Source organism: Ostrinia furnacalis, unplaced genomic scaffold, assembly GCF_004193835.3.
Source record: "Ostrinia furnacalis isolate ACB-3 unplaced genomic scaffold, ASM419383v2 OfSCF0398, whole genome shotgun sequence".
NCBI lineage: Eukaryota > Metazoa > Arthropoda > Insecta > Lepidoptera > Crambidae > Ostrinia > Ostrinia furnacalis.
Genome location: NW_021130637.1, coordinates 753,447 through 897,625, shown reverse-complemented (window position 1 = coordinate 897,625; position 144,179 = coordinate 753,447). Strand labels below are relative to the sequence as shown.

Genomic DNA, 144,179 nt, shown 5'->3' with positions numbered 1-144,179 from the left:
TTCTACTATGGAAGCTGAAGAACCCATGTGACATGAAATAAATAATTTGAATTCTTTTAAATTATATGACGTGTACAACTGCAATGATATAGTAGAGCCACAAGTAAATATTAAAAGCTTTTTTTCCTTTGGCAACTATATCTAGAAACTACCTACAAAAATATAGTATCTTTAATGGGAAAATGTCGTAGATGCTTTATTTATAAATGCTTCCGGGTTTAAGAAATTATTTTCCCTATTAAGATCTCCTTTGAACAGAATTCCTCTTCACAAACTTTCACGTTTTAAAGCCAAAAAAACCTATGTATCAAAATAGTGCACGCATACCTCAGTGAACCGAACTGCAGTACCACACGGCTGTAGCCTCCTGTAGACAGATCGCCACCGCAATAGTCTAGGCCGCGGGATCGCTTCTGTACCGCTGGCCGCGCTAGGGTTGCGGACTGTGACACGTCTTGACACTTGGCAACTTCCTATGCTTTGACTTATGGTCCTATGTCCCCTAGATGGGGCAGAGGGCGTCCAGATTCTATGCTTTACTGGTGGTATATTATGGAATGGAGAATTTGATGCAATATTAGCAACACAAAAAAAAAAAGATTTAAATAAATTTCACTAGATTATAAAGATTTTTCTAAAGAATTGGGAAAATTCTTAAAGCCTGGTTTCCACCAAAGCGGAAAGGAAAAGAGAAGATATGAGATGTGTTTGAATAACCAATCACATTTCCGAACCGAAACGTGGTGGAGGAGTGATGTAGAAATAAAAATCTGATTTCAATTTATATACGGTACGGTTATTCAATTTCAAACACATTTCCTTTTTACTTTTGTGGAAACCGGGCCTTATAAAACGATGTTGCTAACTTTGAATCATAATTCATGATGAGATCGAAATTGGTTGAAGGTCTTTCTTCCGTTAGAATAATAAGCTTCACTTTCAAAGAACAAAGTAGTTTTCAATTTCTTAGTTGTAGTTCTGATTGGCAAGATTTTCTAAATTCTTATGCATTAAATCGATTAGTAATTGATTTGGACGTGTCTTGTGAGTGGTCACAGTCCATCACTAGGAAGTTGCTACGTGTTTCGTGCTTAAATATACAGAAAAGGCGCTTATCAGTCCGCTCTGCCTTAGTCCAGCCAGTATATACGGCCGCATACTTACCGTGGCCGCGCGCAGCGTTCGCGCGGCTTCGGCTTTATAACGTTCCAGGAGGCGTCGTCCGTCGACAAAGTGCTGGCTGTCCCGGTCCACACCCTCGACGGAAAACGCATCGACCCCAAGCACGCGACGCCGAAGTCAGCCCCTCGCCCCGCCAAGACCAAGAAGATTTTCGTCGGCGGCGTCGGACAAGACACTTCTGCCGAAGAAGTACGCGCGTACTTCTCCCAGTTTGGATTAGTTGAAGATGCGGTCATGCTGATGGATCAGCAGACCAAACGCCACCGCGGCTTCGGCTTCGTAACCTTCCATTCAGAGGAGGCAGTGGAACGCGTTTGCGATATCCACTTCCACACGATCAAGAATAAAAAGGTGGAGTGCAAACGCGCTCAGCCGAAAGAGGCTGTAGCGGCTGCACCTTTAGCGCTCGGCAAGAGGCTGGTTCTACGGCCGGGCCGTGGCTTGGTGTACGCCACGGGAGGCGTCGGCGCCGTGCCGGCCGTCGGCGCCGCTCACGCTTACAGGTACGCTCCCTACGCGCTGCCCACAGCCGCCGCCACCACAACCCTAGTGGCGCCACCGGCACCGGCGCCGGCGCCCGCTCTGCCGCAGTTCGGCGCCGCTTACTCTCTAGCCGGCGTCGACATGTCCTCGTTCCAAGGCGTCGACTGGGGCGCCATGTACGGACTCCCCATGTACATCTAAGCTCTCCGGCGCCACCCCGAAGGTTAATAGGCCGCGCTGCGACTTTTTCTTTTCACGACAGTTCCTATGTTTTACTTTAGGCTCGTCGGCTATCAGTATTGGCGTGTAGGCTAGCTCGGTCGCACGACCGTTTCAAAGATGACGCATTTTTTATTTAAGGTGATCTCAGATATAATTTAGGATGCGAGAGGAAGCAATCTCCCACTGTCATGGTTTAGTAGATAGTGCACGAACGTTGGCAATATATTCTTAACTATTATTTATATTGTAGCGACGAATGTATGAATCTCATTGCAGCTCTGTATTTTTTATTATAATAAGCGTATTTTTAACGCGCTGCGACTCGTGACGTCATGGTTTTAATAGTGCCATTTTGTTCAAAGATGTTTCAATTAGTTTTCGATACACCCTACAAGCGAGCCGACCTCGTGGTCAGTTACATTTCAAATATGATTTTTATTCGATGACGTTTAATTAAGGACAGTTTGCTCAAATTTAGTATTGAAATTCCTACCTTAAATTGTGCCAAATCGTCATTTTTTGTAGGATGTATAAAATAATCTTCAATTAATATTAGCTGTTTCGATTTCACGAGCTTATGTAAGATGGCAAACGCAATTTTATCGTAGAGCAATTACGAGTTGTAGTAACTGGAACGTTTTACAAAAAAATGACGTGAACATCGAGAAAATGCTAAAAATAGGCGTCTTTCGTGCTTTGTTGCGTTCAAAAACCGCGCTTTTGTGACCGTAAATGACATTTCGTCATAATGACGCGCAACGTTGACGAAAATGACGCCCCACCGTCATAATGACGCCCATCACGTCACGGGGCGTAGCGCGCCTCACAGCTCACGTACTATCACATACATATCTAACTGAGTAAGCAATTCATATACATAATATGTATGACTTATTTACGTAGATATATTTATAGTGTGGGCCGAGAATGTTGCAGTGGCATTTAAATATACGAAATATATTATAATATAATATATTATTTACAGCAGATTTACGTATATTCGCGCTTTAAAATTCAGAGAAGAGTTTTATTTTTATTGTTTGATTATATTTAAATATTAATATGTATTGGCAACTTTTCGGTTAATATTTCCTTGAAACAGTTGTCTCTATTTACTTATAGAACAGATATTTATTATTTTTAGCTATTTAATAGTTATAATTTATCAGCATAGCTTAACTGAAAACCATCAGTCAAACCTGATGTCTCGCAATAATATGTAATAGACAGATACACGCAATATAAGTCATAAATCAAACTACTTCCACTTTAAGTGCCACTGCATCGTCTCAGCTATAAGTAATTAGTATTATAATTAGTGTAGCTGATACCAGGGAATGCGATATGCAACTAACACCGCAGCGTGTCAAATGACAATAAGCTATATATAAGCTGTAGACAGCCTGCCTTTGCCTGCGTTCCGTCGCCGAGCCACCCTGGTCGTGGGTTATAATGACAACTATAGTTTAACCGCTGGATTGTGCCAATCGAAATCTTGCCAGACCACCGCGTTGGGCGCCATCTTTCGAGCCACCACCGCGTTGGGCGCCATTTTAGTCGGCATTTTACGTTTGAGCGTGTATGCTTAAAATTTATTCGGAAGCAAAGCTGTAACTTATCATTCAAGTAATAGTCTTGCCATCCCACCTAGTGAGGTGCCATTTTAGTAAGCAGAAAGTCTTAGAACAATTTTATGAACTTCGGCTTCTTACACACGCAATACAGCTGCATTAGTACTGCCAAAGCTGCAAAATTGGCAGTTTTGGTGTTGTTTGAAACAATATTACGACTGCACGTTTGTAATTGCTTCAAGAGAAAACCAACTTCAATAAAACTGTAATAACTAACGCAAAAATATACAGTTAGCACTTTCAATACAATAACGCCAACTGCATCCAAACTGAAATTCTGCAGTTAGGAGTCCTAAAGCAGTCTGTAATAAGTCTCTTACCCAGTGTCAAGTGAAAAACGTGACCATAAAGTAACTACTGATGAAAATTTATCAAATATTAGCTTGCTTTGGTTTTTATAGTATACAAGGCAATGTAAACGCTAGTGGGACATTATACTTAATATCTCAAACTCTCAATTACAAAACGTACTTAAAAGTTACTTAAAAATATATTTTACGTGAAAAATCATAGACAAAAACATTAGACCTCTAAAAGGAATTGGTCAAAATCAAAATTCTAAAAACACCAATAATATGTGCAATTTATTCTAACATTTATAAATGTCTTATTTATGTTTCTATCCATGCCAAAAAACTGCTTTGTACTTTTTAAAAAACGTGATTTATTAATCCACCTAACTATCTTACATACGTCATGTTTAAAAGGTAGATTAACTTTATACAATTTACATTTAAAATAACCGTTTCGTGTTTCAACTGTTTTTGGCTTTGACCAATTTCAATTCCGTTATTTTTAAATCAAAAAGAACTCGGAGCAGTCCCATTGGCCGTAGTACTTAATTTATAGTATTAATCGACGAAAGCAATATAAATCTTCTATCCTGTGATTAGAAAGTATTATTAACTATATAAAAGACAAATATATGGTTGTGTTCGTGCAATTCCTAGTTGTAAGTCGAAATTCTCAAGGACATGGTCCCTTAAAATTCAAGTACTTAAAATTTAGTGAGATCATTTTCTAATTCTGTATTAATAGATAGGTTTTGGTAATATATTTATTGTTAGCGAAAATTAGCAAGTCTGCTCAATATTGGAGGTCTATCGTAAGTATGGCGCGGTGACGCAGGCAAAGTCGGGCAACAGTGTAGAGTGCATGCGGTAGCTTGGACGGCCAGAGCCCTCCGCCGGTTCACCACCGTATCCTTGGCACGTGGAAATTCCTTCTCAGTGTTTTATTTTGTTTTTTTTGCTAAATGCAAATACAGGGTGTTAGGTAAATGGGTATATGAGCCGACACTAGCCTATGTTAACATGGGCATATAAATGGTATGGTGAAGTCAGAAAATTGATATCCTCATTTTAATTATTTTAATTTTCATATAAATCGGATTTTATAAAATTTATTTTGTATGAAAATTAAAAAAAATAAAATGATGATATCAAATTTCTGACTTCACNGTGAAGTCAGAAAATTGATATCCTCATTTTAATTATTTTAATTTTCATATAAATCGGATTTTATAAAATTTATTTTGTATGAAAATTAAAAAAAATAAAATGATGATATCAAATTTCTGACTTCACCATACCATTTATATGCCCATGTTAACATGGGCTAGTGTCGGCTCATATACCCATTTACCAAACACCCTGTATAATTTATCAGATTTTTTTTCTTGAAAAACTCGACAGCCTCAGGTGACAATTGAATCCAAGATCTTGGTGACTTTTATTACTTTCTTTTCTACCTGTTTGGTGACTCAGTGGTTAGAGCAACCGCTCAGCAAGGGATTGGAACTCAAGATCTTTCGCTTGCATTTCGGGACAGCTGAAACCGTTGAGCTACTGAGACATTGGTTAACCTGATTGGTAGCTCAGTGGACAGAGCTGATGCTCAGCATGCGAAAGATCGTGATTAAAAATCAAGGCAGTAGATTTTTCAATTGAATATCTCTTGAATTGACACCTGCCATGGTGATTAATTTAAAAATAGATTGTTTAATTTTCCGGGAAATTTGAAGGAATGTAATAATTGTGAATTAACAATTTATTCCCACTTATTTTTGTTTTTCGTTTTGGGATATTTTTTTTTATATTTTCATGGCATTATTTTACATTTGAACTGAAAAAGTTACAACTCGTATTTTATTATTCAAAACAGGCAGTTTTTGTCTATTTTCTTCTTATCCAGTGACTATGAATCTCGTTGCAATTATTTTTTGTTTTTATTTTGTATATATTTCCACGCGCCAAGGCTACCGAGTGCTATATCACATGTATACACATACCTGCCCTTATCATAGCAGTATTCTTAGCATAAGTAGGCTAGACCTCTTGAGATTATTTCGCGGGCGGGACGATTCTGCATTGAATTTGAACCTATTTTTATTACGGCAGCTGCTTTTATTTATTTGTTTCTATGTTTGTGTTAACCCTAGCGGTTGTGTGTCATTGATTCGTAGAAGTGTGTTTATTAGATATTTATTTATATTTTCAAATTCGACCCCGGAACCGCTTCGCCCGCCGCTCATTAAATTAAAACACCTTTTTGTACATTAGCATTTTTCCCCTGAAATTTTCAGTATTAGATGGTTGATAATATTATTGTGATGTCTGACTAGTAACCCTCCGCGACGACCGCTTGGTGTCTTGCCAAATATTAGATGGAGCGGCGTCCTTAGTATTGTACTTAATTTCCTTCGTAATTTATATGATTTCACGCGATATTTCACGTTGATGACAGTCGCAGTGAAGTATCGGATGAAATGGAAAGTATATTTTTTATTTTATTTTTTCTAAACACCCCTGTACTTGTTACGTTGGTAACTTGGTTTCGCTGTCGCTCGTCGCCACTTGCTCTCACGAGCGCGGCCGACGGGCGACGGCAGTAGGCTAGCTGTAGATTGTATTTAGCTGAACTAGTTGGCCCGTACATAACTGTAATGGAGCACTTAGACGTACCCATTTGTGTCATTACATGATTATTATTAGAAAATACAAAATTGTGTGTTTTATTTCGTAGTTTAAATGCGTGGGGTAGATCTTTTGCTGGGTTGCGGTTTTAAGGAGCGTCCACAGTGTATATATTTGTATATAACGAGTGCGATTGGTTACATTGCTATTTATTAATAACGAAACGTCAATATCTAACAATGGCGCTTTGTATATTTGTTGTATATTGAATATATTACACTCCGGACTCTCCTTTACACTTTGAATGCACGTTTTTTCCGTTTTTGAGTAGATTTGAGTGTGATATTTTGGAACTGCGAAAATATTTGCCCCACGGCGCGGTACCTATTCTCTTGGGGTAACAATGGGGAGACCACCAGATCGGTAAGTCAGCGACTCCGCGGCATGCATGGGTGTATCCGGTTTACGGTATTTTGTCGCATCATCATTTCGCTACTGGGGCAGTATTAGAGTATTTCTCAAAAAAAATGTACATTTTGAAAAAAAAAAGTGTGCTTTGAAACAGTTCAAAAGTTTTATATTTATAAATCATCACACAAAAAAAACTCACACACAATTTTGAAGGATGACTATTAATCTTTAAGATAACGAAGAATTATAGCTATAATCCTACTTATTACCAAATATTTAGATATTTTAAAAATAGTCCTTTTTTACCTTTCATACAAAAACCTGTTTGCCACCCTAGCTTTTTCATGTATTTTTGTTTCATAAAATGCGATACGTAACTAAATTATTGTAAATTTCTTTGTATTATCGTTCTACAGTAATCGCAGTTTCTGTATCAAATTGATTTTCTATGGGGTGTCATAATGAATTGGCAATTTAAAGCAAAAAAACAAAATGAGTCGCTCTCATTTACTATTTCGTTATTTACTCTTTAGTTACGATTTATTTCTACTTTCCCATGGTTTCTGAACAATTCCGTATTTATTTTACACGGACAACAATAGCTGCACTCTGAATGGCTGTTGGCCTGACGTCTCCGCCATAACATCTATCGCGAAAATTAGTGAAAACGTGTGTGTTTTGTGGGATTACTTTTTCGTAACAGGCAGTAAAATCAGCGATTTTATATAGAACGGTAAGTCTTCATTTAACCATTTTTTGTAATACGTGTGGTACGAACATTTAGTAAGCTTTTATATTTGCTGTAACAAATTTTATCAAAAAAATACTTGTTTCTGATCTCATTTTGTCTAATATTTCGTTACGTTTTTTACGAATTTCGTTACGTTACGAAAAAGTACAACATAATGCTGAGTGTATACTGTTATTACCTGACTAAGCATAGTAATATTCACTACTTAATTTATTTCAAAAAATATAGAGCGTTAATAACAAAAGGATTGGATACTATCTGCTTTACAGAAGTGCCACCAGCAAAAAATTATCAAATCATTTAGATTACGTTTTTATGTGATTACTTCTTTTGTTTTTTTAGGAATGCCGCCAAAAACCAATGCCGAAAGGCAAAAAGCTTACAGAGAACGACTCAAAATGGATAAACATGATGGAACAAAAATAATTTTATTAAAATAGTATGAATGATTACTCCCTTATTTTATTTCTAACCCCTTAATATTACCCCGTATTTGGGTGCATACTTACAAATATTTCGAATTAAATAAATGAAGAGCATTCACAATATTTCGCCAATGTATAACAAGCCTTATGGCCTTACTATTTCGTTACTACCGTTTCGTTACGTACATTTTTTTTGAGAAATACTCATTAGCAAGTTGTAGTCGTCGATACAACAAAATATTGCATGGAAGTATATTGAGATTTCGTGTACTTGTGGTTTTTTAATGTTTCCACATTGACTAATTATTTAATTTTGTTCCTATTGTTATTCAATTACAGTATGTCAGTAATTTCGTGCTATTCATTTGTTTATTGTAGACTACACTTGGTATTATACACGGGTAGACACAGATCATCGTATTTATTCTTCCTGGATACACCCATGACGGCATGTAATGTATATTTTAGATTAGAAGCGCGTCTTGTACTAACCTCTTCAACTTCGGCATGGTTGGCATGACTTGAACACAGATTCTTCCATTTGATAACTTCACTGTCAATTTCCAAAAGGCAATTGCCGCACGTTGGTTGTGAAACGTGCTATTAAGGCTCCCCTTTTGACGTGTATGTGATAGAATGAGACAGCGCCATACGAGTGAAAACGACGAAGGTACAGTCGACAACCCCAACTAGTCACATTCGCTTAGCTGCGTCCCGTTCTAATCCAGTACTGTCAAAAGGGACGCCGATGATGTAGTCACGTAGTTTAGGCCGAGTAGTGCTTCGCTTGGCCCTCGGTGGGCCATTCAAGTCTTCCTGGAGGTCTGTCCAGCAACTTGAGTGCATCTGAAAATCAAAAGAACATACTTGAATGTTGATCTAGGAAATGCCTTCTATCATAACATAGTTATACTTAGTTTCGCTCTATTCACTGAATTACAAGCTAAAAGTTGGATGGCAGGTGCTAGTAAACATCTTATGGGCTACAAACAAGGGGACAATGACCCACCAACCTTTATGTATCTTCCGTGTCATTCTTCAAATAATTCCATGACTAAATCGATGACATCATCATAAATAGTCTAGCTCTTGCACCACACAAGTTGCTCGTCAGACCCACCGGTATCGTGAAGAAAATTCTTTTGCCAAATTCAGGCCAAAAATTAGCCAAAATTATCCAATTGTTTGCTCAATTTCTCATGCTGTACAAAATCGCGGCCACACGTAGAAGGATGTAGTATCGGGAGATGAATTAAGATGTAACAAAACATGGAAGAGACGTATGACAAATGCCTTTAAATTGTATTAACACTGATAACAAAAACTGCGTTTTTAATATCCGGTAAGTTTGTACCTGAATCTATTTGTGACATACGTCTGTCTCGTCATCTACTCATGGCTTTGTAAACCATAATGCGCGGCCTAAATACTCTTCTGCATTATACATAGATATCTTGAACAGTTTTAATTCATCTCGATTAGGACATAGATAATGGATGCGACGTCTCGACAAGATGGCGGCCGTAATGGCGGGAAATAATGGCTGCGATGTATTTTCGGTATAGTTTCGCCAGAATCGCCTGTTCCACGCCACGTAGCTTAAGAGTGAGACAATAATCCGAGGACTATGCCAACAGACGCTTTTAAAACTTTGAACGATAATTCGTTGCCATAAACATTCCTCTCTAGTCATTTTTAGTTAGTCTATGGAACCATTCAACGTTGAGTGAGATACAGCCACAGAGACCCGACTTGCGGCTTTTATACCAAGCTAATTGGTAATGTAAGTCAAAATTTAAAGTTAATCTTATATTAAATTTCTAGGTTATAAGTGCGTTCGCTGGTCTGATCTCTGTGGCTACTTAACTAGCGGGAAAACTACAGAGTCTAATCTTGCTCAATACTTACTCTTCGAGTAGACGTAGATGGTTTTTATCTGATAAAGCTTCGCAGTAGTAATGTGCCATAAACGCAATAGCACGCTCCAGATGTGCTTCGAATCCAGACAATCTGGACCAAATGTAAACAACATTTAAATATATTCTTAAATTAAGGTCAATAATATATACATGGATTGAATATACAATTTTTGGATTGGTATAATATAAAATATGTTAAACAAGTAATAATATGTTGTGTGTTTTAATGTATGGCGATGCTAGAGTAGCAGTGTAGCGTAGAGATTTTGAGGTTTTACATATTATAATAATGATATAAGTAAATAACCGAAAGCAATAAATAACTTATAATATAACAGCACGCGCGCGCTGCCCGATGTGAACGCAAAATATTATAGGCACTAATAGACGACAATGAGCATCGATTGCCTCAGCAATAAAAACTTTTCTCCTACTCTAATTTCCAAAAACAATGGACAATTAAAATAATTATGTAGCCCAAAGGGTGAAGTTTCTGGCCTCTATTAGCCTATAGTCACGCTAGGCTTGTAAGTAGATACATACATCTGTCTGCTAGTTCAGTGTAATAACTACCTTCAAAATAATGACGATAAATTAATATTCTAACGCTTCATACAAAATAGTTGGGAACAGTTCATATACCCTGTGAAGGAATAGGCAACATTGGATTGGGTAATACACAACGAATCTTCTGGTACAATTATAATACTTTGTAGAAGTTGGTTTTCGATGCTCATGCTTCTGTCTAACTTTGTAAGCTAAGCTAGAAGTTTGTATCGTTATTTCTTATGGGGCTAAAGGAAACTAAACAGAATTAGCTATGTTAATTTTAAAGATTGTTGATGGAATCTAAACTGAGAGTTAAGAAAAAGGAAAATAAGATTACCTACCGTGGAGAGAGGATTAAAGGGTTATAGCTTAGAAGACATTCAAAATAAAGTCCCCAAAGAAATAATGAATACAATTTGGTAACGTTAACATAAGGAATTGCACATGCTAAGGGAACGGCAGCGCGCGCCATTCTTAGATTTACTGATATACACACTTGCATACAATATAAATATTACAATATTTTTGTATAAATAGGATTGGTGTACTCAGTAGCGAGGTATTTGTACTTTAAAAGTTATTAATCGTGATAAATACGAACACTTGTTAAATATAAGTGAGAGTTTGTGATTTTAATCTCTTAGCGTAGGGCGTTTGCGCGCCACGTGCTTGAGGGCGTGCGGCCATGTTTCTTTTTTGACAGTTGACGAAATATGGCGGCACATCGAGTAATCATGACTTTGCAGTGCAATTTCAAAGTCGAAAACTTGGAGATCGTCGATTTTATGCTGTATTTTTTATTGTTGCAAATGTATAACACCGCAGAGTCATCCTGAGGCAGTATTTAAACATTCCTTTAAGTATATTTTGGTCGTATTCGATTAATTGCATTTTATTTATTGTATGTAGTTATCCTATTTATCGATTATAGATTCATAGATAGAGATTTTAGTGATGGGCTGTTTTTATTTTATTACTCATTCACAGACTGCTATAGAAAATGTGCAATATTTAATGAATTCTATATGTATATTTTTTAATACCCGTAGATTGGGTTGGGGATTGGTAGCCGTAGATGCCCGTAACAACATGTATTACCCCGGCATAGACACGTTCAACTAAACACTTGCATCTGAGTCTATGTGACGGGAGTCGCTCTGTATACCCTGGCTTATGTTGTGATGAAGTATCATAATATTGAATGTTTTGTAAAAACGATACAATACATGTAGAGTTTGTATTTGTTTAGCCTTTTTTGAGTAAAAATATGCTGTTGTATATTATTATTTTTTATTCAAAAAGGGTATTTAGTAAATAGGAGGCGACTCCTAGCGCCCTCTAGCTAGCGGACGCAGTAGTGCGCAACGCGCGCTCCAACGCCATTAAATTAACTATGGTTCATCCTTCACTTAGAAAGTTAGAAATAAATGGTGACAAACACAGCTGTTTTTTCATTTCTCGCTTTCGTTTCAGTACCTTATTTTAGTATAGTTCAGATTTTTCAAGTACTTTGACGGCGTAGTTTGCTTGAGCCCCACGTTGGGCGCCAAAAAAGTTTTTCATTTATTAGTTAGTGGAAGATCCGATTTGGTAGTAGTCATGTGATAGAGGTGTCTCCCATTGGGTAGATGCATGACGAAGGAGCGGTAGCGGGGAGTTGCATGATTGTCCACGCGGCGGCGAAGACAGAAGATCAAGACCACGACGCGGTGAGACAATACTGAGTTTTTTTGCTTTTAATGTATTTTGTATGCTGTTCATATTATCCAATTCAAGACATCACCCTTCTGGCAAGTTTATGGAGGATTTGGAAGGTATTTAGAGGTTTGGGGTGTAAAAGTCGCTAATTTCTTTTACTTTCATTGAATTCTAGTCGTATTCCTTAGTATAAAATGTTAACGTTTTGATTTAGTACCTCCTTATTATAACTTTGTGCTAACATAGTTTTTTAAATCGTAATTTAGAATTGGATCAAGCGCGCCGCCATTTCGAAGCTACATCATACAAAAGGCGTCGCTTTTAAAGTAAAAAAACATCAGTATTGTCTATCGGAGCTGACTGCTTAGTTTTTATCATTAATTTCGAGTATTTAAGGTGCATCCCAGTAAATAGTTAAGTAGATATAGACTTGGTTTTGGGTGCTGGGCTATACATCGTAGTTGGGCCCCCGATTTCAAGACATGTTTTCTGTCCTAATACAAATTCACGACTACCCTCAGTAAGTCTGTAGTTCACTAGAATGCTCAAACTAAAGGAAAAGACTTAAAAGGGACAGAAACTATGTCTTCAAATGCGGCTTTGATTTGAATGATCATTTTTTGTTCACCCTAAAACGAAATGTGATAATCCCCAGGAAATGCCTAAACTTTTCGATCTTACGTAGTTCCGTAGACTTGTAGAAGATCTAGATTAAATGCATATCAGCTGAGAGATCCGAAGACACAATGTTATTGTGCCTTAATTTAGTTTTTTATTGGAAATATTAAGTTGAAATGTAGAATTCGGACCAAATATTAGTTCAGATTGAACATATTTTTTGTACAATATTATTTTTTCCCGTTAAATATTGTTAAATCGAATGATAACGAGTTAGTGGTTTTTCGTAGTGTATCTTAGTCGAATAATGTTATTGAAACGAATAATATACGATTAAAAACTTGTAGGTGAACATCCTAGTAGTACAAAATTAAAGTAAGTATTTTTAAACAGCATTTATTATGTCAATGACGAGTCTTCCTTTATATCGATAGACTGAAAGTTAGTCACCCATTGTATTTTTAATGATCCCGACTCGCTGGGATGCACTGGATTGAGTTAACCATAGATAATGTAAGGGCACTTGTTTAGATCTGTCAAAAAGCCCGCGAGTTTTGCTGTCAAGTTTGATTCACAGATTAATAACCGTTTTGAATAAAAAATAAATTATATTGAAGATCTAAAAGAGTGCTTTTTTTATCCTGAGAGTAGTTATTCTCTCATTGTAGTGTAAACATGAGTGTTCAGTAGAAATAAACCCCAGTACAACAATAATGTACGCAGAGTGCCTAAACGTGTGACAATATCATTATCACACTTTGTTTTTCATAAATATTGAAATGAGTGAATCTTATTCATAAAAACACAAATTTTCTTAGCTGAATAACTACTTAGACTGTAGTTAAATATTTGTCAAAGATTATAACTCGTGATATAAACTTTTGAATAAGGTTTACGTGACCAAAGAAATTGGTAACTAACAGAACTTTTTATTACAATAGTTTTTTTTTATTTGAGTAAAATAGTCTAGTCAGCTGAAGAAAGTTGTTATTTGAGGTTGAATTGGTATAAATTAGTTTAGGTTTTGTTTTGTTTTTTTTTTTCTATATTGGATCGCTTTTTCGTTACGCTATCAACTCATAGTATTAAAATTTTAAAGCTGCCATTTTGTAATTAATTATGAGATTTCATATCGCTCAGTAATTTCAATAAAGCAATTGTTTGTTGCTCTAAAGCTCTATTAAAATTTTATGTAATTTAATTAGCAAATAAATAAATTGTTTTCCTTTTGAACGAAAATATATTTCTTCATAATCTCACCTGATGGTGAGTGAAGATCTGGTGGAAAATTAAAGAAAGAAAGAAAAGTGCTTGAAACAGGAGTTTAAATTACATAAACTTATCCTAGATTAAACTTAATAGAAAATGGCATTGAAGTAATTGATAGACGTAACAAAACAGCGAAAATTTTTATTTATTTTGTTTGAATTGTAAATACATTAGTGTAAGAAATTGTTATCGAATAATGTGTGTTTAATTCATGTACTGACGTTACGTATTTTAGGCATAATCCTAGTTCTAGGTCTCTCTTTACTTATTTGATCTTTGGAAGTTAATCATAGTTTTTTCTATCGATTCGAAGTAGATTTCTCTTGGAATTTTAAACGGCTTTTGGTGGACTAAAGCATAGTATCTGTAATCATTACTTAATAACTTTAGATAAGTAGTTTGTTACAATTTTAACTCGATATTTCGGCTACGGTAAAGAAAAAGTAATTAAAAAACGCGCGGGGAAAAATGGCGGCATTGGAATTCTTTTTTTTTTTAAATTGATTCATGGCGTAGAGATTTGATATTTTATCCATCATAATTGCATACATGCAAATGACAATAAATACACATAGGAAATGTTTTAGTCCACAAAACGTCGCTTGTAATATTATATTTGAACAAAAGTGCCCCACGAATTTGTCTAAATAAGCTCATTCATAATCGAAAATTGATATTTACATTAATTACTTATTACTAGACGTAGTTTGTGAAATGTAATTTAATCGACAAGAATGTATAGATTTTTTACTATTTAAAAATACATGCGTATTTTCCAGTGATCATTTTTAAAATTTGTAGTAGTGAAATGATCTTAATCTGTAGAGTTTGGAGTTTTAAAAAGAGAAATATATCGCCTTGGTTGTACTATTAATTAATTATTTCACGGCAATAAATATAAAACCCAAAAATCTTTTTGCTTTGCCCTAAAACCACCTTGTTGGCAGTTCTTCCTTATCCCTAGACCTCAACTAGAAAGATAGGGTAGCTGGAGATTTGAAATTGATTAGTCTTGGTTTGGTAGCCTATTAGAGGAAGGTACCTGAATATCCTACCTGCCGTATTGATTTGTGATTGCGAATTTGTAGGTTGGTTGGTAAAGTCAACTAGAAAAGTATGAAATTAACACTATAGTTAGTCGATTTCCACTTTATAAAAGTTAGATAATATAGAGGGATTCTGTAATCACTCCCCTCTAATGTAGGTACTTTGAGATGTATTTTTGGTACAGCACAACACCTACTTTTCCCTACACCTATATCCCAATATTCATTTTAATAGCATAATCCGCTAAGTGCCTTTTATCCACACACATAGATCAGCAGGCAAAAAGAGAACAAAGTAAGTAGTTTCCGTCAACTATGAATCGGACGAAATTTTGTTTCCTAGCCTAGCCTAGGTATTCCTTAGCTAATAAAGTTAGAAAGTCCAAATTCCTTGGGATAAGTAGTTTAATCCCAAAGAAAAATAAAGTAGTTCTTCGCGACATTAGGACTGATAAAAATACTAAATACTACCCTATCACAATCCTATTTCATAGAATGTCTTTTGTCCATAAAAACCTACCATACATTTTGTAAAAATGGGAGAGACTACCTAAAAATATAACCCTCCTTTTGATACACTTGAATTTGGTTATTCTTCTTACCGTTAGATAATTCCTGGCAATTAGTGGTGACTGAGTTTGTTCCGGCGTTTCTTCTCAGCACTTGCCATATTATTTTGTTTGTCTCGAAGCGCTGGTAGGGCCCAAAAGATAAGGAGACATGTAAAAGTGCCCCATAAGGGCTTCCTTTTCTGTTTTCTTTTTTACTACATTTTGACGTTTATAAGTGTGCCACTTGTGGTCTAAACTGAATAAATATTTTTGATTTTGATACAGGCGGGTAAAAATAAAATCATATTTGCCTCTCGCCAAAGCCTGACTTCCCTGTCCATAAACGTTTGTAATTTTTTCGAGCTGGAGGGTGTTCTCACACATTTTATCATTTTTTAATTTCGCTTTTGTTTAACGACTATAATAGACTGTCCCAATATTAGCACGTCTCACTGACACCGGAGGTAGATGGGCCTAGATGCATCGAATAACTCACGTCTATTTAAAAAAAGAAGCTAAAATTGGTCAGATTTCAAAACTCATCAAACTTTTCTATGGATATTATTACCTACCTAACTAAAATGCAAAATAAAATAAAATCTCAAAACTCATAAAACTTTTCTAAGGACATTATATACCTACCTACGCTTTCCGATGTGTCTTACGCCCAGTTACCTCCGTTGTCAGTGTGACGTGCAAATTTTGGGGACACCCTGTATTTCTTCGCAGTTCGAAGTTCAAACACATTGTTGAACGGTTAGCGAAGTTGAAGTTAAATTAATTAAGTAACATCGTACACAAATCGCCAAAATGATTTCAAAAACATAACCCTCTTCTGGCGCAGTCGGGTAAAAATTGATTTCGTGGACCCTATCTACTAGCCGACTATGGTGTCAGCAAAGATTGTATTGCTATAATATACTTAGGTACAAAACTCCACAAGCAGCAGCAGATTGGAAGCCTCCCAAAGTCTACCTAGTTTCTTCAGGAAACCTACGAAGAGCAGTGCAATTATTATGGTTTTAAATAAATGAAATTTAATTTTACTTGTCGTTTTATTTTACGAATTTCCTCTAGAACACCTTAGTTTAACACATTTTTCTTACATAATAATTATTATCCTAACTCACTTATCGAAAACGAGACAGGTAGGTATCCCTATAATTAATTATGTGATGTTGGGTAACTCTATACTAGGAAAAAATAAAGTCGACAAGAGGTGAGACAGGAAACTAAAATAGTAGTTAGGTTACACAGAGGCTAGGAATCCCTCCAAACTGTACACATGCCCTACTAGAGTACATATATAGGGCCGAGTTGCACCAACTTACTTTCCGTAACTTTAACAATAATCGGTATTTTATATTTGTTACGTTAACCTAATAACGTTAACCAGTGATTTTAGTATGGAGTTTGACAGATTTTTGACGTTTTGTTAAAGTCAGTGAGATGGTGCAACCCTTAATGCGATGGGGATTCCTCTGCCACTTTACCCTCGGGGGGGCTCCTCTAAATAGAAATCTGGAGAAAACATCAATCACAACACGACAAAAATCCACGTACTTACCTAAAAAATGAAAGAGGACTAGGAAGAAAGAAGTCGGTAGTAGGTCCTACCAAGCAGTGTGATAACGGGAATATTAAGTATGAGTAGAAAAAATTACGATGATGACCAAAATCTGTATTGAATCCTACTAATATTATAAATGCGAAAGTTTGGATGTCTGGATGTTTTTTACTCTCACGCAAAAACCACTGAACGGATTTTGATGAAACTTTACAGTATTATTGTTTATAACACAGAATAGCAAACATATTATAGGCTATAATTTAGGACGATAGTTATGGTGACAAACTAAATTTCACGCGGGTGAAGCCGCAGGCAAAAGCTAGTTAGAAATAAAGGGTTAACGATACGAACATTTTTTTTGGGCAATCAATAAAGTTTGTAAATATTATTTTTTAATAATGTATCTAATAATTAAAACCGAACCTACAAGCAAGCAACCGATAAAATAAAAGCAAGCTATACTTACCTAACTACCTACTTGTTATTTTACCTACGTCCGAACGAAACTTCTAACATTTCACTCGTGTGCAAACAAAATTTCACAGCTCGGCGGTTCCAGGCTAAAAGAAAGGACATAAATTATTTTTCCCGCGCGCGCGTGGCGGTGACATTCGATTGTCACGGGTGGCAGCACTGCGGCGGGAAAAATTGTGCAACTGTCAACAATGTCAACCTCAGATGTTGATACTTTGCCCCTAAATAGGGTGGCGGGCAGTGTTTAGGAAAGAACAAATTGAGCTTGGAAAGTATATTCTAATTAGGACTTATTAAAAGATTTCGCTGGAAGACGTAGCGTGGGCAGGCCTCCTACTGGGTGGACCGACGATCTGGTAAAGGTCGCGGGAAGAGCCTGGATGCGGGCAGCGCAAGACCGTTCATTGTGGAAAGCCTTGGGAGAGGCATTTGTCTAGCCGTGGACGTCATTTGGCTGAGACGGATACGAAAAATATGATTTCGCATGCATTTTTTTAAAACAAGTGTATGAGCCAGGTTTTTAATTCAGGTAGATACCACATACTCTTAAATACCTGGGTATTTCTCATCGCCACGGTTCTCATCGTCACCTTCGTGGCGAATTTTATTTCTAACTTATTTGAACTTTTTGTAAACAAAAATTGTAGCGCTTGATGTGAAGATTGTATTCTCAGTAAATCAGTCAAATAGTGAGTCTCGTTTGGAAGCTTTAACGTTTTGAATTTTTTGATGCCACGAAAGTGATTCTGTATTTCACAGCAATATTTTTTTCAAACTTTACTACTGTAAAATAATGACTCTTAAGTGTTTATATAACACATATTTTGTCTTATTTTCATAGATAAATAGCAATAACATAATATAAATAGGTACCTACTTAAATACAAGATACAATTTTACCGATTAACTCATCTATTAAGTTACAAGATTCTACGGTATTATTACTCAAAAATTTAGGTACCTAAAATCGTGTGACCAACGTATTTCGCTTTCTCAATTCAAAATAATTATAAGAAGATATTTTTTTGACTGTTGTGTGGAAAGTATATTTAATTACGATGATTTTAGTATATATGATACACACAAATTGAATGAAAATTGTGAATGCAGTAACCAAATGTTTCATTGCAACCGAAGGTGTGACACGATGAGAACGCGAAAAATGACCCCGTTTTTTATCGTTTCATGTGATTTTTTCGTATTATTTTTGCTTCTATTACGATAAAATTTATTTTGTATGTAGCTAAATAGATATTTTATCATCTGATTTGAAAGTTATTATTCTAACTTATACCGTTTATGAACTATTACTGTGTGACCATCAAATTTGAGTGTAAATGAGAAGTACCCACCTACTAAACTAAGTACATATTCTGTGATCCAGGTTTGATTTTGAGGGGTATACCTACAATACAGTCGCCCGGAAAGCGACAGGTCGTGGGTTCAATGCCTGTGCCAAATTTTTAAGTTAAAAAATGATTGAAATGCATCTTAAATACAAAAAACCTCATACTTAGTTAGATTTCCTATATTAGGTAGGTACCTACTTTGATGTTGTAATTCGATTAATAATACATATTTAACCTTCTACACCAGACAGATTTAATTTAACAGCAGATTAAACTATTCAACAGAAAAATACACAAATTTACAAAATATGCATACATTTCCCATTTAAAACCTTTATGGATAGCAAAAGCATTTATGCGCCCGAAATTGTCCGCACCCAAAGCTATGAAATATTTTTCTAAAAAAATAACGGGCATAACTTAAAAATTCCTCTCACATTCCTAAAACGCACGCTGCATGCCATCAGGAAGGCATTAGGCTATCACACTGGCCATTAGGCGGTTGCAAAAAGGAAATAATTAAATCCGCAATATTGTGGGGACGTGGCCGAACCGCGGTGTCCGCGACTAGGCACTAGGAAGCGCGTTTTCATTGTGACACGAGAAAATCACCGTAAAAGACGTAGCACACTTATCAACCCGTATCAAATCGAGGCGATCAGTAGTCTTTGTATGAAACTCCATACGGCAACGCGCACTTATTATCCGCATCGTAACAAAATATGTAGGTCTAAGAGTATACTGGAGCGTAAACGCCTCGCCTCGAGATTGGCAGTGCGCAGTGCGCGAAAGGCGATGACAGCTCGCGAAAATGTTGTTCCCTTTCCGAGTTGACAATCTGCTAGCTTGCAAAATTAAATGGTGTTAGCTAATATCTACCGCATTTGCTTAGTTTCGTTGCGGCTCCAACAAAGACAGTATCCCTCGGAATAAACTTGATTGGTTGGGTTTTTATTGGCGTAGAATGCTGAGATCCTGGCTACACAAGTTGCAGCGGTGGGAATAGTCCCGGATCTACTACTACAGCTCCGATCAACCTTCTTCTTCTTCCTCACCCTCTCACTGATGAGAATCGCGACCACATTGTGTTCCTCCACAGACTACCTACACACCGTAAAAACCTTGGCCCTACACCGGTTGCAAAATAATAAAAATTTATAATATTTTATGGTTAATGCTCTCTCTCTCTCTCTCCTCCTTGACATAATAACATGTTACTTTAGAGTTATTAATATTAATATATTTTTACCCGATATTATCTGTGTAAATGGACCCGCGCCACCCGCATGCCATCGCCGCACATTAAAAAAAACATTAAAAGCGCGCGAAACAGCGCAATTACGCGCGAACACGTGAATCATGGCCGACGCGTGCTTACTCTCAACCACGCAATGGTGAGAACTAAAACAGATTTTGTAAGAAAATAATCATGTGGGAGGTAGATGAAAACTCCTTAAAAGAAGTCACAGGATAAACCTTTGTCAAAGGAGGTATTAGGTCCTACTTGCATGTTCTTTCTTTGCTGTTCACTATACATACCCTACTGCTTTCATTTCAATAAATAAGATAATAATCATACCTACACTGGATGCAATGATTTTTTATGGATCCGTACTAGAGATGAAACGGATAGTTGTTTGGCCGGATACCGGATACCGGATATCCGGCCAGCTGTTAGGCCGGATAGCCGGATATCCGGCGGCCGGATAGTTGGCCCATTGTCTCGTTGTATGTCGTGAGGAGTTTAGCGCCGCACAGGTGCTTTGAACGCGATCAGTCTATTAGTAGACTAGACTAGTTACACTTTTCGAAAATCGAATCGGTCCGAATAGAATGTCAGATTTTGCCACTTGTCTAGGGGGCAAATCAATTCGGGCGATTTCGGTTGTCATCGTGAGTGTGTGATTGAATAGCGAAAATTAAATTAGTTTACTTGCTGCGTAATCTGACTGAACTGCATCATGACATCAGACCATCAGTGAAAAAAGATCGCCTATTTTATTTGGCAATATTTCGACTTAACAGATATTTACTATTTATAATTCGTCATTAGAGTGAATAGCCCAGAAAAAGAAATTAGATTTTTTAAAGCCTTAATATTATGGCTTTTTGTATCTTTTTGGACTTTAAATAAAAGCCGTCTTATTATAAGCCATTTTATTGATGTTTACCTCAAAGATTAAAGTATTTCATTTTACTAATAGGAAATTGTCAGTTTTTTAATATCCGGTATCCGGCCGGATAGTGAGTTACTATCCGGTATCCGGCCGGATAGTAAATTTAGGCCGGATATCCGGCCTACCGGATAGTTACCGGATATCCGTTTCATCTCTAATCCGTACCCAAACTCACAGCACACATACCACTCATAGTAGGTAGGTAGAGTAGAGACTACACTCATACAAAAATGTCATAGCTAACGTAATTAAACGAGAAAAGTAGCGTTTACATCGATAGCTTTTTAAAAACATTGTTAGATGCCTATTGATAAGATAAATTGATAAGATAAAAACTAAAGTAGTTACCTCTACTTTACTTTTTTTTACTTTTTTACTTTACTTTTACTTTACTAAACTTAACTATCGAAAATAATTAATAGGAAGGTGCTAATTCTAACACGTTTTAGAGTCAATAAAAACGTTTGTTTTTCACTAACACTTGGATGCGGGCACCGTCAGGACAGGTCGTAGTGGAAATCCTTGGGAGAAAGAAAAGGGAACTCTCCTTTTGCTGTGTAGACGTCTCTAAGGCCCAAGTAGCAATTGGTATTAATGGTAAAATCTTACTTGTCTTAACTCTATCTAAATTTCCACTTAAGCTAAAACCAAATAAACTTAGGATAGAGATTTCTCTCTTTAAGAGTTTATATTCTATATCGAGCACTACTTAAGCAAATTAAGAATATCCAAAACCAAGTTAAGTATTCTTGAGATAATTGGGTATTAAGTTATTCTTAGCTTAAGTTAAAAAAAATCTTATATTACTAAATTATGATTTTTTGTATGCTCACTTAATACTAAATAGTATAGATGAAGTATTATTTAAGTGATGCAAGTAAATAAAGTATTCGTAGATTTACTTAGGACTCTTTAAAGACCATTGTCCTAGAAATAGTTTTGTGAAGATTAAGTTAATTACTTTTTTACTAGAATTAATACATTTTGAGAAAAAATACACTTAACGGGACGATTTCGATAAAACAGGATCACGCCTATTAATTCAAAGCAATGCACGCCCGCGGCGTTCGCACCTTATTGTATTAATCTTTATAAGTAAATTATGCTATTATAAGTAAACTCCAAATATGATTGACTAAAATATTTTCAAAATTGTATGGTAAAGTTGGGTACAACATGATTATCATACAATGGAGTAGTTTCGTGATGTTGAAAACATTAGATTTAACTGAATGGAATTAAAATATAGACCAAATAAAAAAGCCGTTGAAGTTATTTTTGAAATAATCCATCAAGAAATGGCTGAGAAATTAATTACATATTTAAATTACCTCCATATTTTTGCGTGGAATTAAACATAGGCGGTGCCGTAACGTCAGGCTACCTGTTCAAGTTTCAATCACCATGCTTACCACCTCTAACGCAATGTCGAGANATTGTCTTGGGGCATAACTTCAAGATTTCTTGAGTGCGACTATTGTCTTGGCCAAGACAACGGCTGGAATTAGGCTACTAGTCTTCAAGATATCTTCAATGCCTTATGAAGATAATCTGTTGCTACTTGGGGGCTGAGTTGCACCACTTAACCCTGACGGTAAACTACATTTATTTTTATTGTGTCTCGAATTGTGGGGCATGAAGGTTTAATAAATACTTAGGTATTGTATTCGGTAGGAAAAACCGATCTCGACAGCAAATAAATCGCACCACCCGCGACAAGCACTTTCAAACGTATGCATCCCCACTTCACACCAATATTGGTACCATTCAAAAGCCTAGTTCTAAACTTCATTTCGTTATAGGAAAGGTTTTTACCCCAAAAATGTTTCTTTAGAAGGATCCAGTCACTTCTTCAAAAAATAGATAGTTACGCTTGAGCCAACTTTTATGGCTATAAAACTGTTAAGTTGGGATTAATCGCTATCCATCTGTTAAAGAGGACACGTGTGATCATTATTTGGTTTTATAACCATAAAATTTGGTCTATTTGATCCCAGAGGTGAGCCCAAAGTGAGGTCTTTTTTCAAGTCACATTTATGGTATATGTTAATCATTTATTAAGAAATTAAATGTGTTTTTCTTTAAGGATATTTATTGGGGCACCATTATTGTGTCAAAAGAAAATCTTTAAAGTTCGCGTCGCGGGTGGTTCGATTTATTTGCTGTCAAGTGTATAACGGTAACCGGTGTTTGACGTTAACTTTGTCAAAGTTAAAGTAAGATGAAGTTGAAATAAAATAACTAAACAAGGTTTAAAATTTATTTAAATATTACTGAATAGATACTACCGCTGTAGTCTCCACAAAGCAGTGCCTACAGGCGCTGAACGAGCGTGCTCAATTGCGTGTGATGGAGATACGGGAGATTTATGGACCACGGACTTTGGGATTACTGTTTCATAGGACAAAACCGAGCGAATCATTAGCAGCACCCAAATCACAGATTATTGAGGTTTTTGCTCTACCCAATGAATTATTTAGCAAGGCAACCTTAACTTAAACATATAAATACTTGGGTTGCACCATCTTACTTTAACTGTGCTTTAACTTTGACAAACGTAAAAATCTGTCAAACTCCATACAAAAAAGCACCGGTTATCGTTATTATTATAGTCACGGTTAAAATAAGCATTAGTATGGAAATGTCATTTTAAACCAGTATTCGTCTCGGGTTTAGCTTGAGTTTTAGATAGAAGGTATTTTTCAATAAATTACCTAATCAGCTAACTTACGCCCGTATTCACAAATTATGCTTGCTTAAGTGAAGCAGCAAATCGAACGCACAGCGTTGAATAAAGCTCTGTGATTGGTTCGCGTGTCACCCTGTGCGTCCACGCGCACTGGGTTTATTTTAGTGGTAGTCGTTGGGAATAAGATAAGATAAGATAAGATAAGAAAAACTTTATTTGACACAAAAAAGGAAAAAAATAAAAAACAGAACAAAGGGACTTAAAACTATACACGCATATTTTAATAAACCACGCACTGGGAGACCTCATAGTAATGATTGTGAATACGGGCGTTATTTTAACTCAGTTTTAACACAGCCTGTCAAGTTAGCAAGGCAACCTTAACTTAAACATTAAAAATACTTAGGCCGGCTTGCACCATCTTACTTTAACTTTGACAATTGTAAAATCCGTCAACTCCATACAAAAAGCACCGGTTATCGTTATAGTCACGGTTAAAATAAGCATTAGTATGGAAATATAATTTTAAACCAGTATTCATCCCGGGTTTAACTTGAGTTTTAGATAGAAGGTATTTTTCAATAAATTACCTAGTCACCTAACAGCTAACTTACGCCCGTATTGAAATGATGCTTGCTTAAGCGAAGCAGCAAATCAAACGCACAGCGTTGAATAAAGCTCTGTGATTGGTTCGCGTGTCACCCTGTGCGTCCACGCGCACTGTGAGACCTCATAGTAATGTTTGTGAATACGGGCGTTAGGCTGGGTTGCACCATCTTAACTACTTTAACTTTGACAAACAAAAAATCTGTCAAACTCCATACAAAAAGCACCGGTTATCGTCATAGTCACGGTTAAAATAAGCATTAGTATGGAAAAGTCATTTTAAACCAGTGTAGCAATAGCTACAGCTAACTGACGCCCGTACTCACAAATGACGCTTGCTTAAGTGAAGCAGCAAATCGAACGCACAGCTTTGAATAAAGCTCTGTGATTGGTTCGCGTGTCACCCTGTGCGTCACGCGCACTGGGTTTATTTTAGTGGTGGTCGTTGGGAATAAACCACGCACTGGGAGATCCTTCCGTATCCTTCCGTTTGGCCAAATTACTATTCGCCAAATTTCACTTCGCAAATAACTTATTTCGATAAAAATAATGAAATATGAAAATTAATTTAGAACAAATTTTATATTAAGTAACTACCCACTAAACAAAATAATAACCACAAGCTAATTTGTATTCCATTCTATGCACCAATAAAATTATTTTGTAAATAGTTTATCGTGAAATATTTTTGCCAAATGAAACATTTGGTAAAACATACTTTGCCAAACAATAATTTACTAAACAATATGCCAAAAACGACATTTGCGAATTAAAAGTTTGCAATAAGTTGTTTTGTCAAATGATAATTTGGGAAACGTTTTTTGGCCAAACATTAGTAGTTAATCCACTGGGAGACCTCATAGTAATGTTTGTGAATACGGGCGTTACTTAAGTAACTCAGTTTAGCACAGCCTGTCAAGTGGTTACCTACCATAGTCTGTCTGCTAGTGGCCTAACGTGCGTTTTAAGCCCAAGCAGCTACAATCCGAGTAGATTAATGCTCCGTCAGGCGTGTAACAAATCATCCAGTCCTGACGGACAGGCCACCTGTGCGGGCAGGATTATGGGAAATTACGGGATTGTAGTGTAATTAAATAGGTTGCGAAGAAAAACAGCCGGATGAAGGAAATCCGTGAGTAATTGAGGCATTTTTCTTAAGGATGAGGCATTAGTTTGAAGAGCAAGTGATCCGTCTGCTCGTTTGCCTCATGTCCCAAAAAAAATAACTAACTAGCTACCAAAATAAAATCGTGACATGCTTTCTTGAGAAATTCTGAAAAAAGTTTTGGTAGGTATATGACGGGCTGGAAGACGTAGCGTGGGCAGGCCTCCTACTAGGTGGACCGACGATCTGGTAAAGGTCGCGGGAAGAGCCTGGATGCGGGCAGCGCAGGACCGTTCATTGTGGAAAACCTTGGGGGAGGCCTCTGTCCAGCAGTGGACGTCATTTGGCTGAAACGAACGATATGACAACCTGAACCGCCTCTCTAGTTTAATGTTCCACAATAGGTATGTTTTGAGTGTTACTCTTATTTATAATATTTGTTTATCTATTAGTTAGGCTGTTGTAAAATAAATCATAAAGGTTAGGTGCTGGACGCAGGCTGCTACCAAACGGTCAACATGGAAATCATTGGGGGAAGCATTATGTTCAGCAGTGGACGTCCTGTGGCTGAAATGATGACGATGATTAGGCTGTTGCCAAACTTCCATCTAAAGATATAAGAACTACCAGTACCTTTAAGAAAAAGAACTTTAAGAGCAGTTAAATTACAGCAACTGCGCGTCAGGGTAGGTATCAGACATTCTATCCTCTGTAGTTTTTTAGGCTGAGTTGCACCATCAAAATTTAACGGTAACTAACGATAACCGGTGCTTTTCGTATGGAGGTTGACAGATTTTTTGTTAAAGTTAAAGTAAGATAGTGCAACCCAGCCTTAATTACTTAGCTCCTGTAGTAGGAACAAAAACTATCAAAAATATTATATTTAGGTATCATGTTATTTTTTATCTTTACACCGCAACAAAACAGCATGACCGGAAGCTGTGAAAATTCAATGGCGACCTTTCCTTTCGACCGCTTTATCAGATAATTAACTCTATAATTATCCGGTTTTGTTCCCGCCATTTTCCGACGGCCATTTTGCGGCGCGACAAAACGCGGGAAATGGCGTGTGAAGCTGATAACTGGGCGGGATTGAACAGAGTAAACTGAGAAGCGGGAATAAATTAAGTTTTGTTTAGTAGAATTATTAACGTGATACGTAGACAAAAGGCGAACTTAATAAGGGGTAGGCACTATAATAAATCTTACTTAAAACTTCTGTCCAGCCTGAGTTTATTGAAAATCAACCAATCACAGGCTTGAATCTATGCATAAATGTGTACTACTGAGTAGTTCATGTCTCGAACGAAGTTTGTTTAAAACAGTATTTTTACTATTATAGCACTGCCCAACACTGCTCGGACTTTATTCAAACTGGCGCCCAACGTGGTGTTTTAAAATTAACAAAAATCTTTAACGGTGAGTTTTTCTCTACATAATTTGAACCCTACCACAATATCTAAAGAAAGAAAAAATATATGGTATGGGCCACATTGGTGACCGACGACGTCATATAAGTACCAACCGGTCATTATGGAAATCATTGGGGGAGGCCTATGTTCAGCTGTGTGGACGTCCTATGGCTGAAATAATGATGACATCAGGTGTTGTGCAAGGGTTAAAATTGTTGAAGATGTCTTAATTGAAGTAACACAGGATTTTTAATCAAGCTTCCCGCTCCGCTCATGGCTGTGCCCGCCTCTCACACAAGCGATGCGCTTTTCTATTAACTTATCAGCGAGTTAACGGCATGAAACGATGACGTCATCGTATTATGAACTTGGAGCCCTTAAATCCAGGGAGAAAGGTTCAATATCGCACTGGACGTGATTCGGCGATGACACCGGTTGCCTTTGTGTAGTAACTTTGACGCCTTTTTGCTCTGAATCTAAATGGACTTAATGACTTGGAAACAGATTGACTGACCCTGGTGGGGTGTGATTGTAACCTCCAGTTAGGTTTAGGAAGTGCAGAAGCGGGCGTAAGGATTCCCACCACCTCTCGTTCACAACACTTAGACTAGGCTGAGACCACCGATTTTTAGTTGGCCGATAGTTGGGCCCGATTTTAATTTGTATGAAGAATCGGCCAAATCGAATCGTAATGTGCGCACTTCCATACATGCCCATATTGCCCATACTGATCAACTGCCCGATTAAACTATCGACCGACGAAAAATCGATGGTCTGCGCCTAGGCTTAAACTCCTGTGTAGCCAAGGTCTACTTTACTTACTAATAGTAAGTTACTATTTGACCGCCAACAAAAATTAATTCAAATTCAAATTAGCCAGTGAAAGCCGAGTTTGTCCTACGAAAAAGTTGTTAAGCTCCGTTAGCCCCTCGTGGTAAGCTAACTAAATATTATGCTTGTGTTACGAGTGGGCTCACCACAATAGTCAAGCGGTGCCGGTGGTGGGATTCGATCTCGAGTCGGCCAGTCCGACTCCTTCATCGTTCGACTATCGTGGCTATGTAGAAGTGCTGATTCCGGAAAATAAGTGAGTGTCATCCACTTCATTCAATGAAATTGAGAATAAAAAAATTGCTCATTTGCTCCCATCATGACGAGTGTAAGTAAAAGTATATATGTTACGGCTAAAGATAGTTGTGAACATAAACTTAAGATTAGCCGGCTAAACTTAAGTTTATCTTCGAGAAGCAGCTAAAGTTCGATAACATGTTAGTTTGCGTCGTTATATTCCATCTTTAGCCGGCTAATGTGCACATTAGCCAAAACGAAACGGCTAAAAATGTATTCGATGGGCGCGCCAGGCCGGCGGAGGGCTTGAGGGGGCGGTGGGGAGACAACGCGCGCGCAGTTTTATTTTGTTTTATTTTGTAATTTTAAATACCTACAGAAGATTCTGTAATGACCAAATATTTTAGTTTAATGATTAGTTAGATATTGTTTTAAGTAATTAATATTTTGTTATTGTAATAATTGTAATTTTGAATACCTACATAGGCACATAAAAGTAAGTTTTCGTGTTGAAATAGTAAACATTATTACATTGTTTCCTTTTCCATTTACCTACTTCTACATTTTTAGCCAAGGGCCTGCGGTTACACTTAAGTTTAGCCGGCTAAAGATAGAAGAAACTAACATTAACACCTCGTCGAAGATAAACTTAAGTTTAGCCGGCTAATCTTAAGTTTATGTTCACACCTATCTTTAGCCGTAACATATATACAAACTATTATAACTAATAAACGAAACGCTTTATGCGTCAGCATCGACTTTTGAACAAGTTTTGGAACGAAACGTAGTAAGTCAAAATCAGCTGTTAGGTGACAGTGACATCTAACCTCAAAGTTTCTGTGTGTTATTCTGTAAAATTATTATTTTATCACATAAAACACAGTTTCCAACAAAATGCGATATGTGTCTCAGATATTTCAGCCAGTGATCACTATACCGAAGAATGCGAAAATCAAAAACACAGAAATCACTTGCAAAAGTCAAAAAGTAAGTTAGATTTTTTGTAACACAAAAATTATGTAAACAACGTGAAAATACTTATTTTAAACTCATGAACGGTTGTAGTTTGCCATAAATATACATTGCCCTGTGTCTCTAGTACATTTAATTACTCATGAGGCATTTAATAACTTATTAAAAAGTACTTTTTAAACAAACACAGTTGTCTTGCTAAAATCTAATTTAATATACTTTATTTCATTTCTGTGTGATTATTAATCATAAACATTTATTGTCTTTCATATTAATATTTACATCAATATTTCTACCATTGGTACCAATTTATTTACTTGTATAGGCTACAGTTGACCCCATAAGTTGTTTTTTCAATTAGATTTTATAAATACCGAAAAAAGTGAGCATAATATTAGATATCTTACCTTCCAGCTTCTTCTAGAATGTGGTCTAGTCCGTCCCACGAGCTCCGGTCTCTTCGCACTCCTGCCACTGGCCCGGAGAGCCCTAGACAAGCTGGAGACCATCGTACGGCAGTGCGTAGAGGCAGCCGGTGCTCAGAGAGTGACGCTGCCTTCGCTGACCGCTGCCCACCTGTGGGAGAAGACGGGCAGGCTTGAGGACGTTGGATCTGAGCTGTTGACGGTTAAAGATAGGCATAAGAAGGAGTATTTGCTGGCACCGGTAGGTATTTTTACATATTTATTGAAAAATTCTACCTTGTAAAATATGTCATGCTGTGTTTTCCGGTACGTGGCCTCCACTCCAGAACCTTGATGCCCCAACCACCCACTAGGTGGACAGATGACCTCATAAAATTAGTAGGTAGTACTGTTTTGAATAAATAAATAAGACTGACTGGCCGATGGTTTGGTCAACTTCTAATTTGAAATTGCTAATATTTATTAACTGCACCACTAAACTATCGTTAGCTAAAAATCTATAGTCTACCTAAGGGGTCTTAATATTGACATTATGGTTATCTGTAAAATTATTGCATAATTCTTGTTATTTGCACGTTTTTGACTCAAAATAAAATTTGTTGGTAGTACATACCTACTTAACAAATATGAATTCTTTAATTTCAGACACACGAGGAAGCGATAGCTGATCTCTTAGCCGACGTCGGGCCTGTGTCGTACAAGCAACTGCCACTAGTTTTGTATCAAGTAAGACACATTATTTACTTACTTTTGACTGCAGCTTCACCCGCGAACGTTTCATCCCAACTATATCCCAACTAATATTATAAATGCGAAAGTAACTCTGTCTGTCTGTCTGTCTGTCTGTCTGTCTGTCTGTCTGTCTGTCTGTCTGTTACGCTTTCCCGCTTAAACCTCGCAACCGATTTTGATGAAATTTGGCATAGAGATAGTTTGAGTCCCGGGAAAGAACATAGGATAGTTTTTATCCCGGTTTTTGAAACAGGGACGCGCGCGATAAAGTTTTTCTGTGACAGACAAAATTCCACGCGGGCGAAGCCGCGGGCGGAAAGCTAGTCACAGAATAACGCCCGTATTCACAAACATTACTATGAGGTCTCACAGTGCGCGTGGACGCACACGAACGTTTTATAAGTTCGGGTCGTCGATTATTTAGCGATCTATTTTACGTGAAATCATTTTATTCTACCCTCCAAAAGAGCTGCATTTTTTTGGTTTACTTTTTCTTTACTATTCCTTTTGCAAAGGCATAGTGCGCCATACAGCCCATTGCTCAGTTTTTTTTTTCAATAAAGATTAAAAATATGATGAATAATCCACAATAATGAGGGCTATCGTTTTTATACTTAACAGTTGGCACCCCTGGCGATTGACAGGACCTTACTCTACAGTGGCGCCATCTTGATGAGTGCAAATGCGATAGGCCTCCTACCACTTTTGTGCTCACCAGTTGGTGCCACTGTCTTCGCTACTAGCAAGTGACAGGACCTTACTCTACAGTGGCGCTAACTGGTGAGCGTGAAAACGATAGCCCTCATTAACACGCATTTAGAAAATAAATCTGTTGAAGAGAGGGAAAGTTGGCGAGGTTGGCGCAATATATTACTATATAAAAATAAGTCGGGTTTTCCTTCCTGACGCTATAACTCCAGAACGCACGAACCGATTTCCACGGTTTTGCATTCGTTGGAAAGGTCTCGGGCTCCGTGAGGTTTATAGCAAAGAAAATTCAGGAAAATTTAACAAACGAAATTCCACGCGGTTGAAGCCGCGGGCGGAAAGCTAGTGTAGTATAAAATTAACCTATCTTTATCCGTGATCAACAGTCGGCGCCACTGGCGAGTAAGAGGGCCTTATTCGTTAGTGGCGCCAACTGGTGAAAACAAATACTTTATAAGATTTTAAACTTTCGTGTTCCATTTCAACTAAAATAGTAAGACAATAATAATAAACTTCGCGTTAAGATTAAGACCCGTGTCTTACTATTTTAGTACAAATACTTTAGCTTAGCGTTAATTTAGGTGAGAATTTCATAACACTACACACAAATTCACTCAATACACCACAAACACACTAACTAAGAATGTATGTTAATACTTTTGGAAGAGCGGTAACCTCCTACTACAGGTATTCTTATACTTAAAAGGATGGTTACCAAAATACATATCTTGTTAATCAACTTTATTTATAAAATAAAACATTTTCATTTTCAATTTCTTTATTTATTTAACTCGAACTGCTTTGTTCGTCGCAGATTAGCAACAAATACCGCGACGAGCAGCGTCCGAAACACGGCCTCCTCCGCGCGCGTTCGTTCGCGATGCTCGACGCGTACGCCGCGCACGCGAGCGCCGAATGCTCGCGAGCGGTGTACGAGCGCATGACTCAAGCGTATAGTAGACTGTTTGAGAGGCTGCAGCTGCCTGTCTATAGAGGTAGGTAGGTTTACTACATTTTTTTCTTCTATACTACCGTCGATATTTATTTATTACGGTACAAACTGCCCCGGCGAACATCAGAAATAATGTAGGATTCTAATGGAAATAATTATTCAAATCGTTTCCAGTACTTACGGAGCTTATTTAATATAAACAAACATCATTCCTCTTTATAATAAGTATTAGTGTAGAAAAATCGAAGGACGCTCTCTCGCTGTGTAGGAGAGGCCCTAATCTAAAAAAACATCCATTCATCAGATGAGATGCAGGCCAAGAGCTTCCTTATTGTGGATTAGAAAAAACTTTATTGCTCGAATGAGTTGAACTAAAGATATTCTAGCGCGTATTCGAAACTTTGACCAAACTATCGGCAGATAGAAAGCCTGTAGTTTCCGGCGTTTTTGTCACTTTCTCTTTATAAAAGTGTAAAAGGTAAACTGGTAGGGCCTAAAAGATAAGGAGACATGTAAAGTGCCCCATAAGGGCTACCTTTTCTTTTTTATTTTTTACTACATTTTGACGTTTATAAGTGCCACTTGTGGTCTAAACTGAGTAAATATTTTTGATTTTGAAAGAGAAAATTATACTTTCACGGTGAGAAAAAGGTGCAAAAAGTCACCCTTGCGCAGAACCTTACAATCCTTACAACGCAGTGTGCTATATCTATCGATGATTTGGGTTCTCTCTCGGTTATCTATTATTACGTCATACTTGTTTACATCTTTTTAGGGTTCCGTTGTCATGACAAGGAACCCTTATAGTTTCGATATGTCTGTCTGTCTGTCCGAGGTTTTGCTTGGAAACTATTGGCACTAGAGAGCTGTAATTCTGTGGAGGTATGTATATTAATCACGCCGACAAAACGGTGAAATAAAATGTTGAAAAAAAAAATTTTTTTAGCGTGGCTCCCCTACATGTAAAGTGGGGATGTTTTTTTTTTTCATCTTCTATCCCATCGTGCGGGGTATCGTTGGATAGGTCTTTTAAAATGGCTTAGGGGTTTCTAAGACTATTTTTCCATTTAGGGATCTTTTTGCAATTTATTCAAGTTTAAAGTGCCAATTTTTGTTCGAGTAGGGTGTAATAACCTTTTTCATTTTTTTTTTTCAGTGTCAGCTCCAACCGGCGATATGGGCGGCTCTCTCTCCCACGAGTGGCAGGTCGCGGCGGCGGCGGGCGAGGACACGATACACGTATGCCCGTCCTGCTCGCACGCGGCGCTGGGTGAAGGGCCGTGTAAGTGCGGGAGGGAGACAGATAGAGTCAGCAGTATTGAGGTGGGTTTCTAGAGGTTCTGCTAAACAAAGTTGTAACTATAGCTTGTGCTGTTTATTCATCTTGCTCGAACGCGACGCTAGACACCAGTGCGGGAGGGAGACGGATAGAATCAATAGTATTGAGGTAGGTTTACTGGACTATTCTCACTCCTGTGTAACCAAGACAGATACACGTGTGCCCGTCCTGCTCGCACGCGCAGTGCGCAAAGGAGACGGATAGAGTCAACAGCATTGAGGTGGGTTTACTGGACTATTCCCACTGCTGTGTAACCTGTGGCCTAATTCACGTATTTTGACAGTCAAGTTCTATAAATATTTCTATTTCTATTTCAAGATCTCGCTGACGTTCAGAAGTCGTCCCATTGAAAAACAGTTCTCAATCCGTATTCACAAGGGTCATTTTGATCGTTTGTTAGTCGTATACCTCGAAATCAAAAAATCCTTGTAGCTTTTCACCTATTCGCATTTCGCCGCGATATCAAAATTTCTGAATAGATTTTTATTCTTGTAGTATAATTTTTGATCATCAAAATTTGCTACTATTGTAAAAATCTGTTAAAAATATATGCTAGTAACAAAATATACTACCGATACTACAACAAAAAAACGCTATCACGGTGAAATGCGAATAGGTGAAAAGCTAAAAGGATTTTTTGATTTCGAGGTATACGACTAACAAACGATTTTGATAGAACGATTACTCGACTCATCGCAACTCAGCGATTTGTTGTCATTGAAGTTTTGTTACGTGAATAAGGCTGGACAGATGACTGGTGACTCGATGTCGAATGCGTTTGATGTAAACTCACACTACGCCCACTGGTCAAAGAATTTTGTCTTGATACACTGCGGTATTTCGGACGTGAAAATATCGCGAAGCTGTCAATAGTTGTTCCTTATTTAATCCCTACTAATATTATAAATACGAAAGTAACTGTCTGTCTGTGTCGCTTACACGCCTAAACCGCTGAACCGATTTTGATGAAATTTGGCACAGATATAGTATAAGTCCCGGGAAAGGACATAGGATAACTTTTATCCCGGTTTTTGAAACAGCGGAGAAAATTCCACGCGGGCGAAGCCGCGGGTGGAAAACTCGTCGCTTGCCTCTAACTGACGTGACTGACATTAAGCTAAAAGTTCAGGCGATTAGAGATCGATTCGTTTTGCAAAATTGATTAAGATAGTGTAGATAACTCAGTTTCGAAAAAAAATACAGATACATCAGTTAGAGAGGCAAGCTACGAACTATGGGAAAAGTACTGTATATTATTATATGTAAATATGGGACAAATTTGAAGGTATTTTTTTTAATTTTGACCCTCCAGGTGGGCCACACATTCATCCTGGGCACGAAATACAGTGACCCTCTTCGAGCCACCTTTGTGCCCGCCGCCGGCGCCCCGCAGCCCCTTATCATGTCGTGCTATGGGATCGGAATCACCAGGTAAGACATGATGACAAGGATGCGTGGTATGTTCAGTCTGCACATACCTACTCGTATTTGATGTACTTGAATTTGGTTATTCTTACCGTTAGATAATTCCTGGCAACTAGTGGTGACTGAGTTTGTTCCGGCGTTTCTTCTCAGCACTTGCCATATGTTTGTCTCGAAGCGCTGGTAGGGCCCAAAAGATAAGGAGACATGTAAAGTGCCCCATAAGGGCTACCTTTTCTTTTTTTATTATTTACTATATTTTGACGTTCATAAGTGCCACTTGTGGTCTAAACTGAATAAATATTTTTGTTTTTTTTTTAATTTTAGACATTTTTCATCATCTCAGCTATAGGACGTCCACTGTTGCTAATTGCTCATAAGATAGGCCCCCTTAATTGATATTTATTGTCCGTAGTGCATATCTTTTCTTAAAGGTTATTAAACCTTTGTTTGTCACCTGTCATCCGCTTTGCAATGGAGGGAAGTCGAACCTTAATTTCGAAGTCCTCCTATGTTCTTCTGATTAATTTCGTTGCGGGTCCAATGACAATTTAACTTTCCCCCGGGACAAACTTGACCTTCACTGGTTGGGTTATTGACGGTCAAGCTGTAGATCCTGGCTAAACAGGAGTTGCAGCGGTGGGAACGAGAGGCGGGAATAGTCCCGTAGGACATCCACTGCTGGACATAGGCCTCCCCCAATGCTTTACATGTTGCCCGGTTGGTAGCGGGCTGCGTCCAGCGCCTTCCTCTACCTTTATGATGTCGTCAGGCCACCTTGTAGGTTGACGACCGGTCCGGCTTTCCGGTACGCGGCCTCCACTCCAGAACCTTACTGCCCCATCGGCCGTCAGTTCTGCTCAAATGAATAACTTATATGATTGTAAATAGGGATGTCATGTGTTGTATACTCGATACATGCTTTATAATATCTTTGGTATTTGACATAACTTTATAATGTGCATGTGGATTGAGTGATCCTTGCTTCAATCTTAACAAAAATCGAGGAAGTTTTACTTAAAATATGTTAAAACATTGCGATGAAGTTTAAAAATTTGTTAAACCTAAGATAAAAATGTTATGGCCAATAAATAGGAGCACTCATACCGCACGCTTTAAGAAAACGTCAACATGTTTATTTCAGAAAATAAAGCCTTTCCACTTCTTTTTATAGTATTGAAAAATTGTTAAGAATATGTTAAAACTATTAACAAATTCAGAAATTCCTTGCACGTCCCGTTCCAAAGTTATAACGATTATTTAGGATCACTCACACCGCACACGGGCCGTATGAGTGCTCTTCAAAATAATGACTTTTTATTAATAAATACGTTTTATTTCTGTTGGGAAATGTGTGCAAACTGACGAGCGAATTTGTTAAAGAATAAGTGTGACAAAACTTAAAAGCTGAAGGAATAAATTAACCTTTATTCTTTCCTCCAATATGCCGTGTGAGTGATCCTTACTTTTACCTCTATCTGCTCATATGTAGTTCGTAGGCAGACTGAGATAGTATCTAAAATTGTTAATTGTTTTTAACAATTATTTGGCATATATTTTGCTTTTATTAAGGTCATAATTTAAGAAATATCAGGCTTAGATGATTCCTAAAGGAAAATGTTGATTAGGGTACATATGATTTTTTATTTTGTGAGACTGTTCCGATTCGTCAGACGTGACAATGCAAAACCAATGCAATCTAATATGTAGTAGGTTTAGGGGCCTCCGCTAAAACTCGCGGGGGGCGTCCGTCGCCGCGGTCGGCAGTAGCGCGAGTTTTAGTGGTTTACCCCTACATCTTGAATGATAGAAATAAAGAAACATTACAATTGTTTATAGGATTGAATTCAAATTTGACTTGTAATATGAATTGAGAAAGATACTCACGGTTTTATTTAAATAAATTACAAATTTCTCAACAAAACTGTTTTTTTTTGTTGGACTATAAAATACGATAAAATAATATTATTAAATCTCACATGTAAACTTCTGATGAATCGAAACAGTCTCTCAAAATAAAAAATCATACGTACCCTAATCACCATTTTCCTTTAGGAATCATCTAAGCCTGATATTTCTTAAATTATGACCTTAATAAAAGCAAAATATATGCCAAATAATTGTTAAAAACAATTAACAATTTTAGATACTATCTCAGTCTGCCTACGAACTACATATGAGCAGATAGAGGTAAAAGTAAGGATCACTCACACGGCATATTGGAGGAAAGAATAAAGGTTAATTTCTTCCTTCAGCTTTTAAGTTTTGTCACACTTATTCTTTAACAAATTCGCTCGTCAGTTTGCACACATTTCCCAACAGAAATAAAACGTATTTATTAATAAAAAGTCATTATTTTGAAGAGCACTCATACGGCCCGTGTGCGGTGTGAGTGATCCTAAATAATCGTCATAACTTTGGAACGGGACGTGCAAGGAATTTCTGAATTTGTTAATAGTTTTAACATATTCTTAACAATTTTTCAATACTATAAAAAGAAGTGGAAAGGCTTTATTTTCTGAAATAAACATGTTGACGTTTTCTTAAAGCGTGCGGTATGAGTGCTCCTATTTATTGGCCATAACATTTTTATCTTAGGTTTAACAAATTTTTAAACTTCATCGCAATGTTTTAACATATTTTAAGTAAAACTTCCTCGATTTTTGTTAAGATTGAAGCAAGGATCACTCAATCCACATGCACATAACTTTATATTGTCTGTGGATTCATCGCTCTCTTCCTTTTGGCCAATGTCGGCATGTATTACGTGTGCTTTAGAAATAAACTGAAAGTACAAAGAATACTCTTTTTATTCATATAAAACATCATGGATATGTAGTTTCGGTTATGGATACGGTTACGGATATAGGAATATTATTATACCGGTTACGGTTACGGATGTTTTTTTTTATTTCGAATATCCGAAACTTTCGGTTACGGTTACGGATATCCATAACATCCCTGATTGTAATGATTGCAGGTTGCTCGCAGCGAGTCTAGAGGCGTTGTCGACTGAGACGAGCATGCGCTGGCCGCGCGCCATAGCGCCCTACAGCGCCGTCATTATTGGACCCAAAGTGAGTGTTTTAATAATAAATCATTTCATCATCATCATCATCATCTCAGCCATAGGACGTCCACTGCTGAACATAGGCCTCCCCCAATGCTTTCCATGTTGATCGATGTAGTACGCAGAGCTGACGGCCGATGGGGCAGCAAGGTTCTGGAGTGGAGGCCGCGTACCGGAAAACGCAGCGTGGGACGTCCACCCACAAGGTGGACCGACGACATCATAAAGGTAGCAGGAAGGCGCTGGATGCAGGCCGCTACCAACCGTGCGTTGTGGAAGTCATTGGGGGAGCAGTGGACGTCTTGCGGCTAAAATGATGATGATGATGATTATTTATTTCGGACAAAGTATACATCCATAATGTGTTAGTAATGTGGCTTAAAAAACTTAAAATCTATGCTAGTACTTTAAAAAGTAAACTTTTATAGCTTGGTGCTACAGTAGCAGCGGTAGCGTGTTCGATTCTAGTCATGGACAAAAGTTTGGTGAGCGAAAGTACCTTTAATGAGGGCTATCGTTTTTATACTTAACAGTTGGCACCCCTGGCGATTGACAGGACCTTACTCTACAGTGGCGCCATCTTGATGAGTGCAAATGCGATAGTCCTCCTACCACTTTAGCGCTCACCAGTTGGTTCCACTGTCTTCGCTACTAGCAAGTGACAGGACCTTACTCTACAGTGGCGCTAACTGGTGAGCGCTAAAACGATAGCCCTCATTGTATATGTCAACGTGAAATTGTGAACTCCGTCAGTTTATAATATAACGCGTTAGATTGTAAACTAACAGTGGGTTAGGTTAGGTTAGATTGTAATTTAACTACGTCAGATTATAATCTGACGGAATTCACAATTTTACGGTGACATATACACATTGGTGAGGGTTACCATATTTTCACTCTCTAATTGGCGCCACATAAGGACAAATCAATCGCCAGTGGCGCCAACTCAAAAACAGTTATTTTAGGAAAGTTGTGATTTAATTTTAATTTTCTTTGGCTAGCCACAGTCTTTAGTTGCTGAGCGGAATAATTTTAAAGGGTTTTTTTAATTTATATTTTAATTTGTATGAAATTGTCTTACATAAAAAAAACACCAACACAAACAAGAAAGAAAGTAAAAGAATGATAAAATTACGATTGACATCACATTGATTCACTCGTCATGTCTGTGAACAGGCGCTGCTTTCGGGGACTGGTCAATCCAAGTTATTCAAATTTATGTATGCGAGTCATTTCTACTAGTACCTTAATATGTAAGTCTAGATACTAGCACGTCACTACCTTGTTTAATATACCACGCAATCTTGTATACCCATTCTTATGATACNGGAACCCTAAAAATGAATTAAATCGGAAATAATTCCTACAAAAGATTTTAGTGCTTTAATGGCTTCATTAGTTGCCCATAAAGACTCTCCTAGGTTTTCGACTTCGACGGAGTTGTGCTTAAGTGGTGGGGGCCCCCGAAAGGGGCGTTTTTACGGTTTTCCGGTTATACCGCGTAAAGGGCTTACCCTATCGAAAAGTGGTCTTCCTGACGGTTGAAGGACATTTAATCCTGAATTAAATAAGACCAAATTTATATGTTTTGAACAAACCGTTCTCGTGCAAACAAACAAACAAAAAACTCTTCAGCGTTTTAATATGAACTTTTTGTTGTTGATTATTGGCGTCGAACCTTGGACCAGGCATATGGCTAAGCAATGCAATCGTACAGGAGGGTACAAGGAAGAGGTGCAGCCACATTAGGTAACACAGAGTCGTTCAGGAGAGTGCCAGGAAGAGGTGCAGCAACCGCAGTTAAGGAACGGCTGGGACGAACAAGGATTAACGAATCCAACTCGTGAGCCTTCACAGGGATACGCTGGTTAAGGCGACCCTTTACAAGGCTTGGGAGCCTACGGGTGGGAGCACGATGTAAGTCTAGATATTAGCACGTCACTACCTTGTTTAATATACCACGCAATCTTGTATACCCATTCTTATGATACACCATACAAGAATGCATGGTAAATTCAGTGAACTGCTCCTGAATCGAATGTACCTACTACTACTATTTCTATTTATTTATATTAACCGGCAGACAGTGGTGACTGAGTTTGTTGCGGCGCTTCTTCTCAGCACTTGCCAAATGTTGGTCTCGAAGCGCTGGTAGGGTAAAAAGATTATGAGACATGTAGAGGCTCCTTAAGAGCATAATATGCTCCATATATTATGACGATTTGTAAGAACTATTTATTAGTCTAAACAAATAAAGAAATTTTGACTTTGACTTTGACAACCGATAACCTTGCTCTACAGTGGCGGCAACTGGTGAGGGTAAATACGATAGCCCTCAGCTATCAAGGGAGAGGTTTACATCAAACGCGCTCACTAGTAAGCGCGTCAAAAAATCACAATAAATGTATGACGGATTGTACAGCGCCCCTAGCGGAAACGTTCAAGAACTAAAATTTTCATACATTGTTTTAACGTGTTCACTAGTGAGGTCTTGATGTAAATTCACACTCAGCCAACAGATGACATTAATCAGTTTATTTCCAAATCCCCAGGAAGGCTCAAAAGAGTGGCAGTGCCACGGCGAGGAGCGCGTGCTAGATCTATGGCGGCGCGTGGCTCAAACTCAAGATACTGTTATAGACGACCGGCACTCGCTCACGGTCGGGAAACGGCTCATGATGGCTGATAAGTATGTATACTAAAGCCCGGTCTGTGAGCACGTAGAATTTTGTCCAATGACCCCAAGCTACCCATCCTTATCGCTCGCGCGTATTTATGTTGCTGACGCGCTCGCACACTCACTGCGGGCGCCCGTCGCCCAGTCGCGACTGCAATATAATTACACGCGAGCGATAAGGATGGGTAGCTTGGGGTCATTGGACAAAATTCTACGTGCTCACAGACCAGACTATAGTTACTACGGGTCTAGCACATACACACACGCGTCTAGGGAGAGACAAACCGGGGCGCCTGTCCCGGGTGGCAGTCTAAGGGGGCGCCAAAAGGAAAAAAAGGGCGCCAAATGGAAAGAAAGGGCGCCAAATTGGAAAAAGGGGCGCCAAAAGGAAAAATGGGGCGCCAAATGGAAATAAAGGGGCGTCAAATTGAAAAAAAGGGGCGCCAAATTGAAAAAATTGGCGCCAAATGGAATTAAGGGGGCGCTTTGTGAAAAAAAGCTCACGTTATTCTATTGATGTGCCGTGTGGTGACGGCAGAGTAGAATACATTTGTCACCAACCCCTACTCTTCCCGCGGGTGTCGTAAGAGGCGACTGAGGGACTACACATCAAACAGAGAACGGGCAGCAGCGCTCTCTGAAAAACATCAATCTTTTAAACTGCGATCTCCAACCCGCCTGCCAAGCGTGGAGATTATGGCAAAACCCTCCACTATAGTGGAGGAGGCTCATAGTCCAGCAGTGGACTGTAAAGGGCTGTTGATGATTCTATTGATAAATTCATTTGATTTGAAACGCCCAGTTGGATATCTTGTATACAGGGTGTTAGGTATATGGGTATATGAGCCGACAACACTAGCCCATGTTAACATGGGCATTTAAATGGTATGGTGAGGTCAGAAGTCAGTTTTTTTAATTTTCATACAAAATAAATTTTCTAAAATCCGATTTGTATGAAAATTAAAATAATTAAAATGAAGATTAATTTTCTGACCTCACCATACCATTTATATGACCATGTTAACACGGGCTAGTGTCGGCTCATATACCCATTTACCTAACATCCTGTAGTTTAGAAATAATTGAGTGAGAACACTTATCGTTTCCACCCTGTATAGTTCTCGAGTGGCTATCGCGGGCCGATAGACGTAGTATGGGCAGGCCTCCCACTAGATGGACCGACGATCTGGTGAAGATCGCAAGAAGTTTAATGGTGTTTTTTTACTAAAATTTTTTTTTCTCCTTTTTATATCTGCAATCGACTTGGGTCATAATCAGATGTTTTGTCTTCCTTTTTTTGTGTTCTAAAGGAGGGGTATTTCAGTAAATTCTCTCCCTCGGTCTTCACTCATTCACGTAACCGTTAATTTCAATCTAGTCCAGCCTTCCAATATTCAGTCCAAGCCACTAGCATCTTTGGTCCAACTGTAGTATTTGCCATCTTTTCAGTCTTGTGGTGGTCTTGTGGGTTTGTTCCACTATTTCTCTAGCAAGTTGGTTTGTGTGATGTTTTTCCTTATATTTGGTACAGTATTTGCTCACCTCCTCTTATTATAAATATTATATCATTTTGTCCCCAGGCTAGGCTACCCAACGATCATAGTGTGCGGCAAGGCGGTCTTAGAGACGCCGCCGCGCTACGAGCTACACTGTCTCTACCAGACACGCGGGCCGCGACTCGTCACTATGGAGGAGTTGTTGGACGTCATGAGGGAGGAAGAATGTGTGGGGAACGGTTTAGAGGCTAATAAAGTTGTATAAAGTAAAACATGTGCGTTTATTTTGGTGTTAAAAGTTGATTAAATAAATAAAAGTAATTATGTCATATATCAGCGTCAAATAGTTCATTTAACAACACAACCTTAATCCAATGAGGGCTATCGTTTTTATACTTAACAGTTGGCACCCCTGGCGATTGACAGGACCTTACTCTACAGTGGCGCCATCTTGATGAGTGTAAATGCGATAGTCCTCCTACCACTTTAGCGCTCACCAGTTGGTGCCACGTCTTCGCTACTAGCAAGTGACAGGACCTTACTCTACAGTGGCGCTAACTGGTGAGCGCTAAAACGATAGCCCTCATTGTAATAAAGATGTGTTGCGGACTCTTTCAATAGGTAAGTATTTTGGGTGTTACAAACTAAAGCCCGGTCCTAAGCTAACCATCCTTATCGCTCGCGCGTAATTATATTGCTGTCGCGACTGTGCGACGGGCGGCCGCAGTGAGTGTGCGAGCGCGAGCAATAAGGATGGGTAGCTTGGGGTCATTGGACAAAATTCTACGTGCTCACAGACCAGACAAAAATAATTCTCCGGAGTCCAGACGGTCTGGGTGTCACACAGACAGGGTGCAAGACATAACCTAATTTATTTTCGCTTTTCTTTTCGCTATTATGGAAAAGGGGGGAGAAGGCTTTTTTCTTTGTAGGTGAATTTTCCTCAGCTCACCATTGGACTTCTGGTTTCGAAACCCCCACGCATTAACCATGAAACCCATGGTTTATTTTTTTAACAATGTCACTACGCGTCCAAATCCGACCACGACTGACTGATAGCATCTGAGATGTAGTTAGTTGATAAAATTATTTTACATTGTTAGGGACACGCAGGATAATTATGTCGCAATGAAGTGAAAGTGCTTTTTTGTTTGTATGTAGGACAGATTTTATTTATAACTTGCACCAAGTTTTTATAAAGATTTTTAGGACCATATCAAATTAAAAATTCTGTCGTAACAAATAGAAGATTCTAGAAGCATGGTTTTGTTTATAGAATTAGAAAAAAAAAATCTGCTTAAAAAGTGGTAACAAAGGATGAAAACATGAACAATTTTAGCATTGAAATTTTTTTCATTGGTTAAAGTAATAAATACTGGGACGTGTAAAAAGCATTTTATAATGCCTACTTGCAAAATAAATGACACGAAAAAAACGTTTTCTCCTAGTTTCTTTTCCAAGCTTCGAAATGTCCATCAACAACGACTATTCCCGCTACAAAAACCGTACGGACAGTGTGTCTCGCGCGTGATTTGAATCTGAAATTATTGCCGCTAAATTGTATTTTCTTTGTACTAATTTGGTTAGCCGAAAACAAGTGAAGGTCCTTCAATTATTTTTTTCCTGTCATGTAATGCCCATTTTTATTTAAGCTTGTATGCCATTTAATTGGTTACAACATAAGGCGAACTTAATGCCAAAAAGGCATTATTCCGCCACTTTACTGTCACGGTTAGAGCTTTAGGAGCAGTGACATAATAAAATTTATAGTTAAGTTTAGAGAAATAAAAGATAGTTTAGGTTAACAAGTATAATTTATTAAGAATTAAGTAGCAAGAGACCTTAAGGGTGTGGGTTACGAGCAAACTATCGTATCGCACGAGATTCGTCACCGGTGGTAGTATATTCAAACCACTGTCCTCGCTAGCATTGATGGTGATGTGGTTTGGTTCCTCGCTGGTGGTGAGCCCGCAGGGTCGTCGACGCGCCAGACGGTTAGGGACCGTACGCACTGTGGTGTAGGGCCACTTAGAGTGTGCGTACGGGCCGTCCGACACGACAGGCAGCTCTGCCGGGTTGAGGAGCCAGGTGGTGGTTTCGGTAGTGGTGAGATGGCCATTTGTAGTGAGGAGAAAGGTGAAGATGAACCCCGGTAGCGGGGTTCACCAATACGCGATTACATATTTAGTTTTTAGAACATTACGTAAATCGCGGGTCCGGCGGTGACGGACAGCGATACGTCCGTGCTCGCTAACGCTCTGGCTCGGACTAGGAGACGCGGCGGGAGCATCGCGGCCGTAGGCGCGTCGCTTGCGCATACATAAAAAACAGCCCGCCCGCTCGACAGAGAACAAAAGAAATACAGTAAAATCTCGATTATCCGGACCTCGATTATCCGGATATCCGATTATCCGGACTCATTCTTCACGGTTTTTAATTACCGATTCAGGGTCTGGACCCATAAAAACCGAAGGCGGACGTCTTCTTAGTTCATTGTTAAAAGAAATGGATGACCAATTGTCTAAAATTTAGATTTTTAGACTCTAAAATGATGTATTGAAAACCCTTTCTATTGTAAAAAGTTAATTATTGTTTGATTTTACTTTGAAATCGATTATCCGGATTTTCGATTATCCGGAACACCCCTGGTTTTAATTGATCCGGATAATCGGGATTCTACTGTATTTAACAACTTGTTTCGCGCGGGTTTGCTTGTAGATTTATTATTTTATTTATTTTATTAGTGTAGAATAATATGAATTACTTAATTAAGTTATTTAGTTAGGTAGCTTACGTAGATTTAGATATTTTATTATTTTAGTTTATTTATTTAGGTAGATAATAGTAATTAAATTAGAATTTAGATCTAAGATAAAGGTCAGCGGTAACGCTAACCGTTTCCCTAAGCAGAAAAAAATCGTTTGGCGGTGCTAGAAAGCATTTTAAGGAATTTAATTAACAAACTACAATAATTACCTACTACCTACTTGGCGGGAAAGTGAACAGTCGAGTATCGCTCGTCGTTCGCTAATGAGTAGGTAACATTAAGCAAGTACATAAACTACAAACTACTATCTTGCCACAGCTACTAGTGTAACGAGGCCCTTATCTACACAATGAGTAAACTAACTGCCACCGCAACAAAATGCAAAAGCACTCTAACTCGATTGTTAAACACAAACACCACCGACTCTTCAACTGACCCGGATTCCAACCAGTAGTGGGCACAGATTACAAGTCTTGCTTTTCTCATGAGCCAGTCGCGAAAGAGGTTTCGTCCGTGCGCGCGCTTGTCGAAAAAAAAGTAAGTGTCAAGTTTTTTCGTATTTCAAGGTTGGCCCTACGCTTTTTTGCGAAGTCGACCCGTGCAACGAGGTAAGTAAGTTTTTTTATTTATTGTCCGTGAGATCGTTTTGATTGGAACCGGTCTCTTGATTGTTAATATGTAAATGGAGTAATTAATACTGGATTGAGATCAAAGGAAGTAGGTAAATAGATTGGTATCAAAAGTTTAACTTAAAAAAATGATGTATTTTTTAATTAAATTGTAAATAAAAAAAGTTTTTTCACTTTTTAAGCACATTACCAATAGATTTTGTCGTTGAAAATTAATTTAGTTACTACGTACGCATTGCCTTATAGTTACCACAAGTTACATAAACATTTCGTAATCAACACATAAATCATGCTATAAAGATTTATAGTTACTAAACGATCTCTCAATTTTGCATTAAATCGATAAGCCTTGAAAGCAAATTGATTGACTCACATCATAGATCTCTAGAAATCTAAGAAACTGCTCAGTAGAGCGTCTAATTTTGTCGTAAAAAGTCTTAGAAACGCATATTAATTAATTTTACGTGAGCTATCAATATTTTCAGTGCGTGATGTTGATGAGATTCCGTTTTATTAATTTGGTCTTGCTCGAGTGAGCGATCTCTATGCAAAGAGCTCTCTCGCACTCGATTTTATTAAATTAATTTAAAAAATATCGAATTAACAATTCTAATCTGAGAGAAAATAGAAAAGAAAAATATATTTTACAGACAAAATAATAATAACGCACGACAACAAACAAACAAACGGTAATCACTTACCATCAGGTGATCCGTCTGCTCGTTTGCCTCCTATCAAATAAAAAAAAAAATAAAAAAAAAACAACAAGAATTTGACATAATAATTTAGAGAAAAAATAAATCTATTTTGCAACGACATATAAATTGTAATGTGACATGCAATAAACGTTTTGAATTTGAATTTGAATCTATCGATACTTGATCAAACCCGAGTGCCCTAAGGGTGAGTTAACCATTAACTAATAGTATTTAAAAAATATATTTCTAAATGTCTCCTTTAAAAAAATACAAATATTTTTCATCACATCATATTGTGTCTCTCACATCTAATAGAATTTTGTTGCGCCTAATAAACAACGATATAGGAAGTTGAATCCATCAAGTGCCACACCTGCATCTACTATTTGTTATTAAATGGCTTAATAGTCACTATTAACTGTTAATACCTCAAAGGATAGCTATTGCTAGCCTTATACCTACTACAAAGGATTATACCTCAATTATTTAAGAAACGCGCTGTTCCTAATTGGTCACTTTAGCCTGTCAAGATTACAATTATCCTTGTCCTCTCGAGCAAATTGTTTGAATTGGCTATTTAAGTTATGAGCACGATACTACTTACGGACTTCATTCTGATACCTACTTCTTATATTATGACTAAGCCCTTATACGTTTAACTCAATGCGTCTGTCCATAACAGGCAAGCAGATCGCAAGATTAACGTAAACCTACTTATATAAAAGTCCTTTAAATGTTTTACAAAATAAATAAAGATAAGGAAAATATGTTGGGGCATAACAAACAATAAAAAACTACGAAACAAATGAAAAAAATAGGAAAACAATCTTTCAATCTCAATAAGCAAATGATACACGGAAATTTATTTACCAACTAATCTCCTCTGTGATTATTTGTATTTTTTTTTATCAACTAAAACAATAAGTACGAGCTTTCGTAAACTGCTAGTTTTAATGAAACGATCTTCTTGGCTCTTGAAGCTATACAGTTTTTTTTATCATACTTTGACATTAGTTACGATGACTTACTCTTTCTTACACCAAGATAATTGGATGCTTTGAAAGACATGGTCTTCCACTACTTAAAAAAACATTAAAAAACTAACGATTTCCTTCATTACTCTCAACGTTTTTATCGTTCGTAACGAACCCGCTGTGAATGGCTTAATTTAATTATTTAGTTTAATGACCATAACGACATGTTTCAACATTGCTTATTAATATTGACATTATTTTCTCAAGCTTAATAAATGTTTATGTAAAAAACAAGAACATTAAAATTGGCGTGATTATGTTTTTAGGGGATATCCACATCCTCAGTTTAGAAAAACAAGTTGTTAAAATTGGCTATCCTTTTTTAGCTTGTGAAAACTTGTTGCTAATAATATCTACGAGGTCAGCTAATGGGTTATTGGGACTCCCCCTATTTAATGAGTTTAGATATCGCCGAAGACGATAGCATACACTAGGTACACGATGCTAAACGGCTTGCATCTTCAATCATGGTATAAATCCAGTTTAAAAAAGTAATGAGAGAAAATAAACCACAAATCTACACATTAATCATCAGGATCCACTAAAGTACGCCCGTATTCACAAACGATACTTGCTTAAGTGAAGCAGAAAATCAAACGCACAGCGATGAATAGAGCTCTGTGATTGGTTCGTGTGTTACTCTATGCGTCCACGCGCACTGTGAGATCTCATAGTAATGAATTCGGGCATTAGTACCGAACGACAAAACCGCCAGGCATCAAAGATTTTGTTGTGAAAACCTTGCAGCCTCCAAGGTTGAGGATAACTTACGTTAAAATCCTGGTAAGGTTACCAGGTTACTAAGTACCTACAGTGGAAGGCCCTCTGTAATTTAGATATTCAGACCTATTGTGTGCCGTGAATCAAAGCCTTGATGTGAAAATCCATCCGATTCACTCCTGTAATAATTTAAATTGAAGGTTGCTTCCTATTGTCGCGTAAGGTCAATTCGTACTTGACCAAATTTCGAGCCTAAGTACCTAAAGTTTAGCCAAAAACGTGTTTGAAAATAGGATTTTGAAGTTACTGGACTACTTACAGCTTTTTAAACTTACTGACGTTTGTAAAAGGATGGTAACGTGAGAGATCTACAGCTATCCATTTACAATAAACGATTAGTAAACAAAGTCTGATTATGTGATTACATTCCATTGACCACCCACGATGATGGCTTAAGCAATGGCTTGTCCGTGCATTTAAAATTCCATGTGTTAACATCATCTTTTCCATTAATAACTGAACACTTGTAAAATACGAAGCTTGTCCTTCGTCCTTCGCTTAATTGGGAGTAGACGACCTGCGGGGACAGGGTAGGTTATGTGGGGCTCACCAAGTCAGAAGGACAAAGGCATACCCACTAAAACGACCCCCGGTGCCCGGTGCTCTGTCATTCGCCTTAAGTGGGAAGGAACTGTAGGATTCCGGACAAAGCCTTCATTACCACAGTCAATCGGTCGATACTTGGGCCAACTGCCAATTATAATTTGTATGAAGAATTGACCGATCTAATGTGCACACTTTTATACATGACCCAACCATCGGTCGACAAATAGTCTATAGTTCTGATGCTAGGCTTATAGATGTGGGAAAACGCCCAGCTTCAACCAGTATTGTCAGCCAGCACTAGAGCTAAGTACCGTTGGTCCCTGACCGGTATCCGCTAATTATTAACGCAATCCTCGCTATTTTTAGAACCGTTAGACCACCGTGACTTACGAAAAGCCTGCGGTTTTAGACAATCCTTTATAATTTTAGGATGATAAAGTTCACTGTCAGCAGTGTTCAAAATATTGGTAAAAGAGAAACTGAATTTAAAACATCCCTGGTTACTGGTTAGGGATTTTTTAAATTCAGTTTCTCTTTTATATACCAATATTTTGAATACTGCTGACAGTGATCTTCATTTCTAACTCAAGTAATCAAAACTGAACTAACTACTTATTCTTGCTTCTCGATCTCAATTCCTAAATTATTATTTCCCTCGATGCAACTTCTGTGTAGTGTAACCTGGATCTACTACAGCTTAACTGCAAAATAAAGCCTGCAAAAAATGCTCGGAATAACAAAAAAGTGACTGTACTTTAGAAAGTAACCTGTAGTAATACACAGCAGTACGAGTCAAGTTTCCAAGAATGTATAAAGTACTTAATAAAGAGCTTATTGTCTCATCTTGTTGCTAACAAACTTATTACTCTATTTGTCATTAAAATGGTCATTACAACCTATTCCCTGGCGCCTAAATCAGGGTCAGATAACCGAGCATTACCCTTTAACAAAACATAAATGCTCGTTAACTTATCTTCAACGTAACTCGGTCAAAGGTGTCCTGTATCAGCTGACCTCTGAGCACAAGAGAAGCGGCTGTGTTGAGGGACCAATTGAGCTGGTCCAGATAATAAGGGCTCCAGACATTTGACCTGTGTGTTAAATATAAAGTGGGATCGGGTGGATGGAAGGATTGATATTGATTACTGTAACTGTGTTTTTATTGAGCTAATGCCTTTTGGGTTAGCTTCATCATCATCATTACCAGTCATTTAGTTTCCACTTCAGGAGCAACGGCTCTCTCTAATTTATTAAAGGTAAAGAGAGGAATGACAATGAGCCACACTTCCCACACTGACCAGACGGGTTGGGATAGCTAAGCTAGCTACTCTATTTTAGAAGTAGTAAATCGTACTAAACTAGGCTTTTTGTTAAAGAATTTCTTACACTAAAAAAAAAGACTCAATTACATTTTTAGGGTTCCGTGGCAAAAAACGGAACCCTTATAGATTCGTCATGTCTGTCTGTCCGTCCGTCTGTCCGTCCGTATGTCACAGCCATTTTTTTTCCGAAACTATAAGAGCTATACTGTTGAATCTTGGTAAGTAGATGTATTCTGTGAACCGCATTAAGATTTTGATGCAAAAATAAAAAAAAAATAGTAAATATTGGGGGCTCCCCATACTTAGAACTGAAACTCAAAATTTTTTTTTTTCATCAAACACATACGTGTGTGGTATCTATGGATAGGTCTTTAAAAATGATATCGAGGTTTCTAAAATACTTTTTTTTCTAAACCGAATAGTTTGCGTGACAGACGCTTCCAAAGTGGAAAAAAGTTGGTCCCCCCCCTCTAACTTCTAAAATAAGAAAATGAAAAACGTAAAAAAAACATAATATGATGTACATTACTATAAAAACTACCAACGAAAATTGTTTTGAACGAGATCTAGTTAGTAGTTTTTTTTTAATACCTCGTAAATCGTAAACCGCTTATTACCGCGTAATCTTTCTTACAAATAACTTAAATTAAAAAATAATAATTTTAATTTCATAAATCAATGGTACGGAACCCTTTGTGCGTGAGTCCGACACGCTTTTATACTTACAATCACAATTCGTCACATTCTTTTTAACTTGCTATGCTACTTGTAATGATAAAAATAACAGCGATACTCATTCGTCTTGCATTACAAAGCCTTACCTACTTTAGTTTAAACTTGATATAAGCAGACTATAGCTAGTATGTAGGTACCTACCTATATTCATTGTCGGATCCAGTTCTCGATTACTATCGCAATACAGAGGCAGACACCGGTTAGTATTTTATTACAGCAAAAAGTTTAATGGTACCTACTATTGCACTGTGTGAATTGAAAACTAGTTTAATCCCATTTTTTATCAAAATTTAGTAGGTACCTAATATTATTATACTTCTAGAAGAAAGATTTATATTTTTTGTATGTTTGTAACTAATAAATAAAAAAAACTGCTGGACCGATTAGAAAAATTGTTCCACGATTAGAATCTTAATTGTTTTTCAATGAACATGGCATTTATTTATTTTCAATTATGTATTATTATTTTTTTTGTTAAAATCTATCCGTGCGAAGCCCGGGCGGGCTTTAGTTCGTAATACTATAATCAAAGACTGAATAAGTACCTAATTAAACTTTCCATAAACCAAAGGGATATTGAATCACCTACACGCATGCTCTGTATTAAATTAATCTTGTTAAAAAATATGCATTTTGTTGCTATTTACGCCAGGCGAATGTATACTTCGCCCGTTTAATATAGATTTATCAAAAGGTCATAATGTTATCTCCCTTAATGAATACTTAACGCATTTATAAGACAAACAATCGAAACAGCTGGGTTTTCTGACGAACTCGCTATCGTTTTTAAAAGTACATACTTAAACTGTATTTTTATAATATGATGACACTTTAATTAAGCAATATGCCTAACGATCAGTTGCAATCAAATCGTGTGAGTGGATGGTTTAATTTTACAATTAATACACGTGACCTTTCATAATTTTACATAAAGTCAGCAAAAAGTTTGTAGCAAATAAATATGTAACACATTTTACTTAGTTTGCTTAAGTCATTGTGATTGAATGTTTTAGAAAACAACATTGTGTATTTGTGTTAAACTACAAAATAATGTTAAATATTTAAAATGAGCGTCTGTGTATTCTTTATAAATAAAATAAGAATGGTGAGTAAAAAAGCAACTTTTTTGGGTTACTAAACTCTTGCATGCAGATTGTTTTTGACATTCCGCCATATTGATCTAATTTTATTAGGTTGGCACTGTTTTTTTATATAAAAAAAAGATAAATAATCACCAACAAGGTTTCACCGCGAACTAAATTACGAACAATAACATTTTAAAAAGTACAATGCAAAGTTTAATGTCTATGGTGATTTCATAAATAAATATCCACTATTGATTTAATCTAATCAGATTTGCAGTGATATTTCGCTTGAATCACGTCAACACGTGGTTATTTGAAAATTATGACCTTTCTGCAGTTTTTGCATAACTTTAAATTCACACGATTAATAATTAATTATTATTCACTAGGTATTCTTTGTCAGTATTGTTGTTGTACGAAAGGTCATGTGAACTCATGTGAATATTAAAAATTCAAATCAGAACTACTTAACTATGCATACTTAGCTAGTACCTAACTAAAAAACCAAAATATCCTATCCGATAGAAACACAATTGTATAATCAACATTTCGTAGTAAAAATATCACTCTCCCACGTCCAATCATTTTAAATAAATGTAGGTATCTAAAGTAAATTAGGAATCCAGCAATTTAGGTGTGTAAATTAAACCATCAGAGTAACTTTTGCATAAGTCAACTTATTTTAAGACTAGCTGACCAGGCGAACTCTGTACCACCTAAGCCTAAATTCCATATAAAAACACCGTTTATTGTTATAGTTACGGACTTAGGCCCAGAACAGACGGTGAAACGCGACTGCAACAAAACTGCAACTGCTAGTTACTTTTGAGTTGCATCTAAGTTTCTGCCATAGCGTCCGTTTCCGTTGAGAGACCACACATGACGCGACCAGTTTGAAACTTTCAGTTTCATTCATCAGAATCATCAGAAAGTTGCAGTTTCGTTGCAGTTGCGTTTCACCGTCTGTTCTGGGACTTACGGTCAGAGTTAGGTGGTGAACAATAAAATCTTACCTCTTTCTTTATAATATTAGTAGGTATACCTAGATTGATTAATATCTCATTGAAAGCAACTTGTCTCTAATATACTCTAATGCATTACTTTAAGTGGCCTTGCGAGGCAACTTTGCATAACGTAATCGATCATCAAATGAAACTTTATGATCGCACTTCAAACTATACATTTTTATTGCAAAATAACACCTATTAACAACTGTATAAGATACTAGAGTGATTGATTTGAAGTGCGACCGTACGTACGAGCAGGGCCGGATTTAAGAGGTCTGGAGGCCTCGGAGCTTCAAAGGAGTGGCCCAATCTTCCAAATAAAATTGACAATATACATATTTGTACAAAGTACTGTAATAAAAGTAAAACGCGAAAAAAATATGGAAGGAAAAGTTTTTTTATGCATAGCAAGGCAGTTATTTGACCACAATCGCACCTGATGTTAAGTGGGATGCAGTTTAGGATGGTACATATTTGCCCTGTAAGTGCCTTTACACTCTCGCCTTGAAAAGGCTCGGTTTTCTAGTCTAATTTTGATTTTTTTCCGAAGTCTATTGGGGGCCCTCCCGGGGCTGTAGGTAGCCCCGGTTGCCCTCCCTTAAATCCGGCCCTTCGTATGAGTAGGTACTGGTACTATTTAGGTAGAGTTACAGACAGCTGTGTGCGTTTCATGTTGTTGTGACACTATAATGTGTGGATACAGTCAATAGAGTGCCTACCTGGCAACAAATACTTGATAGGTGACCGCAATAGGCGAAGACGAAAAAAAAAACAAAAGAATGAAAATTGATGAAGCAAACGCGGCCGCAGATTGCAAATTTTAGACGCTCTACGTACTTAATAGAGACTAGCGCCCATATTCACAAACATTACTATCAAGTCTCACAGTGCGCGTGGACGCACAGGGTGACACACGAACCAATCACAGAGCTCTATTCAACGCTGTGCGTTCGATTTTCTGCTTCACTTAAGCAAGCATCGTTTGTGTGAATACGGGCCTAGGATCATTTCCCAGGCAGGACACACTACGTAGTGCAAAATCACTTGTGTATTATTTTGTTTTTGGTTACTTTTTATGTAGGACATGGCTTTACAGTCCGATAAAATTATATCGAGCTTCGAAAGAGTAAAGAAACAGAATTCTTAACTAGTTTTTGAATTAAGTAAGTTGGTCATCAAACAACTAGAAAAGCAGGAATAGAACCCGGAACGCATCTTGTCCGAGGTCGACCGCTATGCATTGGAGACGAGAGAACGTGCTCTGAGTTTTTTAATAATTTTGTAAACATCATGGCCTTGGTGCTTACTGTGATGTTTTTTGATGCATTACCACACAAGTAATTAGGCGCCAGAAAGAGGGTTATGATTTTCTAAAAATGTAATAGTTACTAGGTGTTAATAAAGTTAAATTAATATGGTGAAAGTCGCGGGAAGTGCCTGGATGCGGGCAACGCAGGACCGAAGGTCGTTATGGAAATCCTTGCGTTAGGCCTTTGTCCAGTCTGGGGGGCCTGTAGGGCTGGGGGGCCTGTAGGGCCCGCCGTGTAGGCGGGAAATCGCCGGGAGGGACTGTGGTAGTGAAGGCTTTCCACAGTTCCTTCCCACTTAAGGCGAATGACGGAGCACCGGGGTCTTTTTAGTGGGTATGCCTTTGTCCTTCTGACTTGGTGAGCCCCACATAGCCTACCCTGTCCCCGGAGGATAGGTATGCAATTCAATGCATTTTTTCCCCGATAAAAAAGGCCTTTGTCCAGCCGTGGAAGTCATTTCTGAAAGGAAATAACTTTTGTACTTTACAAGAAAAGTGAAAATTAATGTTTCTTTACGCCTTTGTGTCTGTAGTAAAACGGCCAAGCTAATAATTTTGATAGACGTAGAGTTTGTGGAAGGCTTGTAGAGCTATAGATGACTTAAATTATCAAATAACTAGCTAACCCGGTGAACTTCGTACCGCCTATGTTAATCATGAATAATGTAGAATAAGAATGGTAAAAGATTTTTTCAAATCGGTCCAGTAATTTCAAAGCTTATTCAAAACAAACAATCAAACGACGGCCCTACTGAATCCACTCTCAAGTAATTAATTCAAAACAATTTAAGTAATACGTTTTTATCATGTTAATGTGATGATCATTTAAACCAGCGATTGAGTCATTATTTTCCAGGTAACGTGTCAGGTATGACATTATTGTAATTATACTCGTGCAGGTATTTCAAATGTTTGAAGTAGCACAAGCTTTTGTAGAATTGTAGTTAGTTTACAAATTCATTCATTACAGTTTAGAGAATTCTTGTAAAACGAATCGATACTTTAATGAACGAACAGTGAACGAGCGCAACTTTACGTTTTTTGCCAAACTGGCACTCTACATAGTACACTCTACAATAGTACTGGTAGAGAATGCCTTACGTTTATTTATGGCATTAATTTCGCCTTATTTTTTTTATTTTTCTTTATTAAGGAAACAAACAGCATGAGTTACATGTGAACTTAAAAAATAAAAACATTACAGTAGCCTTATGTACCAATTTATATGGCATTAACATAAGAGTCGATGATGTTCTCCTGAAGTAGTGGTAGGGCAAGCAATATTTGGGACGTGTTCTAGTTGCCTTGAAAAAGGTCTACGTATAAAATACATACTTCAATGACACAATGGTTTTTAATTTCCATAGAGAGGGAAAGAACCGTACGTAGCTACCTAAGTACATGTATTATTTAGTTACGCTTTCTTATCGCAGAGTAGGACCGACTTCATAATCGAATCATTTTCTTTTTGTACATTATGCAATATTAAGTTATTTTACCTACTTAAATTAGATCTTCATATTATTATATCTGTGAAATAACCCTCCTTCTGACGCAGTCGGGTAAAAAGAATATATCACATACCTAAGCTCGTAACTTGTAAAAATTGATATGCCAGCTATAATTTATAACAACAGCTGGCTCTCGATATCTCTTAAATTCTAATAAACCATTAACTCTACCTACTTCAATATCAAATATCAATTGAATACAACATTTAGGAACTTCGGGTTCTACTCTGATGAAGGAAGGAAAACAAATTGTATGGCTCCCTCTGACATGAAGATTTTTATGGATAACTAGCTTTCCGCCCGCGGCTTCGCCCGCGTTGAATTTTGTCTGTCACAGAAAAACTTTATCGCGCGCGTCCCTGTTTCAAAAACCGGGATAAAAACTATCCTATGTTCTTTCCCGGGACTCAAACTATCTCTATGCCAAATTTCATCAAAATCGGTTGCGAGGTTTAAGCGGGAAAGCGTAACAGACAGACAGACAGACAGAGTTACTTTCGCATTTATAATATTATAGTTGGGAAGTTGGGATTGTTAAACAAATAAAATAATATAAAAATCCTTACCACTTGCTCTCCTTCAGAACAGGCAATGCCTGTCCAGCCCCCCTAGACAAAATGCACTTTTTGATCGAATCGAAAATCGAATCCGTCAAAACTACACACAAAAAAAGGCTTTCCAACCACTTTTCGGTTTGCGATTTTAATGTGCACTTTGTCTAGGACCCACAGATCCTAATACTATTTTCATCTTTGAACTCTATCCTCAGACATGATGCTGTTGGATATAGAGCCGCGTTACTAACAAAGTAGGTACCTTTAAACTAAAACTCACAGGGCATACTTAGTTGGATCTTAAACCAGACTTCTTGAGTTTCATCTCACAACTTAACACTGTCAAATATCCAGCCACAACTGGCGTCCTCGCCGGCCGTCGACCCCGCGACCTCAGCCCACAAATCACCGTCTCGTGACCGGATGGATATGTCCGACACAAGGAGCTGACACACGTTTTGACAATGATTATCTGCTTTGGACATTGGATTAGGTTGGGCCAAGCTTGGCACAAATATTGCCAACTTATTTTGTTTTCACGGGACTATACCACTGCTGCAACTCCTGTGTAGCCAGGATCTACAACTACACAGGAGTTGCAGCGGTTGAAGTCACCGTGTGGTTCTGACAGAGTAACTATTCCCACCTCTCGTTTCCACCACTTCAACTCCTGTGTAGCCAGGATCTACAGCTTGACCGCCAATAACCCAACCAGTGAAGGTCCAGTTTGTCCTGAGGTAAAGTTAAATTAAACTGTCATTGGACCCGCAACGAAATTAATCAGAAGAACATAGGAAGAGTTCGAAGTAGTAAAGTAGAATATCATGATCATTTCAGCCATAGGACGTCCACAGCTGGACATAGGCCTCCCCCAATGATTTCCACATCGTCCGGTTGGTAGCGGCCTGCATCCAGCGCCTTCCTGCTACCTTTATGAGGTCTTTATTCCACCTTGTGGGAAGACATCCTACGCTGCGTTTTCCGATACGCGGCCTCCACTCCAGAACCTTGCTGCCCCTCGATATTGGTTTGGTTGATACTGCAAACTAACATGCAAAACTCGATTGACCAGCAAAATCCGTCAAAAAGAAAGAGCTGCGAATTAAACAAAAAAAGAAAAATAACTATCGATGTACCAACTTTCTCGTAGTCATTAGAAACCTTCCATATCGCACGATAATAACAATTATAATCGCTTCAAGCCTTCAAGTGAAACTCGTGAGGCAGTTATGCAAGTTGTGTATGACATTACGGCTTATGTTTATGTTGAATGAAGTGGTGTTAAGTGGAATGGACTGGGCGAAAGCCAACAGTAGCAAAAGTACTTTTAAGTAAGCCTAACGTAAATGCGCCTATTACCGCCAGTTTAAGCTGACTTCGGATAAACGTTAGAAAATTAGATATAAGACGTGGTGATAGAAAAGACACTTTAATTTATTTTAGAGATGAAACGGATATCCGGTAACTATCCGGTAGGCCGGATATCCGGCCTAAATTTACTATCCGGCCGGATACCGGATAGTAACTCACTATCCGGCCGGATACCGGATATTAAAAAACTACGAGAATTTCCTATTAATAAAATGAAATACATTAATCTTTGAGGTAAACATCAATAAAATGGATTATAATAATGACGGCTTTTATTTAAAGTCCAAAAAGTTACAAAAAACCATATTAAGGCCTTTAAAAAAACAAATTTCTTTTTCTGGGCAATAGCCCATCAACAGTCCAGTAGTCCAAAATCAAAAGTGACAAATGCTAAGGCAGACGTGTTCTGTCAAAATACAGCACTTTTTTTTTGTTAGCTGGCACTTGATTTTGATAAGATATAGGTGAGAAAACAACATAAGAGAAGATAAAAAATAAAATAAAAAGAAGAAAGACGCACAGTAGTGCTACAGCTTTGGTGCCATAGCAGGCCTGTTCATCTCCGCGAGTTTATATCGAAAACAAAACACGCACGATGGCCCACGTACCTACAGGATACTATTCGACAAGGCCTCACATACGAGCGAACATTGACTCACGCACGCGTATTATTGTGTATGATGGAAGAAAATAAAGAAAATGGTGTACTAAATACTGTGCAGTATGTATTTAACTGCCTAAATAATAATAAAAACACAGAATGTACTTTTTTAAGTTGCCTCAAGACACTGAGAGGTAAATAAGTAGTTAATATTATTCATGATAATTCATGCTAAATCGTGTATTTACTCCGCCATTTTCCGCAGTTTGGCACCTCACGTCACATCATTTTACCGAAGTCAGCCCTATAGCTTCGGCGCAGTGCCGATCACTGACGTTTGTCAACAAAATGGTGCTTGACTCTTGAGACAGGCTAAATTACACCATATTGTTAATGACATTGAGCATACATTTTTTTAAATACCTTTGCGAAGTAAAACTTCTGTACGTAGTACTTATTATTATTCTGTGGCCATAGTAACAAATGCTAAGGCGGACGTGTTCTGTCAGAATACAGCACTTTTTTTTGTAGGCCGGCACTTTTGATTTTGGACCAAAAATGTATGGATCGTGGATGATGTCCTTTTCGCTATTCAATCACACACTCACAATGGCAACCGAAATCGCCCGAATTGATCTGCCCCCTAGACAAGTGGCAAAATCTGACATTCTATTCGGACTGATTCGATTTTCGAAAAGTGTGACTAGTCTAGTCTACTAATAGACCCACTGATCGCGTTCGAAGCACCTAAACTCGTCACGACATGCAATGAGACAATGGGCCAACTATCCGGCCGCCGGATATCCGGCTATCCGGCCTAGCAGCTGGCCGGATATCCGGTATCCGGTATCCGGCCAAACAACTATCCGTTTCATCTCTAATTTATTTATAACAATGATGAAGTAATCTTTGAATTCAAGTAGTAACAATGAGTATTCAATCACACAATAATTAATAAATAGCAATTTAATCTGAATAAGCAGTTGTTTCTATTACCGACCTATAGACGAGGTANGGCTGGCGCGCGCGCGCGAGGCGCTGGCGGCGGCACTGGCGCGGCACCTCAACAACGCGCTCATCCACCTCGGCAACGAGGCGGCGCACGAGCCGCGCCCGCGCAAGCACCACGCCGACCTGCTGCCCTACGCGCCCTTCATGCGCTGGCTCAAGGACATGGACGAGCGCGCCTTCGACGGGCTGGCCAAGGTGGGCTCCTCGTTCGCATTCGGCGCGCGACGATGACCGTACGAATGATCCCTCGACTCGAGGTCTGTTCCGCCGGCAGGTGTACACGAGCACGTGGGCGAAGGTGTACGAGCGCGCGGTGGGCGCGGCGTCGGAGCAGGCGCGCGCCGCGCTGGTGGGCGCCGCGCCCGAGCGCGCCGACCCCATCCTGGACGGCGTGAGTTGAGTACGCGCGCCGCGTCGGTCCCGGGCCGCCCGGGGCCTTCTCGATCTCGCTCCTCTGTGTCCAGGTGCTGACGCTGGTCGAGAGCCTGTGCGACGCGGAACAGGACTTCTGCACGCAGTTCTTCTACCTCGACGTGGACGTGAAGGTTCGTCCGTTTCGTGCCCGTCGCGCGGTTTCGAAGCTTTCGGACCGGCGCCAACTGAACTTTCGTTGACTCCAGAGCGACGGCAGCGACGGCGAGCGGAGCGAGCGCAGCGACGGCGGCGAGCGCGAGCGGCGCGCGGGCGCCGAGACGCGGCGCTTCATGGGCGAGCTGTTCCCGGCGCTGGAGCCGCAGCTGGTGGCGCTGGTGGGGCACGTGGAGCGCCACGACCGGCAGTGAGTGCGGCGGGGGCGGGTGCGGGCGGGGCGGGGCTGGGCTGCCACCTCACTCACACACACACACTCGTCGTGTTGCAGCGGGGCGATGCGCGCGCTGGCGGTGTTCGGGCGGCGCGTGNAAGTGTTTCTATTACCGCCCTTATTTAAAATTGTATTTAAGCCACATAAATACAGCGAGAGGGCTATATTGAGGGTTTATTAAGGAAACTAAAGTACGAATTAATATTGTTATGCAAAAACATGTTGGTATACTCATTTTAAATGTGTTAAAATCGCTAATTAATAACAAGGTGCACCTTAAGTAGCTGGGAGCGCGTCAGTATGAAAAGTGCGTCCGTTGCGGGCGCGTCCCATTTAATGTGAAATAACTCCGTTTACTGGTTATTTACGAACACAAACTTTAATCGTTTTGATAGTCAATAAACATATCTAGATATTTTTTAAGTAACGTGTTTTCTGGAACCTGTTATTATGTCTTTTATGAAAGAAAGAAAAATAGGGCGGTAATAGGATACAAATTTTGGGGGGTCGTTAATAGGCGCACTTACGTTAATGCTCCTTACGTAGCTTCTGTAACGCTTTATTTTAATCTCTCGCTGAAAATCTAAATGAAATCAAGCGTATTGTGAAATGTAAACTAAGTAGGAAGGAGGTTATGAAATCTTTATCATTGATTAATAACTTTGGTTCATTAACTTTAATCTGGTAGGTATTTCACCCTTTTCAAACTCAAGAATTCATGGCTGATTTTGGTGTGCAAACATTTAACAGAGTTCTTTACTTTTACTTTTCGCATAAAAATGACAATTTTAAATAGCTTGTTGTAGCTAACAAGTTAACGATTTCGACAGAATCAATAGGTGTAGGTACCTACTGTATTTCTGTGTTCGATCACTTCATCAAAACGACGAAATAGCTCAGTGCCCTGAGCACGAATAATTCGTAATCGCAATCTTAGCGGCCGGTTTTGTTTTTCATAAAAGAACGATTACCATAACGACTATGACGTTTATTCGTGCTCCGGGTCCAGCTACAGCTAAACTAATTTTTAACCGACTTAAAAAAAGGAGTTTTCAATTCAACCCGTAATAAAATCTGATGCTAATTTATGACTAAAATGCACTGGAATTATTTTCGCAATGATCATGCATGTGAAGCTCTGGCAAGGTTACATCAATATTTGGCCGGCAAATAGCCACTTAAAATCATCATACGAGTAGATACTAGTAACTGATTTTTAGATAACCTTTATCTTTCGAGTGGAAGTAACCAATCGACAATCATATTGACTTTGAGACAGACAGATTACGTCTTGATGAAGGTTAAAACGACTGTGTTTACGACAGACTAACTACTATAGTAGCGATTCTACGGGACTATTCCCACCTCTCGTTCCCACCGCTGCAACTCCTGTGTAGCCAGGATCTACAGCTTGACCGCCAATAAAAACCCAACCAGTGAATGTCAAGTTTTCTGTAGTTGAACGTAGTAGGACCTTACTCTTCCCGTGGATGTTGTAAGAGGCGAATAAGGGACAAATATGTGAGCATCAGGCCTCCCCAACCCGTCTGGCCAGCGTGGGGAGTGTAAACCAAATCGTCCATTTGCCTCTGGTAAATTAGAGGGTCGTGCTCCTCTGCAGTGGAGACTAAATGACCTAATCATCATCATTATGATGAAGATGATTCGAGTGCAATCACAAATTTTTGACCTGCATCTTATTTGATGGAAAGATGATCAAACCAAGATAGAAGGGAGTTTAGGAAGATGGTGGAAGGCGTTTTTTCCAAATAAAGAGGATCGTGCTCATGCATTGGAGACTAATGCCCGTTTTCACCATCAATCCCTAATTTTTAACTAACCCCCATGAAAACAAAATTCCTGTTATGTGTTACCATAGGCCTAGGGGTCACTTAAAAATTAGGGATTGATGGTGAAAACGGGCATAAATGTCTTAATAAATTAATTAATCTTATTTTGAGATATAAAAACCTTTTCAAATGTAAAATCTCTATAAGGCAAAAGAGTGTAATAGGGCGAAAGAGGCCTCCCACTAGGTGGACCGACTATTTGGTGAAGGTCGCGGGAAGTGTCTGGATGCGGGCAGCTACCAGTCGTTGAAATCCTTGGGGGAGGTCTTTGTCTAGCACTCGACGTCATTAAAATTTGGCTGAAACGAGCGAAGGCAAAATATTATTTAAAGTCTATTACTTTCGATAATTCAAACGGCAATTTCTACCAGTTAGTACGGGTCATGAGGTCGCATACGTGTGAAAGTAGAGAGTTTTCGCAATTTGCATTATTTTCTCCGAAGCTTTGTTTTTAGAGCGGCCATCTTAAAGAATAGTTTTACAAGGAAAAGCTTTTGTACAGGTTGTAAAAGTTGACCTGTATGAGTTCTTCTAACGAGTAATTAGGTTTAAAAAGCGAAAGAGAGCACACATTTTGGTGGGTTACCGGTCTAGTTTTTTTAATGAAGACTTTTTGGTAAAATTGATTATGTTAATCCTACAATTTCAAATCTAAAGGGTATTAATTGGTAATTTGTCAGACTCACACACAAAGCCAATTCATTTTGTTTGTCTTACGATTCTCACATCATCTTTCTTGGTTTATCAATGATAGTTATTACAAAAAAATATGAAGAAAGACATACCAGTACTTATGGGAATATTCCCACACTATTGTTCTCTTCTATGATGTAAGTTTCTAGCATCAACTAATATAGGTACCTACCTACTACAATGTAGGTGAAGAGCCTTCAACTGTGCTAATGTTTTTAACAATGCCCTCGTTATTTTACACAACTTGTCATAATAATTAGATCACAATTATATTATGATAGACATATTCCACAAAGACTTAAATAGTCTTTTGTTGAGTTAGGTAACTAAGTTTAAGTAGATTTTTTATCAATAAAAATTTCATCAGTTACTTGTAAATGTCGTTAAAAGCATGCAAGCTGCTTTTCCATTTTACTGGCATGTGTCGTTAAAAAACGACACAGAATTAATATAGGTAGTACTTAAGTTTTTAAGAAATATTTAAAAATATTCTCCGTTCCAGAACAAAATGAAGAGTTTACTGGTGTTTTGTCTGCTCGTCACCATCTACGGAGCCCTGGCCAAGACCAAGAAGTCTGAAGACAAAGTAAGTTTGATGCCTGCTACTACGTAGTACTTATTATTATTCTGTGCTGCTACTTAGAACTTGTCCAAAGATATTAATTTACACTCATACGTACATAGCTCGAAGAGCTGATGGCCGCTGGGGCAGGAAAGTTCTTGAGTGGCGACCACGAGCCGGAAGACGTAGCGTGGGCAGGCCTCCCACTAGGTGGACCGACGATCTGGTGAAGGTCGCGGGAGGTGCCTAGATGCGAGCGGCGCAGGACCGGTCTTTGTGGAAATCCTTGGGGGAGGCCTTTGTCCAGCAGTGGACGTCTTTCGGCTGAAACGAACGAACGAACTCATGCGTACAATCTCAATCAAATAAGGATTCTTAATCTGCAAGTGACCTATCTAGGAGATCTTATAGAATCTACATATGAGGTCCCCAACTAAATATTAGCAAGACTTTGAATCTTTCACCAAATTCAACCCACTCCTCCGAGGGATTAATCGTCTGGACAGCGTCCTCTTTTTGCTCCTGGTAAATAAAGAATGTCGTTGCAATGGGAATACTGCCACAGTTTTGGTATGATTACGAAATAGAGCAGTGATTGAACAAGACAACATTGCTATAAGTGGTACCTATTGGTATGACTCGGTCATTGCAGGCCCCATTTGTCTCTTTATAAGAGAGGGGTCTAATTTGGCTTAAAAAGTGACATTAAATGTATGACGGATTGTACAGAGCGCCTCTAGCGGAAGCTTTCAAGAACTAAAATCTTCCTATCCATTTTTTTGATAGCGAGCACACCCAACGTAAATTCATGGTAAGCACAGTCTTGAAAAGTAACCTAGACCTCTTGTAAAGTAGGCTAGATACGCCAATGGGGTGGGGTACTCAATGAACCAAAGTGGATGATGGTGATGATGATGATGATGATGACTTGTGTTTCCAGGTAAAGATAGCGGTGTACTACGAGTCCCTCTGCCCGGACAGCAAGAAGTTCATCACGGAGCAGCTGGCGCCCGTCTGGAGGGACTTCCGAGGAGTCGTCAAGGTCAAGCTGGTGCCTTACGGCAAGAGCACGGTGAGTCTTCCAACATAAAGCGGAATAGAGCAACAAAGAACTGAGAAAGCGAGATGTCACTAGCAGCAACATCACTGTCGCCCGTTCACAAACGATGCTTGCTTATGTGAAGCAGAAAATCGAACGCACAGCGTTGAATAGATCTCTGTGATTGGTTTGTGTGTGACCCTGTGTGTCGCACGCGCACTGTGAGACCTCATAATAATGTTTGTCAATACGGGCGTGTGTGATAAAAAGAGATGCGTAAGGTTTCGTTTGACAGCTCGTGGTTATTTTATTGCTCTATCCCGAATGAATTAACTTTATGGTCCTACTACCTAGTTATATCTACTTTAAATATTAATATTAATGTGAAAATTTGCAGTTTTTGATTTGGCATTTTTGTCTTGTCACAGCACGACAAAGTGGACGGCAAATGGCAGTTCATCTGCCACCACGGACCTGATGAATGCTACGGAAATAAGGTAATTTAACTAAATACTTTACTTATCTCTCATAACCACTAAGTAGTATCTTAGCTGAAATGGTTCTATCCAAACGAAGACGTTGGATTATCATCCAGTTTGATTCAAGCCTGCAATGTCTTAACCCAACTGGGAATAAATAGCTTAAAAAGCGATTTTGCACTATTTACTGTCTCATCTGGGAATAGAAGTCAGAACTTTAAGTCGAGAGGAGACTCTCGTACCGTTCTATTAACTAAAGTCTGGTCTGTGAGCACGTAGAATTTTGTCCAATGACCCCAAGCTACCCATCCTTATCGCTCGCGCGTAATTATGTTGCTATCGCGCTCGCACAGTCACTCCGGGTGCCAGTCGCACAGTCGCGACAGCAATATAATTACGCGCGAGCGATAAGGATGGGTAGCTTGGGGTTATTGGACAAAATTCTACGTGCTCACGGACCAGGCTTTAGAAGAACATACAGTTAGAAACTGTACTTGTAGTAGGCTTAGTTTGGGACTAGATCGCGTAGTGAATGTCCAAGGTTTATTTGATTCTATTTTGTTTATTCCTCCCCCCAGGTGCAATCGTGCATCCTGAAGGACCGCAAGCTGCAGGACACGGAGAAGATGGAGCTGGTCATCTGTCTCATGGGCCAGGCGCAGCCCGACAAGTCGCTCGACACGGTAAGTCTTAGACCAGAGGTCTATTCCCACCTCTCGTTCCCACCGCTGCAACTCCTGTGTAGCCAGGATCTTCAGCTTGACCGCCAATAAAAACCTAACCAGTGAAGGTCAAGTTTGTCCCGGGGAAAGTTAAACTGTCATTGGACCCGCAACGAAATTAATCAGAAGAACATAGGAGTTCGAAGTTAAGGTTCGACTTCCCTCCAGTGCAAAGCTGATGACAGGAGACAAACAAAGGTTTGTGTAGCCAGGATCTAAGTCTTAAACCAATGGACCAATGTTATACAGTGTGAGTCACGTTAAAGTGTACATATGAAAATAGATGAAACTAGACCTATTTTTATCGACAAAAAAGAGGTCAAAAAATTTTTGAGATTTTTTTTTAATTTTTTATAGAATTTTTTTTCTTCCAATTACGTATTGTAAAGAAAACGTAATAACTTTTAAACTAAGCGGTATATCCTGATAAAATAAAAACAGTGATAATGTTAAATAACAGGCGATATTAAAAAAATACATAAAATACACACAAATTGCCAACAAATAATAAAAAATTACACTTTTAAAAAAAAATCTGCTTAAAAATTCGTGTTTTTTTGGTTATTTGATAAATTTCTCCAAAAAATGCCCCTATAACAGGTGGTTTTTATTGTTTTGTATTATTCTCTATCGTATTACCTTTGTAAAACCAAAAATTGCATGTCTCTATCCCTATCACAACATTTGCTATGATAGTTTGAACAAAGGCCTACCACAACATTATTCTCCTCTACAGGTAGGGACAATTTTAATTTTAACTAAAATGCTTATTTTACTTCGAAATCTTTTGTTTTTACTTGAAATCTAACTTGTCTTTATCAAAATTACAAATCTAGAGCCATTTTCAGTTTCGTTGTTAGCGAAGCATTGAATGGCGCGCCCGGAGAGGCTTAGTTCAAACGATCATAGCAAATGTTGTGATAGGGATAGAGACATGCGAGTTTTGGTTTTACAAAGGTAATACGATAGAGAATAATTCAAAGTAATAAAAACTACCTTTTATAGGGGCATTTTTTGGAGAAATTTATCAAATAACCAAAAAAACACGAATTTTTAAGCAGATTTTTTTCAAAAAGTATCGTTTTTTATTATTTGTTGGCATTTTCTGAGTATTTTATGTATTTTTTTAGTATCGTCTGTTATTTAGCATTATTACTGTTTTTATTTTATCAGGATATACCTCTTAGTTTAAAAGTTATTACGTTTTCTGTACAATAAGTACTTGAAAGGAAAAAAATCTATAAAAAATTAAAAAAAAATCTCAAAAAAATTTTGACCACTTTTTTGTCGATAAAAATAGGTCTAGTTTCATCTATTTTCATATGTACACTTTAACGTGACTCACACTGTATTATATTCTGTTGTAAACTAAGTATTCATGGGCCATTTTGATTTCTTTGCTGTTTACATGTAGTTACGACACGAGCGCGAAAGACATGAGCGCGAAGACACAAGCGCGAAAATTTCTTTGTACTTAATGGACACATTTATTGGAAAGTTTTCCGCCTACTTTACACAATCCTAATAGCCACTATCGTGGAACCTCCACAAACATCTAACCGTCTCTCTCTCCCGCAGTGCCTCGCCCAAGTCAAGAAAGAGGCGGAATCCACCAAGCTGAAGGACTGCGCGAGTTAGCACAATTCTAAAAGCCGCTATCGTCTGCTATCGTAGCACTTCCACAAACATCTAACCGTCTCTCTCTCCCACAGTGCCTCGCCCAAGTGAAGAAAGAGGCAGAATCCACCAAGCTGAAGGCTTGCGCGAGTTAGCACAAGTCTAAAAGCCGCTTTCGTGTAACCTCCACAAACATCTAACCGTCTCTCTCTCCCACAGTGCCTCGCCCAAGTGAAGAAAGAGTCAGAATCCACCAAGCTGAAGACCTGCGCGAGCGGCGCGCAAGGAGACTCGCTGCTCGCGACGTACGGAGACAAGACCGACACCGTCCAGAGGCCGCTGGGATTCGTGCCCACTATTGTTATCAATGAGGTGAGATTCAATAGTTATTTATACTTATTTATTAAATAGGACTTGTGCGATGAGAGGTAGCACAGAACAGACTGGAATGGAGATTCTTATTGTCGGAGGCCAAAACTCACTTTGGGTCGCTGCGCCATTTTGGAAGTTAGTTTATTAAATAAACTTTATTTACTTATTTGTAAATACTTGTAAAAAAGATAAACACCAACACGCTTAAATAAGCTTTAAAAATATGCTTTAAAACCTGCGTCATAATAATTATCATTTGCAATCGAGCTTTTAAACCGTCTCAGAATATTATTTATCCCTAACCTACCACCACCAAACAATACTTAGGAGTAATCACTTACCTTAAAGTGCCTTAAGCTGAAAATGACACACAATGAAGAAAGTACACCACCATAGCGCTGTTCTGAATCACAGTTTAGAGTTCATCACTACACTACACTTCACAATACACAACAAAATTACTTAAAAACAGCATTAATTTCACCACCACCACGAAACAAACGCTCAGTCTGTACGAAATCGCGACGCGTACTGTACCTCTAGTACGAAAAACTTTCGAGTTCGTTTCGTTGCGTATTCAAAGTGTCATCGAAAAAGTTTGTATTAAAAATTAAACAGCGCCCCCTAGGGCGGCTATAATATAGGGGGCGCTGTTTAATTTTTCATACAAAATTTTTCGATGACACTTTGAATACGCAACGAAACGAACTCGAAAGTTTTTCCTACTAGAGGTACTGAACGGAAAGTGCAAAGCGCCAAAGTACCCTCCGTTTTACAACTACCCACTCTTTTGAGAGGAACACGAAACTTTGTCACAGATTTTTTATAGCTACCCTCGAGCATCTTCGAGTCATTTCTTTTTGTCATTTAACCACAATTAATAACTTAGTTACCACAGATAACATTAATACCTACTAGAACTTTGGAACTATTTTTTTTTTTCGTTCCTGCACCTACGCATGGGCACCTGCAGGGAGTCTTATGCCCGTTTTCACCATCAATCCCCAATTTTTAAGAGACAAACAAAAAACAAAACAAAATCCTAGACTACATCCCACTTAACATTGGTTGCGATTGTTGTCAAATACCTGAGCCCCGATTACGGTAATTTTTAACGTCAACAATCCAGACACGCTTCTCGATTCTGCGATACGATTGGTCGTTCAACAGCGTACGTCAGCTGTTTTGACCAATCGTATCGCAGAATCAGAAACGCGTCTGGATTGTAGACGTTATAAAAGTTACCGTAATCGGGGCTCTGCCTTGGTATGCATAAAAAAAACCTGTTATTTGTTACCATAGAGGTCACTTAAAAATTAGGGATTGATGGTGGTGAAAACGGGCATCATTATGCTCGTTTGGTGAAACGGGCATTAGAGTACAGAATAATAAAATGACTTTACCCTACTCCTTACTGGTGTTAGCTTTAACCAACGTTTTCCTCTTCCAGAAATTCGATCAGGCCAATCAGGATGAGGCGTTCACCAACCTGCGCGGCCTGGTGTGCCGCGTGGCCGTCAACAAGCCGTCCTTCTGCTGATCACCTACCCTACTTAACTTGTACTCTAGTATTAAATTATTATTTTTATACGTATACGCATTTTTACTTCTTATCCACACACTTAGCCCGACGGATTAGCAGCTGAAGTGGCACATAGTACGCAGAACTGACGGCCGATGGGGCAGCAAGGTTCTGGAGTGCAGGCCGCGTACCGGTAAACGCAGCGTGGGACGTCGACCCACAAGGTGGACCGACGACATCATAAAGGTAGCAGGAAGGCGCTGGACGCAGGCCGCTACCAACCGGGTAACATGGAAAGCATTGGGGGAGGCTTATGTTCAGCAGTGGACGTCCTACGGCTGAGATGATGATGATGATCCACTTGAGGTTTATAAGCTTTTAGGTTGTTAATGATAGATCGCCCGGTGCTTTGTCCTGCTGGAAGGCTCTTCTGGAAGGACTGGTCTTTTGTTCTAAACGTCCTGCCAGAAGATTATCGCAAGTCCTGCCCGCAGTACGCAATTTGTACGTGTTTGCTTGCTGGTCCTTCCAGCAGTACGGTGACCTTCAAATTTGAACTCATCCTCACCAGAAGTAGTAAACACTTGGTTAGTGTTTATTAAATAAAAAGACATGTCGTAGAATCATTTTGTTTAACCAGTATTTTACTTTTCTTAATATATTATAAACTTGTTTATCTTCTNTTTGCTTGCTGGTCCTTCCAGCAGTACGGTGACCTTCAAATTTGAACTCATCCTCACCAGAAGTAGTAAACACTTGGTTAGTGTTTATTAAATAAAAAGTCATGTCGTAGAATCATTTTGTTTAACCAGTATTTTACTTTTCTTAATATATTATAAACTTGTTTATCTTCTTTCAACTTAACTAATAGGAACTATAATAAGGAACTTTAAATTAATTACTTTGGTACGTCACTTTGTATTAGAAATTACACCTATCACTTACAAATACACTACAAATTAAAAACAAAAACAAGAAATAAATTATAAATGTTTGATTAGGCTGGAATACTTCACATTCATTATAATATTATCGCCAAAATGTTGCCGACTCCACGCCCGGCGCGTCAAAATGTGTCGCGCGAGCGCGAACGCGCTGCCCCCGTGTATACTCGTGCGCCATCGGGCTCCGACTAACGGTTAGTCGCGTTTTTCGATCTTGGGCACTATTGGGTGAAAGAGAGAGAAACACTCTATTTTTTCGTGTAAATTTGAAATTTGTACAATGTATACTTACGAAACTGTGATCTTTTAATTTTGCGTCCTACCGGAAGTACTTTAAGTCCTGCTGGCAGGACTCCGGGCGATCTATCATTAAACCCTCGTTTTGTCACGTACGGTATACTACTCGAATCAAGTTAACTGGGCACCTGGCAGCCGTGATGTCACATCGAGTCTCTGGAACGGACGACGGGGCGAACGCGGAGAGGTGTGCGGGTAGGGGGAAGGAGAGTAGCATTCCAGCAAGGTGCGTGTTAGCGCAGTTAGCTCGATTGGGTTGTAAGTCAAGCATGCGCAGTCAAATATTTTCCAAGTGAGCCTTATCATAAGTAGGTACTATAGTCTAGTCTGCGAGCACGTAGAATTTTGTCCAATGACCCCGAGCTACCCATCCTTATCGCTCGCGCGTAATTATGTTGCTGTTGCGCTCGCACACTCACTGCGGGCGCCCGTCGCACAGTCGCGACAGCAATATAATTACGCGCGAGCGATAAGGATGGGTAGCTTGGGGTCATTGGACAAAATACGTGCTCACAGACCGGGCTTTAGACAGTGGCGCCAACCTGTGGCCTAATTCACGTATTTTGTCAGTCAAGATCTCGCTGACGTTCAGAAGTCGTCCCATTGAAAAACAGTTCTAAATCCGTATTCACAAGGGTCATTTCGATAGAACGATTACTCGATAGGATCGCAACTCAGCGATTTGTTGTCGTTGAAGTTTTGTTACGTGAATAAGGCTACTGGTGAATGCAAATGCGAGTCCTCTTAACTGAAGAACCCTAATTGGGTACAACTAAAATTCGGTCATAAAAATAAAAACACTCTTTGAACAAGATCAAAATATATTTACAATGATTTCTCACATTCATTATTTACGCATCATCACATATTTACAAACCTCGTTTATACAACAAGTGTGCCACAACCTTCGCTTATGTATACAAAACTGTACATATTGAGCGGAGACAGAAATGCATAGGTATATCCACATAAGTACATGTATACATATTTTGTATAGATCGTTTCATCCACTCGGCCGCGCCAGCGATGTTTGGTCTCAGTCGCGCGGGGTGCGGGGAGTGTGGTCCGAGCAAGCCGTAAGGCATTACTGTAGTGTGCGTGTGCACTCATGGATGATGTAGCGTGTACCGATAACACTCAAACATTCGCGGAAGAATGGTGGAACGCGTCCGAGTGGATGAAACGATCTATACGGTCTTACGTTCGCGCAAGACACATAGCAATGTTAATACCTTAATTTAAAAATCACACGAACTACTATTTTCTTAACATACTTACAAAAATTTAAAATTACATTTTTAGATCCGTGATGTTGCTTTATAATGGTAATTTCTGCAAAACAAACCCACAAGGTGTACCGACGACCTCATAAAGGTAGCAGAAAGGCGCTGGATGCAGGCCGCTACCAACCGGGCGATGTAAAAATCATTGGGGGAGGCCTATGTTCAGCAGTGGACGTCCTGTGGCTGAAATGATGATGATCAAAAATGGCGCTTTACTTTTCCGCCAAGAAGTCAAGTGTGTCATTATTTTCATAGACCATACACACACTTCAAATTATTATTGTTTCTTAGTCAGCGTCAAATAGTTCCTGACACCCAAAGTGGCCAAAATGTTGACAACACAACCATATTCCAATGGACAAGTTTCGTGATTGAAAACATTAGATTTCACTGAATGGGATTAAAATATAGACCAAAACTAAAAAGCCTGTGAAGTTATTTTTGAAATCCATCAAGAAATGGCTAAGAAACCAAACCACATAGAACATATTAAGTCAAAACTATCCAAATTCACTTACGCTCTTTATGAAATAACGCACAGTACACATACAGAAGCAGCATTAGCAGCATACTACGCCTACGCTTATTCCCAATTAAAATATGGCATCATACTCTGGGGAAACAGCACAAACTTCATTGATCTCTTTATAATGCAAAAGAAATGTATCAGAATAATAGCACAAATAGACAATACACAATCATGTAAACCTTACTTCATTAAATATAATCTACTTACGTTACCATCAATATATATCCATGATACATGTATATTTACCTACAAAAATATTCACAATTTTACAAAAGTTAAGGACACACATAATATAAATACCAGGCATAAGGATAAACTTTACTTACCCCCATCAAGAATAAAAATGTTAAATACCAGCCCCTACTATATGTCGGTAAAATTATTTAACAAACTTCCAGAATATATAAAAACTGAACCAAATGTTAAACGCTTCTCTAAAGCCCTTAGAGACTATTTAATATCCAAATGTTTTTATTCAATTAATGAATACCTAACAATAGATCATAAAAAATATTATACCAACCAACTACTTTAGTCAATAAGTTATCAACCTTAATCCTACTTAGATTGTAGTTATTTTATAAGTTGTTTAATAATAATAATATTACTTATTATAGTTAATTAATATTAATAATACTACCATTAATGTTTAAATGGCCACCTACTCCAACCTACTCTATTGCGATACCACTCAGGTAACTAAGTTTTTAAGCTCCTGTATATTATGTAATTTACAGCATTACAAATTGTCACTTAGTAAGCAATAAATATTTTGAATTTGAATTTGAATTTGAGAAATTGATTATTTAAATTACCTCCATATTTTCAAGTGGAACTTAAACATAGGCGGTGCCGTGACGTCAGGCCACCTGTGGGTCTAGACAAAGTGCAAATTATAATCGCAAACCAGTCGAAAAGTGGTCGAAAAGCCCCTTTTTTGTATGGAGTTTTGACGGATTCGATTTTCGATTCGATCAAAAAGTGCGTTTTGTCTAGGGGGGCTGTTCAAGTTTCAATCACAACGCTTACCACTCCTAACGAATTGTCGAGAATGACACTATACCTAATGTCAGTCTTCTTTTTCCTTTTAAATATGGTCAGGTCTTGGATATGTCAAAAAAGGTTATACAATTTTACTAAGAAAGAATATTGAGTGATTGGCTGAAAAATTAAAAACTACGAGATTTAAAAAATAATTGGATCTGTCAACAGCACTGGACCAGTGGGTCTAGACAAAGTGCAAATTATGATCGCAAACCAGTCGAAAAGTGGTCGAAAAGCCCCTATTTTGTATGGAGTTTTGACAGATTCGATTTTCGATTCGATCAAAAAGTGCGTTTTGTCTAGGGGGGCAGGGGTGATTGATTTGTTTGTACTTCGAATAAATGTCGTGAATACTTCGAATCAAAATTGCGCGAATTTTGTTATGCGCAACATTAGGGGCCCTGTAACTCTTGTATTTGTAGAGATATTTTCATGATTCTTTCACAATTATTATTAATTTTACTTATATTTTCAAGTTTTATTAAAAGATAAAAATTGGAAACTTGTCCATTGTAATAAAGACGTGTTGCGAACTTTTTGGCTACTTTGGGTGGCACGAACTATTTGACGCCGCTGTACATACTCAAGTTTTATAATAGGACATAAAATTAATAATACATACATAAAATAATAAAATACTACTAATTGGACATTAAACAATAATATTCACTAAAATAGGTAACATAATTGTTAGGGCAAGCATATTTACAACATACAACATGTATGTATTTTTTATTATTATTGCAATGTTAACTATTATGCCCGTTTTCACCATCAATCCCTAATTTTTAAGTGACCCCTATGGTAAGACAACAGGCATTTTGTTTTCATAGGGGTCACTTAAAAATTAGGGCTTGATGGTGAAAACGGACATTTGTTTATTAATTAAGTTATTCGGAGTATGACTATAGTCTGGTCTGCGAGCATGTAGAATTTTGTCCAATGACCCCAAGCTACCCATCCTTATCGCTCGCGCGTAATTATGATGCTGTCGCGCTCGCACACTCACTGCGGGCGCCCGTCGCACAGTCGCGACAGCAATATAATTACGCGCGAGCGATAAGGATGGGTAGCTTGGGGTCATTGGACAAAATTCGACGTGCTCACGGACCAGGATTTACCACAATTTTGGGTCTATAGATCTAGGGCTTTACTCAGTGCCTGAGGTTTGGGAGCGGCACTAGAAGGGTGACAATTGACATATTAAGATGTGACTGAGCATACAGGGTGTCCCAGAATGGGTGAATCAAACTGGTAGCTCTACTAATGTACAGTCGCGGAATGAAAAGGTTCGTCACCTTAGTGTCGGTTTTCGCTTGCACTAGGTACTGTGAGAGTCAAACCTGCCAACATAACAGTGCAAGAAACAGTGCTGCTAACATTTAAATAAATATGACGTTTGCTAACGAATAAGGTTTTGCTTGTTTATTTTTCTATCCCATCAGTGCAATGCAATGATGACATTGACCAAGTGACAATAGTTTTTTTATTTAAAAGAAATAATAATGGCAGGTTGAACCAACAAGGTTTTAGTTTATCAATCATAATAATCTTCTTGACAAGATAAATCGTCAAACAACTTTGATCTGAATAATTTTGAACTTTACTGACGAACAGTTAAAGATTATTTTCTCTAACTCGAGATTATTCTGTAACATAGTTTCAAAAGGTAATATGTGCTCGCGATTCGTTGAAGGAATCAATTTGAAAACTGACGAACCTTTTCATTCCGTGACTACATTATTAGCCTTTATTCGCATAGAGCTACCTCCCCTATCAGTTTGATTCACCCATTCTGGGACACCCTGTATAAAAGACAATGCCGGAAACCTTGTTTTTTTTATTACAAAATAGTGTAATAAACCAAACTTAATATTACATGTATACCTCTAAACTCAGTCTGACCTGAGTTACGAGCATTAGAAGTTTGATGATTTTACATACTAGATTTGCTTTTTGCGCGCAAGTTTTGTATGAAATTGCAACATTTACATAAATCTGGCATTGCCATCTGGCTGATTTAAGCACTAAACCTATAGCTAAAGATGTCACATCATGTTTATATTTGAAAGAAAGAAAGAAAAAATGTTTATTCAGTATCATCGACAATACACTTGCATATTTGATAAAACTCCTAACCTGTAGGAGATTCCATAATGTAAGTCACATTTTTTTAACGTGTTAATGAAAAAGCGCAATCCCTGAAATTAGTTTGTTCGGAATCGAGAGTAGAATCGATTCCACTAATAAAAAATAGGGTCAAATTTTAACCAAAAAAATATTTTAATTACGCCGTGTTACTTAACTCTATTATCAGAGGTGTATGAACTATCTAACTACTAACCTACTCATTGGCGTGCATGCCTTGCAATCAGCGAGTAAAAGATCAATACGTTTCTAGGGTTTCTAGGGCGAAAACAAAAAGAGTGAATATCTTCGTAAATAATCCGCGAAAATTAATTTTAATAATTTACATAATTCTTTTATAATAAATATAAGTTAGGGTGTCTAAGTTTTTGCACTTTTTCATTAACACGTTGTAGTTATAAAGTCAACAAATACCTTATTAAATACAAAATATCACTGTGTAGTTAAGGAATATGATAATAACACAATAATACAAAAACAACAGGCAGTGGGTTAACATATTTTTTGTCTCACTCACGCCAGCATGTTTAAGTGAGAGGCAAATAAATTATGAGTGCCCAATGAGAAGTAATTTTGCTAAGTAAGCTCATACTCAGGACATGCATTTGCATTTTACATGTCATAATAATGCAGCATGCATGCATGTATGCTCTTTGCATAACATAATAATGTCGCATGCTTGCATGTACGCACTTTGCATATCATAATAATGCAGTATAATAATATTGTGCCACTACAAGTGGAATACTCGGATTCAGTTTATTTCATTTAACTACAATTAATTTATTTAACCATTATTGAATTAAATTAATACTGTACATTGGAATTTATCGAACTGATGCATTGATGTGTTTTAATACTACGTGTGTAATAAAATCAAATTATATTTTGTTAAGATTTAAAAATTTCATAGTAAACACAGATCGAGGCAAACATACTGTATTTCTTAATTATTCATATTTTTCACTAAAGTGATAAGGTGGCATGTGCGACAGAGATAGGTAAACTCGTGGCATGTGCGACAGAGATAGGTAAACTCAATCAATCATGGAATCAGCATATGAAACTGCTCTGATAAAAAGTTAATATCGTCCCAGGACCAAGTTTTGTAGATTCACTGGTCAACAAAATTTTGTAACAAGAAATGTGCTTGCTAATTTTAAATTACCTACCTACCCTCAATTTATTCCCATATTTATTTTGATTCCAACAGGTCTAGTTTTCGTGTTACAGCTACTACCCACACAAAATTAAAATTTAACCGTTTTTGTTTCACTTTCGCATTCAGAGAAATTGTTTATTTGAAGAGCGTAGTGTTTTGTTCTGTTTTTAGAGTTAAGTGATTCTTAAATAATGTCAAGAAAGTGCAAAAATGATCCTTACAAGTTTTTTTAATTTGTGGTGACATTACTTTCAAAACTCAGCGAAGAAATTTGACACCATTAGTAACTAAGTTACATAAACAGTTTTTTGGCTTTTCCATCGGACAACAAGACAAAGTGAGGATTCCATACATCTGTTGTGTTACATGTGTGGGTCTTTTCACTGGGTGAGCGAAAAGATCTCGATCTATGCCTTTTGCAATCCCTATGGTTTGGGCGGAACCAACGAATCACTCATCTGATTGTCATTTTTGTCTTACTGATACAAAAAAGGTATTACAAAGTAAAATTAAGTATCCTGACCTGCCTTCAGCCTTCAGCTAAAAGACCGATCCCTCATAGTGAAGATCTATCGGTAGTCCGCTACCAGAACCACCTCAAACTAGCGATCTGGCCGTTACGCCAAAAATCGAAAAGACACATTGGATCCTGACTTTGAGGGCATATTTGTTGGCCCTCAAATCAGGGAAATTGATAAAAGATGATATATTAATTTAAAAAAAGCTTAGTAATTTAGAAAAATCAGCTTGGGAATCTTTCATGAAAGTAACTTCCAATTTTCTAGGAAATCACCGATCAAGTGACCATAAATGTATTATTGCGGAGCTTTTATCTACTTATAAGGCTTTGGCCTGTAATATGTCATTGAAAATACATTTTCTTCATTCATATTTAGACTTCTTCCCTGAAAATTTGGGCGCCATCAGCGATGAACACGGTGAAAGATTCTATCAAGACTTCTACCATAGAAAAGCGATATCAAAGCTAGTGGAGCCCACGAATGTTAGCGGATTACTGTTGGACATTAAAACGAGACATTTCTGAAGCAAAATACAGACGAAAATCATAAAAGGAAATTCATATTAAAGTTGCAATAAATCGAAATAACTTCTTCTTGTTGATAAAAATTCAAAATTTCTAAAATGTTATAAAACGGTATTACAAAAAAACTATTCGTATTTAAAACATTTAAATTGTATTTCTAGTATCCTTATCCTTGTCCTAATCATAACCAGACAAAAGTTTTCATGTTACATGCAAAAGTTGTTTTTTTGTTGACTAGTGTTATTTATAAAAGTTTTGACTATAATGTATTAGGAACCCTGCAAGAAATATGAAATCTCAAGTCGACTATGTGTATACGGGACTATTCCCACCTCTCGTTCCCACCGCTGCAACTCCTGTGTAGCCAGGATCTACAGCTTGACCGCCAATAACCCAACCAATGAAGGTCAAGTTTGTCCCGGGGGAAAGTTAAACTGTCATTGGCCCCGCAACGAAATTAGTCAGAAGAACATAGGAGTTCGATCTAAGCAATTTAATGTATAAGTAGTTCAGGGACCTGATATTTGAGGAATTGTCGAGGCAGTGTCCTTTTTAGGCCTTTTTGGAGAGTCAAGAAAATCATCTGACTGGTCGTGGTTAGGTGAATGTAATTCTTAAACGCAATGGTGAACTTAAATGAATTTTTTGCAAGTTTCTAAAGCCCGGTCTGTGAGCACGTAGAATTTTGTCCAATGACCCCAAGCTACCCATCCTTATCGCTCGCGCGTAATTCCTGTCGCGACTGTGCGACGGGCGCCCGCAGTGAGCAACATAATTACGCGCGAGCGATAAGGATGGGTAGCTTGGGGTCATTGGACAAAATTCTACGTGCTCACGGACCGGGCTTTAGTGAAGAATTAAGCTACCTGCCCAACTTTTTCAGATCTTTGTGATGGCTAGAAATATCCCATTCTCATTACTTTCTGAACACCCCTCGAAATGCGACACTGGGTTTCGAACTTGGCGCATAAGTTGTCATCTCTCTTGTCATTGGTTCCCAAAGTGACCTTTAAAGGGGGCGCGGGCCATCTGTGTACTTAAGTATAAAAATCCTGAATTTTAGTGACTGTGGTCGAAAGGGGGCGCGTCTCAAATAAGTTTTTTTTTTTATCCACAACGAGGAAGCTCTTGGCCTGTATCTCACCTGATGGTAAGTGACGATCAGGTCGAAGGTGGAAGCGAGCTTCACCCGGAATCCTCAACCACGGAGGAACTGGCTATCTTACCTCTAACCGCCGGAACACAACAATGCTGTTAACATTGTTGTTATGGCGACAGACTTAGGTAAGATGATGGTAGCTAGCCAGGAAGCCGGACTTAGAACAAGCCCTACCAACAACCAAACCGAACAGAAAAATCTGCTCCCACTGGGAATCGAACCCGGGACCTCTGCGTCTGAAGCAGGTGGTCTTACCACTAGACCACAGAGGCGGTTTGGGAACCAATGCTCTAGTTCTCTATGGTAAGCACACAGTCCTTCAATGAAAACTCAAAAGACCCTAGGAGGCACATAATCCTCATCATTATCGCTATCCTCCATATGCTTCTTCGACTTGTGCCGTTTAAGATCAGACCGTTTCTTCGTGGCGTACTCACACTTATTGCACTTATACTTTTTATCGTCACACAACTTTGACTCCACTAACAACTTATTTTCATCGACGAAATTACACACGTCCTTAGGCTTATGGCTTTTCATGTGGTACGCTAGGTTTATATTCCTCTTCGTTCTATAATCGCATAGATGACATTTGTATAGCGTTTTTTCTCCGTGTTGCTTTTCGTGTTTTGCAAATTGACTGGAACTGGCGGTCATATATCCGCATAGCTGGCACATTAATATCACTTTAGCGTGGGCAGCCATATGCCTTCTGTACTCCGCTGCGTTCGTTGTCTTAAAGTGACATTGCACGCAATAATATTCATACAATCCCCACGTGATTTGGGCTATGGTGTCGGATCTTCGTTTGTCCAGTTTTTTCTTTTCTAGGTTTTTTTTCTTTTTCTCAGCTCGTCGCTTCTTGAGCAGTTTGACTAAAGGCATATCGTCCTCGTCGGTTTCGTCGGAGACCTCGACGGTGTCGATGTGAGGCTCTTGGATTATGACATCGTCTTCGTCGCTTGAGGTTAGCAGGCTGATGGGGTCGTGTTTTCTGGAACAAAGATAAAGAGTTGGGGAAATGTTCTACAAATATAATAATAATAATAAATCTTTGGACAATTTCACACAGCGCCAGCTAGCCCCAAAGTAAGCAACTTAATGCTTGTGTTATGGGTGCTAGCTAACGGATATACTACTTATATACTTTTTTTTAAATACATAAATATTATACATAGTCACACCCAGACCCGTCACAGAAATTAAAATTCATCATTTCAATTTCTGCCCGGCCGGGAATCGAACCCGGGACCTCTCGGCATAGTAGTCCGTTCTGAACCACTACACCAAACGGCCGACTAAAAAATATTACATGGTTTATGATGGTGACATTGATAGGTACTACATATTTAATTTAATTTTACATTGACATTTTCTTAATGATTTGACATTTATTTTATTAATATATCGAATCCTGCAATTTTTTCACGTCTGCGAGCAGACTAAACACATGATCCTATTTTAATATTGTAACCCTGTATTACTGTGTTTTTAGCAAATAAACGTTTTGAATTTGAATTCATCATTTAAATTTTAAGCCATAAGACTTCTACTGCTGAGTACAGTGATTTCCATAATGAGCGATTGTTAGCGACCTGCATCCAGCGCCTTCCTGCTACCATTATGAGGTCGTCGGTCCACCTTGTGCCCATTGCCACTTCAGCTTGCTAATCCGCTAGGCTACGTCAGCGACTTTAATTTGTTTACGGAACTCCTCATTTCTCATTCGATCTTGTAAAGAAACACCGAGCATAGCTCTCTCCATAGCACGTTTATGATTGGGGCAGGCAGTAGCGCGCTTGGATCCAAGCCCACTTGCATGGCAGGCAGGTTTCCATGGCTATCCTATGGCGGCTATACTATCAGGGGACACTAAACCTGTATTAGGGGACACTGCACCTGAATAAGGGGACACTGCACCTGTATAAGGGGACACTGCACCTGAATAAGGGGACACTGCACCTGTATAAGGGGACACTACTCCTGTATAAGGGGACACTGCACCTCTATAAAGGGACGTTGCACCTGTATAAGGGGACACTAAACCTGTATGAGGGGACACTAAACCCGCTTTAGAGGACACTAAACCCGCTTTAGGGGTCACTCAACCCGCTTTAGGGGACACTAAACCCGCTTTAGGGGACACTAAACCCGCTTTGGGGGACACTAAACCCGCTTTAGGGGACACTAACCCTGTTTTAGGGGACACTAAACCTGCATTAGAGGACATTGCACCTGTATAAGGAGACACTGCACCTGTATAAGGGGACACTGCACCTATTTATGGGGACACTAAACAAGTAACTGCATATCTACTCACTCGCTAAGAGCGTCATCAATCTCCACAGTCTCCATGGCATCCATAGCATCATCTTCAACGGGCGCGTCGGGGTCGGGCAACAACGCGCTGGGATCTATGTCCACTTGCACGCTTTCCAGCACCATCAAGCAGTATCTATGGCTTCCATGGGCTCTATGATTGCTCCTATGGCGACTATATGAACTCACTCACTAGACGGAGGGAGACACTATGCAAGTAAGCATCCGTGTCTCATTGTCAGCGTCCGTAGCAGCTTTATAAGGGGACACTAAACTTAGATAAGGGGACACTAAACCTGCATTAGGGACACTAAACCTGCTTTAGGGGACACTAAACCTGCTTTATGGATACTAAACCTGTATAAGGGGACACTAAACCTGCATTAGGGGACACTAAACCTGCATTGGGGACACTAAACCTGCTTTAGGGGACACTGCACCTATATAAGAGGACATTAAACCTGTTTTAGGGGACACTGCACCTCTATAAGGGGACACTGGACCTGTATGAGGGGACACTGCACCTCTATAAGGGGACACTGCACCTCTATAAGGGGACACTGCACCTGTATAAGGGGACACTGCTCCTGTATAAGGGGACACTGCACGTATAAAAAGGGACACGAAACAAGCAACTGCATATCTACTCACTCGCTAGGGGCGTCATCAATCTCCACAGTTTCCATGGGCTCCATGGCGTCCATAGCATCATCTTCAACAGGCGCGTCGGGGTCGGGCAACAACGCGCTCGGGTCTATGTCCACTTGCACGCTTTCCAGCACCATTAAGCAGTCGCCTGTGTCCCCGCCGGCTGGGCGATCTGGTGGATTCGTCACGAATTCGTCACAGACTCGTCCCACGTCCAATTTTTTTTATTACAAAGCAATTGTCTATTGTAATAGTGTAAATTACATACATTAACCATCTTATTAAACCAGCACCCTAGTTGAACTCTTGGTTTAAATTGACATTTAATATGGAAATGTCATTTTACTTCAAGGTTCATCTTAGATGTAACTTTTTATTAATAAGAGGGTTTGTGCCTAATACTTATAACATGGTAGGAAATATTCCCTCTGTTTAATTATGGGCAAGCTTTATTTGCTACATGTGCTACATGTGCCCAGTGTGCTTAGTGCGAGTTTGCATTGAACGTCATCGCTAGCGAATGCGTCAAAAAATCTATGAAGAATTTAGTTCTTGAAAGTATCCGCTAGGAACGCTGTACAATCTGTCATACATTTAATGACATTTTTTACGCAATCGCTAGCGATGACGTTTGATACAAACCCCCTGAAAGGAGCTTACATACTAATAAAGATTTGATTTGATTGCGGGTCCAATGACAGTTTAACTTTCCCCCGGGGCAAACTTGACCTTCACTGGTTGGGTTATTGGCGGTCAAGCTGTAGATCCTGGCTACACAGGAGTTGCAGCGGTGGGAACGAGAGGTGGGAATAGTCAATACTAATAAAGAATTTGTATTTAGGGTTAAAATAGAGATGGAAAAATACCTTTATCCACGGATATCTCTATAAACACCGGATCCGACTCTGCTTGTATCGGTTCAACCTCAATTTCAATCTGCTCCACTTCAGTCTGCTCCCGGTTAAACCCGGTCCCGTTCCGGTTAATACCGGTTCCGTTCCGGTTAGAACCGGTTCCGTCCCGGTCCTCGGCGGTTCCGTCCCGGGCGGTGACGTCATCCGTCTGGTGGATGTTGTTCTGTTTGATGTGGTAGTACGTGAGCAGGTCTTCAATGTCTTCTACTTTGTCCTTGTCTATGTCCCTGGGCCCGGATGGCAGTTTAGGCGTGCTGGAAAGGATTGTTAATAAATAACTTGAAAAAAAAAAATTTTTGTCTAAGGTGGGAATCGAACCCACGACCTGTAGTGTCGCTTGCCGGGCGACTGCTCTCACCATCAGCTGAGCTACTTACACATTGGGATTACTTAGATATTACACTCAGATCGTGGATTCGATTCCCACCTTAAACAATTCGATTATTTCAAGTTAGAGATTTAGTTAGATATGTGACTAGAATGCTAGATAGCTATTTCGCGTGTTTAAAGCTGAGTTGCACCACCTAACTTTAACTTTAACGATAACCATTGTATTTTGTATGGAGTTTGACAGATTTTTGACGTTTGATAAAGTCAAAGCAAGATGGTGCAACCCAGCCTTAATGTTGTAAATTTTATTGTCTTTGCTTAATATGGGAACTAAACCCACGACCTTCCACTGCTAGGCTAGGTTTTTAATCTAATTTCCACTAGCCGTGTGGTTCCAGCAAGTACAGTCACGGAATGAAAAGGTTCGTCAGTTTTCAAATTGATTCCTTCAACGAATCGCGAGCACATAATATTACCTTTTGAAACTATGTTACAGAATAATCTCGAGTTAGAGAAAATAATCTTTAACTGTTCTTTAGTAAAGTTCAAAATTATTCAGAACAAAGTTGTTTGAGGATTTATCTTGTCAAGAAGATTATTATGATTGATAAACTAAAACCTTCTTGTTGGTTCAACCGGCCATTATTATTTCTATTAAATAAAAAAAACTATTGTCAATTGGTCAATGTCATCATTGCATTGCACTAATGGGATAGAAAAATAAACAAGCAAAACCTTATACGTTAGCAAACGTCATATTTATTTAAATGTTAGCAGCACTGTTTCTTGCACTGTTATGTTGGCAGGTTTGACTCTTACAGTACCCAGTGCAAGCGAAAAGTGACACTAAGGTGACGAACCTTTTCATTCTGCGACTGTACATAGAAGGACCACTCCCATTCTTCCCGGGCATATCGTAAGAGGCGACTAATCTTCCATTTCTGTCTTTCCTATTTCGCGCTCGCACACTCACTGCGGGCGCCCGTCGCACAGTCGCGACAGCAATATAATTACGTGCGAGCGATAAGGATGGGTAGCTTGGGGTCATTGGCCAAAATTGTATGTGCTCGGCGACCGGGCTTTAGCTGACCCGGCGAACTTCGCACCGCCTATGTCCATCAGAAATAATGTCGGATTCCAAAAGCTAAATATTTGTTCAAATCAGTCAATAGTTTTAGAGCCTATTCAATAAAAAAAAAACAATCAAATCTTTCCTCTTAAAAATGATATTAGTATAGATTGAAGGTGGACCGACGACCACATAAAGGTAGCGGGAAGGCGCTGGATGCAGGCCGCCACCAACCGGCCATTGTGGAAATCATTGGGGGAGGCCTATGTTCAGCAGTGGACGTCCAATGGCTGAAATGATGATGATGATAGATTGAAGCACTTTGAATTTGATGTGCATCAAATGAAATGATGAATGATGGAAACTACTTACCTTTCCTTACATTTATCACTGCTTGTCCTGCTATTTACACTCTTGCTACTTCTTATTTCTTTTCCCTTACTATCGTCTTGAACTCTCTCATCTGAACCATTTGACAATAGGGATGTTTCCTGGGTAAAAAAAACAAGTGTTTTAATTAGTCCGTCAGTTAGCTTATCAAAAACTACTCGACACCTATTTTTCACTTTATAAAACTAATGAAAATGTAAAGAGATAAAGCGTGCCAAAGTTCTAAAGAAAAGGCCCGTGAGTGCGTAAAAGTGCAGCACTTTGTGACGTCGCGCGGAACTTCAACGCACTATAACTTTGTTTGATTGACAATTAAAAATATACGTGTCCAATATTTTTCAATACTAAAATTGATGGACTAAAAATTTTTTTAGGAAACTAGCCTATTCTTTATCACATACTTCTTTATCTTTTTCTTTATCACTTTTCTCTTCTTCAGATTCAGTTTCTTTTTCTGGATCTTTACTATCTTTTGTGGGATCTTTTTGTGTATTTTCGTTTTCTTTTGTTTTTTCTTTGTCTTCATGATTTTTGTCTATATTTGGCACGGCTTCTGTCGGGTCTGGGGATTTATTTGCTTCTTTTTCAACCTGTGAAAGATTTACAATTCAAATTTCATAAAATAGTAAGTCAAAGCGATTTTTAGAGCAGAAAAGATAGAATATTTCTTCTTTAGAAGAAAGAAAGATAATTTATTGGTTCAGCAGATACAAAAGACATCATTATGCGTACGCCATAACGTTTAAAAAACTATTATAGTGCCTGACGCCCGATAGCCTGACGGATTAGCAAGCTGAAGTGGCAATGGGCAGGGCACATAGTACGCAGAACTGACGGCCGATGGGGCAGCAAGGTTCTGGAGTGGAGGCCGCGTACCGGAAAACGCAGCGTGGGACGTCCACCCACAAGGTGGACCGACATCGTAAAGGTAGCAGGAAAGCGCTGGGTGCAGGCCGCTACCAACTGGGCGATGTGGAAATCATTGGGGGAGGCCTATGTTCAGCAGTGGACGTCCTGTGGCTGAAATGATGATGATGATGATGAGTGAAGGTCTTACGTCATCAAAGAGGCTGGGCACGACGGCTCGCTTGAGCCTCACGCGGCCTCTCACGCACTCCCATTCTTCGTCCAGGAAGTGACGGCTGCAGATACTGAGGCCTCCTGATGACTGCGGGAAACATGACAAAAATGGTTTAACAGTCAACATCACCAGTCAAAACTCTAATGTTAATTACTCTAGCTAGAGTCTAAAGCCCGATCGCCGAGCACGTAGAATTTTGTCCAATGACCCCAAGCTACCAATCCTTATTGCTCGCGCGTAATTATGTTGCTGTCGCGCTCGCACACTCACTGCGGGCGCCCGTCGCACAGTCGCGACAGCAATATAATTACGCGCGAGCAATAAGGATGGGTAGATTGAAGTCATTGGACAAAATTCTACGTGCTCGGCGACCAGACTATAGCTAAACAGTGGTGTTCTATTTTTGTAATAGAATGGTTTCTGTTCTATTATTTCTTTTACACAAGGGAAAAGCTCTTGACCTGAATCTCAATGATGGAAAATTATGAATAATTATGTGATCAATTTTTGAAAACTTTTGATAGTGTCTTCTATAATAGTAAGACACGGGTCACACGGGTCTTAACGCGACGTTTTATTTTAGTTGAAATGGAACGCGACAGTTTAAAATCTTATAGTCTCTTTTTTAAATCCCAACTAATATTATAAATGCGAAAGTAACTCTGTCTGTCTGTCTGTCTGTCTGTCTGTCTGTCTGTCTGTCTGTTACGCTTTCCCGCTTAAACCTCGCAACCGATTTTGATGAAATTTGGCAGAGAGATAGTTTGAGTCCCGGGAAAGAACATAGGATAGTTTTTATCCCGATTTTTGAAACAGGGACGCGCGCGATAAAGTTTTTCTGTGACAGACAAAATTCCACGCGGGCGAAGCCGCGGGCGGAAAGCTAGTTTTTAAATAAAACTATAAGATTATAAGGTTCCACATAGAGTATTTGACACCACCAATCAACAATACCCTAGCTAGTTCAAAGAACTCAATAGTCCACGGGACCATAGATTCAAATCAAATTACGCAACGAATTTAATCAGAAAAATAATAAAACGGTCTTTCGGTTTTTTATGCGGAAGTAAATGTTAATTNGCTGAATATTGTGTGCGGATAGGCTTGTCGTACAGGGGTACTACACGGTAAAATAAATCTCGGAGGCGAAAGCAGGATAATATTTAGTCAGTAAATAGAATATATACTTTATCCACACTCTCGAAGCAAGATTCACGTAAACAAGTCTGAGCTACTATACCATTTATAATAAGTATGCTATCACGAACCTTCAAGCTGGATGATGCATCACAATTGATGCATTGTGTCTAAGATCCCGGTCTAGCCATCCGTTAGAGAATGTTACTTTAAAGCGCTCTGATACAGCGGTTTAGTCTTTAAATTTTATAAAAGAGTATCGTAGTAAGATGGACTGCTGGTAACATTGATGTATTGAGACGTTATGTGTTAACGGTATGAAGAAAATGTCAATTCAAACAACGTAACTGGTATCGGAGGAATTTTTTTCATGACCTGAAAATAAGTAAATGTTTAGGTAGTTACTATCACAAAAACTTCTACCAAAGGTATTGGACCTTGAGCTAAAATCATTTCCAAGTTCTCTAGGTACCTACTATCTAACATTTAATCTGTTCGGGGAATAGCCTTCACGCCGCGGCAATTACTTTTTTGCACACCAGGAGAAATAAAAGAGGAATCAAATGGGATTTATTATATTCCTATGGTAAGATTCCTCTCTGTGTTTATTTGGACTGAAAGAATCCATTAGGCACTCAAAAGATTTTTTAAATTCCTAGAAGTCTTAAGCGTGTCCATCAAATAATAAGCTTTTCTTACTGATATTAAGGTGTGATAATGAAAATGAATTAAATTATTATTTTACTTTATGGGCCTACATATAAGTCAGTTGTGTTTCAGTCATTATAACGAAAGCTTATAATTTTACAATCATGTTCCTTTATTAAATAAACCCATATAAAATAATATCACAAAAAGTAGCTCATGTGTTGTGTCTTCTTACCTTATTATTTTAAAATAAAATAAAGGTACAGCACAACAAAGTAAAGGTTCGTTCGTTTCAGCCGAAAGACGTCCACTGCTGGACAAAGGCCTCCCCCAGGGATTTCCACAAAGACCGGTCCTGCGCCGCTCGCATCCAGGCACCTCCCACGACCTTCACCAGATCGTCGATCCACCTAGTGGGAGGCCTGCCCACGCTACGTCTTCCGTCCGGATCGTGGTCACCACTCAAGAACTATCCTGCCCCAGCGGCCATCAGCTCTAAGAGCTATGTGTCCCGCCCACTGCCACTTGATTTTAGCGATTCTGCGGGCTATGTCAGTCACTCTGGTTCTCCTGCGGATCTCCTCATTTCTGATTCGATCACGCCCCAAGTAACATTTTACTCCATTTAAGAGTTCAATAGTCGTTCACATGTACTCCACAAGCTGTGTATGTCAGCTGTATACGAGCTGTATAGCTTGCTATAATGCTTTTATAGAACCAGTTTGGGCACAAATTAGACAGCTTTAAGTTCACTATGGCTGTACATTAGCAGTATAATAGCATTATAATAGCAGTTTAAGTAGTAACATCGTACTTAAGGCTGACTTACGGCACTATATGGGACGCAGTGTGAACCATACAACGTACGTGAGGACAATAAAGAGTAACAAGTGGCTAAATGCACAGCTTTCAAAGTTATAAAGTCCGACAAAAGTACTCCAATGCTACATAAAGTTCACGTGTGTCCTAAATTATTTCCACATTTTAATATTAGTTTGGTATTTGTACGTGAGTGCCAAGAGGAAACAACTCGGGCGGATAATATAATCATTTATGCAAATAATAACACGGGTTTTAAATACTTAATAATGTTAATGCCATTGGGAATGCAACTTTATCGTGAAATGTATACATATTTACAGCTAAAATATTTACGCGCCTCTGTAAAAACGCGATATTCATTTTAAAATATTTAAAACTGGCTGAGAGGAAATCTACAATTTTCAGTTTTTGATATTGTATTGGCATTATAATTATACTACGGTAATTAATTATAACATGAAACCAAAACTCAATCGCTCTATCTGCGAATTTTGTGATAAATCTGCATTAATTTTGGAGATTTATTTGGTAAATATTTTAGGTTATGTAGAACAAAATGGTGGAAATGAAATACGGCTATGTGAACTGTTATAACTCCAATTTAATGCGGTGAGCGTATATTAGGTTCACATGTGTTCTGTTAGAATGCTGTTATCTATATTAAGTTCCACATTTGTACCACTACAGCGCTAATGTCTATAAATTTATTCTAATGTGAACTTATGTACAGCTTTAAGATGTACCTAGTTCAGGTCAATTGTGTATCTTTAATTCTTTCAAATACTGAAATTTTAGAGATCCGCAATAAAAATTATTAATGTCCGTTAAATCGCCTAGCCCAGGTACTAATAGTCAAGTATGAATACCTAAAGCATCAGACGGTAGTGTTCCCGGTTTAAATTCGTTTATTATGCCTGACAATTTATTCAAAGCGGAATGAGGAATACGATTTTCAATAGCCCATGTTCTTATTTTTTTGCTAAAGGTTAAATAATTGTCTAAATCAAAATTGTATTCACTATCACTAGAACTGCAATCATCACACTCTGATATCTGTATATTTTGAAGGGAACTTTCAGGTTCAGGCATAATATTTTCCTCTGCATCATGTACAGAACCACCATAAATACAACTAAAAACAGGCTTGGGGAAAAGTGTAATAGAATATCACATTCACATTCATTTTCAGCTTAAAGCAAATAAGAGTAGTACTTGTGGACAAATAAACTGCTATTGATGTTAATGGACAACACATATAGTCCTTTTAACAGCCTACAGTGCACATGCGAACCATTGAAACACTTTTGTACAGATAGTAAAAAAAGGTTATTTTATTAACACAAACAAGTCCTACTACAGCTACTAGCTGTATAACAGTCTAAAACAAGTAAACATAACAGCCTTTGGCTTTATAAATGACCACGTGTGTTCTATTAAAATGCTAGCTCTATAACATCGTACAAGTAGGCCGTTAAACAGCGGTTGCCGTATCTCTACCCTCCTATAATGCTCTTAGTCAGACGGCTGACTAAAGGATAGTTGTTAGAGTATTATAACACCAACAATCGTATAAAAGTATAACTCTACACTAGTCTACACTCCTATAAGTCCCTTAGACAGGTATAGGTGTAATTAATTGCAATAATACAGCTTATACATCACGAGTGAACTGTACTAATGCTTTAAGTACACATTGGAACTAAATGTGAACTCTTAAATGGAGTAAAATGTTACTTGGGGCAGGGAAACTCCGAGTATTGCACGCTCCAAAGTAAAGGTATCGGAACTGAACTGTATAAATGGTACGAAAATCTAACACACACTTACAATTTTTATTCCATTTTCGATTAGCTTTTTATACTTTGTAACTTGAAGAAAACAAACGCGAAACAATTTCACAAAATTACCTGAACAAAAGTAAAAATCATCGCTTCGATTTGGCACGTGCCAATACATTAAACAGAAATTACCTACCCGGTAGGCAGCCATAATCGGCTGAGGGAATAAGCTCTACCTGTGGTAATTACTAAGCATGATTTGCGCAAATGTTGCTTGCTACATCGCCGGGATTAGTGAATGATTCATTGCTATATGGTATCCATGTAAAACATATAAAATGGATTAGCAGTTAAGCTGTGAAGATTGAATGTTTCGTCATTATCATCATCATCGGGATATTTGGTCTCCACTGCAGGAATTACCATTTACCAGAGCCTATTGGTGTACCCGTTGACACATAATAGGATTCAGGACCCCAATGAAAAAGGAAAATACCCACTAGACCACAAAGCATTTTTGTATAGTTACCAAAAGTTTAAGGAATAAAAATGTAATCCATTACATTACAAATGCTCCTACTTATAATATGTATCGCCACAAATTAAAACAGTTATTTTCAGCGACAAACCTTTAATAGAAAGAATTTACGGCAGAAGTTATAACAGGCAACAACTAAAATTATTTCGTGAAAGCTAACAATAATGGTGAAATCAGTCTTCTAAAATATTGGAAATAGGTACGTAGATCTCGTTTTATTATCTCATCGCTACGGAAGAGAAATGATTAGAAATGATGTGCCAAATGTAGTGTAATGATAGAAACAAAACACGTTTTACAAAACAAAAGATTCTTCCCGCATCTTCCGTTACTCGGTAATGTTATTAATGACATGAAACACATTAATGATATCATTTTTCAAGCAAAATGGATGCAATTGATTGTGGTATCGTTAGTGCGAAAAGAGGAAAAATATGGCCGGACCATAATGCCGACATCTAGCTAAATGCTGTTTCTTTTATTTTTGTAATAAATAGGTAGGTACTATCTTAAAACAAAAATAACATTATCAAAGTATGATGTGCTTGCGACCGTATCTACTGCATTATTATGGAAATGACTTCCACGAACTTTGAGCTTTTACGCTTTGTTTCAAGTTAATAATAAAATATAGTCTTATTAAGTTCAAGTTTTAGAAAATATTTTCTTGGTAAAATAACGAACTTCACATGTTTGCCACTACGAGGTTGACATGTGAGTGAAAGTAGTTGTCAGAAGAAATTTTAACCAATACTTCTTTTTACAGTTAAAACAAATTGTCTGAAACGCCAATTTTGTGTCATAGATTGACGAAAACCCGGTTTAGATGAAAAGATTAGCAATAACGCTGCCTTTGCTGAATAAGTCACTAAGATGTATTTTTGAGTTAACTTACAGAAGGGGGAAGGGGGATATTCGAGGGGAAAATTAACTTACAGAAAATTGTTTTCCATACACAACAGTAACAAAAATCCTCTTAGTTTATTCCACTATAGAAAATCCCGTAAATGTAATGTAGCTTTGGTCCATGGTACGTGAAAGATGTTTATTACGAGATTCGCTCGTGAAGTTTTGTTGCTTGATGGCTTAATGCTCATATCCTTAACCTCAACATTTAAGGCTAGCGCCTAACGCCAAACAAAATAGAACAGCCGATTCCGCTGCTTACGATATTTCATAAGGATACCTACCTACAGTACTCTATGATCAGACTAAATTTTTCTTGTTATACCTAAACCTCCAGTAGGATTATTATAATACCATAATATGCTACAACTTAATTTAATAACAATAAGTTAATTTTATCTTGAATTTAAGCATTATTTTTGGGTTTAGTGGAAAATATATTAGAAGAAATTTAATAAACATTTTAATAATAAACATTCCAAAAAGAATAACGACGTAAGTGTGAGGTGGTTGAATAAAACAACTGAAGATTGGGCTTCGTGACGTGTCTTAGGCCCGGTTTCCACCAAAGCGGAATAACAGGATACAAGAAAAGTTTTTGGGAGAGAAACTAATTAGATTTCTTTGGTTCCTTGTTTCTCCCCTAACCAGCAGTAGTGGGCAGTGGGCTTATAAAGATTGAATATGATGAAGATGCAATGGATTTACCTTTCTCGTCCAACTATAGGCTAACTCGCGCAATTTCGGCCCGCTCGTAAACAGAATCATAAAATACGTCATCTACTTTTCCGGTCAGTTGCTTGATATTTATTTCGTACTTTGTAAGCAAGTTTACGTGCCACCAACTTGAAGTTTTACGTCCAAAAGTTGTTTGATATTACTGAGGCCTGCAATTTTGTCAACTCGTAAAGGCGGCCATTAACATTGTCGAAGCCATGTTTGTCGTCGAGATTATTTTCGTACGTGTTACTTTGGATGTTGAAAGATTTATGAGTGATAAAATGGCGATAAATATTTCAATGGGGTATGGGATTGAATCATTAACACTTTTTTTCGGAACTGTGAAGGCTTATGGGTTTCTTTTGTTATGTTAATTAAATGGATATTTGGGTTAAAAGAACCATGATTGATTTATTCTATTCTACGAGTATTCTATTTGAATTGCTTGATTTCAGATTAACCCATTTAGCCCTACCGTACCCTATGTGGTACGGTATCTTTTCGAAAATATTTCGAAGTACCAAACTGTTGTTAATTTGTAAAAATAATTGTGACAGTAAGCTTAAAGTGATTATTTTACATAAAAATATTTAAAAATATGTTTTAACAAGTGGTTTTGGAAATATTTATGAAATTCCTCGACAGAAAACAAAAAAAAAATTTACAATGTATTTAAGAAGGTATAATTTCTTATTATTCATGGTAAATTATGTTATTTATCAATTTTATTTTAAAAATAGAGTACATTAGATATCATGACTACAAAAAAATATTATTGAGATTATTTTTATACGGTTTATTCCAGTCTAAAATAGGTGTACCGTATAAGGTACAGTAGGTCTATGCATGAGCAAATCATGCGAAAAAATATAATTTAATATTTATTATTTTTATTTGTTTTAGGCTATTGATGCTTCACTATATTACCACAACTCATGAAAAATTTGATAATTTCAGCAAACATAAAGCAATCTTGGTATTTTTCTACTGCTGTCTTGTCAGATGACCGCTAATGATGATCAGATTGACGAAGATTTAGGCGATAAAGATAGTGTCAATGTAAATAATAACCCTCAGAGTTTTCTTCGATGGATTTGCTAAATTTCCATCGTCGTGTTGCTAAATGCAATTATGGATAGCACTAGACCTAAAAATTCAGAAGAAGCCAGGTCTTCTTCAGCTATCCTCACTAACTTCGGAGATGGTAGGAAAAAAGAACCAAAATGTGGTTAGTATCACAGAAAACGTCTTACAAGATATGCCAAGTGTGATACTAAGTGATTATGTGATTGTATTTTTATTTTATATCATACAAAAATTAATAAAAATCTTCTTTGAACAACGACTATGTTTTGCTTGCTTATAGACCTACTGTACCCTATATGGTACGGGCTCCCCACGGCCCCCTATTTATGGAATATTTTTTTAAATATTTTTTTTATGATTTTTAGGCTTCCCTTTGTAATTTTTTGCTGAAAAATCGATTTTAATTTACAAAAATAATTATCGGTCTAAATGGGTTAAGGAAAAACTACTTATTTGTAATTCGACAGGCTGACCATGTCTAGTTCTTGTATTCTAATGAAGACTCATGACTATTCTAATACAAGAACTAGTAATCATAATCAGACGCTCATGCTGTCTAATGTTATTACGTCTAGACTTTGAATAAATACCTAAGTACGACCTTGATCATCAAATTAATGATGTAAGTATAACGTTTCTTACCATAACAACATAAAACTTCAGATTCTAGCTGCCTCTTACTTTACCTTTCATAAGATATTCTATGCTTATAATGACGAAACTATTTACGAGTACATAATATTTCTTTTGTATTTCAATTGATATGGAAGGCAAATGAAGTAAGTAACAAAGCCAAATATGTTTGGTCCTTTTCGCAAAAAAGCTTTTACCTTTCCAATAACACTAACTTTAAATGATAAGCTTTGCGATTCTGCGTCTGAAACGGCTACGACAAAACCTTAAGGTTTCAACTTGACTGGCATCGAAAACTTTAGCGAAAAATTCCATTAAAAAGGTAATCATCCACCGCAAGCGCTATCGGCCTATCATCTAAAATACCTTGGGGAAATCTGGTTGAAACATCACACGGTCGCCATTTCGAATGAAATTCAACTGCCGACGAAGCTGTGAGTCTTTGTTTCCACTGTGCGGAATCGGGATGCAGAAAGTCATAGGGTTTTCTGACAGATGATACACGGCACGATTTTGGATATTGAGGATGAAATTACTTTAATAACATGTTGTGATAGGGTTAAAAATATCACTACTTACTTGTAAGCGTAAAAGAGACTACGAAGATACCGTTTAAATAAGTTAAAATTGGGTAAATAGTCAGATGATAACAAAAATTAGTGGCACGAAGACAGCATTTGTTGCGCCATCTTGTTAAAATTAGATCAGATCCACACAGATTTTTTTTTGTTTCAAAATACGAGGGCGGCACTGAAAATTTCGGGAATCAAGGAAGTGAAACAACATTACTATTTAAAAATGTATTTATTGCTTTTTAAAGTATTCTCCGCGAACTTTGACACATTTTTCCATACACGAAACCAATCATTGAAGCAACCATTGCATTCGGAAGTTTGGGTCTCCAAAATGGCCGTTTTGTAGGCTTCCACAGCTTCTTCAGGTGATGAAAATCTCTGACCACGCAATTTATTCTTAATTTTAGGGAAAGTATAGAAATCATTAGGGCTTAGGTCGGGGCTGTACGGCGGATGGACTAATAATTCTATGTTTTCTTGCTCTAAAAACTCTTTTGTTCAGTGCGCGGTGTGAGAACTCGCATTGTCGTGATGGAGGATGATGCGGCGGTTGCAGTTCTCTTTACGGAGTTCAGAAACGACCTGTGGCAAACAAATGCTAGCATACTAATCTGCATTAACCGTTCTTTGTCCCCCAAGAGGAATAGTCGCAACATGGCCGGTTTTGGAGACAAACGTGGCCACCATTTTTTTTGCAACACTCCGTGAACGAACAATTTTTGTTGGCTTTAATTCATTTTCGAACACCCAAACTCGTGACTGGTTTTTTGTTTCGGGTTCGTACGCGTATATCCATGATTCGTCACCTGATACGATGTTGTATACAGCATTTGAGGATCCTGCATGTAATCTCCCGAGAGTTCTGACGCACCAAGTAACGCGAGCCGCTTTTTGCTCTTCACAGAGCGAATGCGGTATCCATCGGGAAAACAACTTTTTTACACCTAATTGTTCATGCAAGATTATTTGTATTTGACTCATGCCAATGTCTAAAGTTGCCTGAATTTCGCGGTATATCACATGTCGATCTTCTTCAATCAGCTTACGCACAGCATCAACGTTTTCTTAGGTGACTGCAGTTTTTGGACGACCTTGACGGGGATCATCACTGAGCTTGACACGTCCACGTTGAAATTCAGGAAACCAGCGATAAATTGTGGTTTTGGATGGGGCTTCATTACCAAATGCAGAAATCATCCGGTCAACACACTGTTTTTGTGTTAAACCACTTCAAAAGTCATAATAAATCATCGCTCTTGAATTTTCTCGAGTCAATTCCATTTTCTCAACGACTAAACAAGTTTGATAAGACCTTGTGATACGACCGAGAATCTTTTTTTAAATAAATAAATGGTATACGATTTTTAAAACCCTGGAGTTTGCAATTAAATAGATTTTAATATGACTGGAACAGTGGAAATATTCCATTCCTGATACTTTTAGTGCAGCCCTCGTAGCACCTTTTAATACTTAATAAGATGCCGCTGCATTTAGCTTGATATGCTATCGTTTATACACAATGGGAACAGACCCACAGGATAATAAAGGAATTCGCGAAATCCAAGTTGGTTGTTCCTGTATAATGTGTGTTCCAAAATTCGGGCCAAAATTAAATTTGGACAATTCAAGGAAAAGTTTCAATTGTTTTTTTACCCTATGGGGTTTTTGCAAGAACTCTTTGTTTTACAGACCCCTTTCTTGTTTGCGAGACTCAAGAAAAACCAAGAAAAAAACACTTCCTTGTAAAATTACAAGAATTGTTTATTGTTTCGGAAATTTTGAATTCATTTTACTTGTTATTATGATAAACATTTTTACTCTAGTATCAGGAAATCCAAATAATTTTATAATATTTTTCAACAAAACAACAACTTTTACTAATAAAACAAAAAAAAAGATAATTTTGTTTCAAATAACTTTAATTTTATTATGATTGCTTCTACATCTAACTTAATTAACCGTACCTATTGTACTAATACAAAACAGCTCAACACAATTAACTTTCCGCCATTCAAAAGTAACAGATTCGAGCCTTTAACCCTTTTAAATTGGGCTTATTAACCCGTCTAATCGTCAAACTCACATAGCTTAAGGGTCGATTGAACCAACAAAGGACGTTCCGTTGGACCAGTGGGCTAATTTTGCAGAAAGGGTATGTAACAATACCCATGTCGCCAAGGGTCTGGATGGGCAATGTCACATACCTAATTTGCGAAGTGACACAGGCCAGATAATAATATGAATTTGCACCGCGCATTGTGCCGGTGACATATTGAAACAGCTTTTGTGCCTTTGCTTTATTTTAACCTTATCTCGCATAAAAGTAGCTTCATTTGATTACAGATTTAATGTAGATTGACTCAATTTGCTTTGAAATATTGAGGAAGAAATGTTATTATTTTTTAAGCTTGCAAAATATTCCAGGCTATCCAGAAAAAGACAAAATTCGAAATGAATGTTGACTTTTCCAGAATTTGGGATCGGACCGCTGTCAAACTCCACATCTATCCATGCAGGAGGCCAAAGTAATAAGATCTATTTGTTATCCGCGCTCTTTTCGATAGTGTCAGCGAGACTCACGGCTCTGAAGAATTGAAAGCAGATAAGTATAAATAGTTTACTTGAAAATACTTACATACAATAAAATTAGCAATAGTTTACTATTGGAAACAATCACCAGGAGTCAAATAACTAAAAGGGAAGACAAAAAGAGTCAGTGTGTGTGTGTGTGTGTGTGATGCAAAAAGCAATAGGCTAGTTTCCTAAAAAAATTTTTTTAGTCAGTCAATTTTAACCCTCCGTGTACGAGGTGACTAAAAGTTACGTCCCGTACCAGGTGGGGTATGACACACCCCAATATACAAAGTGATAAAATTTTCATTCAACATTTTTTTAGGTGGAATTTAATATTTAATATTGATTATTTACGTATGCTAATTAGGTTTAAGAAATGCTCTGAGCTGAAAATATGTATTATAACATTTTTATCATAAAAAAACAAAAAGACACAATTTCCGTTGTTCTTGTAATTTAGGAATCAGTTTCCCATGTATAATTTTTAATTAGTGCCTTTAATTATGACAACCGTTTTTATTTAACAAAGTACAAGTATGTACTAATAATTTAAAATTAAATTAAAAACTGGAAGGGTAAAAATTTGTTTTGATCATCGGTTTTCAATTTACCACAATTCTGATGAAAGAAAATGAGTATGCTCAATGCATAAAATGGGAGCGTAACAATTTTATTTATTTATAAAATATGTTATTCCATTTCAGTAGCCCGTAAATTGTATCACCAAGTACAAATTGTAGCCCATAAGTGTATGTTCACATACATCTTCGTATCTCAGTACTAAACTTCCAGATTCGCACTAAGAGTCATCTCATTTGACTAAAAGTGCTTGAAAATTTCAGATACCGTAAAAATCACGAAAAATAATATTTGTATTCAATTTTATTCAATCGACAAAGCTAAAAATATATAAATTACACCAAAACTGGATTTTTTTTTTAACTTTTTAACAACGTCCCGTACCAGGTGGGGTGTGTGACACCCACACGCACTTTAAAGGCATGTAACTGAGTTGGTAATCACCGCTGGACTGATTTTGCAACGCTGATCGAAGCAGCAGTGTCATAATTCCAGCTACTGAGAAGTTCAAATTCAGCACTTGCAAATTTTTAAAATTGTGGCTATTTTTAAAGGACTGGGGTGTGTCACACCCCACCTCGTACAGCGAGGGTTAATATAAAAAAAATATTGGACACGTATATATTTTTAATTGTCAATCAAACAAATAATTACAAAGTTATAGTGCGTTGAAGTTCCGCGCGACGTCACAAAGTGCTGCACTTTTACGCACTCACTGACGTCACGGGCCTTTTCTTTAGAACTTTGGCACGCTTTATCTCTTCACATTTTCTTTAGTTTTAAAAAGTGAAAAATAGGTGTCGAGTATTTTTTGATAAGCTAACTGACGGACTAATTTAAACTCTTGCTTTTTTACCCAGGAAACATCCCTATTATGTAAAAGCATAGTGTTGAATACTAATTTCCAGCTTTTACCAGAAAACATATGAGCATTGCAAACATTGTTTTTTGTACACGTGGACTACAATACCCTTTTTCGAGTCGCTTTGTTTTTGCATACTCGATCATCTAATTCGATCTGGATGGTTGTCAAAAATGATAGAACCTTCTAAAACTTTAAGCGACTAAAACTTGCATGACATTAATGGCCCGGGGATGTCTGTTTGTGATTGATTAAGGTGATACACCTAAGCACAGTGTGTTATGGGACTGTATAAACGGACATTCTCATTGATTTGATGAAACGTATACAGGGTGGAAACGATAAGTGATCTCACTCGATTATTTCTAAACTATACAAGATATCGAAATACTGATTATTGATCCTGAAAGTGCTTCACGAGCTCTTTCAAATGGTGTCAGTAATAGGTTACAGAATTAACTGGATCTATCCGCAAATTCAATGTTTTCTCGCTCCATACTAAATGTATGCCAGCCACACAATATTAGAAGTGTTAATTTTTTTATTCAATAATAAACACTTAAATTGAACTTCAAATTGCATTCTTATTTAAAATTATTCATGGAAAAAATTGGTTGTAGGCTTTACTTGCTATAATATTATCAAGACATGAGTGCCATGACTGTGGCAGTACTAAATGTATGGAAGCTGGAAATATTGAATTTTCGGATAGATCCAGTTTATTTTGTAACCAATTATTGGTACCGTTGGATAGAGCTCGTGAAGCACTTTCAGGATCAGTAACCAGTTTTTGGATATTTTGTATAGTTTTTAATATTATGATGTTTTACTAAATGTATGGAAGCCGGAAACATTGAATTTTCGGATAGATCTAGTTTATTTGGTAACCTATTATTGGTACCGTTGGATAGAGCTCGTAAAGCACTTTCAGGATCAGTAACCAGTTTTTGGATATCTTGTATAGTTTAGAAATAATCGAGTGAGATCACTTATCGTTTCCACCCTGTAGAGCTCAGTTATACAAACATGATAGTAAAACTCCCGTTTGAAAATTCTACGTAGTTTTCGCGGTATCAAAATTCAAAGTTACCTATTTTTTTACTTCAAAATTATGCAAAAATATTCTCACTCGTTAACTAATAACATTTAGTTCAGAATTGTTATAATACTTCATAGAGCTCTTAAAACTACACGTAATAAGCGTATTAAGTGCTTCGTAAACGCATTCAGTTAATTAGGAAAAATGATTTTACTGATTTTTGTTTTTATTTTTTTTCTCAATTATACCTTAATATATGCAAACATTTTTAATTGCAAGATATAGTCTGATATTTAATCTAATTGCATTAATAAAATCAGCTTTAAACTCCGTGATATATTTAAGAAAAAACATAAAACGTCTTAATAAAATTTTTACGAGTCTAGGGTCGACAATTTTGGAAGGAATAATTCATGTCTAAAAAGTTTCAAATCCCGCCTGTTATGTGCATAGTGTTGAAGGTTCTAAAAAGTCACATTCACATTGTTTTTAACCGACTTCAAAAAAAGGAGGAGGTTCTCAAGTCGAGTCTTTTTTCTTTTTTAACACTCTTATATTAACTTAAGTTGTATGTAAGTAACTAACTAAAAAAGTATGTGAACAAATCTAGGAAGTCGAATTTATCCTACCTTTAATAATTTTCTCATCAATTTGAAACCTATGTAAATCGAATGTCAATACAATAATTTGGTACAATCGAGCTGATGATATTTAAACATCCAAAAGAAATATTGCTATTAAAAAGTGATGGGAAATTTACAATTCTATATGGCGCATATTTTCAATTTGATTTTCCTCAAATATGTCACGGAATTTAAAGCTGATTTTTTTTATACAATTAGATTAAATATCAGACTATATCTTGCAATTAAATATGTTTGCATATATTAAGGTATATTTGAGAAAAAAAATAAAAACAAAAATCACTAAAATCATTTTTCCTAATTAACAGAATGCGTTTACGAAGCACTTAATACACTTATTACGTGTAGTTTTAAGAGCTCTATGAAGTATTATAACAATTCTGAACTAAATGTTATTAGTTAACGAGTGAGAATATTTTTGCATAATTTTGAAGTAAAAAAATAGGTAACTTTGAATTTTGATACCGCGAAAACTACGTGGAATTTTCAAACGGGAGTTTTACTATCATGTTTGTATAACTGAGCTCTATACGTTTCATCAAATCAATGAGAATGTCCGTTTATACAGTCCCATAACACACTGTGCTAAGGTTAGCACTCATATTAATCTACATAATTCGATAAACAAACATAAAAACAAATAAACGTTTTAAAATTTGTCAAACGCACAAGCCGTATGTCCGTTAAGAGTACAGAGTGCGAACGATAAATTTCATGAAATTCATGCGTTCAATTTCAGAGAGGACAAAAATATGAGACAATAAGATGTGTGCGGCAAAAGTATCAAATGCGGGTCAGCGCGACCGTTCCATTAGAATGGTTTGCATAACTGTTTAATATTAAAGGATCAATGCGCTCGGTCGGTTTATTATGCCCCAACAAAAGAGAGGTTTGATGTTGAATGTTGCGGTGTAGGCTTGAAACTGGACATCGCACGATTTCACCGCTTTGTGAAATGGTCAAGGAAATCTGTGCGCTTGGTTAAATTTAGAATTTGAGTTCCGTATTTGTAGAAAATACCAATTCCCTCTTTAAATGATGAAGGTTGACTGGCAGAGAATGCCCTAGCCCTACGGTCTTTACTTACCAATTTACATGACTTTAAAGTTTTAATAATTGGAATAATTAATAAAAACGTTGTCGTTTTACACAAAAAAAAATAAAACCGACTCCAAAAACCTGCACTAAAAAGTAGAAAATAATTACGTTATTTATTTATTGGGACCAATACTGTATATTACCATGATTGATATTCTCGGAGTCGGATACGTCGCTATAAAATTTGAGGTTTTCCCTCGATTTCCCTAGGATCCCATCATCAGACCCTGACTTGGCGGCAATGGGACCACCTCAGAAGTGTACCCTATCGAACAAAAAATGAATTTTGAAAATCGATCCACAATTGACGGAGTAATCGGTGAACATAGATAGAAAAAAAACATACATACAGCCGAACATACTGGTAGAACCTCCTTCTTTTTTGAAGTCGGTTAAAAATGTAAACAGAACGAAGATAAACATCGAAAAAAACATTTCCTAGTAGTCATTTGAAATAATCGCTTCGATTGTATCAACGTGATAATATCAATAAAGATCGCTAGAGATCATAATCTTTATTATGGTATCAATTTACCCGCAACACAACGAAAAGTGTATCCCTTATTTTGAGTTACTCCACTCGGTTAGGCCTTTTCAAGTAGATCAAAGTTATTGGAAATGGTTAACTTTGAATCTTTGACGTTTTAATTGAGCCCGATAATGATAAGAAGTTTTGAAAAGGGTTTGGGGCTACCAAACTGCGATGCGGATGTTTGCTGTATCATCTTTCATAATTTTGCAAAGATCTGTTTATTAAATTACTTTGATTTATATTAATCGACTTCAAAGAAGAAGGAGGTTCTCAATTAGATGAAAAATTTACTGCGATCATAATTTCATAATTGTCCACTACCGGAAAACGCAGTATGGGACGTCCACTCACAAGATGGACCGACGACCTCGTAAAGGTAGCAGGAAGGCGCTGATTGCAGGCCGCTACCTGGATGTGGAAGTCATTGGGGGAGGTTTGTATTCAACAGATTCACCAGTGGACGTCCTGTGGCTGAAATTATGATGATAATTTAAACACACTCTTTTTCAGATGTAATCTACATCGCTTAGGCACTGAATTTTCTATTCGAAAAATATCTAATTGCTAAAGCTTAAAACAGTAAGTACCTTTATAAAATGAAAAATAAAAGACACAATTTAATTATCTTAACTGGTTAATACGTTTACAGTTTCAAAAGTCTATTACAATGGTCCTCGAAGAAAATCCATCATGTTCGTCACACTATCTGATTCGATCGGAAGGCATAACTGTATTATTTATGGGAACCCCCATAATCCAATAATCCCTCCGTCTATTGCAAGTTCACCCTTTCGAAACGTGATGACGAAACTTTCCTATTACTCTCTTTGTCACGTCATTTGTGGAATCCAATTTAGTCATGTATGAATATTTTTGTAATAGCATTGCATTATGGAAATTATACACCTTGTTTGATTTGTTTGTTTTCATCTTCAAAAGGTTATAAAGTACCTACTATAAAAAAGTACGAATGAAATTATGTGATAGACTCACTCATCGAGGTACTTAATTGTTAAATGCAAAGGTAATTGTTTGAATTGGTCGCGGCGATACAAGTTTTCTTGCCAGAATAAATTGTAAATGTGACATCTTTTAGAAATAAATACTTTTTGCTTTTTTAAAAAGGTGACAGCACATTAGACTACAGTTTTGTTGCCGAATAGCACCTTTCAAAGCTACATAAAATGCCAATGTTTAGCTAAGTAAATGTAACATCGTCCTTACTTTAGAATTAGAAACCGTAGCTTGTATTCATAAACACAATGTGACCACCCACAACCACATAGTAAATTCATAAATAATTAGAACGGTCTAGACGTCCTAATTACTTATACCCGTATTCACAAACATTACTATGAGGTCACACAGTGCGCGTGGACGCAGGGTCCCAAAAACCTATTCATAGACAATACTTAAGTGGCGGAGTGACACATCAGTTTGAAACCAGTTTGAAATGGTCGCGTCATGTGTGGTCTCTCAACGGAATCTATGGCAGAAACTTTGATGCAACTCAGAAGTAACTAGAAGTTGCAGTTTCGTTGCAATTGCGTTTCACCGTGTGTTCAGGGCCTTAGTCTCAAAATACTAAACTATTACGTCCAAGACTGCGGCTACCTAATGGTCATCACAGACATCTGCCTTCAGCGGTATCCAAACCCGCTACAGCAGCTGGCAATCTAGGTCAGTACTTGAACCAACAGGGCAAATGACCGACTAGTAATAATCATTTTGACTAAATAGAACGACACGGGTCCTAACGCGACATTAATTAACGAGTTACATTATGTACTCACGGCTTGACGTTTAAGTAGACTGGCGGCTCGTGGCGTCATCCGTTCGGGCGGGCTAGAAAATTTTCAACTACCCTCATACCTATTGTCATTTGTTACACCACTAGTGATGTTATCACGGCTGCAGCATAGCAGCCGAAACGTCAAGCTGTGAGTACATAATGTAACTCATTATTAAATGGTGCGTTAAGACCTGTGTCTTTCTATTTTTTTTATGCACAATAAGGCAGGTATTTGACCACAATCGCACCTGATGTAAAGTGGGATGCAGTCTAGGATGGTACATATCTGCCCTGTACGTGCCTATTCACTCACTCTAGCCTTGAAAAGGCCCGGATTATAGTCTTCGGGAAAAACAACAGCAGGCAAACAATCAGATAGGGAAGTATTGGTAAAGTTCTAAATTACAACAACATTTTGCTTCGCAAGATCCAATAAAACAGTTCAGTTATGAATTATCCTAAATGGGTGCCAGAATATAGAACCGAGCTCGTTGCTATGATGCTCCGAAAACCACATAATGTTCACTATGTTGGGTCAGCGACGGGCGTAATTTATGTCCTTGATATATGACATCCGAACAGAGGCCGTTCCTGTGATAGCACGCAGCCTTGTGCTAGTCATTCAGTGCACACTGATATGTCTCTTCCATAGGACGGTGCTCGGAAAAATGCGAAATTCACCGGCTGTAGTCCGTTTTGTAGGCTTTGACGCGTGTTAAATCTAGTACATTTTGTTTGAAAACCTTTGATTTGACATGCATTTATCTTTCTGTTTCAAAAATGCTCACAATGTCTGTATTTGCTTGTAATTCTAATTACTCGGGAAAACAAGTCTCTCAATAGCATCTATTTCTGATGCCCTTATTCATACAAAACCTGTCTTGTTCTTACTAATAATATTTATTAACAACAAAAGTAATTAGAAAAAAACTAAGAACAAAACTAAAACAGCAAACTAAAAATGAAAACTGTAAGTAACAAAGAATCGTTTGAAAGTGTTATGAAATTTTAATAAGCCACAGGTTTCAAAAATCACGGAACAGATTGAGACATCAACAGTTTAATCGCTTCATCAAAACAAATGTGACGGCAATGACACGCCAATATTTTTGAAAGACTGACGTTAAGCTGACACAGATTTTATCGCGAACGCTAAAATTCATCGTCATTTTACGTTTCGCTTCCGTAACGATAGCGAAAAAGTATCTACTAGCATCGTAAACATTTTAATACCCATAAATTATTCAATGTACCGCTAGCACATTTAAATATTCAATTTCCGGCAAGATTGATGATGAAAGCAAGATAATAGATCATAAAGATGAATGCAGCAGTAAAGCCTGCAAATAAGCAATATTAACTGAAATATTAAACTCGCCAAAGGATTTTGTATTTGTCTTCGTCCATTTTGGAGGCATGGACAGCAGAATAATGAAAGATGTTTCATCAAAAATTTAACTTTTAGAATGTGTTTCATAATATTCATGTTTCATAGGGATTATTTACTAACTTAATAGGCTATGTAGGTATTATGCAAGTCGTTGTGGAAGATCTTGGAGGAGATCTTTGGCTGAAATGATGATCATGATGTAGTATATTGACTTTTCGAGTGCACGTTTATATTTCTAAAAATGCAAGTTTGCAAAAGTGATTCAGTCCGGCCCTAAAAGATAATTGAAATAAGGGAAAGGGTGTATTTTACGACAAACCCGATATGTTTTTAAGGTGACCCCTTTAGTTGCCACCTCGCATATTTATCGCCGCCAAAACCCTAACACCAGGCTCGCGAATAAATCCGCATGTAATAGAAACGTCAGCCCACCATAATGACGTGAGTTAAGAGAAACCTCGCCGTGCATGGGCACAGTGAATGTAGTGGCAGCAGAGACGCTAGTTCTTTTGAGACTAAAAATATCTTCAGAAGAAGGAGTCATGATAACACATAACATAAAGAAACTGTATATTTGGGGCTTATTTATATGAGAGTGAACTTTCTGGCAACACGAGATTTGACCACCACCAGTTGCCTCACAAAGAAGGATGAACCTTGAGAGCTGAATTATGCATAAAATTATACTGAAAATACTCTAGCCAGCTGGTAGTTGACAGCTCAGGAGATAGCCTTAGATGAGTTTTACGATGACAAACAACATTTGTATAGGTACTTGTTTGTCAGCGCTACTATCGATCGATCCTATGTTTCAAATCTATCCTATTTCCTTTTCAATCAAAATCAAAAATGTTTACGTTTCGGTTCTAGTGACCGTCAAACTTTTCTTTGAAACTAATTTAGCCTCTGGTGAAGTCTATCAACGCATCTAATTGGCAAGCAAGCAGTTCTCAGTCTTTAAATAGTCCTGATAGTGAAGTGCATAAGCACTTGCGAGAATTCTGCCTATCCCTATTCTATAAGAAGCTCTCGACTTTTCTCCAGATAAAATAAACTGTAGGTAATAAAGTTGTCGCCGACTTAATTAAGAGGCACGTGTCTGACGCGCTCAAATTAAAATATATGGCCCTCAACGCAGACTACTGCGGGTTTAACTGAGGATTTACACGGATTAAGGAGTGTTTTGTGTATGAATAAAGATCCAGCGAGCGATTATTGAGTCGCTAATATTTTTGAAGGTGACTTTACTTTGGCCTTTTAAAGGTCTTTTGGTTGAATGAATCTCTTTACGAGTATAATCTAACGTATAATCCGTTGTCCTAGCTAAGTAAACGACGTAATGGAACCAATACTTCAAACGACGTGTGTTCTACGCGACTACGTAGGTCTATTATTTGCTACGACCATTCGATATTTTTGCGTCCCGTTGCCGAGTTTGTCGTTCACCGTACGGGTAAAAGTAGGTGTAGGCGATTAGTTGTCAGTGTTATCGTACATTTAGTGCTAATAGCGTCACATAAAGTCTGGCACTATATGCTGCAGGATGCAACTCAGAGCGGGTCTACTACCCTATTTTTAAAAACTCCAATAAAATTACTAACCATACGATCTTCACTTTATTTATAGGTACAAGGAATGACGTCAAGTAAAGACGATGCGGCCACCGAGAATACAAAAACTTAGCCTCTTTATAAATAATACCAAAAAGTAACCTTCTTCGGAAATCTTAACCCATGTAGAGATCTTAAAAAACATTATAATCAGTGGGTTTCTCTTTGGAAAAAAAGTACTTGAAGAAACTCAACAAAACTTCAAATGATCGTGGGATTACTCACAAAAACATTCTGAGAACATTAAACCCAATTATTAATTCCCCAATCTGTTGCAAATTGCCAATAAAGCTCGGGCAGCTTTGAATTAATTATCAAGTAGCACTCAGATAAAATGTAATGTAAAAACTTTATTTCCGTCTTAAACAGATATTGTTTCTATAAAGGAAATCTACTTATAAACTTGGTGAATTAACAAAACTTGCGGGTTTGTTTTGGAAGCAGGAAGAAAGACCACAGTCTAAAAAGCCCCGACCCTTCTATTCGATGCTTTGCTCAGGTTTTGAAATTCTTTAAGGAGGTTTTCTTCTCTGTTGTATAAATAGCACTGTGGGAGCGATTTTAATCTAAGGCTACGTCGTAATGATAATAATAATTGTTGGGATTCTGTTAACAAGATTAGCGAGTTTTTGTCGTCTCAACTTCCGACTTGAGAGTTGTGGGTACAATTTGCCAAAATAGCTCCACAAATTCTGTGGAAATACGAGTATATTCTGAAAATATATTGCGTGCTACAATAAGGCTGAGTTGCACCACCAACTTTAACAGTAACTATAACGATAACCAGTCCTTTTTGTATGGAGTTTGACAGATTTTTGACGTTTGTCAAAGTTAAAGTAGATGGTGCAACCCAGCCTAATTGTATTAGTTTACCTTTTTTAGGGAGGCCTTTGTCCAGCAGTGGAAGTCATTTGGCTGAAACGAACGAGGTAATACAGTCTAGACACCAAATCCACCGCGACCCCACAAAATGAGTTCTCAAAAGTCATAGAAACTACAAGTTTCTTATGAAATAAAGCCGCCGTCAACAAGCTGCCGGACTGTAGGTGAGCTTGATGTATAAAGTCCTTAAGACACATCCCAAGTAGNTACTTGGGATTACGTCACAGATCCGTTTCATAAAACTACACTCACTACTTGATTCTAAACTAAATTCAATTAAAACTAAACTAGATTGCAACTTCGTTATTCGTTTGAAAAAGTCCTAATAAAAAGCCCGTGGATTTTTTATAAATCTAACTTTTTAGCATCCTATAGGTGGACCGACGATCTGGTAAAGGTCGCGGGAAGAGCCTGGATGCGGGCAGCGCAGGACCGTTCATTGTGGAAAACCTTGGGGGAGGCCTTTGTCCAGCAGTGGACGTCATTTGGCTGAAAAGAAGAAGAAACATCCTATATTCATCTCTTTGTTAGAAAATGAAGCTTTCCGTAAAAGCTACTAAGGAATAGCGTTCTCTTTACCCCACAGCTGAATAAATTCCTCTACTCAAGATACCGTTCTTGCCTCGACTGCGGAAGCCAGTCGTTTACGGGAATCATCGTCCGAGCTTACAGACTCGTTAAATTTTCAACTTTATTGCGAATTCTCGAAGGAAAAAAATGTGAACAACAAAACAGGTTAGCTAAATAAAAGTATAGTTGTAAGATGGAAATCCAATGCTGGGATTATCTTATGGCAACGCATTACTAACATAATACAGCAACCAATGGCATCTCAGGGTCAAATTAGTAAAATCGATATCTATATTAGAGTATTTCGATACTACAAAAGTCAGTTCTGTAGTTTTAAGTCATAAAAATTTGAAAACGAAGGCTGAGTTGCACCATCTTACTTTCAAAGTCAAAGTCAAAGTCAAAATTTCTTTATTTGTTTAGACTAATAAATAGTTCTTACAAATCGTCATTATTGCTCTTAAGGAGCCTCTACATGTCTCATAATCTTTTTACCCTACCAGCGCTTCGAGACCAACATTTGGCAAGTGCTGAGAAGAAGCGCCGCAACAAACTCAGTCACCACTGTCTGCCGGTTAATATAGATAAGTAGAAATAGTAGTAGTAGGTACATTCAATTCAGGAGCAGTTCACTGAATTTACCATGCATTCTTGTATGGTGTATCTTATAAGAATGGGTATACAAGATTGCGTGGTATATTAAACAAGGTAGTGACGTGCTAATATCTAGACTAGTAGAAATTACTCGCATACATAAATTTGAATAACTTGGATTGACCAGTCCCCGAAAGCAGCGCCTGTTCACAGACATGACGAGTGAACCAGCCATCCATTTAATTTTGACAAACGTCAACAATCTGTCAAACTCCATACAAAACACACCGGTTATCGTTAAAGTTACGGTCAAAGTTAGGTGGTGTAACTCAGCCTAAGTTTAGGAACTCCAGAACTCTACTAGATAAAGTTAAAAAAATCCCTTTTAAAGCGTACAGAACCCAAGTAACACAAAACACAATTATAAGAAGCGTACAACAGCATGAACCTACGTGCAGAGCAGTATATGAGCAGCATATGTAGCACTATATCAGCCGTATAAAAGTCTATAAGTGTCTTATAAGCGCAATTTGGGCCCCAAATAATACGGCTTTGAGCATTATTAAATATTATTAGTGCTGCTAACCAGCGCTTATAATGTTATTGAAGACAGACATTAGTAAAGTTGTTAGACAGCATATTCTAATGTAAAAAGCATTTTATTAGATGTTAGTACAGCTTTGAAACAGCTTTCAGAATTACAATGCCAAAGTTACGTTTTATTCTAAGGCTGAACGTTTTATTTTGTTTGTTTGAAAGTATTCGAAAAAACTTATCGCATTTTATTGTCCGATTTGATTATTTTTCGTTTAGAGTATTGCAGTGCAATGGTGTTGTGAGGAGTTGTTTTAATGTCTTTATTTAAAATAATTTATCATAAGGTAAGTATCATATTTTTTTGTTTCAAGAATGAAAATGAGCTGGGAGTATTAGTCTTATGTGAAAATATATATATGTTTGTGGTTTATAATTCACGCGCCCTCACAGAAATCCTTTTTTTAATAAAATAGGGACAAATTTAGAATCGACATATGACACTTTTTGTGATTTTTTTAACGATTTGATTAATTTTAACTTATAAAATTGCTTCTATCGATACTCCGCTTGTAAGAAAAGGATAATAAGTAGTATTTCATGCATATGTGTATTATAATTTTATTTTCTATGTTAGAGAAAACAGAAAGCAAATGGCGTCAGATAATATTAATGTTTTAAACTTTCAACTAGTGTCTTTTAATGTTGTCAGTCTTATTATAGTAAAAAGAAAATGGTTAAGTCATTCAACCTACATATAAAATATCTAAGTGATATCTTTAGCATTACTGTAACACTTTTTAGGTTTTTTCCACTGTTTATTCATGTCAATAACGTGACACGTTCGACATAAATTTTCTAATGAATATACAGGACCTACTAACGCACAAATGAATATAATCATACGGCTCGTGGTTTTATGGCCAAATTATGACCTAAAGTAATAAAATATTTTTTTTATTTATCTAAATAGTGCTAAAAGCTTTAAAGTAACAATAAAATAAGAAGATAACAGAGCTAAAACTTTAGTAAATGTTTGGCTAATGCTGAGCAGTAAATAAGCATAAGAAAAGATCATAAAAATGCGTTCAATCTGTAAAATGTGTTAATATATCTGAATGCACTATAGAATATTTCGACAACGTTTATTTAATGCATTAGGTTTTCTTATTTACTAATATACGGTTTTAACCTTTGTGTTAGTGTAAATGCTGTTAAAGGTGCTGTATATTAAAAGTAATTAATGTTTTAGTATGATTATAAGCCAATTAACTTAATTTTTTAGACCATATAATAGCTTCATGCATTGTAAATTTTACCGCATTCTACTCAAAAGCATTTAAACTAAGTCAAAACTGATTTAAAGTGATAGTCTGACTTTAAAACGTAAATCAATCTTAACTTCAGTGAATATACAGCTTGCGTGTTACTTGGGAATGACACAGTTGTAAATAAGATTGCATTTTCTTATATTTTATGATGTATGGACCGAAAAGGCAATGACGTACGAGGCATTACACAGTTTGTATTTTAACCCATAAATTAGTTAACGCACGTAACTGTGACATTAAATTCATAACAGCCAATAACGTTTTAGTGTCTACAATAACGTTAATTAAGCATCCTTCAAACACATTCACCTGGTCCGACATCTATTACCGGGCTATTGAGCTCAAACGCTCGACCTTCTGTGGGCTCAATGAGCATTTGAGCTACAATGTCAGTCCGACAGTTCAGTATTGGAGGCATTGGAGGCATTGTCGGCTCAGTTATTACAATAATAGTTATTATTCTGCAGCTATGAAGCAGATGTAGGTTGATAAACAAATGAATAGACATTTACAACGGCCGTAAACCGTTTAGGTTAGATTATGTAAAATTGCTATTTTAATTGCTATACTTTTTATTTACCTGCCTACTGTCATGCTACTCGTACTATATTAGGTAAAAAGGTTAAATAATAAATTCTGAAAGTTAAGAAGTAATCTTTCTTGTCTTGCAGGATTATAAGCAATTGAAAAGTAGTTCAAAATCCGCTCGACTATGACTATTATGGAGAATCCACTCCCAAAACAAGCTTAGTATTATTTATTTTATCGAAGCTTAATTGGAGGGATTAACGGGACTATAGTAATTTGTGCAATAAAAAAAGGGAAAAAAAGAGAGAGAAAGAGATAACTCAGGGTTGTTTTATGCAGGGGAGAATACTGTGTACCAATTAATATTTCAAAAGTTATGGGCGAGGCTTTTGTCCAGTAGTGGACGTCATTTGGCGATCACGAAAGGCTTACTCGTATAACGAATTTTCCTGCTACCAGAATTTCATATATACGGAAATCGAGCATGTATCCAACATTTTATAGATACGTTATTAATTAAGCATCGCTTAAGCACATTCGCTTAGTCCAATATCTATTAACGAGCTATTGAACGCTCACGCGTGGCCGACCCACTGTTTGCCGGGCACAATGCTTGAGTATCCGGGTAGGTATTGTCCGCTTATGTTATTACAGTATGACGTGAACAGGGACTGCGTATTCTAAGGCTGAGTTTACAACTGGTTTTAACAGTATCTATGACAATAAGCGGTGTTTAAGGAGTTTGACAAATTTTTGTCGTTTGTTAAAGTAAATGTAAGATGGTATAAGCCTAAGAGTGACGCAATCAGAAAATTCGTATAAACTGATGTTTATGTAAACAATTAAAATGAAAACATGAAACCAATCCTTGGACCAAAAAGTTGGACATTTTGAGATTTTCTAAAAGTCAAAATCTTGTAACTTTGACACGCATAAGCTCTCATTTTCATTTATGTTTTTAATGTCATTTTATCCACACGAGATCCAAAATATTGTCCGCACTATGATGACAAATGGAATTTTATGGAACTACAAAACGTTTTTGCAATAGAAATAGTGTGAATTGCTTTTGACTGTGTACTTTAGTTATATTATTCAATCCGATATACAACTGCTTATTGTTCACTTTCTCTTTCAATTTTAACATTACCCTTTTTATTTAAACGAAGCAAATGTTCTTTAACCCCGCGTAGGGTTGCCAGGCGTCCGGCTTTTTACGGTCTTGTCCGGCCAAATATTGTCTTGTCCGGCCTGTCCGGCTTTTGTTAGGCTTTTTATTTGGCCTGCTGCGCCAGGCGAAAGTCGAGCCATAGAATAATATAAAGCGCACGCATCAGGATGTTATGTTGGACAACCGATAATACGATGACAGTACTCACTCGGGAGCTATGACACTAATTGTCACATGTCCGGCTTTTAGGGTAAAATGTCCGGCCAAACGAAAGCACAGAGTCCGGCTTTTGTGTTTTTGGACCTGGCAACCCTAACCCCGCGCTATTCTACAAAGAGTTTCTAAATATATTACCTCTCCTTGTTTATTCAAAATATATTACATCTTGTTTATTCACGTTGATTATGTTTTGTCTCCTTTGTGTCGACTCTTCATTAAAATCAAATAAGCTGTTTATCGAGTTAAGGCACTACGAGGGTAGCTTTATAATAGGGTCGCTAATTAATGGGAAAATAATATTTATTTTAAGTTAAATATTCTTGATTAATTAAAATTACTTTCTTATCATTAATTAATGTGTAAAAGGACCATTCTGGTGGACCGAAGACTTCATGAAGGTAGCGGGAAGGCGCTGGATGCAGGCTGCCACCAACCGGCCATCGTGGAAATCATTGGGGGAGGCCTATGTTCAGCAGTGGACGTCCTATGGCTGAAATGATGATGATGATGAGGACTATTCTGACACTGAAATTGGTGCAATAATTTTCCTTGTGATATTTAGATCTACTTAGCTACTTGCAACAATAATCTAGATTCTAAATGGATTTCTATCTTTAAAAATCGTAGTTGGTTTTGAAACAGATTTTAAGGCCACCTTTTATTGAGTAATTTAGAAGAATTAATAAAATATTCATCGTACTTGACAAGAACGTAGTAAATATAACACAGTTTTTCAAAGTTATTTTTAGCTTCACACAATAACTTCCCTCTAATACACAGTATATTTCACATTAAAGCAATAGCGAAAATATCCACCATAATTCCAGGAAAACCTTTGAAAAATACGGACATCTCAATCGACCAATCAAACGGGATGGAGACATGAAACTGTATCTAAGCCTGATCGATGTCGCCGTCGGCCCGAAGACAAATCGTCAGCTCCACTAAGCTTCGGCCAAACCAACGCGTGCAACCGGCTTGCACGATGGCGATAGCGATGGCGATCAGATGTGTATGAATTTATAGCGATGAGTTCACATCAACGCGTCCTGTGGCCTAATTCACGTAACGAAACTTCAACGACCATGCAAGCGATTAGATCGCTGGAATCACTTCTCTTTTCGTATTCGCGTGTTAATCGCCCTATGGTTTAATCGGACGACAATAATAAACGTCAAATGACAAATCGCTGAGTTGGGATCCTAATGAGTAGGTAATCGTTTTATCGAAATGACACGTGAATACGGATTTAGGACTGTTCTGTTTTTAATAGGACGAGGTCAAAGCTTCAACGACATTTTGACTGTTTCAAAATACGTGAATCATGCCACTGGCACAGGCCGCGCGTCTTGTATTTGATCACGCGTCCTGTCATTGGCCTATGCACGCGCAGTGATCGCCATCGCCGACGCGATCTGAACGCGTTGGTTTGGTCGAAGCTTTACATCGCAGCTTGCGTTTATGGCCCTTAATCAAATGTAGTTCTTATGCGATTAGTTTAGCCCCAATATTTTGTGGTAAAAATTTTTTGTCAAATTGAGCTGCCAATTGGTAGCTCAATCAGGATGAAGTGATGTGGCTTAGCGTCGGCTTTGAAAGCCATTAACTTTCTAATAATTCAAGCTTGTAATTTCTGAGTAAACTGACTGTGCTCAGTCTGGAAATCAAAACCTGAACTTTTGGATTCATAGGTCTAATCCTTTAACAACTACAACCCAATCAAGCTAACTGCTCACCTCGCTGGAATTCGACTCTCCCTCCCACCACAACTCCCACTTACACGCAGACCTCCCCGCACTCGCCCCATCCGTACCAGAGCGTCGATGTAACGTCACGGCCGCCAAGTACTTAAGTTTCCAGTCTTTTCTGTGGTCAGGTTATAAACGGATTCCTATTTCTTACCTACTTGTCTCATTTTACTACCCTGCCGCACAATTTATAAACGCAGTAAGTAACACGTGAACAGTTTCGAGAAAAACGCGATCAAAGTTGAAATTTTATTTTGGGGTGTCTACAATTAGTTACGCAAATATTTGTAAAAAAAATTATATGGGCTTATAGAGCTAAACTCAAAGTTTATTTTGATATGAGGTTTTTGTATTTTAATTAATATTTTGTATTTAAAATTATTAAAAAACTGTTTATGTTATGGATTAACTAAGTTTTCGTGTGATACTTACTACCCATGAATGCAGTATGATTGTTCCTTACTGCGTTTATCAGTAGTTTTCGTTACTTACGGTACATGTGTTAAATGATTGATTTAAATTTTAGTTCTTACAACGTAATATATGCGCCGTATCTTTACAACTTACTGCATTTATGAGTGGGAGTGTGAATCAAAATAATTTATCAAAACTTTAAATGCGCAGTAATAATACAATTATACTGCGCTTATCATAAGCCAATAACGCTTTCATGTTGAACTTTCCCAAATGACCAAGGGGTAAATGAAACAAGTATTACAAAATAATTGCTGAGATCGCTTGTTATTCAATAAAAAATTAAGATATGGCACCCGCTTTTAGATCTTAAATATACCAATCTAATAAAATAAAGACTCGGTCGTTCGTTTCAGCCGAAAGACGTCCACTGCTGGACAACGGCCTCCCCCAAGGATTTCCACAAAGACCGGTCCTGTGCCGCTCGCATACAGGCACCTGACGCGACCTTCACCAGATCATCGGTCCACCTAGTGTGAGGCTTGCCCAAGCTGCGTCTTCCAGCTCATGGTCGCCACTCAAGAACTTTCCTGCTCCAGCGGCCATCAGACAACTTATAGTGTCTCCAACCTTCAGGAGTGGATACAGCACGGCATTTGACATGATTTTTGTCTTGTCCATTAAAGACCCATTTGTTGAGAGGCTCTATTGAGGCAATCGAGGATTGAACTTAAATCCTCCACGTTCTCAGCCATGACTACGATATCGTCCGTGAATCAAAGATGGGTGATGTACTCGCTGATGATATTTTTATGCCCAATCCGCTCCAGTCCAGAAGCTTGAAAACATCTTCCAGAGTGGTAGTGAACATTTTTAGAAATATGACATCTCCCTGTCTGACCCCTCGCTGCAACTGAAGTCCTGATCCCGGAGACGGACTGACATTGTGGCCTATTCGTACAAGCCCTTCAACGATTATATCTATAGTAAATTTGGCACCGTTGGAGAGACTGTAGCTTGAAGAGAGAAGTCTTTCTCATAGACCACAAATGCCAGACAAAGTTGCTGATTATTCTCCTCAGTTTTCTGCCATAGATAAGTATGTGGTCTATCGTACTAAAGCCTTATCGGAAACCGATTTGTTCGGGAGGCTAGATGTCGCGTGAAACCATTCATGATGACTCTCAAAAACAGAATCAGAAGTGATGGTGAGATGGGTATAAAATAAATTCTTCAACAAGGTTTTGTTGCCTTTTTTGAAGAAGAGTATTACCACACTTCTGTGCCATGCCTTAAGCGTTTTTCCCTCAAGGATGACGGAATCGAATAGCTTCTAAAGAGCCTTTAGTACCGGCGTTCCGCCTGATTTCAGAAGCTCAGCCGTGATTCCATCATCGCCCGGTGCCTTGTTGTGTTTCAGCTGTTTGAGAGCCATTCTAATCTCGTACAGACACGTCCGGGATATCTTCGGTATAGTGTCGGGTCAATCTAGCTCTTGGGTCTTCGGCTAGATTTGTCATTTGGACAGGTTTTCAACTTCTTCCAATAACGTAAGAGTCAGCCACTGCGTTCATAACATGTTAACACCTAGGCAGCACTCTGACAATCCTTAGTATGTACGCAGTATAATTGTAATTACTGCATTAATATTAAGTACAAGTCATCTGTTTTTCCTATGGAAACATAATATCAGTGTGTGTTTAAGTGGAATTACTGCACATATACTATGTGCAAGGTGAACTTAACAATTGTAGAAACATAATAAGAATGATGTAATAGGCACATACTGCACTATTACTGTGTAGCAAATTAAGTAAGCGCGAGTATTCACGTAATATTAAGTTATTATGTGCTCTTACTGCTAACATAGTATGTGAAGAAACCTACAATCTGCTCTTTACTGCGTTTATGATAACATGTATCTTCCGTTCTAAGATAGATAGAAAAAAACGGGTCTTTGATTCTTATAGATCGCGATGTCAGGATTCAGAATATTCAAAACAATCATAAATGCAGTAAGTGGTACTTACTGCGTTTATAAATTGTGCGGCAGTACCTAAGTCCTAATTCACTCTGCTGGAGCCACAAGGCCAAAGTTTAAATGGCAAATAAGAATCATTTTTCTTAAGAACAGCAAAACCCCATGCAAAACATGCTCACCTGAGGTTCTCAGCCACCGTGCAAGCAATCCGTCTTAACTCGTTCACGGCCGTCGCCCCCCAGATTTATACGACACGCCGCAGTTGACAGGCCCCGCCCGAATCGTACATGCCTTTTTGGGTACTGCTTAACATGTTGGAGCTAATGTTAAAGTTAATTAGTTGTTACATTTTAAAAAGAGTGTTTTTTTTTATGTGCGAGTAAGAAATTGTTAATTTTACTTTAGCTCCAGCATAGTAAAATAGCACTTAGGTAGTAAATTGTGTAGTCGATAGTCGAACGGTGAAGGGGACTTGTCATCCTAGGAACGCAGGTTCGAACTCGGTTGACGCTTGACAATTGTGGTGAGCCCACACTCCTGACACAAGCAAAATACGAGAGGCTAACGGGACTATTAGTAATCTGTGCAACACAAATTACATTTACGTAATTCGCGTTGTTTGGACAGCGATTTATGACAATTTTTTTAAATGCAAGTATTTAGTTTATGTAGTTCATTACAAAACAATGGTAGAACTTGATGAATATTTATATTTATAAATCTTATGGGACTAGGACTCTGAGCCATCCCGTGGATGTCGTGAAAAGTGACTAAGGTAGAAAATATTTATGCGATTAGCGGGGTAAGCAGAGTGCGGGAGTGTAGCCAAATTTGCCATTTGTTACTGATAAGTTAGAGAGGGAGTGCTCATGCAATAAAAACTAAATAAATGACCTGACGATGATGATTTGACACACGGATTAGCCTCGTAGTTTGTGTTTAAGAACGCTAAATATTACTTCTCTCCTTTGCATGAGGCAGTTCGTTTCAGCGAAATGACGTCCACTACTGAACAAAGAAACATCTTACTTCCTACTCCTACTAATTGCGAAAGTTTGTGTGGATGTCTGGATGTCTGGATGTTTGTTACTCTTTCACGCATAAACTACTGAATGGATTTTGATGAAACTTTACAGTATTATTGTTTAAACCCAGTATAACATATAGGCTATAATTTATGACGATCTGTGACAAACTAAATTTCACGCCGGTGCCGCGGGCAAAAGCTAGTGAGGTAATAAATTGAGTGTTTTATCTGAACACTGAATACATTCAAGGTAAATATTTTTGCTTAAAGCAGTGTTTTTTACTGAAACTAAAGCCTACCAATAAATATTATTTTTTCATACATGCCTTTACATAAGCTTGGGCGCCACGCCCGGCCCGCTTAAACTCAAAGTCTTTACAAGTAAGTACATAGTTCGTCGGAACTTAAAGTATAATGAAAGCCTCTTAGACTTTCCAACAGAGACTTGAAGCTACTTGCACCGCTGTATACTGGACTGACAATACACACCAAAGTTTTTGCTATGTACCCACTTGAAAGCTTTCTGTCGCGAGCTTCTAAGATATTGATGATGTTCGTTTTTGTTGAAACTGTTGATAACTTGCTTTATATTTACATTGTTTCATAATAAAGCAATTAATTAAATCAAATGCTATCTCATCATGAAAGTTATCAATTTTGTTAGCTTCAGGATGTCCAATATTGAGTTTTTCTGAAATTTTACTAAATAGTTTATGGTATTACAATTTTACAAAAGCTTTTATTTTTATCAACAAGGCTAGGATTAGGATTTTGTGAAATAAAGGACATCATCCATTTTGGTCCAAAATCAAAAGTGCCGGCCAAAAAATAAAAGTGCTGTATTCTGATAGAATACGTCCGCCTTAGCATTTATTACTATGGCACCAAAGCTGTAGCACCACTGTGCATCGTAGTATTTGAGTTCTAAAAATATATGAAACGACTGACTTTGATCTCAAATACTACGACGCACAGTGGTGCTACAGCTTTGGTTCATAGTAACAAATGCTAAGGCGGACGTATTCTGTCAGAATACAGCACTTTTTTTATTGGCCGACATTTTTGATTTTGAACAAAAAACGTATGAATAGTCGATGACTTTTAGATCTCAAATACTCGACGCACAGTGGAGCTACGGCTTTGGTGCCAAAGTAACAAATGCTAAGGCAGACGTATTCTGTCAGAATACAGCACTTTTTTTTGTTGGCCGGCACTTTTGATTTTGGACCAAAAATATATGAAACGTGGATGATGTCCTTTATTTCACATAAAATATTCATTATCCTGCTTTCGCCTCCGAGATTTATTTTACCATGTAGTACCCCTGTACGACAACCCAATCCGCACACAATATTCAGCGTAGTAGTATTAAAAAACAAAAGAGCGGGCAACCCCACCCCTACCACGCTGTGGGCTCGGTGTCCGAGCGGTCTCATTCCTTTGTGCGCACGCGCAACGACCGCACGCAGTATAAGAAAAATGCTTAAGTGACGTCACCAGGACGTTTTTACCGACAAAAAACGTAATTATTTTAAGTTGTGCAGTGTAGTGACGAGAATTAGACCCAACAAAAGGTTGGTTGTAACAACTATTTTGTGCAAGTGCTCGTACATTTTTATTATAAGCGTTGTGACACGACGCGTAACTTTGACCCATTTTTAGCTCCAAGTTAACGCGCGATGTTAACCAGTAGCCATTTTTTTTATATGATTTTTTTAAAGATACGAGTATGTCTGTTATAAAGTAAATTATTCTGAACAACAACATTATGAGTTGAAGTATGTTCTTAGTAACAACATTATTAATTAAAACAATATGATCAATGAATGTTATGAAGATAAAAATTATGTATTTTAAATGGTTCCTGGCAGTAACAGTATTGATAAAAAAATTATGATTACTAACTGTTATGAACTCCGTTGGTAGTAATAAAAATGTATGAATAAAAAAAGTATGAAAAATAAAATTATGAAGAGAGATTATTATGAACACAAATCGGTAGTAAGACAAAGAATAGGATTTAGAATTTTATGTGAGCCAATATAGAACCCTTATTACACATTACACTTGCGAGCAATGAATTCACCTATAGACCTCCATGGTCGAGTGGTGTACGCATCGATTTTCATGACATCGCTAGTTCTGAGGTCCCGGGTTCGATTCGTTTACTTTGGGATCAGAACAATGTATGACGTGATGTTGTCCACATTTATTATTATTATTTATTTTATCATTTACCTAAACTTTATATTGGTAACTAAGAATGTTAATGGCGTAAGTCTTTAATTAGATTCTGAGATATTTGTAACGTTATGGAAGTCTGAATACTTTTACCTTACATACTGTAAATTATGTTCAGATGGAATTTGAGGTTTTCTAACAAGTGATAAAAGTAGTTAAGAATATGATTGTGGTTATAAAGAATTAAAAAGAATTACGTTCATATTACTAGTTTTAAAATGAATCGTAAATACAGTTATCCATTATTTTGCACTCAAGTGTACCTATGTACAAAACTGTTATGTCAGTTTCTTATTATCGACAAAGGTTTTCATCGCGATTAATACAGGGCGAGTTTGTAAACAGTATCCAAATTTTTTTAATAAGCTCTAAAGATCAATTCAACAATACAACTTTATCTTAATTATTTTTAATCACAGCAGTTTGCGCAAATCAATTTTGAAAATCTAATTCGCGGGTGCCCATAAAGGATAAGGCTTATTTTCGGGCACTATTATGTCTATTAAGCTTCGCAGTTAACTATAAATTACGTAATTTTCTATGAATAAAGTGTGTTAAATCTCTTCGGCGAAAACAGGATAATTTAGATCGAACTTCACTTGGTAAGTTCGTTTGATCATTCAAAAAGCTTTATGAAAAACTCCAAAACAATATTGAGCAAAAATTAAACGTTCGTTTTTCATGAATAAATAATACTAATAAGCCTTTCGTCAGATTTGTAATATTTACAGCTTTTATTATAAAAGCACTTTTCACAGTGTTTAACGTAGGAAAATAATATGCCCTGACAGAGGCATATTTTCATCAGTGAATGAAGTACCCTTGCATTCGTTCATTGAAAAAGCTCGTGATCACTTTCAGTCGATTTTATTTATAGTTGATCGAAATGAATTTTACATTGTAAAGTATTTCTTGCACACTAAACAAAACTAGTCTAATACTAGTCCACATGATAATAATTTTTTCGCTTGTGTGTCACATCTACAAATTGATGCTATAAATGTATAGAATGTTCCTAAAGAAACAAAAAGGTGAGATCAAGAAAGACCATCCGTTATAAATGTAACGGTTCCAGGTTCCCGAACATCCTCTTTGAATAGGCACAGCCTAAAAATTTCAATCCATTCAATACCTAACATTTATTAGCCTGTAGCGCTTAATAACATAATTTCAGTATAAGTAATCCCATCAAAAACAATACTTGTCAAAAAAACCAAGTCTCGCAACTCAGTTGTTCTACGGTAAAAAGTTGTGAGATCCATGTAATACCTGGACTTGTCCAGGCCAGGAAATCTTTAACGTTTTACATAAATATATTGACTTGGCCATCGCACTAAATAATTTAATTTACACGTGTTTTCATGCGATGGCCAAGTCAATATATTTATGTAAAACGTTAAAGATTAAGTAACTTTGACCCGGTCTAATTCTTAAACTACTGGTTCAAATTGAATGAAATTTTAAATATACCGTGTCTTTACAATGCCTGCATAGCTAATGAAAATTCAGCCTTCTAGTTTTATCCACAACGAAGTTACAGGCAGTCGAAAATGACCTGAATTGCTTCGAGAAAAGGATGGTACGGCCGTGCCGCTTTTTTGCTCGACTTGGTGGGGGCACTGCCGTGCCCCCAGATTATTTTACGCAAAGATACATAATGATCTTAACTCGCAATAAAATAGTTCAATGTTAGGTAGGTAAGAACACCAAAAGCACTACAACAAAATGTCAAACTTCAATCGATCGACGCCTATGTTAGTATGCGATATACATAATTATAATGATAGTTCGGTACCATTTTTCGTCAAATCAAACCATATAATAGAAAAAAATCGGTTTGTAGAACAAAATCAACATTAGCTTCAAACTGCCTTTCGTTCATATTAGCTGTCATTTTGTTTGAAATTGACATAAACGAAATGTTTTTAATCTACAGCAAATACAAAATAACAAAGTACGAATGTAAAGTGGACTTTACAGTCATCTACAAACATACTGGAATAGCTATTCTCATAGCGATGTGCACTAAGCCGGCGCGTGCATTCGTTACAATGCATTTCTCTCGTAAATCTTAGTTTAAGCCCCAACTTGCACTTCACTGTCACATTGCAGCACTGGATTCCGCAACGAGGATTTTTCATTTTCAAATTGCAACATTGTTTTCAAGACGCAACTTAAACGCAGTAAAACGGCTATTTTGCAGTAAAATTGTAGTGTTTTGTCGCGCTCAATCTCCAGGGACTGTTAACTGTTTATTACTATTGCGTATACAGTTAAAGCATCTCGAATTTCGATTACAGTCATATATTTTAAAGTGTCGAACGACATTCGTTACAGTTTAATTTCGTTAGTTTCATAAATATAATTTTATTATTGTAGTTTGTGTCGTATACTCATATTTTCACTCAAACAGTGATTTCCCATTGTTAAGCATTTCTAAAGTAGGTTATGTATTATAATATTATGTCGACTGATTTTAGGAAATGTATTCAAAAGAAATGGCAAGGTTATGATTGTGTACATTTTGATTCTAGGGATTTCTTAACAAGCTTATAGTACCTTCTTTTACAATGTGTAGAAGTCATTGGGGGAGGCCTATGTTCAGCATTGGACGTAATATGGCTGAAATAATAATGATAATTGAAATTTCATGAAATAGTACATTATTGTTCATGATTACATTTTCGTTGACACAATGTAAGCCTGTTGTCAGCTACCAAGTCCAAAATCTTGTCAAATTGGCAATAACATTCCTGGCTACAAAAAAAAGCTGTAGAGAATCCCTATCCTAATATAAATTCATAAAGCCAACGTTAATAACGTCACTGCGTTAAGGAAACAAGGAATTATGCAACATTATGTAAATGGAAAGTAATGTTCCTTGAGGGAGTATAATTCCATTGATCGTTACCGTGAAAAATACCCTTCAATTACAAAGAAGAACGTGTTAAAGGCAGGGAGGTATTTTAGATATAATATACCATTAACAAAATCAAAACAATAAACTGTTTAAACGGCTCAAATCCGAAAAAAATACAATTTTACAAATACATCAATTAATTTTTTGATTTAATTTATTTTGCGTGCGTACTCACATGGTGAATTTTATACAGTATATTATAGAAAGAAGATAGAAAGAAAAATACCTAGTTTATTTGGTTCAAACATAATAGAGTGCTTTTTGTTTTACAAATACGAGTATAATTACTTGTTTACATTACTGTTGTGGATAAATAAATAAAACAAAAATCATGTTTTGTTTCGTAGTAAGAATCCAAAAAAACGCCTGTAGGTAGTAGTGTGCTAGTTTTTGTGTCCGCAAAGTGATATAATATGCAATTTCCTATTATTGATTTCCTCATAAAACATGACCTTAATTGATTTAAATAACGATACCACGTAGCACAAAGGCTTAACCAAAATATAATTTGGATTTGGCGCAAAAAGGTCCAAGCCAATATTTTAGCGAGTCGCGGTTCGCTTAATCGATAAAAAGGGCTCTCGTACCCCAAATCCGTCCCTGGCATAAAATATTGCCGCAGGTGAAAAAATTATCGGGTGAAAATGTTCCCGTTTGGCCTAAACAGTCAAATGACTGGCGTAAATCGCGCGACAAATGAATGTGTGGTAAACATTTGCATATATATTGCGACGCGAGCGCCACCGTGTGTGTGGAGTGAATTTTAAAATTTCCAATTCGCCCTTTAGCGGTTGCGGTTTCGCTTTAGGGGCCCGCGATTAAAAGTAATGATTGGTGAAGTAAATTAATTAAAATGTGAAGTTATAACGACGGTGAAGTATAATTAAAAACCTAAGCACATGGTGTTCTAGATTTCGAACTTCAATAAAAAAAAACGCAAAATGTTTCAGCAGCCCTTGAGGCTTACTAGCGAATCGAGAGTGTGACAATACACATCAATTGTTACCCTGAGAATTCTACGAGCTAATAATATTTTTATGTTAATAGGCAGTACACTATACCTACCTACTTGAAGATGAGGACCACGGTAATAGTAATATAATTTAATTAGCTTATTAAGGTCATCTCAACAGGATGGCAGGCAACACACTCACAGTATTTTTGGCATTTTGTGTCACTCTCATGTCAGTATCTTGTTATGGATGAGAGCGATAATATTATTAACTACGTGATAAATGGAGGAGTAGCCCCACCATTTTGTTCAAGCACATACTTTATTAAAAAACCGTGTTCCTATTTGTTACTGTTTTTACGCCCAGTAAAATGGTACGCCAAATATTTCCTAATAAGCAATTAGATATTTAAAACTTATACGGAACTCTCCATACTCGTATAATACAGTTTGAGCTTAACAAATCCACTTATTGAAGTGGATGTTTGTTTGAGTTTTTGTTTTCCAATATGTCGTTTATTGAAAATGCCGAAGATTCCGATGCAGCTGCTACGGTTGGTATGCAAAAATAGTAAATTCTCAATATTATAAATTAAATTTACAAACTAATATGAATCATGAATCGTGCACATAAAGTACGATTTTAAATGTCGAAAGAATATTCGTCTTTGTCTAGAATATAATGATTTGATTTTGTCTGATACCCTTTATTGTATTGGGTCAATTTTGAAAAACCATTTTCTACAGCGAAACCGCTATCGTGTGTTATAGTAATACGCATAGCCTAACTTACATAAATACAAAGATAGATCTCCTTAGTCTATAATGTGTAGATGCATTAGACAAAACAAAAATTAACGTCACTAATTATGGAATTTGATCACTATATTTCCAATTTTGTTGGTTAAAATTTGGATTTCCTTTCAATAGAGCTGAGAATCTTAGTAGCATGAACCATTTATTTGTTAGCAAAATGACGATAGCCGTTTAAAGTCAGGGCATGTTGCATATTAACTTGTAAAGAGTATTAACTGTAACGCAACTGCATTTTAAAGTGATTGCGTTTTTTGTTGAAACCAATCTTCTTCATGCTTTGAGATGAGCTTTAGAGAGCTTAGCCACAGAGTAGAATGATTCAGAAGCCGCATAAGCTTTGAGCTTGATTGGAAGCTTTGACTTATCTCTCAGTTATAGATAAAGCAATAGCTCTCTTTTTGAGAATTCACATACTTTCAAGTAAGTAATTACAACTAGACGATAAGCCTACCCTAATAAGTGCCAAAAAGCTCAACATCCATAGATGAATCTGAAAATTCGTCCGTATAGCTAGGTAAGAAATCTCTATCGAACCCCGATTTTAATGGTTGTACGACCGGTTGGTGTTTTTTTTAGCTTACTTATCTAGCTAAGATTTAGATTACGGTTATAATTGCAATCTAAACAAGAGCTTTAATTGACTATAGTTTTAGTGGCAATAGAATGAACTTGCTTTTCCAACCTCAATTATGGATTCACGGTACAAACGCAGTATAGTTTAGTCTTTTTCTAATTTATCGATTTGAAAAGTTCGTGCATTTACATGTCTGTTTAGTTTTAAAGTAAATCTAAACTTTTTATACTTTAAGGAGAAATACACTCTACAATATTTTGCGGTAACTTAGGACGATAAAATTAGCGACGGATTTATGGTATTTTCTTACTAAACTGTTTAATGTTTATTCAGAGCTGGGATGTTTTGTCCCAATATTGTTATTCCAGGAATATCAAGAAGGGTTAGAATATGATATGACTAAGAAAACGAGAAACCCTAAAATACGACCTTTCACTTGCCAGCTGTTTACTGAGCATCAAATAATTTGATCCCTGTGAGATTTGAACTTGCTAGATTTTAAAGTGAGGTACAGAATCCAAAATGTGAAGCTCAGCTTCGCTTTTAATAACTGGCAGAGAATGCCTAATGGCATTTAGTTCGCCTTATGTACCAACCTACCAACTTTGTGGCACTGCACTGTCGCTAACTGTCGGAAGTAGGTAATGGATTTCAATTTTTTGATTGCAACTATTTTTGATGCGACAGGTACGAGTAGCTTAACTTTGTACTGTCATCTGTACAACAATGCTTAATAATAAATCAATATCAACGGATATGCCATCTGTAATAAGTCTACAGATTCCAAAAAATGGACTGTCACAATCTATTTCCGCTCTTTATGCGCAGGGTCACACCCACGTCACCTGGAGTACCTGGGACCTATCAAATCTACGTAACCTACGTCATACCTTTTTTCAGCAAGGTGAGCATAGATTAATATGTTAGGTACCTACTAGGTGAGAGTTTTCAATTCTCGATACATCTAAAGTTCCACATTATTTTATTAATGTCAAATGAAGCAGCCTGCTGCTGCCTTTCCCGAACACTATAATCCAGACCTTTTCAAGGTGAAAGTGAATAGGCACTTACCGGACAAAGTACTATCCTAGACTGCATCTCATTTAACACCAGGTGTTGTTATGCATAAAAAAACCTTAAGGGGTTTTCTAAACGATTCCGTTTTGTTAGTGTGACGCAACGAGATGTGATATCTAAACATATAATGGTCTATACTTGCAGATAAATATTGATTTTCACATCATAAAAACTTCTGTGTTCAGTATATGAGACGCACGCAATGGACATAATAGCAGTTTGTATGTGAGCGCGCCAACACGTATGCGGCGCGCACGCACGAACACACTGACAAAATTTAGCGGGGATTAGCGGGGAGCCAGTCGTGGCGTCGTGGTTGCGTCGAATTTTGTCAGTGTGTGCGTGCGCGCCGCATACGTACATATATTGGCGCGCTCACATACAAACCGCGCTCGGCGCGTTTCTATGAAGATGACCTACTCATTTGTATTTACTCTGATAATAGCACAATGAATTATCTGGTAATGTGCAACAACACATACACACAGCATGGATTCAATTGATAACAACACCTAACACCTATAGGCTACACGGAAAAAAATACCTCGTGGTGATTGAATTGTGAATTCTGGTAAACCCAACAAAAAATCTCTTGCTATCGTGAAAACGAGAATTGCATTGTAAAAAATACTTGATTTTCGTTTTTCTGAATTGACAAATTGTGATGATTACAAGAATGTTTAATACACACAACTGGCACATTTTTGTAAATTACGTAACTCGTAACTCAAAATATCTTTCAGTGTACAACTAAATTGATGGTATTTAGCTGGAAGTGTGTGGTGTATACACTCAAGCCTCCAATTTTCTTACCGAGTTGGAACCGCAAAAACTAAGTTCTACACTTCCTACCTCAAGTACTTCGTCTGGAGAGAATTCAAGATCTCGGGGCTGGGAGTCCAATTACCTAACCACTCGACACAGACATCCCAAGTACATAATAAATAAAGCCGAAAAGTACCGTCTGTTTCTTAAAAAATGCCGTAAGTACAAGTACTAGAAACGTTGTAAGTACTTAGCCGAATCCTGCGAGTGTAATAGCCATGTCAAGGGGAGGAATTTAAAAGGAAATGTCTAATTAGAGAAGCTCATTATCGTATCTCATGATCGCCCGGACCATTTGCCCAACGGTTCGTGTACTGTTCCAGTACATTACATTATCCGACTTCGGGGTCGTTGGATTCTCGTGCTTTTGTGTTGATTAGTTTTTTAATAAGCACAGAAAGGTTTTTAGGATTAGGGCTTGTTCTTACGGAGACATCCCGTTTGTGTTTCGAAAAAACTGATCCATACGAATTTGTAATTGGAATTTAATAAAGATACTACATTGCTGGACTTTAGGTACTGGTTAAAGTTTAATTAAAATCTAATATTCCTAATCAATCCTTCTAGATAAGTTGAAGGTAACAGGAATCATTATTGAAAATTGCGATTTCTTGAATTGACATGAATGATTTCGATAATGATTTATCATTCTGACTGTTCATTTAAGTGATCAAAATATCATATCATCAAAACTATTGAAAGCGAGTGCATACCCCTTTTTCATCCGACTATGTATTCCAATTCTTAAGTGATTGTAAGAAACTAAAGTTTGTTGGTAGGTATAAAACATAAACTGACGTTGATGTACAAAGATTGATGAACCTTGAAACGTAAGTCAAGAAAGATACCAATCATAATAAAAACAGTATGAACATAGCACTCACCTAACCTCTGGCTACACCGAATTTCCATATCGTAGGCGTGTGCCGACAAAGAGATATTTCCTGCATAATATATGAAACCACAATAGAATTTGAAACAGAAGAACCGCTTGTGTTTGACTATAAAGCTTCAGTCAAACCAACGCGTGCAGCTCGCTTCAGCGATTGCGATGGCGATCACTACGCGTGCATAGATGCGTTGCGACCAATAGATAGCAGGACGCGTTGATGTGAACTCATCGCTACAAATTCATACACGACATCTGATCGCCATCACTATCACGCACGTAGACTTCACGCGGCCGAACCTTAACTGAACTTTTGGGACAAACAATTTAAAAATATATGTCGTTGGAAAGATAAATGTCGTTAAAAATACAGCAGTAGTTATAATACATTTTTTGGAATAAAAGTTTATGAACGTAAATTTAGAAATATGTTTTTACAAAACAACACTTAAAAAGCAGAAAAAAAGACGCAGTCAGTATCATTTTGGAAATTACCTCAGTGTGAAAGAAGAGGGAGTTAGATTAAAAACACGACACCATTCTTGCAACAGCTAGTTCATAAAATAAGCTTACTGCTCCATTTGCCTACTAGCTACCTTTAACACCCAAAAGACTCGGTTTTCAAAGTAATTGAAAACGGCTTGATGTTCAGAAATTTCTTGAATTATATATGGCTACCAATTTTCTTCCCTTCAAGTGTTTTGGGGAAAACATTTTGTGAGAGATAAATTATCTAGAACACCTTTATGGCTGAGTTGCACCATTTTACTTCAACTTTGACAAACGTCAAAAATCGGTCAAGCTTCATACAAAAAGCACCGGTTATTGTTATAGTTACGGTCAAAGTTAGGTAGTGCAACTCACCTAAGCCTTTAGATCCTACTAAAGATCTCAAGCCTTAGGTAGTGCCCTGAAAAGTATTTAAGTAACGAAAAAAACGAAACGTCCGCTGAAAAACCGATAGAATTGACGTAAAGACCGTGATTTAACATTCAAAGTAAAGAAAGGCTTATCAAACTGTATTTTATTAGGATTTAAAGGATCAATTAAATTAAGAAAATCTCGCACAAGACCTGTTTTATTAAGGTTAGGTTTTGCTTTGCTTTAAGACGATATTCTATAGTCAGTAATGTGTGAAATTTGATCCACTATAGGCCTCTTAAAAAGCTTTCTGCACAGCGTGCTATGGAAAGGGCTATGCTCGGTGTTTCTTTACAAGATCGAGACAGAATAACTTTGGTCGTTTGTCAAAAAATATTTCTTATCGCAATACCTGAAAACACGCTATTTATCGATATCTGAAAACAATCAAATAACTATTACTTTCGTTGAAATTGTTTAAGCCACGATAAACTGAGGTTTTTTATAGCAATCATATTTCTCATTTACGGCGACAGTTAACGTCTGTCAAACAAGACTGTGTGCGTTCATTCCAGCATCAATTCTCGCGAAGGGATTTTTTTCACAAAAAAATCTTTCCTTTTCATATTTACGACTCGAAGTTTACGAGGAGGCCTATTCTTTTCGTCCTGCTTATGTGGGGATTGGTGTAAAGGATAGGAGTTTATCTTTTTGAAATATTATATAGTGGTCATTGATAATTTTGGCTTCTAGTTTTTCCACAACGAAGTTATAGGTAGCTGATGGAAAATAGTGACTCTAATCCCTCAGTCTATAAATAAATGGATCTTATAGTCGGTCGTTTGGTGTAGTGGTTCGAAACGGACTACTATTCCGGAGGTAGCGGGTTCGATTCCCGCACAGTACCAACATTTGTGTGCATGAACATATTTGTTTGTATTGGACTGGGTGTTTTCTATGTATAATAATTATGTATTTACAAAAAAAAAGTATTTAAGTATGTTTATATCCGTTGTCTAGTACCCATAGTACAAGCTTTGCTTAGTTTGGGACTAGAATCGCAGTGTAAAATGTCTAAGGATATTTATTTATTATTATTATTTATTATTATCCGTAAGTGTTACGAGTACTCATACGAATGTCTTTACCAGCCACCAGCTATTGAGTATCCATAAGATACTTAGCTGATGAAATGTTTCGAACATTTGCTCAAAATTACTAAAAGTAAATGTAAGCCCATTGGAGATGTTGACAATCTGTTCTGTAAAATCTGACGCCAATCAAGTCTAACCCATCCCTAAAAAAAACTAGCCAACTATTACTACTGAGGTGCACTTCAAGCCTTAAATCGATCATGAATTTATGCAACGCTCCATGTTGCTTTAAGCCCCTCGGAACACCTTTGAGCACGTTGAGCGCTTACTTCACCTTCATGTGTTTTAGCACTTTCACAGGTTAGACGCTTAGTGGTGAAAGTTTGGAATAAAACTAAACTGTGCACTTTGTACCTNCCATAATATCTGATTATGTTTCTGTCATGTATTAATCTGTGGAACTTTTTACTTTTAAATGTCAATGCCAATTCACATGTTTGTTTTGAGGTTAGGCCACTTGATTTCCGGCTACCTAGCCAAATATACAGCTCTCACAATAGTCACCGTGTTATCATTATTTTCGGACATAATGGTGGCGACGTATGGTTAAAACAGTGAACAATGGATACAAAAGCAGTGAAATTCGATGTGTTCAACGCTCAGACTGACAATTGGGACATTTACTTAGATCGGTTAAAGTTTTGTTTCGAGGCTAATGGCGTCATATTGGACGCGGCAAAAAGGGCTAATTTTGTGACAGTGTGTGGTGCGCGTGTGTATGAGACATTACTTGCGTTAATAACACCGAGGAAAGTTTCTGATTTGCCTTTCAGTGAGATAGTGACTGTTCTTACAAGACATTATAGTCCAAAACCGAATGAGATTTCGGTGTCGTTTAAATTCTACAAACGTGATCAAGGACGTGGTGAATTAGCGTCAGACTATATCGCACAATTAAGAAAATTAAGTTCGGGGTGCAATTTTAATGACTTAGAACGAATGTTACGCGACAGACTTGTGTGCGGTATGAGTGATAGCAAATTACAGTACGAACTGTTAAAACGTGACAATTTGAGTTATCAAGACGTAGTGGACGCCATGTTATCATCGGAAAGTGCCGGACGGGACGTGCGCATGATTCAAGACGCTGCGAATGCGGCGTCGATGCCCACCACAACAGCGGCGCCCTACTTTGAGCAGCCCGTAGCGGAGCCGATGGACGTAAACGCGGTTCAAACGAAAACAACTCGTCTATGCTATCGTTGCGGTGATCGTCACCCTGGAGAGTGCCGTTTTATCAATGCAATTTGCCGGTTTTGCAAGAAAAAAGGACATCTAGAAAAAATCTGTTTAAGCAAGAAGAAGAACAGTCGCGATGTAAACTTCACTAGTGAACCGAGTGATCGTTTGAACGGCATCTACTGTGTGCAAAGTACTAGTCGCACACCGCCATACGAGGTTGACGTATTACTGGCGGGTGTCCCAGTCCGCATGCAGGTGGACACGGGCGCCAGTTTCTCCATCATCAACGAGTACACCTGGAACGTGTTGCGCTCACGACTTGCGCGCGACGCACTACGCCCCGCATCACTCACTTTACGCACTTGGACGGAGACACCGGTTCAATTGCTGGGACAAGTCACTTTGTCAGTTTGCTATAAAAACAAGGAGCAGAATCTATGTATTATAGTAGCTAAAGGAAAAGGACCTAACCTTCTGGGTCGTGACTGGTTGACGCCGCTTCACATATCATTAAATATCAACTTTGTTTGCGACAACAAATTGATAGACAAGATTATATCAAAACACCAAGAAGTTTTTCAAGATGGATTAGGTACATATCGTGGTAATCCAGTCAAGATACATCTGAAACAAGGTATGACACCTAAATTTCTGAAAGCTCGGCCGGTACCTTTTGCAATAAAAGACAGAGTAGAACGTGAAATAGACAGACTGGTCAAAGAAGGAGTATTAAGACCAACATCTTTCTCCGACTGGGCTACACCAGTAGTGCCAATAGTTAAGAAAACAGGAGAGATTAGATTATGTGGAGACTATCGCAGTACTGTAAACGCAGCTACCGAATCAGACACTTTCCCCATGCCCACATCTAATGAGGTATTTGCAACCATAGCCGGAGGGAAATGTTTTACAACTCTAGATTTAGACAGAGCGTACACACAGGTGGTAGTGGATGAAGAAACGTCAAAACTTCTCACACTCAATACGTGCAAAGGACTTTACACAGTACATCGCTTAGCTTTTGGAGTTAAAGCATGTCCGGGAATTTTCCAACGCCTTATGACATCCTTGTTGGCAGGCATCCCTGGAGTTGCAGTCCTGATTGATGACATAATTGTCTCTGGTTGCTCAAGTATGGAAATGGAGGCCAGACTGGACACAGTTTTAGACCGAATTAAACGTGCAGGACTACGACTTAACAAGACCAAATGCAAATTTGCCAGAGACAGTGTAGAGTTTCTAGGCTTTAGAATAGACTCAGAAGGCATTCACCCTGCACTAAATAAGGTGGACTCCATAATTAACACACCGGAGCCTAAAAATAAGCATGAGCTTCAAGCATTTCTCGGACTATACAGGGTGACTTTTGTATCAGTATCCAAATTTTATTCAGACATTAGGTATCGTTTATAGATGTCATTTTTAATAAAAAATGGGTAGGTCAAGTTTTAACAAAATCAATTTTTTCCCTAACCAAATAATAACGTAGTGTGGTCACCGCGCTTAGCGCGTAAACATTTTGCGGGTCGGGCGGAGAGCTGGCAACAACGCTCGACCGGCCGGCCTGGCCGCGGCCGCGCGGTGCATCAATCAGTCGCCCGCGCAACCCATTACGTGACGAGCGTACCGCTGCGCGCGCCANTTTTATTATTTCATAAAATCCGTCTTCAGGTCGCCACAGAACAAGGCCTCGCGAAATCTGTCTTGCCCACATCAAATTTAGGTCTTGCCCCGCCTCTGTTCCCACGCGATATGAGCATATCGGCGACGGCGCGTAGCAGCGTGGCCACGGGCGCGCCCAGCGCCGCCGCGGACTGTAGGCCCCATCCGGCTCGCGAAATGCCTTTATTAGTCAATAGTTGCCGATTTGACCAAGAGATGGCGCTGTTCCGCCGCTTTAATCCTGTGTAAGCTCCAAAAATAAACTATTGTACCTGCGACAGCGAGTACAGATACTGCGCGGGCGCCACTTTCCCGCGCGACATGAGCATATCAGCGGCGGCGCGTAACATCGTGGCGACGGGCGCGCCCAGCGCCCGCGGACTGTAGGCGCTCGCAAAACGCCATTGTTAGTTAATAGTTGTCGAATTGACCAAGAGATGACGCTGTTTAGTCCTTGCGAGTTTTAATCCTGTGTAATCTACAAAATAAGCTATTGTACCTGCGAGAGCGAGTAGAGATACTGCGCAGGCGCCACTTTCCCGCATCAGCGGCAGCGCGTAACAGCGTGGCCACGGGCGCGCCCAACGCCGCCGCTGACTGTAGGCCCCGCCCCCCGGCTCGTGAAACACCTTTACTAGTATTAAGTGTCGATTTGACCAAGAGATGGCGCTGTCCCGTTCAACTTCGCGGTATCACTAGATTTGTTCTGTACCAATATAACCTATTGTACCTGCGAGAGAGAGTAGAGATACTGCGCAGGCGCCACTTTCCCGCGTGACATGAGCATATCGGCGGCGCACTATGGATCGAAATTGCGATTTATGGACATAGCGATTTTTTTCACAATTTCTATTTGAAAAAATTACCTATCGATAGGTTACGTTATTCTGATGAATAAATGCTGCACAAGTTTTTCTCTAAAACCAATAGTTTGGCTGGAAAAAAATATTTTCTATTTTCGTTGTATGGAATGAAACATAAAGTGGTCGATTTCGACTAAGCCTTGACAGATCTTGCTTTGAAACTACTTGAGCCTTGTTTTATGGCTTGTTGACTATAATCCTATGCAATCGGCGCGCGCCCAAAGTTGCCCGTTCACAAGTTATGAGGTTCTGAAAATTTTTAAAAAAGTAAGTAAAAGTGACTTTTTTTTGGAATATCTTTAAAGATTTAACGAAAATATAAAGATTCTATACGTTAATAATGTGAATTAACCTTGAATTATTGCTAAAAACACATTTTAATAAAATTAAAAGGAATAAAATCAGCGATATTTTTTTCACAATTTCTGTTTGAAAAAAATACCTATCGATAGGGTATGTTATTCTGATGAATAAATATTATGAGACGTTTTTCTCTAAAACCAATAGTTTGGCTGGAAAAAAATATTTTCCATTTTCGTTGTATGGAATGAAACAAAGTGGTCGATTTCGACTAAGCCTTGACAGATTTTACTTTGAATCTACTTGAGCCTTGATCTATGGCTTGTTGATTATAATCCTACACTAACAGCGCGCGCACAAAGTTGCCCGTTCAGAAGTTATGAGGTTCCGAAAAATTAAAATTAAAGTAAATAAAATTAACTTTTCTTTAGATAAGACGACAAGAGAAAGGTTGCAACGGGGCGTCTTAGCTAGCTCAGTCTGACACCCCGCTGTTTAGTACTAAGTCCCAGTTCGCCTTCTGCGATGAGGGATGTGTACCTATCCAGGATGCCTACAGGGATATTGACCAAGGAAACGCACAATCAATAACACAATGACACTTTGTATTTCTAGTTCCACAATGGTTCCTTATTCTAACTTCACTGACTCTAAGTTTATTATTATTACGAGCAGTTACTTTACAGGTTATTTTACAATTACTAATTAATGGCAATGAAAAGNACGTAGGAAATCAACCAATTTGCTACTAAAGCAACCAGTATAAGGTCCTTAATCAAAAAATATATACAGTTCCTTGGCACCAAAACCACTGTTGACCAGTGTAATTTAACTATCGAACTGATATCTGCTGGTGCCAGATTGGATGAGATGGATAAAATATCTCACATTTTATTGACACTACCCAAGTACCCACTTGCTATGATGGTGTTCTAACTGCGTTAGAAACACTGGGTGAAGAACACCTCAATCTTGTATTTGTGAAGACACGCCTATTAGACCACGAAGTGAAACTGAAGGCTGAAATTACGACCGAGCTTAAGGCCCTAAATACAGCAACCTAACATGATGGTGTTCATAATACTCTTAAAATCAAACCTATATGCAGAAGAAAAATAATAATTATCGACCCGGAAATTACAAGGGATGGGAATGAGAATGGGTTTCTTTTTTAGGGAGGGAAGCAACCGGTCTTTTCACCGTGCTAGAAATATAATTATTATTGTGCTCTTGTACCAAAACCGTCCAAAAAATCCCTTGTTCTTCGTACATAACTGAGTTACATAACTAGCCATGTACAAAGAAAAAATATTTATTCGAGCAAAACCGGGTAATGTACCAAGAACCCTACCTTCTTAACACATTACCAGATACAACCCGGTTATGTAAGAAGAAATTGCTGTTCCTACTACAAAACCTAGAAGTTCTCCGAGTAAGCAATAAATATAATCCTGCTGAGCGACTGCTACAATTCAGGAGCATTCACAACTCTTTCACCTAAAATTTTAGACTTTGAACGTACATTGACTAAGAGCTCTTGTGGAATAATAAACTATTTAATACCTACTTATAATTCGTGTCAAGTATTAGAAAAAAAAACTTTCAAAGTGTCATTGGGACTTAGGTGTTCTATCAAATGAATTAGGTACAGCTTGATTATAAAAAAAACCAGCAAAATTTCTGATATCTGCGTTGGAAACAACTACTGCGGTTTAATGCGGACGCCAGAAGTCGATGGCATTTGCGTATTTCCCGGGTGTCCCCGAAAAGACTGGAGAAGTGTCCAATATTGTAAAGATAAACTTCCTTTGCAAGTTAAATTTTTTAATATCTCGTGAGACGCGATTCTGCAACTATCATTGCAGAGCTGGAGAGCATGAGTGGACCTATCCTTGCTAAAAATATCCTTGTATTTAGTTATCAACGTCAATATATCACCCTCTACTTTTTGCACCATCCCTTTAATGTTTTTTAAGTCACAATTTTTCACAAAAAGTAGAACGTGAAATAGACAGACTGGTCAAAGAAGGAGTATTAAGACCAATATCTTTCTCCGACTGGGCTACATCAGTAGTGCCAATAGTTAAGAAAACAGGAGAGATTAGATTATGTGGAGACTATCGCAGTACTGTAAACGAAGCTACCGAATCAGAAACTTTCCCCATGCCCACATCTAATGAGGTATTTGCAACCATAGCCGGAGGGAAATGTTTTACAACTTTAGATTTAGACAGAGCGTACACACAGGTGGTAGTGGATGAAGAAACGTCAAAACTTCTCATACTCAATACGTGCAAAGGACTTTACACAGTACATCGCTTAGCTTTTGGAGTTAAAGCATGTCCGGGAATTTTCCAACGCCTTATGACATCCTTGTTGGCAGGCATCCCTGGAGTGGCAGTCCTGATTGATGACATAATTGTCTCCGGTTGCTCAAGTATGGAAATGGAGGCCAGACTGGACACAGTTTTAGACCGAATGAAACGTGCAGGACTACGACTTAACAAGACCAAATGTAAATTTGCCAGAGACAGTGTAGAGTTTCTAGGCTTTAGAATAGACTCAGAAGGCATTCATCCGGCACCAAGTAAGGTGGATTCCATAATTAACACACCGGAGTCTAAAAATAAGCAAGAGCTTCAAGCATTTCTTGGACTATATAACTTTTATGAAAGGTTTATTCCACACAAGGCCACAGTTCTTGAACCATTACATCGGTTATTAGACAAATGGAAATGGACTGAATTGGAACAAAATGCCTTTGATACAGCAAAGCACTTACTGACTTTTGATCTGACACTTAGCCATTACGATGTGAACTAACCGCTGATCCTTACCTGTAACAGTTCTGAGTACGGTGTGGGAGNTCGGACTATATAACTTTTATGAAAGGTTCATTCCACACAAGGCCACAGTTCTTGAACCATTACATCGGTTATTAGACAAAGCACGTACCTGGAAATGGACTGAATTGGAACAAAATGCCTTTGACACAGCAAAGCACTTACTGACTTTTGATCTGACACTTAGCCATTACGATGTGAACAAACCGCTGATCCTTACCTGTGACAGTTCAGAGTACGGTGTGGGAGCGGTACTGTCTCATGAAGACGAGAACCATAATGAGTGTCCAGTAGCCATGGCTTCAAGAACTCTGCATTCTCACGAACGACGCTACTCACAACTTGATAAAGAAGCAGCGGCAATTATGTTTGGAATAACAAAGTTCCATAATTACTTGATGGGACGACATTTTCGGATTGTGACTGATCACAAGCCGTTATTGGGAATATTCAACCCCAAGAAACCAATGACTAGTATGCTTTCACCCCGTTTGACAAGAATTGCCATAGCCTTGACTTCACATAGCTATGAAATAACATACAGACCTGGGCCGCAGATCGGAAGTGCTGACAGTTTGAGTAGATGGCCTCAACCGGTACCAGATCAACTTGAAGAACCACTCTACGAAATTTTACTGATGGCTGAAAAACCTGAGGATTTCCCTTATGATGTGTCACACATAGCTTCCGAGACGAAAGGCGACCGCATCCTATCTAGAGTCATGCATTACATCCAATGCGGTTGGCCAGCTAAAATAACCGATCCTGAGTTAAGGCCTTTCTGGTTACAACGTGCAGAACTTTCAATACAAAATGATTGCATACTACTGGGCTGCAGAGTTGTAGTGCCGAGGTCCCTTCGTCCAACAATCCTACGTGTTTTACATAAAACACATACTGGAATTGTTCAAACCAAGACTTTGGCTAGAAGCTACGTTTGGTGGCCACGCCTTAACGAAGACATCGAAGTGCTAGTGAGCGGATGCTCAAAATGCCTGGAACACAGACATATGCCACCTAAGACCAGCCATGAATGGATTACACCAACCAGACCGTGGTCGAGAATCCACGTTGATTTTGCAGGCCCATTTTACAATAAAAACTTTTTGATAATGGTTGATTCATACTCTCGTTGGCCCGAAGTGTTTGTAGTAAATAACATAACCTCCGCTACAGTGATAAAATTTTTAAGAAACACTTTTGCCATACACGGATTGTGCGACGTACTAGTGTCGGATAATGGTACATCTTTTGTATCAGATGAATTGAAGAGATTCCTACAAGCTAATAACATCCGGCATGTCACCACGGCTCCCTATCACCCGGCCACAAACGGGATAGCGGAGAGGATGGTACAGACAGTGAAAGACAAACTAAGAAAGATGGATGATTCATCATGGGACATCAAAATACCAAACTTGTTGCTAGGCCTGCGGGTTACTCCATGTACTACAACACACAAAAGTCCTGCAGAACTGCTAATGGGAAGACGTTTACGAACGTTACTGGATACTGTACATCCTGAGAATATTCAACATAAGAGAATTGAGCAACAAATTGAAGAAAACAATCAAAGACAAGGAAGAGAATCGAATGTTGGACAATCAGTGATGTACAGAAACTACAGCAACCATGGCCCTAGATGGTTACGGGGCACAGTTACTTATAAGAACGGACCCTCCAGCTACCAAATAGAGACGAATGGTGGCGGAGTAGTAAATCGTCATANTTTAATAGTTGATCAAATAATCAAAACAACAGCAGCAGAGGAGATAACTACCAGAGTAACAAATGATACAGATGCAGTCGTAGAAGGAACGCCGGAATTGATTACTGACGATATCATAGAGATACCAGATGCAGACAAGTGGGCTGACATCTTGGGCATTCCAAGCCAAGCTACTACAACACCGGCTCTGGGAAAGATAAAAAATAAACCAAATTTGCATTCTAGAAGCCCCTATGACAGACCTGATGCCTCCGCATCAGCAGATGATAACCTTTACATAAATTTCCTAACTTAATTACTGTTATTTAAATACATAGTGTTTCATGGGGATAATTTATTAGTTTGGTAATGTTGATATTCACTTAGGGGGGAGATATGTCATGTATTAATCTGTGGAACTTTTTACTTTTAAATGTCAATGTCAATTCACATGTTTGTTTTGAGGTTAGGCCACTTGATTTCCGGCTACCTAGCCAAATATACAGCTCTCACAATAGTCACCGTGTTATCATTATTTTCGGACATAATAGTACCTGAATGAACTCTACGTCACTTAGCAAGATTTAGGTCGATTAGTTCACCACCGTTGGACACAGACGTTTTCAATGAGTGAGTAGGATTTTCAGGTACACTTTTAAGGTCAATTGCGACCAAGTTTGTGAATGTTGATGCTCTATTTTGTAAAAGCAGTTCAAGTTGCTTTTGCCGACATCGGCCATAAGATCCACGTTCCAAGTTATTTACAGTTGATTCAAATGACTCGATATTTATAGTTGCGTTTCAGCAGTAATTCAAATTAAATTGTTCAAAGTTTATTAGCAATATGAAACTTTAAGTTACTACTAAAGTTTATCTAGCAGTCCAAGTAAGTTAAACTGAGTTGCACCAACTTACTTAAACCGTAACTATAACAATAACTAGTGTTTTTAGTATAGAGTATGACAGATATTTTTGACGTTTGTTAAAGTTAAAGCAAGCAAGATGGTGCAACCAAGTCAATTATTTGGTCTACTATTTCTAGGGTTGATGCTGTTGTTAATTGCTCTATATGAGGAAAAATCTAGAATCATTTGCCCATTGCTTTCAAATCCGCTGTCATCTTTCGCCTCGGCCAGCGTGTTACGTCACGTAAGTCATAAGGATCGGAGGCCGCATAAAATGTGCATTAGTCTGAACAAATAAACGCTCTTATCCCCACTTTCCGAGTGGGATTTCTGGGAACCCCGCAATTCGCTATAAACCAAATGTGTGTTCTTTTAAAGTCGCATTCAATTTGAACCTTTGTTCTACGGATGAATATGGGCGTGGAGTTAAAGAAGATTATTGAATGTTATCTAAATAAAAAAGTGAGAAACTCTTTTAAAAGAGACTTAGGCCCAGAACAGACGGTGAAACGTAACTGCAACGAAACTGCAACTTTCTGATGATTCTGATGAATGAAACTGAAACTGAAAGTTTCAAACAGGTCGCGTCATGTGTGGTCTCTCAACGGACGCTATGGCAGAAACTTAGATGCAACTCAAAAGTAACTAGCAGTTGCAGTTTCGTTGCAGTTGCGTTTCACCGTCTGTTCTGGGCCTTAGAAGTGTCTAAGGCTGAGTTGAACCACCTTTTAACCGTAACTATAACGATAAATGAACTTTGACAGATTTTGACGTTTGTTAAAGTTAAAGTATGATAGTGCAACTCAGCCTTAGTACCTAGCTTAGATGTAAGAGCAGTTGTCCGGCTAACGAAAGGAATTGGATTCGATTCCCACCTTTGAAAGTTCGATTTTTCAAATTATTTTAATTTAGTCTTTAAACTTTGACGCTTTCTTCAAGCACCGATTATAGAGAGTTGGGATCGTTTGATATGGTATTACCAGGTTCAATTCCCAGGTGGGACATGCTAACTGAAATTGCATAGCACTTGTTTCAAGCTATGTTAGATAGAAACATTATTCCTACATTATCAACGAGTGAGCCAGACTGAAATTATTTCACTGTAAGAATTTAATAACAGCAGCTAGTAAACAACAATATTATTTACAAATTAATAAACAACAAAATTTCTTCTATTTTAGCTACTTAGTTGTCTTTACGACCATTATGTTAAANTCTGACGTCGACTGCAGTTACATGCGTCGACAGCAAAATGCTGTTCGTGTGTAAGAACCCTAATCAACCTTCTACTTCCCAACAAAGCTCAAACTCGAGTTCGACTTCAATATTCTGCAAATATTGTAAGACCAAAGGTCACGATATTACACAATGTCGGAAACGACAATTCAACGAAAACAAAAATCAAGGTAATTTTAATAAACCGGTTCATATTGCCTATGATGAGCCGCCTTCGTCAGTGTCGTCACCGACGCCACTGGATCAAATTCCATGCGAATACGACGGCGATTCTGACGGTGATTTAAACTAAGTGATCGGATTACGAATTCGTGCCACCGTATTCCGATATCTAAGCATTCCGGCACTAAACAATCATTAATTGTTACACAAAATTGCGCTTCTACGAGTCTTATTTGAGAAATAGATATCAATATATTGAGATAAAGGGTGCGGTGGATGGATGCGAGAAGATATTTAAGTCGTCATTTTTTCAAATAAAAAGAGGCGTTCCTCAGGGATCAATTCTGGGACCGATTTTATTTATAATTTTTATGAATGATTTGATACCGTTTATGTACGACTTAATACCAGATATTGAACTTGTAGTATTTGCTGACGACACTAATGCAGTTCTAAATGCGAAAAACATGAGCGAACTTAATACTAAAGTAAACAATGCGTTGGCTCTGTTTGACAAGTGGTTTGAAGTAAACAATCTGAAACTTAACGTGGGGAAGACCAAAGCTGTTCTCTTTAAATCCACATCAAGGACAAGAGATACATTAGAAGTCAAGATGAAGGACGACTGCATCTCTGGAGTAGACACTGTTAAGTTTCTTGGTATTCACATAGACTCTTCTCTCAACTGGAAGGTAGAGGTGAATTGCTTGGAAAGCAAAATCTCCTCTTCATGCTATGCTCTGCGCAGTTTAAGAGAGGAGTTAACTTTAAGCCAATTAAAAATAGTATATTACGCGCTAATCGAATCACGCTTGAGATATAGTATTAAGTTTTGGGGAAATAGCTATAGATACAATATAAAAAAAGCTTTCATTATTCAAAAAAGGGCAATTAGAACAATGGTGCGCATAAGTCAGCAGCAGTCGTGTCGAGAATATTTCAAAAATCTTAACATTTTAACAGTGCCATGTCTGTATATACTAGTCCTTCTTACTGACCTTGTCAAGCATCCAGACAGATATGAATCCGTGGAGGAGAGAGTCACGCGTCATGACACTAGGCGAGGGAATATTTTAAATCACTTACACCCAAAATTAGAGATAGTCAAGCACAGTGTAAGCTACCAAGCGGTTAGACTCTTCAACAAATTGCCAAATAATTTAAAGAAAATAAATAATGTTAATATATTTAAAAAAGGATTGAGGGCTTACCTGCTGGATAATAGTTTTTATAGTGTGGAGGATTTTTGTAAAATGGTCTAACTTTAATTTGACATATTTTATTAATTTATTGTTGTGACATTATTGAAATTAATTTGAATTTAATGTGAACTAGATTTAACTAAAAAAAACAAAATGTGACATGTATAAGATAATATTTTTGATTGTTTTTTTTTTATTTGCAAGTATAATATTGCTATTAATTATTGACATGGTTAATTTTGACATTGGGATAGATTCTGATTAATTGTAATTTTGCATGCTTATTTATTATGCTTATTTTATTTTATTATTGTACCTATTTCCAACACAATGTAATATTGTTTTTAAATGGAATAAACTTATGAACTTATGAACTTAAAGAAAACAAGATTTACGGAAAATTTGAAAATACAAACACAAAAACTGAAAATTTAGGTGGACGTTGGATACTGTTTTGTGAGCCTGGATCTGAGTTTATCAAAAAAACCCCCTAACAATGGCATTAATTTTACATTTTGGATAATATTTTTCATTCGCATGAATCTATTTTTGGGCTAGTTTCATTTTCGAGTAGGTAAACAAGGACATAGTAATTTAAACATTGTATTATCATATTGCATTTGGCGTTCACCCAACGTGGGACGCCGCGTGCTGGTAAGTACCAAACAAACCTAACAGTTGTCATCTGGCATAAACTATAATGCTTCTTTAAATGTACAGACGAAGAAAAAATCAGACTTAACCTTTATCGTAACTATCAGTATGGTATCTTAAGCCGTACTGATAGGTACGAAATTGCAATAAAAAGGATTATAGTCTACCAATGGGTCGTTGACTGTCCTATTTAATATGTAAAAATACTTAATCTATACTTATAATAAATCTGTAGAGAGGTCAATTCTGTACATGAAATATACATATTTTCAAAATAACTATCAGGGGGTGATTAGTGATCGATACTGATGCCAAAAATGCAATCAGTAAAATTTTTGTCTGTCTCTCTGTCTGTATGTTCCTTATAGAAACAAAAACTACTTGACGGATTTTAACGAAACTTGGTACAATTATTCTTCATACTCCTGGGCAGGTTATAGTATACTTAGGAATTCCCACGGGAACAGGAATTAGCGGGAAAATCCTTTTGTATGAAAAATCTAAACCGCTTAAGTTAGACGCTTGAAATTTGGCATGCAGGTACCTTAGTAAACTTAAAGCTTAGTTACAACAGGATGTTGCAAAATTCCTACGGGAACAGGAGTTAGCGGGAAAAAACATTTGTATGAAAAATTTTAAACCGCGTAAGATAGATGAAGGAGGTAAAACGGGATCCACGCGTACGAAGTCACGGGCGGCCGCTAGTTATCTAATAAAAATATGTGATAATAAAATATTTTAGACATAAATTAGTTTTCTCCACACATTTTCAGGCAATGTTAATTCGTTTAATTAAAGAATGTACAGAAAACTATAAGGATTGCAATAAGTTTCTGAGGTCTAAATTATTATAAGTGCACTTACATACCTACATAATTCAGTACGATTAACCCTATTAACCCAATCAGTTATTTCAATTGAAATAAATTATTGATAAAGCTCATAGTGGTTGTCAAGGAAAGCCTTGGGGAAGGCCTTTGTTCAGAAGTGGACGTCATTCATTTGGCTGAAACCAACGAACGAACGAAGCTCTAAGAGACACCAGAGCCTCCCATGCAATAACTCTAACCAACATCAATACTTAGTTACCATAAAACTGTTAATCAAATACCAAACCAAATAGTAATTCTAAGCAATAAAATACAAGCCACCAAAAATAAAGGGACCTATTCTTCAACATCATAAAACATATCATACAGCGTTCAAAACGCTTGCAAAATTCAAGAGAGCAAAGAACCCCTGACTAATAGCACAGTTTCGCAACAAATGCGTTTATTTAGATGAGAAATTGTTCGCAACAACTGCTGAAGAAACCGAGCGCGGCAGGAATTGCCAACATTTGGTGAAGGGGGTTCGGGACTGATATACAGGGCGTAGGATAGTTTGGCCAAAACTTAAATTACAAACTTTGTACACTTGGGTTTATAATTTCAGGTATTCAATTGTTTATGAAAATAAAATCTTTAGACAAAATTCATAGCGCAATCTAGACCAAACTAAACAAAGCTCGTGCAAGTGGGTAGTATACTTAATAGGTTAACGGTATCTAGCATTCATAAAACTTTAAACATTCCCTCAATACACAATGTGAAAGTGATCAATCCCATAGCAGGTTAGAGGTATTAAGACCTCATAACATTCCAGGGATATGGCGAATATGCATGCCGTCGATTTTATAAGTAGGTTCTGACTCAGGGTGCAAAAAGTAGGTACAAGTCGTTTTATTGTAAAATGCTACATTGACCTATTTACCCTCCAAGATTCAAAGGTAAATAATAATATACATTATTTTGTTTCGTTTCATTGTACTCAATGACAACAGCGTTCCTCTAAAGTGAAAAATATCAAGTTCCTTACGTCGTCACTTTTGAATAACCCACTACTACGTAACTGCCGGTCCTCGTGTGCTTGTGAACATATTTAAAGAAAATGCATGGCGTAACGACGCGGTTTAAAACTGAGCTGTTTCTCATAGTAACGGGAACATAGCCGGTTGCATTCGTGAAAATGCTCATAAAAATGTTAAGAATGAAATATGTAGGTCGTTGTCAGTTTCGTGATCGTAAGTTAAGGCTTCTTTAGTGAAGCATCAAATCGAACGCACAGTGTTGAATAGAGCTCTGTGGTTCGTGTGTCACCTTGTGAGACCTCATAGTAATGTTTGTGAATACGGGCGTTAATGCATTTGCGATTTAACGCTTCCAGAGAAATTGATGCCAAAGATTGTCTCAGACGAAAAAAGCATAGATTTAAAGGATTAACTTTGGTGACGTTTTAATAATTTCTGTTTATTTAGTT

At 37.8% G+C, this 144,179-nt stretch overlaps 6 protein-coding genes and 1 long non-coding RNA gene across 9 annotated transcripts in view; 6 read left to right on the top strand and 1 right to left on the bottom strand.

Moving 5' to 3' along the window:
* The window catches only part of LOC114363350 (RNA-binding protein Musashi homolog 2), a 13,586-nt gene extending 9,590 nt beyond the window's left edge, over positions 1-3,996 (top strand). The window contains exon 4 of the mRNA XM_028319039.1: positions 1,180-3,996. Within this exon, the coding sequence (XP_028174840.1) occupies positions 1,180-1,866 (687 nt within the window). The 3' untranslated portion in view covers positions 1,867-3,996. The remainder of the gene's footprint in view (positions 1-1,179) is intronic.
* Positions 3,997-28,859: 24,863 nt separating this feature from the next.
* Positions 28,860-42,193, top strand: ProRS-m (prolyl-tRNA synthetase 2-like protein, mitochondrial). The gene is made up of 9 exons (XM_028318977.1): positions 28,860-29,107; positions 29,507-29,758; positions 30,163-30,243; positions 31,772-31,952; positions 33,066-33,232; positions 34,561-34,679; positions 37,651-37,747; positions 40,293-40,429; positions 41,998-42,193. Exons 1-9 carry the CDS (start codon positions 29,015-29,017, stop codon positions 42,176-42,178), a joined length of 1,308 nt encoding a protein of 435 aa, XP_028174778.1. The 5' UTR covers positions 28,860-29,014; the 3' UTR covers positions 42,179-42,193.
* A 2,929-nt stretch (positions 42,194-45,122) lies between these two features.
* LOC114363735 (Gamma-interferon-inducible lysosomal thiol reductase 1) lies at positions 45,123-68,603 on the top strand. 3 transcript variants are annotated; one of them, XM_028319566.1, is made up of 7 exons: positions 45,123-45,217; positions 62,721-62,804; positions 63,721-63,852; positions 64,248-64,316; positions 64,877-64,981; positions 66,857-67,009; positions 68,460-68,603. In XM_028319566.1, exons 2-7 carry the CDS (start codon positions 62,727-62,729, stop codon positions 68,547-68,549), a joined length of 627 nt encoding a protein of 208 aa, XP_028175367.1. In that variant the 5' UTR covers positions 45,123-45,217; positions 62,721-62,726; the 3' UTR covers positions 68,550-68,603. The 3 variants fall into 3 exon arrangements, with proteins under 3 accessions (XP_028175367.1, XP_028175359.1, XP_028175351.1); XM_028319558.1 differs by having other exon boundaries at positions 45,175-45,288; XM_028319550.1 differs by lacking the exon at positions 45,123-45,217 and adding an exon at positions 51,431-51,529.
* Positions 68,604-74,578: 5,975 nt separating this feature from the next.
* On the top strand, positions 74,579-75,857 carry LOC114363657 (uncharacterized). Its single transcript, XR_003656790.1, has 2 exons — positions 74,579-75,777; positions 75,808-75,857. It is a non-coding gene; the product is annotated as an uncharacterized LOC114363657 (long non-coding RNA).
* Positions 75,858-78,393: 2,536 nt separating this feature from the next.
* Positions 78,394-110,194, bottom strand: LOC114363340 (zinc finger Y-chromosomal protein). The gene is made up of 7 exons (XM_028319030.1): positions 110,096-110,194; positions 84,870-84,980; positions 84,214-84,402; positions 83,795-83,913; positions 81,976-82,277; positions 81,113-81,281; positions 78,394-79,136 (listed from the first exon to the last, which is right to left on the bottom strand). The coding sequence occupies exons 1-7, from the start codon at positions 110,192-110,194 to the stop codon at positions 78,473-78,475; spliced, it is 1,653 nt and encodes a 550-aa protein (XP_028174831.1). The 3' UTR covers positions 78,394-78,472.
* Positions 110,195-129,542: 19,348 nt separating this feature from the next.
* Positions 129,543-132,395, top strand: LOC114363329 (uncharacterized protein K02A2.6-like). The gene is made up of 2 exons (XM_028319020.1): positions 129,543-131,746; positions 132,290-132,395. The coding sequence occupies exons 1-2, from the start codon at positions 129,726-129,728 to the stop codon at positions 132,393-132,395; spliced, it is 2,127 nt and encodes a 708-aa protein (XP_028174821.1). The 5' UTR covers positions 129,543-129,725.
* Positions 132,396-136,310: 3,915 nt separating this feature from the next.
* Positions 136,311-138,038, top strand: LOC114363319 (uncharacterized protein K02A2.6-like). Its single transcript, XM_028319012.1, has one exon. The coding sequence runs from the start codon at positions 136,311-136,313 to the stop codon at positions 138,036-138,038; it is 1,728 nt and encodes a 575-aa protein (XP_028174813.1).
* The last annotated feature ends 6,141 nt before the right edge of the window (positions 138,039-144,179 follow it).

Coding starts and splice junctions, on each gene's coding strand:
- ProRS-m (XM_028318977.1), top strand. CDS start 29,015: ATGCGATATGTGTCTCAGATATTTCAGCCAGTGATCACTATACCGAAG. Junction 34,680..37,650: donor TATGGGATCGGAATCACCAG/GTAAGACATGAT, acceptor TAATGATTGCAG/GTTGCTCGCAGCGAGTCTAG. Junction 40,430..41,997: donor CGGCTCATGATGGCTGATAA/GTATGTATACTA, acceptor TTTTGTCCCCAG/GCTAGGCTACCCAACGATCA.
- LOC114363340 (XM_028319030.1), bottom strand. CDS start 110,194: ATGCCTCCAATGCCTCCAATACTGAACTGTCGGACTGACATTGTAGCT. Junction 82,278..83,794: donor AGTGATAAATGTAAGGAAAG/GTAAGTAGTTTC, acceptor AATCCTTTCCAG/CACGCCTAAACTGCCATCCG. Junction 79,137..81,112: donor ATTGATGACGCCCCTAGCGA/GTGAGTAGATAT, acceptor TCTTTGTTCCAG/AAAACACGACCCCATCAGCC.
- LOC114363735 (XM_028319550.1), top strand. CDS start 51,491: ATGAGCGTCTGTGTATTCTTTATAAATAAAATAAGAATG. Junction 63,853..64,247: donor TGCCTTACGGCAAGAGCACG/GTGAGTCTTCCA, acceptor GTCTTGTCACAG/CACGACAAAGTGGACGGCAA. Junction 64,982..66,856: donor CCGACAAGTCGCTCGACACG/GTAAGTCTTAGA, acceptor TCTCTCCCACAG/TGCCTCGCCCAAGTGAAGAA.
- LOC114363329 (XM_028319020.1), top strand. CDS start 129,726: ATGGATACAAAAGCAGTGAAATTCGATGTGTTCAACGCTCAGACTGAC. Junction 131,747..132,289: donor AAATTTTATTCAGACATTAG/GTATCGTTTATA, acceptor TACCTGCGACAG/CGAGTACAGATACTGCGCGG.